The sequence below is a fragment of the Phodopus roborovskii genome, unplaced genomic scaffold, assembly GCF_943737965.1.
Source record: "Phodopus roborovskii unplaced genomic scaffold, PHOROB, whole genome shotgun sequence".
Lineage (NCBI taxonomy): Eukaryota > Metazoa > Chordata > Mammalia > Rodentia > Cricetidae > Phodopus > Phodopus roborovskii.
Window position 1 is genome coordinate 13,249,900 of NW_026126571.1, and position 132,518 is coordinate 13,382,417.

At 40.8% G+C, this 132,518-nt stretch overlaps 1 protein-coding gene and 2 pseudogenes across 1 annotated transcript; 2 read left to right on the forward strand and 1 right to left on the reverse strand.

Annotated features, from left to right (window-relative positions):
- Positions 1-6,830: 6,830 nt before the first annotated feature.
- LOC127235576 (pyroglutamylated RF-amide peptide receptor) lies at positions 6,831-49,108 on the reverse strand. The gene is made up of 6 exons (XM_051202912.1): positions 48,734-49,108; positions 17,866-18,024; positions 12,974-13,035; positions 9,225-9,460; positions 7,885-7,982; positions 6,831-7,194 (listed from the first exon to the last, which is right to left on the reverse strand). Exons 1-6 carry the CDS (start codon positions 49,068-49,070, stop codon positions 6,839-6,841), a joined length of 1,248 nt encoding a protein of 415 aa, XP_051058869.1. The 5' UTR covers positions 49,071-49,108; the 3' UTR covers positions 6,831-6,838.
- On the forward strand, positions 49,069-97,783 carry LOC127235871 (transcription factor Spi-C-like; annotated as a pseudogene).
- Positions 97,784-97,787: 4 nt separating this feature from the next.
- Positions 97,788-98,828, forward strand: LOC127235565 (proteasomal ubiquitin receptor ADRM1-like; annotated as a pseudogene).
- The last annotated feature ends 33,690 nt before the right edge of the window (positions 98,829-132,518 follow it).

The following is a 132,518-nucleotide window of genomic DNA, read 5'->3' on the forward strand; positions in this document are numbered from 1 at the left end:
TGACATCAGCCTGTTCAGAGAAATGTTTTTAACAGAACTTGGTGATTAAAGAATTGAGAATACACGCTGAGTATGGGGAAGAATGATGTGGAAGACTCTCTTCTGAATCCCACATGGCCATTGCAGTTATGAAGAGATAGCAGTCACGGTTACCTGCACATAACCTGCTCAAGAGTGAGTTCCCCAACATCCCACCGCGGGTGGGGGAAGGGGATCTCCGTGAGAAGTTATTGGCAGTTAATGGTTGCTGATATAGGGGAAGTCACTTTCCTCGGTGGTGTAGCTCCTGGTTAAGTTGCCCAACTCCAGTAAATAATCCTCCACCTATGCTCATGCATGCAACACTAATTAAACTAAGTGGGTCACAAACAAAGCAAAGCAAAAAAAAAAAAAAAAAAAAAAAAAAACAAAAAAACAAAAAACGTAAAGCAAAAGGAGACTTTTGTTGAGAATGAGTAAAACAGGAGTGATATGGGTGTGAGAGGTGGTAATTGGGGGATTACAAAAAGACCAAAATGCATTATAGACATGTATATAATTATCAATGAATAAAAAACGAAAATAGTAACTTTTAAAACAAAAATAATTTTAGAAGACAGATATTGTTTTACACGGTCAGAAGTATCTTCAATAGACTCAGCAGAGGACAACTGGATTTTCATTTCTCTGCTGATGCTTGGCCAGTGGAGAAAATCCAGCTCTCATGATTTGGAAAAGACAGGTATTTTAACAGCCCTTTCTGAAAATGTGTTAATTTTTTGCTGCTGCATTTAAAACATGTGGCAAGTTTCCTGAGAGTTATTTTCAAAACAAATTCTTAAAACTATGTCCTTATTACCAAAATCTACCAGGTGCACCATTCTGGACAGATTTTATCCATGCACAATTTAAAAATACCATGACTTAGTTGAAAACACTGATTTAAATGTGATGCACATCTCTTAAATATTATCAATTTTTTCAGGTGATGCTAAACTCTTATTTGTTAATAATGCCACAACTCTTACCAAAAGAGATGGTAGAGGTAGAACCTTTAGCATGTGTATGTGTGTGTATGTTCACAAATATATATATATACCTATATTACATATAGTATATATAATAAGTTATATATATATAATATAGTATAGTATTATATATTAATATATAGTATATATACACATATGTGTATATACATATGTGTATATATATACATATATACACATACACACACACAGATAGATAGATAGATAGATAGATAGATAGATAGATAGATGAGAGACAGAAAGAGAGAATCCATATTTTTCTAAACACTGGAAACAAAATTATTTTCCTCGACGAGACAAACTAATTTCCTTTAGTTTCAAAGAAACAAATCTGTCACATACCTAAGCTGAATAACCATAACTCATTTGTCATTTCTTTCAAATACAATTATTCCATGATACTTGGAGATGTCTGTTAATATTCTGTGTGGTGCAAATGAAAGTATATTTAAAACATTTCTGTAGAAACCCAACTATAATGCTGTCCTCAGAATATGTACTGTGACTGCTCTCTTTCAAATCCCCGGCCTCTTTCAAGTTGTTGTGTGCCTTCGTGTATGTGTACATACATGCATGTTCCTAATGAATCCTGCTCAGTTATATAGTCAATTGTGTATGTTTTAGAGCTGACCACTGGAATCAGATAACCAATTGCTCTAGTCAGGGTGGCATCCTGATCAGTGCTGCTGCTGGAGCAGCTTCACCATCATTGCTTGGTTTGGAATCAACATAGAATATCTTGGGATCTTCCAGGGATCCATGGGCAGAACCCCATCATTCCTAAAGTGATTTTTAGATATCACTTCTGCTCATGGTCATTAAAGAACTTCTGGGAATAAGCTAATGACATAGTATACACATTAAGAACTTTCTTTACTATTGAAGTAATTTACTTTTTTGCTTCTGTGTCAAATGTTGTCAATGTCCATATCTTTGGGGGGGGTCTCTTTTTTATTTAAATTAGAAACAATCTAATTTCACATATCAATCCCAGTTCCCTCTCCCTCCCATGACCCCCACCGAGCCCCCTATTCTACTCCCTACCCACTCCCCAGGGAGCGTGATGCCTTCCATGGGGGATCATCAAAGTCTGTCCTCCATGTCTGGGCTGAGAGACTATCCCTCCATGGGGAATGGGCTCCCAAAGTCCATTTGTGCACTAGGGGCCACCATCAGAGGCCCCATAGACTGCCCAAGCTTCCAGCTGGTACCCACATTCTCGGGGCTTGGTTGGTCCAATACTGGTTCTCCGGCTTTATGACTGGGGTCTGTGTGCTCTCACTTGGTCAGGTCAGCGGTTTCTGTGGGTTTCTCCAGTACGGTCTTGACTTATATACATATTTTTAAAGTTATTAGCATACATTTACACATTGTCTTAACAGTCATTCATTAGAAAAAAAACCTCAGCTGGGCCCAGGTCTGACCTATTGCTAGTGAAGTATTATTTATGTGCCATGTTTCTTTGAGCACAAGTTCCCAATTTTTCTAGTATAAGTACCCAAGAATGGGGTTCCCAGTCATAAAATAATTGTACGTTTAGATTTTCCATTATATTTTTTATTTATTTGCTTTATGTGCACATGTGAACATGTCATTGGAGGGAGGCCTATGTGTTCCACAGCATGCGGGTGGAGGTCAGAGGACAGAGCTGCTGATTCTCTCCTTCTATTGTGTGGATGATGCGGGACAGGTGGGTTGTCAGGCTTGACAGTAAGCACCTGTATCCACTGAACCATCTCACAGATACTGTTTAGTTGTTGATTTGGCGTATACACTTAAATAAACATAATAGAATTCACCATTTTGACCATTTAATGTATTAGGATAAATTGCACCAAGTGCACTAACATTATTGACTCCTCCTCATCACCATCTAGTTCCAGAACTCCAACCTTGGAAGGTGTAGCACCTTAACCCCTGAAGTTCCTCTTTCATTTTCAGTGCCTGTCAACCTGCTGTGTCCTGGGGACTGTATGTCAGAGGAGTCATACAAGCCCAAGGATGTAGCTAAGTGGTACAGCATTTTCCTAATATCTGTGAGACCCTGCATTTGACTCCCAGCATGAAAGATAGATGGGAATAGAGAACAGGTGGGAAAGAAGGAAGTGAGAGAGATGGAGGGAGTAGGGATGGAGGGATGGAGGGTGAGAAAGAGACATCTACAGTATTTGTTTCTTTGCATTTTTGGATCCTTTCATTAAGCACATTTTAAAGCTAATTCACAGCATAAACATGATTCCTTGAGGAACACCGCACTGCAAACATGCATCACATTTGTTCACGTATCCGTTGTTGGGCAACTGGGTTATATCTGCTTCTGGTTGATGTGGATGTAGCACTATGTATACAGTACATGGTAATCTGTTGGAGCCACTACTTTCACTTCTTTGTGTCATGCACTCAGGAGTGGGATTTTTTTGGAAAAAAACCAGCAGCAATACAAAAACTTCTCTGTGCCCTCTCCAACATTTGTTATTTTCTGAAGGATTTAGAAATACATTCCAGTGAGTGCAATTTAAACGTAATTTTGTTAGACACAGTCAGCCTGCTTCCCAGAGAGACTGCAGCTCTATACATTCCAGAGCAGTGGACAGGTGACTCATTCTCAGCATCTTCTTCAGCACTGAGCATTGCCACCATTTTGTATTTAACCATTGGCATGCATGTGAGGGCAAGCTCACTATGGTTTCCATTTGCACTGTCCTGATACTCAGGACCTTAAACATCTTTTTGTGCACATATTTTCCATCCATGTGTCCCCATCATCTTTAATGAAATGCCTCTTCTTCTTGTCAATTTCCCTTTTAAGAGGTGGTTCTGGGGGCAGTCTAAGAACGCTTGAGCTGTGTGCATAGATTTTCTTAGATGTTGTATAATTATACATCTAAATTTAATTTCCTAATTCATTTTCAGTTGAATTCTGCACACATTGTGGGGTTCAGCTTGAGTCTCGGTGTTTTTGCAAGAGGCTTACTGTTTCCTGCCACTGTCTGACAAGTTCCTTCTGGCTTTATTGTCTCACCTCTGTCAAAATTGACTGAGCAGTCATGTGTCTATTTCTAGATTATTTATCCCACAATGCAAGTAGGTCTCATGTGATTAGTTGATGGTCTGACCTTCTCTAAGCATGAGGTGTTTCTCTAGTAGATTGGATTTGAATTTAACCTACTAGCCAGTTTCTCCCAACCTTGCAGAAGATGGCCTTTGGATGGGAGCCACAAATCCTCCCCGTGTCTTCAGCTTGTGAGGTACTCCACCCCATGCTGATTTCACAAACTCTCTCTGTCTTATGAGCTGTCTTAAAGTAAGTCTCTTTCTGTGGGTACACGAGTCTGTTTCTCTCATTAGCATAAAAATAGAATTGATTGAGGGTTAATCTTCTACCTCATCACTGTGTATTCACTTATAGTGTGTGTGAGAGAGAGTATACTTGATGCTTATAACCTTAGAAAACTACCCCTTCTGAGATTTAGTAGTGATGATTTATCTTTTTATCTACATTCTCCATTTTATTTCACTCTCTTGCTTTTATTTGTCTTATTTTGGTGGTGCTGAGAATCTAACACAGAGCCTTTGCACATACTAGGCAAGATTTAAGACAATGAGTACAGAATAAAACTCAGCTCCTCACGAGGCTCCACCAGAGGTAATGGCTCACAGGGAAAGTCAATCAACCTTCTAGGTCTCCCTTTCAGACACACCTTGGCCCTGTCTCCACCCCTGGAAGAAATACAGTCCTGGTGAAGAGGTGCTTTGATCAAGGAATGTGGCCTTGAATCATTCCTAGAAAGAGAAGTTGTACCGATGTGGCCAACAAGGAAAGGTAACCAAAGCCAGAGATTCAGATTCATGTTAATGTTTGGTGTTTAGTGATCAACAGGATAGCTAGGCACACAGGCATACAGGCTGACAGTTCATAACAGGACCCAAACAATTCATTCCCAAACACACAAACCAGCCTCCCTTTCTTTGATTTGCTAATTTTCCTATCAAATACGCATTTCCCTCCCCCCAATATCACACATTATTTCATCTTTCCACGAGTGCTTCACTGGCACACTGGAACTCTGTACCAAGGAGCTGGTAGCCTAAGTTTTTTTTGGTTCCCTGTTTTTAAAGCTTAAACCAGCAGCCTCAGTTTTGTTAGCAGCTGAGAGGAATCAAAACTGGAAACCAGAGGCAGAAGAAACATTTAGGCTACAAGGCTATGACTAGACTTTGAAATTCTTAGATGATGGAAGGGAAATGGCCCGATGTTTGATGGTGGCCTCTGAGTATGTGACATGTAGGAGTTAGAAGATCAAAGAGAGGGGGTTGGAGGGAAGAAATCTGGGTAGATAGATCTATTGAGTATCCTGATCCATCTCTTGGGGGCAACCCTGGCACAGAAAATTTCACAAGTAGCATTCAGCTATACCCTCATCAGCCTATTACACTTATATAAGGAAAGGGTTTCGCCCCACTAGTGAAAACAGATGGTTTACAATATGATGTATGAGAGCGAGAAAGGGAGAGACTGAGACAGAGAGTGGGTGTGTCCTGTAAATATATGAGGTCCCTCGAGCTATTATTTTGAGTAGAGAAACCAATTGTAAATATGAGGGTCAAGACAAGACTCAAAGCAGGAGGAGGGGAAGTTGGGGACAAGAGCAGGAATACTTCAGAAGACAAGACTGCTTTATTATTCAAAATTCTTTTCTAGTTGTGTCTCATTTAGTGTTCATAGTGCCTTTATGAAGTAGAGCAGGTACCAACTTCAGTTTACACAGGAACAAATAGAGACTGAAAAAAGATACGAGATTTGCCAGTCACCACAGAAACGATCACTCAGGGCTCTAAGAAACTCCAGTCAATGTACTATATTGCTAAGCTGCACTTGATGCTCGGCTGCTTCGGCATTTTCTTGGACTTTTGGCTTTGGTATGAACTTCATACGCAAAAGAATAGGCATAACTTCATCAGTTACGAGTGATGCTCAACTACTAAAGTAACATTCTAGGAAGAAGATGCATCGTTCATGTTTTCATTCAATTTAGCAATACATAGAAAATTATATCACATTGACCACATACACAAAAATTACCATCCAAGGACACTGAGTTTTATACAAGATTTTTTTTTTGAGACTGGGTTTCTTTGCAGCTTTGAAGACTGCCCTGGAACTCTCTTTGTAGACCACAGAGATCTGACTCCCTCTGTATACCAAGTGCTAGGATTAAAGGCATGCACCACCATCACCCAGCAAGTTTTATACAAAAGTTTTAGAACTCCTCTTTAGGACAGGAGATATGGTTGACTTTCCAGCGGACATGGGTTTGATTCCCAGGATCCATAGTAACATACAACCATCTGTAACTCCATTTCCAAGAAACTGGATTCTCTCTTCTGTAGGTATGCAGGCATGTGGTACACAGACATACATGCACTTGTACACACAAAATAAAAACAAATTTTAAAACTTCACCTAGCAATCACAAGAATGGCCACATAAGTTTTCAAAATGATAGTTCATATGTATTTTCAATGGAAAAGTGTTTCGTCATTATCAACTATGGTTGTTGTTATTTTGGCTTTCTGAGACAGGGTCTCTGACAGTCCAGATTATCCTCAAACTCATCATGCATCTGAGGATTATTTTAAATTCCGGATTCCCTCACCTCTGCCTTTCAAGTGCTCGTCAACATTTTTAATATGAAAACTCTCTACTTTTCTCAACGTAATTTCTTTCAATTACCAAATGACAGGTACTGATTTTGAAGAAACTGTTAACAATGAATGTCCACATCTACAGCAGAGGTCTCAGAAATTCAGAACTAAAGAGGACAAGATGACACTTGTGATTTCTTCTTCTTCTCTGGATGTTCACACCACTTGACACCGATGTTGTTGTCCCCAAATGCTTCTTCTTTGATCTCTACAGGACTCTCCCTACCAGCTAACTTTGCTCTTCTCTGCATAACCATAGCTCCCAAACTTCCATGCTTCTGTGCCGGAGACAAGGTTTCTTTTACTATGCAATAGCAAACTGCAGACACAAAGTTTTTTCTGAAGTTTTCATTCATAAGTGCATAGACAATGGGATTACAGATGGAGTTGAAAAATCCAATTATTTGCACTACAGCAAAGATCATCTTGATTGTGACTTCATCATATTCCTTTTCAAAGTTACCTGAAATGAGGTAATACTTTAGAATGCTTAGTGACTCGATCAAGAGATAATTGTAAATTTCTGTCATAAGGATTTACAAAGATTTGCACTTGTGCAAGTGTCTAATTGAGGATATGAAACATTCTCATGCATTACTTTGAAAAAAGCATCTGGTGTCGGATAAAAGCACTTTCGGAATACTCATGCTCACTCATGCACTGCCTGGTGCCTGGTTTATTCTGTAGGATTCGAAGACTACTCAATAACACCAAGCTTCCTATAAGCACAGTTACCCTTCATATGTTCTCTTCCATTCCAGAAACACAATCGTGTTGAGTTCCAAAGAACACATAAAGGAAAACTGCTTCTAGACATCTGGCTGGAATTCTAGGTACATTAAATTCACAAAGCACTAGCCTAGGTTCTAAACGGAGAAGGCTCTCACAGTGTCTTCCCATACTGAACAGCAAGATAGGAGAAACTCAAAAAGCTATTCTTTATCTTTTCTAATTACTAATGACTTAGTCCTAGTCATGCACAGTCACCTACCACATGATGCACTGGTGTCCTTTAACACAGAAAAGAAATGTTTAGTATTTGACATTTGATTATCCACATGAACAGCAACCAATGAGGAATCAATGATTTCATAGTGGGAAATGAACTAGAAATCCCCCCCAAAAAGAAAAAAGCAGAGTGACAGGCACTCACTGTATTCAATCATCATGTGAACGATGTGGAAAGGTGCCCAGCACACAGCAAAGAGAGCCACCACTGTCACCATCATGATCACAGCTCTCTTCTTCTTCCTGGACCCACAAAGAAACCTTGGTTAGCTTTGCCTCAGCAAATGTGTCAGAGTGACAGCAAAGCCACTGCTGTCTGAGGCTGTTTCACGTAACCACACTTTCCCAAGTGTTGGTGAACTCCTTGAGGCTGTCTGTGGGCAGAGTATCAGCTTTCCCCCATCTTTATAGTCTCCATACCTTACGCATCCCTGTGATAAATGCTCAGCCTGGGTCTGGAACTCTACCAGACTGCAGACACACAGTATGGCTTTCCTTTTCCCAATAAGCCAGTGGGCAGAGGTAGAAGCTGGGGAAGAGAGAAATTCACTTCACAATGGGATGGCTAATAAATGATGTCCTCTGGTTTTAAACTTAGACATGTCTTTCCAGTGACATGGATTCCATTCCCTCAGCATGTGTGTAAAGCAGCCAGCAAATAAATAGCAGTACTTATAAAATTACGATAAGCCTCAAGGATAGAGTTAAAACTTTATAATATGATCAACCATGGTTTCAAGCTGATTTTTTTTTAATTCCCCCAAACTAGATTCTACACGTGTGCTTAGAGCTTTCGGTTTTAAAAAGTCCAGGCTCATCATCTGTCCTTTCTGTCTGGAAACCCTTTCTCCTGGGGAAGTGGTACCGCTAGGTCTCAGGGTGCTTAGCTGTCCCCAGCTTTAGTGTATGCACAGGGGAAAGTTTTCTTAACTGGTCACTAGAGGTCACTGCATACTTGACGAATTCAAGAAATCCAGTCAACTCACTAATCCAGGCTTGCTTGTTTTAACAGTCATTCAACATAGATTATGTCATGGGAACTACAAATACAGCAATAAAGTTTGTCTTGAAATTGATGCTAATAAATAGAATGAGATAGCACTGCCTTTGATTAAACTACAAAGTATCAATTATAATCATTTACAATAAGCCGCCTTCTGGGTTTTAAAGGATGTCCATGCCAGTCAGTATTTTACCCTCACTCTCAAGTGGGAAGGACTAAGGGCAGATGTAAATATATGGACTTGCATGTGGGGAACTTGGCGTCCTCTGAAGCAAGATTCTCTGCATATTTCTAACGCATTGGCAGTGAGAGAGGACAGTTGGTCATGACACCACCTGACACAGCGTCATGGATTCAAGTGAGCCCAGGCTCTCAAACTGAATTATAAATGATGTCCAGACTGAATTACCCAGGCAACTGTCCCTTCCAGCACAACTAATAAAACACACTTTGAACACTGGCGAATACTTTAATAAACAGACCTGGCTATTTTGAACATTTCCTTTCCGTGAATAGTTTGGAGCACTGAGCCATCCCCTACTCTTTTCTTGATCCAGAGCTCATAACCAATTTTTCCATAGAGGACAAGCAGCAGCAAGAGAGGCAGCAGGAAGAGGGTGACAAGGATGAAGGTGGTGTAGATTTTCTGATGCGTGGGGCTGCTCCACTCTTCCAAACAGCAGATGTGTTCTTTTTCGTATAGGAAGTCATATTTAACCTTCACAGCAAGAACATTTCAGTCACAAAACACAATCACGAGCATCCGAACAACAGACACAGCTAAGTGTCACTCCACTATGACATCTTAACAACCTCTCACACAGCCGCTGATGAATTTCCAAATTTGAACCAGATTTTATAAATATTTTGTTGTAAATTGTAGGTTTTCCTGGACCACCAAGGCTTTGGTTTTGTTATTTTAAATGGAATAGACGACTGTGTCTGCAAAGTTCACCTTTTACCTTTCTCAATTTGTACTTCGAGGGCACACGTTTTCAGTTGGTTGAGAGAGTACACGTGGAAAAAGTATTGTGTATCATAAAATAGCCAGTTTAATAGTAATTCAACTAATAAATTTGCTTTCTCAATTTCTGATGAAACAGACTTGGCAAGCATGATTTTCCTTCAAAGCAAGAGGAACTACCATTATTTCATGTCAGAACCACCAGGAAATGGAAAGGCAGCTGATAGTTTTCACACAAGGAAATGAACAAGATGCCGTATTTAAACTATTTCCAATCAGTAGATATTTTCATTGTTCAATTATTTGCTGTTCAGAGCCCCATGGACTCACCTTCCAAGTTCTAAATCCGCTGTTGATAGCATCAAATGCTAAAGGCTCCTTTCAATAGGCAAAGTAAACATTTGAAATATATACTGAGTCTTATCACTTGAATAAGAATGCCAAGAAGACACTGTATCAATTCTCTGTCTCTATGGAGTGCCTTGATGACCTATTTCTGCTTATAGTCCCAGCAAATCTCATTATTAGTCTTCAATGCCAGTTCAAAAGTTAAGACAATTTGCATCATGGTCCAGGGTTTATTGATGATCATGACTATGAATGATAATGCTTAATGAAAACAGATTTGAAAATGAAATTATTTTTGACTCCTGTGGGCAGAGCTCATGAGGGTCAGTGACATAGTGGCCCAGTAGTGACACATCCCAAAAGCTCAGTGCTAAACTGTGAGTCTCCTGATGGGTTCCTACTATGACAGGGACAGATAAAGGCTCCCCAAATATATCTTAAGATGGATTCATGGCAACCAGTTTCAGATTCTCTTTATCATTTCTTACGGCCATGGGGAACAAACTCCGGGCCTTGCACACATGCAAGACAAGTGCACTACCATTGAGTTGCACCCCTACCCTGATTCTGTTGTATTCAAGCAAATGCTTCTCTAATCTTGCACTATTTACAACTATGGCTGGGCTCGAGCTCTATCTATATTTCCATTCCCATCACCACCTACTCCAACACAAGACAATCGTATGCCTCATCCAAGCCAAACCTTGCTGTTGAGCACAATTTAGATGACTCGTGTCCTACAGGCACCACAAATCCACTGGGCTAGTCTTCTGTGTTTCCCTGTCCTGAGTAAACTTCTGATCAAGGCAGTCCAGAATTGGGGAAACAGGGCATTTTGATGAGGTTCTGGGTGCCGTGAGTTACATTTGTATTCACTGAGGGGAGAAAATAAGAACACTTTATACTGAATCCTCCCATTTCCATCTCTGATGATTGGGAGTCAACCCACAATCCAAGAGAGCCCAGAAAAAACAAGCAAGAGAGCAAGATTGTGAAAGGCAAAGGCTGGGTTTGATGCTGTCTGTCACCTGGGAACAGGCTCAGGCTCTCACACTCAATTTGGTTCTCTCTAATGGAGTTTCAAAATGATCGTGATCCTGGGATACACACTGATATATATGTGAAAACTAAAATCTGACCTTTTTTCCCAACAAGAAGCAAATAGGGTTTGACTGAGTTTAGCAGTGAACGTGGCTTTGTCTGTGGTATCCGACTGATTCATTTTCTACAAATTAAATGATTTATGGATTTAGAATATGTAATGAGTATTTTATTAAAATGACAAACCTGTTTGATTTCTCTGGCAGGGAATGAGCTACAGGATTGAAAACTAGATTTTGTCATGTATAAAGCATGCTGCTGGAGGTATGGGTGGCGTCAGCAGAAGGAGGCAGCCATGGCAGCTGTTGGAATGAGTCATGGGTTGGAGAATGGAGGTGCAGCCAGAACCCCAAAGGTGTTATCAGAGATCCTAGACAGGAAGAATCAGCCCTGAGCGGCATCCGTGCCAGTACCAAGACATGGGCTCAGTCCCCTCTCCTGTCTTCCTTGCTTCCAGCGAGAGGTGCCAAGAATCTCAAGCTAAGGCAAAGGCGGGATTTTGAATAACTCCAATTTTAGTATGTGTGCTGCCAGAGAAAACACCACATTTTAAAGTGATCATTATTCGGATCTTATGTGGCCGTGGCACTGACCTGGGTATCTTACTGCAGAACAGATACAGTGCTTGTGACTGGTAGAGCCACAAAAATTCAGTTACATATATGACTGGAAGAATTGCAGGGCCTCATCAAATTTCCATCCATATTTCACTATGAAGTTCTCAGGTGGTATTTTCACAGGTAGCAGCAGATCAATAAAGTTGATTTCTGCTTTCAGAGATGCCAGCTCTTTCAATATATCAGTTACACAAAAAAAATTATTGGGATACCTGAATTTATTTATTCTTGTGTTTTTTGTATTAGAATGTGCACTTACTGGGCAAGCTCTGTAACACTGGACAACACCCTCAACCTTGGGTACTTTCTTCAATGCACCCATTTTCATGTCAGGTCTCATTCGGAACCCTTGTTGAAAATATGGCATGCTCAGGAGGGATTCAGATTTGTCTAACTCTATTTAATGTACAAAGGAACAAACACGTTGTTTTCTAAATTGTTATTCCAGGCTGTGTGATGGATTCCCTGTTGTCTTTGAAGCCCTAATGCCTGTGTTACACTACAAGCCATGCTAACGTACATCCTAGTAGACAAGCTAAGCTGTTCACAACCGCTATTCTAACCTTTTCTTTTACTGTAAATCCCTACACATGGCAGAAGAATCTCACAAAGGTTGTGGGGAAAGAAGAAAGAGGAAGAAAATTAAAACTTGGATGTGTTTCTAATTCAAATTTCAATTTGTTAACGGACAGAGCAACAGGAAAATATGCTAGCAAGAAGACAATCTGTTAGTTTTAAGTGACTTACAATAAAAGAAAGTCAGCCAAGCAGTGGTGGCACACATCTTTAATCTCTGCACTCAGGGGCAAAGGTAGTTGGATTTCTGAGTTTGAAGCCAGCCTGGATTACAGAGTGAGTTCTGGGACAGCCAGGACTACACAGAGAAACCTTGTCTCAGAAAGTAATAACAATAATAAGTAAATAAAGTCAAAAGTCATTGCACTCTCATGTAACTGGGAAAACACATTAAGCTAAGAAAATGGAGAGAAGGTCATTTTGGAACTTAACTTTTTTTTTTCTTTGTAACTTTAAATATTAGTGGTGCAGTATCCAGGAGACTTAAATCAGAGAGGACAATTTTAAAACATCATCTAATTTCAGTGAAATGGATGAGGTCGTATATATTCACCACAGTATTCGCCAAAGAAAGAGAATGAACCCAAGGGAGAGGATTGAGAAAGCATCTCAGCTCTGAGTCTACCTCAAGTCGTTGCACATGCCACATGGGTGATCCTATGATGATGGCCACCAGCCACACCACACCTGCAAAAATATGCCAGTTGTCAAAATACAGCACAGCTCAGTAAACTACATGCATGCTTAGCTCTCCAATCATAATGAAGCCCGCCCCCTTTGTTCCCATCTTCTCTGCCATGGGGTAGAGCAATTATCTCCTCAAAGGGTCACTGTTCTTTCACTGCTTTGGAAAGCAGTACTGCAGTGGTCATCCAAAATGTAAGTGTGTGTGTGTGTGTGTGTGTGCTCTCCAATGGGTGTGACGATCCTGCATAAGAACATCAGATGTCATGACCTGGCACTTTCCACATTATTGCATTGAGATGGAGTCTCTATTTTCAGCTAGGGAGCTGGAGCTCACTATTTTCAGCTAGACTCCCTGGCCAAGAACCTCAGTAATCCGCCTGTCTCACCAGCCCCAGTGCTGGGGTTACAGACATGTCTGGCCATACCTGTCTTTTTATATGGGTATTGGGTCCTCATGCTTGTCCAGCAAACACTCTTACCTGCTGTACTATCTTCCCATCCCCCACATATTTTTTTAGTGTTAGAAAGTCTTTTATGTGACTGAATTGCCTAGAAGGTAAAAATCCAGATTCTCTAGCAACAGCCTGACATATTCTCATTTTCCCCCTTTACCAAGGCGTGTTTTCCCGCCTAGACCTAACTGGGGAAGGATGTATATGGTTCATTCCATTCTTACATCCCAGAATTCCTTGCCCTGCTCCACATCATCTTTGTACTTTGCATGGGTTACTCTGTCATCACTGTCCATCTGCGGACCTGTTTCCCGGATAACTCAGAAGTCAACTTCCCTATGTGACTGGAAGATTGCTGTCATTTCCAAACCGTTTCGCTAGTGATTCTGTACCTACCCTTATTCGTGTCTGCTCAACCTCCCCTGATATGCTAGAGGGCAAGGACAATCCACCTTTCCTATTCAAGTGAGAATCTAAGGAAAATTCTCAGCCCTTGGTAGGAGCTGATCCATGGATGTTGGGACAATAAATAACCTCTTACACATTTAAATTTATTTCTGAGTATGGATATCTTGTCTGTGTGGATGTTTGTGTGCCATGTGTGTGTTTGATGCCCAGAGAGCCCTGGGGAGAATGTCAGATTCCCTGAGACTGGCACTGAAGTCAATTACAAGCCACCATGTGGGTTTTGTGAATCAAACTCCACTCCTCTGGAAGAATAGCCAGTGCTTTCATCTCTCCAACCCTGAAATGAATAACTTCCAAATATATTACAGACCATCTCCTATCACTTCTTCAAGTCTAAAATACATGCATCATTTTAAATGATTTACTTTTATTACTCTATTTATGTATATGGGTAAGTGGATGCTACATATGTACAGGCACCTATGCAGGCCAGAAGGAATCAGATTCCTTGGTGCTAGAGTTACAGGCAGTTGTTAGCCACCCTACTTAGGTAGTCTGGGAATCAGGTCCTCTCAAAGGAGCAGTATGTTTGCTTACCTGATGAGCAACCTCTTTAGCTCCCCCCAAACATGTATCTTTATATTAATTTGAAAGTTAACATTCCAGAAAGTGGGTTTCATTGTGGCCCTTACGTTATTTGGGCTCAGCTGTCATTACGCATTAGTTCCACTGCCCAATACTCTCCCCAGTGTTCTAAGCCCATTCTGGCGGCTTTTCCCTCCCACCCTTCACAGCCCTCCCTTCCGCTTCCACGAGGAATGTTGACTTGGAGTCCTCCAGGTACATGGGTACAGTTGAGTGCCATAGCTGGGCACATATCAACTCTAGTTTCTTGAGAAATCCCCACACTGATTTCCCTGCTGGCCACAATTTCACATGCCACAGCAGCGATGTGTCCCTCATGTTTTATTCCATATATAGGCACTAGGAACTAGAGAATTGTGTGACTGTAAGAAACAGTGACACAATCACAGAGAGAGGAAGAGAAAGGGGAGGGGGAGAGAGAGAGGAAGAGAAAGGGGAGGGGGAGAAAGGGGAGGTAGAGAGAGAGGGAGGGAGAGAGAGAGAAAGGGAGGAAGAAAAAGGGGAGGGAGAGAGAGAGAGAGAGAGAGAGAGAGAGAGAGAGAGAGAAGGTGGCCATGGAAAGAAAAGGAAATTGACATAATAATTCAATGTTGCATTCATCTGCATTCAAATGTCATGACTTAATTTTTTTATGACTGAAACAGATTCCACTTGTTGATCTTTATCCTTTTTATATTGATGTGTTTCTGAGCGATCCCCATTTCCTACACATTGCAAATGAAAACAATAGTTATGGACACTTGTGGAAGTTGACTTGGAGCCCGTCAAGAGCATAGAATATAGCCAAGTATTATAACTGGTGCACATGGTAACTTACATCATGGTAGCTCCATTTTCTGATTTCCCTAGAAGTCACATTCCACATCAGTGATGTGTGCCTTTATCCATGTCCCTATCAGCATTTGTTACATTTTTTTCTCTTTAAAATGGCCATTCTGAGTGGGGTGCAATGGAGTCTCAAGCAATTTAAATTTGCATTTTCTTCATGGCTAAGGATGGTGAATGCATTTTCAAATATTTCTTAGCCATTTGTATTGCTTCATTGGGGAATTGTGTATTGAACTCTTTAGCCTAGTATTTAAAATTTGCAGTTCTTTATATGTTCCAGATATAAATCTCATCTGGTGTGTACTTGGAAAAGTTTTTCCCCATCCTACAGGCTGCCGAACAGATTCGGGTGACTGTTATTTTATGTGATCACATTTGTCAGTTGTTGGGAATATTTTCTATTATGTCAAAGTGATTTAGTAGACTAAGAGGAGGATAAATTTGTTTGTTCTTTCTTTGGTTGTTTGCTATCACTGGAGCTTCAAGGAACAGAGACTTAAGCCATGACTGGGGCTTACTAGAAAGACATACATGAATTGATGTTATCCATTAAATATCACCACGATTCAATGATCCAAGATGTTTGTAAGGGCTTATAAGTCTTTCTGTGTGTCTGTCTCATCAATAAATCAACTTGTTCTACTCTGGTTTCATAGTGTCATTGTGTCATTATATATCCAATCAGTTTTCCAACCTTGCAAATTAAGGAGGGGTGGAGTCTAATTGAATTAAGCTTATTACCAACTCTACTGGACCTTCCAAATACAGAAAAGTTAGCATTAGAAGAATATTGCAGATGTACTTTGCTACACTATCAGGATGAGAAAGCCTGGAAGTTTCCCCCACCCAGCATAAGCTGGAGCCTAGGCAGCTTCAGGCAGAAGGCACAAAGTCAGTGACTAACAGGGATGGGCTATGGCTTAAAGTGACAGGGAAATGCCAGGGAATAGTGCACACCAGACACATGGTTTCAAACGTTGCTGTCTGAATGTTTTAAATTGGAACAGCATTACCTGCCTGTTACAACCTCAATGATACTGAGATTCGCCCCATTTCTCCTCCTTTCTAATTACCTTCCTTTCACTTTAAACTTTCCACACCTATACATTGTCTTTATATTGGAAAGTTGTTAATTTATAGAACTCAGAGATTCTTGGGTTCTCTTTAGAGAAGATATGACCTGAGTTTCATAGTAACAGATGAATTCTTTTCCCTATCGCTTTGTCTGCTCACTTTTAACTGCTTAAAAATAAATTTGCTGTTGCAAAGTCTTCAGGGGTACTTTCTAGGATTGTACATTCCTACACTGGGTACATTCCTATGACAAAAATATCTGCTCATTCCTGTCTCGTGAATACTGGGAAAGTTTCTCTCTTTCACTGGCATGTTAGCTTCTCACCTCTGTGTCTTTAGCTATTACAGATCCAAACGATGACACACATCAAGTTTTCATCATTAGTGAATAGAAAATCCTTACATCCTGCTGTGCTAACCTTCAGAACACTTCCTTATATTGGCTGTTTGTCATGACATATTCATTGGGGACTGTTCCAGTAAGCTGAACATCTAGCATCTTCAGAAATTAAATGATGAAGGGGGAAGAGTTTGTCTTCGTCAAGCATCTCTAGGGCTCTACTTAGCTCCCACATACCCTGCCACTTTCTGTAAGAGATACTGAATACCTGGCATTTTTTCCAGGAAAGCTGTTTGGTCTTTTAGTTTCTTAAAAAGCATACGTCTTGCCGTCTAACAAAATCCACTTGCCCTTGTAACCTTAGAGCCTACCTCAAGGCAGCAGTCTCCTAGTCTATTGAAGTCTAATGCTGCAAAGCCCCTGAGGTGTTATCATTGGTTAGGTGAATGCAATGCGTACACATTCAGGGTTTAAGCTGAGGAGTACTCAAAATGATACATTTTCAAGATTGAGACCGAAAGGAGAGATACAATAGGGTATATGCAAAAGACGGAACACCTCAAATCAGACCCTAATAGATAGACATTAGGAGAAGTTACTCTTAAAAGTGCATGGATGTGGTCTGTTCTGTAATGAGAAATGGCATTAGCATAGAGTTGGCATACCTGGCGGTCTTACCTAACATTACACTTTGCATCTGAAATGCCAATTAAAGATCCCGATGTTAAGAGATTGGTTGTCAGCTGATGAGTATGAGAAGTGAGGGCTCTGACGTCAAAGGCAGATTAATCCATTGATTAAACTATTAGGAGGGGATCCAGATAGAAGGCATAGGTCACTAATTATTTGACTCTAAAAGACATTCTTTTCCCTAGACCATTGTTCTCTGTCCCCCTGCCTCCTGTCTAGCAAGAGCTAAGCCACCCAATCTGGCACAAGCTCCCCAACAAGTGCTCTGCCTCATCACAAAAGGGCCCAGAAACAACATAGCCAAGGACCATGGACCCAACAAGCAAGCAAAGTTAAGTATTTGTCTCTTCCACTCAGATGCTTTATCACAGTGCCACAAAGTGACAAATATACCTAGCATTGTGAAAGCCCTTTGATTGGTGTACTGCTGCTTCATTTTAAAAGGATGGACAAGTCCCTGGTGCCTCTCCACGGCAATGCAGGTCATAGTAAGGATTTCCGTCACAATGGCAGTGCACTGGACAAATGGCACCATCTTGCAAATGAAGGCACCTATGACAAGGAAAGGAAACAATATATATGTAAAAAACAACGTGGTATTCAGTTTGTCTCATTTTAACTGTCACAATTCATTAATTCTGAGCCCCACTCAAAGCTTCATGATTGTAACTATGTTACAGACACAAAACAATAGCAGTGTGTTGTGGGCTTATGTTTTCTTTCTCTGACTGATTTTAATGTTCCAAAAGCCAAGCAAGTACGCCTACTGAGACAATGAGGGGGCAAATTCTTACCTAACCCCTGACACCAGGTAGGGAGAAGCCCACGTGAGTAGGTAGAGATGGGGGAACATACAATGCAGAAGGTTCCAGAGAGTTTGAGTCCAGTCTGGGTTAGATAGTGAAATCTAAATCAACCTGGGTTGAACAGTGAAACCCTGACTCAAAAATAAAACAAAGAACACCACCACCGTGACTCTTGATCAAGGGAGGGGAAAGTATGATGTGGCCTTAGGGTTTGAGTTGCTGGGTCATCTGTTTCCTCCCCTTTAGCTACTCTGCGAAATTGTAACCAGGAAATAACTGAAATAACCAGGAATCCTGAAGTTCAGCTCTTACTTTTTATTTTCCTTTGGATCTCTGCTCAAAGCTTTCTCTAAAGTGTCCTGTCGCCATCCTTTCAACTGACTGTGCTTTCTCTAGTGTGACTGGGCAAGATGCCGCACCGTGAACACACTGCATTTGATTTGTGTGATAATTTCAAATAATTGAGTATGTTGCTAAACATGTTAGAATCTAACAATTAGATGTTCATCTGCTCTTTCTGGCCCTTTACCAATTGAATCCTAAGCCCTGTTCTGCCATGCCAGTTGCTCTGCGGCTATTCTTGCTTGGCAACTTAACTACATCTGGAATTAAGGAATGAGAGGTCTTTGCTTAACTTGAAGCAGGAAGACCCACTTCTAATCCAGAACTTTTGAGCTAGGAAAAGACACGTTTTAAACCAGATCTAACCTGGACCTCACCTTCTGCTGGAAGCATACCTAAGGACAAAGAAGAGAGAAGATTTTGCTGTTTACCCACTTGCTCTCACCTTGCTAGCAAGTCCATTTTTTCCCCCCAGTGGCATTAGAGTCCAGTTCTACAGCACATACTGATTACCAGCTGAGACATCAAGCCTTCTGCACTGAGCAATTGACTGTTAGTTTCTTGGACTTTCTTTTCACAGCCAGCTATTGTTGGATTAACTGACCCAAAGCCAATAGGTTATGCTAATAAATCCCCTTTCTACGGATAGAGAGATTCATTCTGTAAGTTCATGTTACTCTAGAGAACCTTGACTAATAAAGCATCTGACTTTCCCACCTATTTCCTATTAATTCCTTGCTATCAGAGAACTGCCAGCTCTTGAAGGAGACCTGAGAGGTGCTGTAACCCAAATTCATACTATACCAATTCTGCTTCTCTAGATAGCATTGGATCCCTGTAGTCACCTTCACAGTGAGCCAAACTCACTTTAACCACAGCATTTAAAAAAAAAAATGTTTATAATTCTTTGGAAATGTCTCACAAATTCTTCTCATCGCCTTTCACAAACACTTTGCCAAGCTGTGTAAAACACCTCTCTAGTAGCTTCCTTGCCTACACCCATCTGAGGCCTTTGCATGGCATGTCTTTCTCTGTGAAGTGTTCCTCCTAAAATAACTTCCACACATAGTTCACAGAAATCTCTGCTCAAGTGTCATTATGATGATTACTTCTATGTGTCAAGTTGACCGCGATAATGGATGTCTTAAATAGCTGGCAAAGCAGTATCTCTGACTGCATCCGCGAATGTGTTTCTGAAAGAAATTAACCTTTGATAAGTGAACCAAATTAAGATCTTCTCTCTCCAGTGTAGTGAGTGCTCAAATGACAAGTAAGCTAGAGGAAGATGAACCCATTCCCTGTGATATGCCTCCCCTGACCTTGGGCATCGGGGCCCAAGGCCCTGGGATTTATAATGGAACTACTCCACCAAGTGTTTTGACCCCCCCCAGCTTACAGAAAGGAGATAACACTAGCCTGAATAAGAGTGAGCCTACCCCTCAAAATTAAACATCGTGTGTATTTCTCTGTATTCCCCGTTAATTCTGTTTCTCTGGATAACGTTGAATTCATGTATTTCATCTTCACAATGAGGCCAACCCATCATAACAACTGTATTTATTTTTCTTTCAGCAGAATACAGCACAGTCTGGCAAGTTAGTACTTTACATTCCTACTCCAAATGTGCAAACATATTCACAAGTCACACACTTTTGTCTAAATACGCCTTTAAGTTCCTATTTTGTTCAAATTTACCAAATCTTATTCATTCTGCTCAATTATATCCTATGAAGGAAAGTCGGGGACAAATCAAATACAGTCAAAAATCAGCATTGCTATCTATGCAAGCTGTAGCAGAGAGCCAAAGGAGGCCTAACTATACATTCCTCAACTGGAAAGCCCCCCATTGACACCACAGGTTGAGAACCTCTGGTTTAAACTATTCACAGCAAAGACGACCACACTACTAAATGTATTTAAAAACGCAGGCTGCCTGTCTCTTCATGGCCTCAACCCTCTTGATGTAATTGTCTCGTGACTTGTGAACTTTTGCTAATGCTCTGTTGATGTAGGAGGAGGTGGAGAAGGGCTTGTGGTAGGAAGGAAAACCTTTCTGAAGGACAACGCAGAAGGCATGAGAGGAGACCAGAGGGCCTGGACTTCTGCAGAGAAAATGCTCTGGTTCCCAGAACCACAAAGAGAAACAGCAGACTGCCACAGAAAACTTGCAGGTGGAAATGAGCCACAGAAGTGGCGATGTTTCCTGAATTCGTGGAAGCAAAGAAAAGCTGTACTTCTGGCATTGAGAAGACACAGATGACTGCATTTGTAACACGATGCCACAGTAAAATAATTGCTTGCTATGTGACCATTACTGTTTATTTTTAATGTTCTCCTTATTACTTGAAACGAGACAAGTACTCATATGCAGTTGTAAGAAAATACATGCGGAAAGCCCTTACAAAAATATCACATAAGTGAAGTCATTAGTAGTGATGGCATTTAGGAAGTCCCCTAGACTCACAGAAGTCATTGTAGTCTTTAACAGATTGCTCCTTTGCATTACTGAGTCGTATCCTACAGTTTGAAACCCTAATCACTGAAGGAGGGCAGTGAATACTCCAGTTTTTAATTACAAATATATCAATTTTGAAACTGACATACAGATTTTGGTGTGAATACAAGTTTTTCACTTGTTTAAGATCAATATCCCGAATCTATTTCTAACCTTCTTAGTGGCTGTGTGTGTGTGTGTGTGTGTGTGTGTGTGTTTAAAGCTGCTGCACTTTTTCCACAGTGAATACATCACTAGATTCTTTTCTTCATTTCCTGGCTTATTTCTGAGACTGTATTATTATTACATCATTTCTCCCATCCCTTTTCTCCCTCCACACTTCTCCCTGCGCTCTCGTTTCATCAGTTGTTATCACGTGCATATGTGTATTTGTGTAAGTACACACATTCCCAGGTATGACCTTTTGAGTCCATACAACGCTACTTGTATGTATGTTTTCAGGGCTGACCGTCTGGCACTGGCCAACCAGTTGCCGTGTTCTTCCCTAGAGAGGGCCATGTCTCCTGCTCCCAGCTTTCCTCAGTAGCCTATTTTTTTTTTTTTGTGGGGTTGGGGCCTTGTAGGCTTCTCCCCATGGACATGGCATATTCATTGGTGTCCAATTCAGTTCTCATCTGAGTGGTCATTGTTGGTGAGATTTTATGATGTAGCTTCTGTTATTACTAGGGCACACAATATCACGGCAAAAAATCTCTGAACTTCTGACTCTTGCGATCTTTTCACCATCTCTTCCACACAGTTCCCTGACCCTAAGGGGTCAGAGTTTTTTCTAGATGTATCCACTGGGACAGAGCTCTACAACTCTTACAACTCCTCATTGATTGGTTGCGTTTTTCTGTAGTTGTCCCCCTGTGTTGACATTTCCTTGGTGAAAAGTGAAGACTGCATTTACCTGTGGATATAAGGACAAATGTTTATAGATTATTGTTATGGATTACGCTGATTTAATAAACTAGTGGTTGTAGATCGGTCTCTACTAGCACTGATTTGGGAGGTAGGTTTTCAGTACCAGGCATGGTATACCTCTCGCTGAGCTTGTCTTAAAGGCAATTAGAGAGCTGCTGGTTACTGCCGAGGTATGTATGCCACTTTTGTACCTGTTGAGTTTCTGTGTCATGCTGGTTATTGGTGTGGTTCATAGGTGGTATAGCTGTATATGACTATTGGCTGCTTTCCTCTTTAAGAAGTTCGCATGGTACCTTCTGTTACCATTAAAGATAGTCTTCAAGGAGGAGGCTTTAAGCTCAATTTCAGCTCAGGGGCCTCTGGGCCCTGTTTCTGGTGTGCAAGGAGTCCTTACCAACAGGGACTTACCTTCACTGCTCTGCCTTGTTGGAAACATGTTACTAATATAGAACCGCTGAAAACAAACTTTTATTTTTAAAAAGAACTTGTAATAATTTTGTAATCAGAGAGAATGTTTGGTCCAAAGGAAACTCTAATTCCCAAAACTCCAAAAGGTTGTCCAAATATCCAGAAGTGAGCTCAGCCTGGACTGTAGGAGGGTTTCTGGCAGTTAGATAAGCCTTGTGAAACTGTGATCTTGTGAAACTATTTCTCACCTACCAAAAGGAGACATTTCCCTTATTTCTGGCAGAAGGGTTATATGGTTACCTGTGTGTGTGTGTGGGGGGGTGTCTATCCTAGGCTGATGACCATCAGTTCTATAAGAAAGCAGGCTGGGCAAGCCGTGAGAAGCAAGCCATGATGAGCAATGCAGCACCCTCCCATGGTCTTTGCATAAGCTTCTACTTCCAGATTTCTGGCCTGTTTGAGCTCCGGTTCTGACTTCCTTTGATTATGAACAGTGCTATGGAAGTGTAAGACGAATGAACCCTGTAATCCCAAGTCATTTTTAGTCGTGTTGTTTTATTGCAACAATAGAAACCCTAATTAAGGCAGGCCCCATCTGGCTCAGACGTGTGCAGGCCCCGTGCATATTTCCACAGTCCCTGTGAATTCATAATGTGTGTCAACCCTGTTGTGTCTGGAAGACACTGTTTCCTCGTTGTCTTCCATCTCCTTCAATCTCTGTGCTTCCTCCTTGACAAAAACAAAACCAAAAAAAGTCTATGATGATGCCTGAGCAAAGCACTAATCGTTGGGTAGCAACATTCAGCAGAATGCTTTTAGGAGTCATTTTATTACTAGGTTACTTTAATAGAACAGTAGGGTTTGAGTCTTCCCTAGGTCCATGGCCTTACCCTGTAGTCACATGAGCAACATCAGGCGTGGGTTCCCTATCATGCGGTAGACCTTAAATCCACTCAGATCCCTCATCTGTTGAAAGACATTACGTTGTTCTGATATCCTGGCTATTGTGAATAGAGCAGTAATGAACATGGCTAAGCACATATCTGGAGAAGGCTGCCAAGTCCCTTGGACATATGCCCAGCAGTGGTATACTGGTGATGTGAACTACGGTAGAAAGGTCCAGTTATTAGATACTGATTGACTGACTGCTTTAGTGACTGCCTGAGAGCACTGCTGGTGCTGTTTAGCTGTTCATCCTGGCTTTACTTGCTACCCGAAACAGTGTGCCATTCATTGCCCTTAGCAACCTGCCGGCTGCATATATACGTCTGTCTTACGGTAGATTTATTTCTAGCTTCTTGAGGATTCTCCACACTGATGTCCAGAGTGGCCTCACCACTTTTTAACCCTACCAGCAGTGGTGTGTCTCTTGTATGTTATTCTGGTTTTCAAGAAGCCTTTCCCAAGTAACTTTTGAAAAATGAGCAAAATAAGCCATTTGAAAATAGCTACTGTAATGGCACATTCAATATTGCCTCCCTTCTAGATGAGAATGTAGAGAACCTGGCTTTACTTACTCCCTGTTGGTCGTGCACTGCCAGTGCTAATGTGTAAGCACTGCCACTCTGCTTTTTGCTTCTTTATAAACATCCTGGTTTATTACAAGGAGGCCTATATCGATTTCATTATTATTAGAATTCTGAAATAAGGGCACGCCGAAGCATGCTTTTTGTGGGTTGTTGCTTGTTTTCTCTTTCATCTTGGCTCTGGTGCTCTGTTTCAATCTGGAGACTTTTTCTGTGCATTTTTTTTTTTTTTTTTTTTTTTTTTTTGTGGCATTCCTATTGATCAGATCCTTCTGTGTTCAAAGAACGCTTTCCTCTGCATGAAATCTCTGCCTTTGTCTTACAATTCTCCCATTATGTTTGCACCTGAACTTCCACTGTTAAATGCCTTCTCTTGCCCTTCAAAACCTTTCTAGAGGAAATCGCTTCTGATTTGCAAAGTCCCTCTCTTCTTAAAGCAGGTAGCGGCATGTCATCTTAGTAACCCTTCGCTGGAAGTGCAATAGTCTATGTGAGGATGTGCTCTGATCCCTTGAAATGTCACACTCCCTACAGATTCCATTGAGCATAACCAAAACACGGGAAGACTAGCACTCAATATGTGAGATTCTTAAAAGAGTTCCCTGTATAAGCTAACACCATGGTGTGACTAAAGGGAGGCTTTTAGTGTAGACAAGAGAGTGAACAGCCAGAAGCATCTGCAAAAGTCCAGAGAAGAGAGAGAAAGAAGGCAGACTGAACATGGCCAGCAGACTGGACCTGGCCAGGGCTGTCTGAGGGAGAAAGGTTAGAGAATAGAGAAATCAGTGAGGGGAGCAGGAGCAGAGCAGAGGAAAGGAGGGAGGAAGAGGGAGAGAATGAGGCCATATTGAGAATAGTAGGGCTAAAGGGAATGACTAGCTGGGGGGAAGGAGGGAGTTTAGGGTAGGGAAGGAGGTAGAAGGGCTAGAGATGCTAGCATGAACTGTGAGATGTATAATGGCTTCTTTTGATGCCGAAGGAGCCTGGAGGCCGGCATGTGCCTTAATGCATTGATAGGCCCCACAGGCAGCCACAGGACCCCTCTGCCAGAGATAAGGGAATTGTCTCCTCTTGGTAGGTGAGAACTAATTTCACAAGATCACAGTTTCACAAGGCTTATCTAACTGCCAGAAATCCTCCTACAGTCCAGGCTGAGCTCACTTCTGGATATTTGGACAACCTTTTGGAGTTTTGGGAATTAGAGTTTCCTTTGGACCAAGCATTCTCTCTGATTACAATATTACTACAAGTTCTTTTTAAAAATAAAAGTTTGTGCTCGGTGGTTCTATATTAGTAACATGTTTCCAACAAGGCAGAGCAATTAATAAATGTTTAATGAGATCCAGGTAAAATCTGCAACAAAGAAAAGGGCAACAGGTGATCTGTAGTTCATGTAAAGGATAGCAAACTGAAAGGTTAAGTAGGAACAAGCTAAGATAGCCTCGTTTGTGATAGGTATGAAGGCTGGTAGTGGGTGACTGGATAGAAGGGGGGAAATTCAGTCAAACAATGAACCTCAAACACGGACACATCCCTTACCTTCTTTACATCATAACTGGGACATCTAGATGAATTTTCAGAACTCATCATTTAAGGCTAAAAAAAAAAAAACAAAAACAAACAAACAAACCTAAAGAGCCTCTCTTAATTTAGTCTCAATTTTATGCTTATTCATTGCATATTGGTATAAGGAAAATTAAGCAATTGTAGGCCAATAAGTTTAGAGACAAATTTGTCACTCTAGCTGTGTAGCCCACAAGTGAGGTCCATTATTGGTTTGATACATGCCAGATTGGTTATCACTGTGCCTAAGTTTTGCAGAATGGATGTTTTAAAGGAAGTTGAATATCTGGCTTCCCAGCATGACACTGAACCATTCTTTAGAATTTATTCTGACTCTTTTAAAGCCAGGGTTTTTTACTAAATAACAATTGCAAAGAACATCTCACACTGAGTCAAATGAGGTAGCACGTTCTCCTCTTGTATCATTAACCCTAACTAAGCGCAGACCTCCCTTTGAGAACATCAGGCTTGCTTTCCAAAGCAATTACTTGTGATCTTGATGATATTCTGACTTCATTTGGAAGATCGCTTGAGAATGTTCTTATATGTAATATTGGTTAGAATGTTTTATTAATTTGGAGGGCACTTTTTCTTTATTATTATTATTTTTTTAATTTTGTGTGTGGGTGTGTGGGGAAATGATAAAACAACCAAGGAAGCCTGTTCTAACTCTCCTTTCATTATATGGCCATCAAGCATGCCTTCAAGTTTGGCAGCCAGAGCCTTTATCTGCTGGGCCATCTTGCTGGTCCCATACTTTTCTTATATCCTCATCAACACTGGATAACATGTTTATCTCAGAAGATAACAAGAATTCCACTATCCCACTGGGAAAATATCAACTGAAGAGACATCTATTAAAATTTCTCACTGAAGTAAAATTACAAATTAATGTTTGCTTCTAAATTCCCTTCTGTAAAAACCAAACAAACAAAACCTCTTCTTTCCAGGCTTCATTTGTCTGTCTTGTTCTCCCTTACCATGAAATGTTTTTTTTTCTATGTCCAACAATCCCTGGTTGTCCTCGGTGAGAGAGCAGAATGAGAAATAGAAAAACGGCTGCATCAGTGAAAAGTCTGCCAGCACTTCCTTACCCAGGCTTCATTCAACCAAAGGAACATGCTCGGAAAAACTCATGCTACGTGAACTCGGGAGAAGTAAGTCCTACATTAATGACCAATAACAGATCACTACCAATCTTGACTCAACACTCTGGGATCCTCACTTTACCCTTTGAGTCCTGTTCTCCAGACTCAGACATACCTACAACACTCATGAGAACAAAGAAGTGTTTGTCTGCGGAAACTGGCTTGAGAAGCCAAAGTTAGGCAGATGGACCCACACTGAGGGCCTCAGGGATTCCAGACCAGGAGGTTTTCATCTTGGGAGCCTGAAGCTCACAAGAATTCTGTATTTCTCTTCAGGGTGCTCCTTCAATTACAAATAAATGTCTCTGATGGATATGGATCTATACCAAAATAAAACTATAATAGTAGCCTCTAATTCTGGTTATTCCAATGGCTGAAAATGCTATTAAAAATAACTGAATTGACTTTCCAGTTCCCACTGATGACCAAAAATTAGACCATTAAAATAACAGACTAAAATGAGCCCAGGTTAAACATTAGGGCAATCATGCAAAAATCAGACATAATGGTTTCATTATGTGGAGAATTTTAAAGTAATCCATTGTGAAGTAATGGGGAGCGAATTAACTTTTTGTATACTAGGAAATGAACAGAAATGCTTGGAGTAAGCATTAGAAGGAACTTTATTGAGTCAACAAAATGTATTATATTGTGACTGTCAGTAATGCCTTAAAATATGGATTACATAGGGATTTTATGTAACTCATTATTTACATTGACCAAATATGCAACTCTCTATCTTGCACAGACTGATTAGAACTGTCGTATCATGGTTGCAGATTCAGAGACTAATTTCCATATCTTGGGCTAGTTCTAGCCCTCCAGAACATCCTCTCTGTCACCTCTGTGTCACAACTAAACTAATATCTTTCCTTTCGTTCTTCCTTCCTTTCTTTCTTTCTTCTTTTCTTTCTTTCTAGGCGGGGGGTTCGAGACAAGGTTTCTCTGTATTGCTTTGGAGCATGTCCTGGAACTAGCTCGGTACCAGGTTGACTTCGAACTCACAGAGATTCGCCTGTCTCTGCCTCATGAGTGCTGGGATTAAAGGCGTGTGCCACCAATGCCCAGCCCAGAACTAATAGAAACAAAACAAAAACCAAACCAAACCAAACAAACAAATTAGAATCTATTAACTTAGCAGACCACTAGCTTCCACTGACCCAAAAGCTAGAAGTGTGATCTTGAACCTATGGAAAAACTTACCCATTTTGCTGTGTCTACCACTCTGCTGTGTCCACCAGTGTATTTTAAACTTGCCTTTATGTATGATTTTCTGTATTCTATAAAACTCCATGAAACAGCTTCCACATTGGACCATGGAATTTAAGGTAGCTTAGATCCATATTCTTAGGCCATCATCACTCAGAATGGCTCTAGAATAAACTACTTCATATTCCCTTTAAGATGGAAGCTGAGGTTTTTATGCCAGCAGAATTAATATCAAAAGTAGAAGAATGGCTAAGTAAATTAAAGTGCTAACGAGCCAAATTTGTTCCTGAACACAAACTGTTTATTTTCATCAGTTTAAATGCAATGGGATATTTCTCTGGAGATGCAACTTTGGGTGAATTGAACATTTACTACAACCAACAGAAACTTCTCTGTGACAGAAACAGTAAGTGCTAGGTCTCAAACTCTGAGAAAGTCAATAGCGTTGACTAGATATCAAGATGACATTCTGGGCTCAGTTCAGGCTAACACAGGAGAGATAAAAGCCCACACTCAACATTCCTCAGGCACCTGTGAAATAAGATTCCTTCTGCCAAGAAGAGCTACATCCTTTATGTCTTCCTACTTCATGGAAATGAGGCATCTAGTTACACATAAAGCCCCATACTAACCTCAGGTCCCTATTAATGAGTACCTGTAACACACATTGAAAGCCCCACACTAATCTTCAAGCTCTTCTGTCTCCCCCTCTATGTTAGCTCCAGGCTGTTTCAGATTAGTTTCCTCCCCCAGCCTTGCAGCTACCAGTTCTCTTTTAAACTGGCAAGGCTTTCCCTATTTCGCTTCTCTATCTGTCCTCAAGAGGTGACCATGATAGCTCTTGACTCCCCAAACACCTCCGGCTCTTCTCTCTCTCTACAAGCCAACAGACAGCCATGCTGGAGTTCCATATTTACAACAAACCCTTTCTTTCCGTGTGTGCATGGAGTGATCCAGTTCTGTGGTTTCACTGCTCCCTCACTATAGTAAGGAAGGTCTTTATTCATCAAAACCAGCAAAATCCACACCACACTAATGACAGCTCTAATCTACCCAGAGAGGAACCTAACACACGTGAGGCCTTAAGCAAAACCATAAGGATGGGAACCTAATGTGTCTGAATTAAAGAGATCAGTGTGCTATTGGGCCATCGTGAATGGTAGCACTTACATTGTTTTCTTTATTAAATACTTACGTAGATAATTTAAACATTTAAAAGACCCGGGGATCTTTCATTATCATTTAATACACAATTTAAAAGTTTGAAATAGCTTCATACTCAGTAAATTGAAGTTATTCTACAGGGTCTAATATCAAACTCTAGAGACTGCACTCCATGCAAATGAGTGATTTTTCTTTACAAGAATGCTGAACAATGGTCATTTATAGATTATTTTCTAAATTTCTAATAATAATAAGTATTATTTTTAAAGTATAATTGAGTGGGAGGCAGAGTAGAAATTACTATTCATTTAAATTATAGGGAAGAAAGACAAAATCTCAATGAGAAATGAATGGTGAAAACATGGTTGCTTGAGTCTTCCAACTTAAATTTTTTATTTTAGTATGTGTATGCAGACATGTGATATGTATATGAATGCATATGATGTGAGTGTAGATATGTGTGTACATGGCATGAGTGGCAATTGGAAGACAACATTCTCTCCTTCCACCTTGCTTTTGAGAGAGGGTCTCTCTTGTTCTTGCCAAACTGTATATTCCAAACTAGCTGGCTCAAGAACTATTGCACAATTCTTCTGTGTCTACTTTCTGTTTCACCTTAGGAGTGCTGCGATTCTAGGTGTGGGTCAGTGTGTCTTCTTTTTTACTTGGATTCTGGGAATTGAACTTGGGTCTTCAGGTTCCAAGGTTATACTCTCTGAGCCATTTACTAGCCCCTGAGTCACACCTTATATGGCTGAAGTTATTTCTAATTGAAACCACATTATTAGAGTTACTGCTTGATAAGATTGTGTTTCTGGAAAAAGTCCTTTCAAATTCATCTGAACTGATCATGAAGGAACAAGCAGGAACAGTTTTAATTAACTGAGAAATTAGGTTTGGTAAATAATCCATAAAATCCCTTTAGCAAATGTTCATTATCAGGCAAACACATGCCAACACACAGAATCATATAACTTTTCTATGTTTAAAATTTCTTCTGATTTTGGGACATCAAGTGGCTGGTTAAGCTGTAACAACTGTGGAAAAAGTAGGCAAAGCATGTAGGCTCAGTGGCTCACACTTGTCAATCCAACACCTTTACAGAGACAGCAAGATCACAAGTTCCTGGCCAGCCTATACTACTGAATGAGTCTCCCAAATGAAACACATACACACACACACAGCCAATAAGAACAGGGAACAGGGATGGAGAGATGGTTCAACCATTAAAGGCTAGGCTCACAACCAAAAACATAAGAGCAGGGAACAAACGCTGTCCCAGGAATTAAGTATGGAATAAATATTGTGCATATAAACAATGTTACTCAGAGAGCTGACAACTCCACATGCCAACATATTGTGAGGATAGGCATCTCTAAGAACACCAGGAGCTCACCGTGACCGAGCCTGAGTGAAATCAAACTGTCTACTGGCAGACAAATCAGTACAGTCCACTGTAAGAAAACTTCGAGGCTCTATTCTATTTTATTAAATTCCAGTGGATTTTTCTGTTACTGAGTCTGAATTCCACCACAGTTAGTATGTGGATCTCATTTTGTCTTTAGCGCTCAAAAGAACTGTTAACTAAAAAAAAGTTTATAAAGAAAAAAGCCAGGAAAACAGTCCAAATTATTTTTTAAATTTTATCTAACTATTATCTTATGTGCATGAGTGTTTTGTCTATAGGCATGTTGGTATACCATAATGTACCTGGTGCCCTCAGAGGTCAAAGAGGGCACCCCTAGAGCTGGAGTTTCCCTAGAACTGGAGTTACAGATGGTTGTGAGCTGCCTGAATCCTATACAAGGAGCAGCAGGTGCTATAGACTATGAGCCAGTAAAGCTCTCACTGGACAAGCCTGACAGCTCTGAGTTTGAAGCCCCACCACCCACGTAACTGCCAGGCACAATCGTGTACATCCATAACCCAATGTTCCTATGGGAAAATGGGAGACAAACGGCAGAATCTCTGGGACCAGATACCCTCCCTGTCTCAAACAAAATGGGGGTGAGAAGAACCAACATGAGGTTGTCTTCTGACTCCACACACACTCTATACACAGCACATGTATGTACACACACACACACACACAGAGCAACCAGAATTACCCTGAAATTTCTCATTTTCTCATACCACGCCTTCCCTTTCCTTACAGACATGCTTATACCCATGAGTCCATAACTATAAACAAAACAGTTTTCCTTTGATGGACACATTGTTCTGGGCTTGAAGTAAAATTGAAGCAACATTGTAAGGGGTCACCATTAGTAATATTAGTGGATGTAGTTCTAGCACAAAAGATGAACATTCTATAAAGATCCAGCACTCCAATGACCCGTGGGCCCCATTTGAGATCCGTTTTTGAAATGAGTTAAAGAAAGTAGGTTTAAGTCTTTTCCTCAGTTCTATGATCCAATATCTCACTAGTGTCGTGCTAGTAGCTGAAAACATTGGGAAGAGAAAATAGGCAAATCAGTCCCAGTCAAATCAGAAGGCATGAAGGATCCTGCTCGAGGGTTGGTTGGCCTGTGTCAAATATAGTTGGTCAAAAGGTAGCCACACTGACAATTCTAAACTCTTCCCTTCTTCAAACAGAGTTCTTAGACAATCTCCTCATGTCCCTGTCTACCTCCGATACACTTTCCATAAAGATCTTTGTTAGTTACATTGGGCCTCTGGGTAATCCCTACCCCACGGACAGATGTTTAACTTCATTGTATTAGCTGTGTCTCCACTGAGGCACAGTGGAACATAGTCACAGGCTAAGTGTTAGGAAGTAATGATCGTTAGGGCACCTCACTTTATACTAACAGCATGAACCTAACTCAGCTACACACAGTGACTGAACTATGATAATGTCACATTTTCCCCAAAAGTACATAGACTAAACGTTATAATAAAAATCCAAGAGAGATTTTTGAAGAATTATAAACATTGTGCTTGTTTGAACGAGACGGTCCTGTACAGGCTCATATGTTTGAAAACTTGCTCCCCAGATGCTAGAACTCTTTGAGAAGGATTAGGAGGTGTGTCACCAGGGGTGGACTTGGAAGTTTTAACGGATTCAAACCATTCCAGCTATCTCTCCCTCTTTCCTGCTTACGGTTCAATATATGAAATATCAGCTCCAGCACAGAGCCTACCTGTTGTAGAATATTATTTTAAGATGTTTTGCATTTGTTTATGCTGTGGAGCATTTGTTTTAATGACGCAAAGATATGCTACGTTCTCGTATGCTACATTTGTTTAACTCTGTGAAGCTGTGATACGTTGCCTGTCTAAAACACCAGATGCTCTAATAAAGAGCTGACCAGCCAACAGCGCAGCAGGAGAAAGGCTAGGTAGGGCTGGCAGTCAGAGAGAACAAATAGAAGGAGAAATCTGAGAGGGAGAGAAGAAAGAAGGAAAGACACCAGGGACCAGCCGCCCAGCAACCCAGCCAGCCATGGAGTAAGAGTGAATGTAAGATGTACAGAAGTAAAGAAAAGGTAAAAGCAAACAGGCAAAAGGTAGACAGGGATAATTTAGGTTAAGAAGAGCATCTGGCTAGAAATAAGCCAAGCTAAGGCTGTACATTTATAAGTAATAATAAGCCTCCATGTGTTTATTTGGGAGCTGGGTGATCGGCCGCCAAAAGAGTAAAGAGTAAAAGAATCAACAACAACACCTACCTACTGCCATTCTCCCTGCCACCGTGGTTATGAATTCTAACCCTCTGAAAGTGCAAGCCCCAAGCTAAGTCTTTCTTTTTTAAGTTGCCTTGGCCAAGGTGACTTATTCCAACAACAGAAAAATAATACAATAAATGAATGTGGAAAATAAAGGTCATTTGTGTAGTTATATCAACTATAAATTAAGTCAGACGAGAAGGAGACTTCCATGTGATATTTGATAAGATAAAGGTTTCTGCCATAAGTACCGCTGATAGAATAGGCAAAAGGAAAATAATGATCCAAAATGAAGGCCCAGAAGTCTTGGAAAAGATTACACAATTATAGCAGCACCTCATGGGACAATACCCAGGAGGCAACACTTATGTAGCTTTATGTACTGGGTCTAAAAAACATCACAATGGCAGCTTCTTTACTCTCTCTCTTGATTCTGAAACTTTAAATGATCTCCCTGGTTTTTCCACTTGGCTTTCTGTAAGGTTAACTTCTCAGGGGTCTCTCCCAATGTTTTCTGAGTCTGTCCTACCAATTTGCCTTTACAAATTTAAGCTTTCTCTTTACAAAACTCTATCTTTTATTTCTGCATTTTGTTGTTAATGTTATTTCAGTACAAGGTTTCTTTGTGTAGCCCTGGCTGTCTTGGACCTCACTTTGCACAACAGGCTGGCCTTGAATTCATAAATTTACCTGCTTCTGCCTCCTGAGTTCTCAGATTAAAAGCATGAGCTATTACATCTAGCTTCTTTCCAAATTCTTATTAAATGAGACTTTCAGGAAGAGGCTTCCTTAAGATTCAAATTGGATGAATTTGACTCCAAGGGGTCCCCTTTACCTAACCATTATGATTATATACATCTCCTAGAAAGAGACACTAAAAGGTATATGTAGCAAAGGTCTCCAAGAATTCCTGGAAAGAAAACAGCCACCCATGCTTTGGACTTCTAATGCGCAGCAAACGAACAGGCTAAGCAGAAGTAGTATGGGGCTAAAGTATGTGACAGGCAACAGTAATGACTAACTGCAGTGAGAACCCCAGGTTCTGCCTCGTTCTCCTCCTCTCCCTGCTCTTTACTTTGAGGAACACAGGCATGCACAGGAAATATAGTCTACCTCATTACCAACCAGAGAGTAAAAACCTTTGGCCTGAAATGACAAAAAGGACAACATTTCCCCCTGTAAAGGGGCCGCACTCTCCTGCTGAAAAATAGAAAACCACATTGCCTATATCCGCATTCAAGTTCCACCTTTTGATTCTTCTGTTTTCACGAGGTCTTTGAAACGGCTCAAAGAAATAAGGATGGAAGCTTCCCACTCAATCTTCCCAGTGTGCATTTTTTTCTCAGTAAATATGATTGTGTCGTGTTCATCTATGGAATTATTTTCACGGCTATTCAGTGTTTTGAGTGGCAAAATCTGTGGCCACTTCACTTTGACACATTTTAAAAACATTATTGTAACTGTTACCCACCTGCCTGATTTAATGTGTGTTCATGCATGTGTTTTGTTTTGTTTTTGCGGGGGTGGGGGTGGGGGTGGGGGTGGGGTGGAGGGTGATTTGGAGGCTTTTGCTTCTTCTTTATTTTAATCCCTCTCTCCTTTTGTAAAAGCAATCGGCTACAATAGAGGAATTTAAGTTAGTTATAAAATTAAGGACAAAACACCTTGTTAAGAAAGGTTAATTACCTGAGAGTGATCTGGGTTCTAACTGGACTGAGAAGCTGCAGACAGGAAGGCTAACTGAGAACACCTGGGGAAGCTTCTGATGAGTTCATCCACATGGCAAGCCTGCTGGCTGGTACCTGCCACCTTTGACTGTAGGGGAGCTGGCCTGCAGATGGACACTTCCATCATCCCCAACTTCCCCCATTCAGTCCTTTAAGATCCAATGCCTTTCATTTGTTCTGACTAAAAGAACAATTCTACTCCTGCAGAGCTATAGAAATAAAAACAGCGGTTTTCACATAAAAGCAGACACATTAATCAATGAAATCAAACTGGAGACCCAGACATAAATCCACATATCTAAGGACACCTGATTTTTGATAAAGAAGTTAGAAATACACACTGGAAAGAAAAAGATAGCATCTTCAACAAATGGTATGGTAAAATGGGATGGTTACATGTAGAAGAATCCAGATTGATCCATCCTTATCACCCTACACAAAACTCTACTCCCAATGGATTAAAGACCTTAATATAAGTCTGAATTACACAGAATCTGATAGAAGAGAAAGTGGGGAATAGTCTTCAACTCATAGAAACACGAAAGGGCTTTCTGAATACCAGTTTGACATTAAGGTTGACAATTTACAAATGGGACCTCATGGAACTGAAAAGCTTCTGTATCGCAAAGAACATCATCATTTGGACGAAGCAGTATGCTAATAATGGGAAAATATTTTTTACCAACTATGCATTCAATAGAGGGTTAATATCTAAAATATTTAAAGAACTCAGAAAAACTGAACATAAAGAAAACAAATAACTGATTTTAAAAAATGGGGTTCAGATGGGTCTCAGTTAGAAGGCCTGAGCAGTCTAAGGGACCTCTGACAGTGAAACCAGGATGTATCCCTGGTGCACAAAAGGACTTTGGGAGTACATTCCCCATAGAGGGATGCTCCCTTAACCTAGAGACAGGAGGGAGGGCCTAGTCCCTACTCCAAATGACTTGACAGATTTTGTTGACCCCTCCTGGAAGGCATCACCCTCCCTGTGGAGTGGGGGGAGGATGGGAAGGCGGTCGGGGGTGGGGGGGCATGGAAGTGTGGGAGAGAGGGAGGGAGGGAGGAAGAAGGAACTGGGACCGATATGTAAAATAAGAAAAATAAATAGTAATAAAAAATTTTAAAAATTGGGTTCAGATACAAACACAGTATTCTCAAAACAAGAGGCTCAAGTGGCTGGAAGCACCTAGAGAACTGGTCCACATCTCCAGTCATCAGGGAAATGCGAATCAGAACTACTTTGAGATTTCATCTTATGCCAATCACAAGATCAACAAGATCAATGTTGGCTAAGATCAACAAGACATTACAAGACAAATGACAGCTCATACTGGCAAGGATGTGGAGTAAAGGGGACACTGCCCCACTGTTTGTGGGAAAGCAAGTTTGCACAGAAACCATGGAAATCAGTGCAGCATGTCCTCAAAAAGCTCAGAATCTATATACTTCAAGATCCAGCTATACCACTCTTGGGCATAGAGCCAAAGGACTCAACTTTCTACTATAGAAACACTTGCCCAACAATATCCATTATTGGTCTATTCATAATAACCTACAATTTGAAACAGACTAGATGTCCATCAGCAGATGAGTGGTTAAAGAAAATGTGGCACATTTACGAAGCAGAATATTACTCAGCTGTTAAAAATGAAATTAGCATGTAAATGAATATAAATAGAAAAAAGTCATCCTGATGAGGTAACCCAAACCCCCAAAAACAAACATGGTATGTATTAGTTCCAGTTTGATCTCCCCATGTCCTGCAAGCCGGGTATGTAGTATCTTCAATGATGGTGTCTTACTACCTAGTTCTGGCAAGCAACCAACAGCAGTTTCAATTGCCTATAATATTTGTAGGACCCCAGAAGCTTCATTTAAAAATGTATGAATATCCTTGTTTTTGTTTGCTTTGTTCTTTTCTTTTAAGTACTACTGGCATAGTATATGTCCAATAACTAAGATTTCATACTTTATTTCCTTTTCTTCATTCCACCCTTGAGTTGTTTCTTGGATTTATTCTTTTATGGTTGGCATGTTCCCAATATATAATCATCAATAGGTTTATAGCTCAATGGATCCCGTACCTAAAAACAAATGTTACAGACAGTTGTATTACAAGATCAAAGTCTCTAGATACACTGACAGCAGCATAAGAGGGAACATGTGACATTATTAAGAGCTGAGTACATATACCTGACATCTCCAGAACCATGATCTACATACTCAAATCTATGTCAACATCTGCCTTTTGCTGAAGTGGCTTTTACTAGCACTCCAGTTTTTAGTGATGCCATGGTGGAACACATCTTGATATTTTGGACAACAATCTTAACATCGGGTATAACAATCTGCTACATAATGTATGATTTCTGTGGATTGATGTGTTGAGTAATGACATTATGTCTTCCAGATTTTGTTGAATAGTGATCCACTGATTCCCAGATCCTCAGACATTCTTGTGCCTCATGTAGACCAAACAGGTTGAGACTTTCAATCCCTAGATAGGCAGGGTCAATCCTCAGAAGCCTGGAGAAGTTATAGAAGAAAATGGACCATCAGCAATCAGCCACCTTTAAGATTAAGAGATCAGGATCTCAGAAGAGGAACCGAGGCATGCTAGAAAGGCAGTCAAAATCATAGGGACATGGCAAGAAAATTAGTCCCTTGTCCTAGAGTCTGTAGAACCAGCTGAGAGTCATCCAACACAACTTAACAGCATTTGCTGTGAAAGTTGCCTATATAAGGACAGGAGATATCTAAAATGAGATTTACACTCACAATAAGTTATGCTTAAATATTAAACTTGTATGGCTTTCTCTTCCTCGTTTTCTAGCAGAGAAACTCCAAAAATATTATTTTTTAGTCAAATACAAGTCTTAAGCCTCCTGTTCAACCTTTATGACCCATAATCGTAAGATTACAGTCCTACCTAAGGCAGCTCTAGAGCCACCCTAAAGTTTTGCTTATTGAAAAGTAGGAAAGAGTTGGAGTGGAGTCCTTCAGACACCCTTTGAACAATTTAATCCCCAAAGCCCACAAATAACCACTTTTAAATCACTCAAGTATAACTGCCCTTTGAGAAGCCCACAACCACGTTCTTGAGGGTATCCTTATCACGGTTAAATAAGGATTAGGATAAACAAATAGGCTGAATAGATGTTTATTCAGGGAGAAATAACTTACAACCTAGACAGATGAACACCAGGAAATTCAACCCGATCCTCTCCTATCCGAGTCAAGCCAGCAAGAGAGCTTTTCCCGGCTCTCCCTCCGACTTCCTTCCACAGGTCACTTCTGCCCATCGCTCCACCCCCCAATGGGTGTGGTCAGTGCCACAGAAGGACTATCTCACTACATATCCTATTCTTTCCAGGAGCCTCTCTTTCTATTAACCACCCCATGTTTTTATTTATTTATTTATTTATTTATATAACCAAGTCCATTTAAATGAAAACAAACATTTATAGACAATATTTGGGAATTTGGGTGTCGTTCTTTCCAAACTACTTCCTGCTGGTAAGGGGCGCTGTCATGGGGGATTCTAAGAAGTTGCAGAAATCCTGGCTGTAGTCTGCAAGGCTGCTTTGTCCAGCTGTTTTGAGTGTAGGATCACCTGGTACTCTGTTTCAGGTGGTCTGGCTTGATCAAACCACATTAGTCTGGAAGGAATCCACAGCTTTTCATTTTCTATAACCACCCCATGCTTAAACCTCCATTAAACTTTATTCCTAATAAACTCCACATCTGCTTCATATGAACTTATCCTGAAATCCCTTTCTGTGCTCAAGTGAAGAAGCAGCTTTAACTGAGTAGAGGTCTGTAAAGGCTGAGGGAACTCCTGCAGGCTGCTGCCAGCAGATGTGGGCTGTGTCTCCCGCTGAATCATCACCAACACATCTAATTTGCTACAGTCCACTGCATTTGCTAACTCCCTTCAGGGGTTTGATTATGACCATGGTATATGCACAAAAAGGAGTGCTTGCCAGCTTTATATCACTCAAACTGTTAGAGTCTAATAGATCCCTAAGATAATTAAAAGATAAAGGGTTGTTTGGGCTCATTCTGAAGCTTCTAGCCCATGAAGAATTATTCCCCTCCACCTTGATTCTGGAGCAAGGCAGCCCATTATGGTGGGAATATATTGCAATACAAATCTACTTACCTTGTGCCAGAAAATTAACCACAGAGTAAGAAGGGGCTGGCTGAGCTCTTACTATCCCTTCTAAGTCATGTTCTCAGTGGCCTGAGAGCTCTTCCTAGCTCCCACTTCAGAAATGTTCTAACATCTCCCAAGAGTGACATCATGAGGACAAAGCCTTTAACACATGACCAGTGTTTTGGAGAGTATTTGAAGTACAAATCATAGCAAATATGTAGCAATGTGTATTTATAATTAAAAAATTACATGAAACATTTTAGAGATCTCTTTGATCTATTCTGTTACTAGACACTTTAAATAGCTAATGCTCATCAAAGGACTTCCTAACATCTTATCACATTAGAACTCCTAGTTCTAAATTCCTTGATCCAGATTGCTGTTGTCTATCAGAACATCTTCAGAAGAATGCACTCTGAAAATAGCTCTTGAACACCAATCTGAGCACCTGCATAAAGGCTATAGAATGGAGGAAAAACACTCTGTCACTTTGATTATAATTCTGAGAAATTATAATTCTCTAAAACAAGCTGTAATTTGCCCCTTCTGCACCTCATGTTCAAGTTCACATGGATCATGAAGTACTGAGAATGTGGAACAAATCTGACTACAGTATATAAAAGTGGGTCCTTCCTAGGTGGTTACAACTCTCTAAAGCCATCAGGGTGAAGCCTCCATGACTGACTAAGGATAGCTTGAGGGAGAGAGACGGATCAAAGAATACATATGCATACATATACACATACACACACACACACAGAGGGGGGTGAGGGGAGAGAGAGAGACGATGCAAGCACTCACACACTCACACATACACAAATACCCCCTACCTTTGTAATGTCATATCCTACCTCATCTGGAGAATTTGTGAGGAAGAACACCATTTCCAAATGTAGGTCCTTGGGCCTTCAGGATGGCAAGTTAAATAAAATAATTTTCTATGAACACCACTCAGTCCCAGGCATTTAATTGTGGTGGTGAACAATGAACAGATGTACCAGAGTAAAGAGTTCCATTATTGTATTATTATATCAATGACATTTTTACCCATCGTCGGGGCTTACATGTGAAAAAGTTCTCCAGAGACTCACTGTGTGTGGTCACGTGGTCTGTAGCTGCCAGCAGTGTTCCAGGAGGTTGTGGAATGTTTGGGATTGGGGGCCTAACTGGTAGACAAAGCATACTACAGTAGTCCTGGAAGGCTGTAGCCAAGCCCCTGGACTCTCTACTTCATGATATACGTGGGTGTGAACAAGCTATTATGCAAATTCCAACCACACCACCAATCACCACCCTCCCTTGATATGACAGAATGGAAATGTGAATAAAAGCTAGCCTTTCCTCCCTTAATTTGCATATTTGTCACAGTACTCTGAAAGTTAACTAATATAACGACTTAATTTTGATGATCTAGATGTTACTCTGTCACCAACAAGTGAAACAGACAGATACCCTATATATTAAATTTTGTCCCAACCCCTGGCAAAATGATGTGGGACAGTGGATATTAACAGCAAAAAGTCCTAATTATTGCAGCAAACACTCTGTGGTATAGTGTTGAAGCAGAAGAAATATGAAGTCACATCGATTTGCCAAGAGAAAGCACCTAGTGGTCACATGTACACTGGGAAAAATAACCTGCCCTCTAGTCTTCAGAAGCCAAGTGAAACATTGGTTCTAAAACTTGACCACGCACACTCAGGGAATTGGGTGAAATGCAGATGATGTCTGAGTCTGTGTTTTTGACAGTGTTCTAGGTGAAAAGGGACCCAAAGCTCCTGATCCATGAAACCCACATCCTGTAATAAGGAAAAATGTACAGCATACTTGAGACTTCTTACTTGCTCCCAGGAAGCATCTTTTAAGCCCAGGTGTTTTTGTAACCAAAGTTACTGGGCCACAAACTAGTGTTCCAGACCCTTGACCATCTATATGCTCTAATGGAAGCAAGATGGTTTCATCAAGAAAGCACCTTCCTTTTCTGCATATCTTTTCTCATTTGACTCCCTCCCCAAACACTTGTTATCTGAGGAAAAATTCAATTCTTCTCGAGAGAAAGAAAAGATGGAAAGAGGTATAGAGTACTGTGTTGTGCAAACTCTCCTTCCTGCCCTCCAGCAATCCTCCTCCTACCTTAACCTTTAGAGAAGCCAGGCACTTCTGCTAGGCTCTACTGGGAGCAGAAAACACAATTTAGATAAGCATTAAATACTTGACAACATCAGGTACTGTTATGTCGGTGCTAAGATGGAGCTCTCATCTTAAGGGAATTAGAGAGAGTTTGTTCTGGAGTAATTTTGAGTAACCATGACCCAGGAACACAGATTTGAACTACACCAAATTCCATGTTCCAACATGGAAGCAGTTTTATGAAATTTCTATAGTTTATACAGAAGGTCATGGGAACTCTGCTGTGCTGTGCTGAACTGGCTCCGCCCTTCACTGGTTCTAAGATACCTGGCCTTGCCCCTTGCTGGACACTGCAGCAGAAGAGCTAACCATGCCCGTCATGAGAGAGCTGGCCCATCTCATACAGGAGAGATGGCCCTATGCCTCACCACAGGTGTGGGAGCGTTGACCACAATGGCATGAACCTAGGACAGCTGGCTCTGCCCCTCACCTGATAGTTGTGGCATCAGTGGCCTGAACTGAGAAGCTCAACTACCATCAGACCCACATCCTGGGCCTTGGGTTGGCCCACCCTAACATCTACCCCACCTATGACCTGCTGGAGGTCCTGAAGGGACTGGTGCTGTGGAACCACACTGTAGGATCTCTGAAAGGAGTTTTGGTAAGGGTCTGGTGATGCTAGTGTGCCAGAGGTCAAAGGCCTTGAACCAGACCAATGACTCGTTACAATGAACATTTGCTGGTGGAGCTGACTGGACAGAAGGGTGTATGTACCTCGTGACATACTGCAGCTCCCAATTCCACTAGGACAAATGAACAGGGGTTGGAGAGATGGGAAAGATGGAGGACTGAGGTGGGGATTTTGTTTATTTTGTTTTTAAGTAAATTGGGGTTTTCTTTATGGAAGGACACTGCAGGGCCGAGGGGCAGATATGGAGGGAATGGGAGTTGAGTAGGACTGGGGTGCATGATGTGAAATTCCCAAGGAATCAATAAAAGTAATTGTGTTATTAAAAAGAGATTTTGGTAGGAAACTAATTGAAGGCCCTGCAAATGTCCTTTCAATAAATAATTAAACAGTACAATCAATTTACATAGTTGCTCATTGAACCACATTTAGTTGAATTTAAATTGTGGTTTAGCACATTCTTGAGGACAAAGATTTACTCACCCTTCCAAGAATAAAAGGGAAAGCAGAAGCTAGGGAATTTAACAAAACAGAATAAATCAAAAGGGTAGAAATTGGCGATAAAAAGCAATCAACTTTAATGAGTAGTCCTCGGTTCACTCTAGAGAAGGGCAAAAGTTGCATTGACAGCTGAGCCTAGAGATAGTGAATTCTTTCTGCTGAGCTTCATGAAGCTGCTACCCTGAGTTATACTTCAGTTTCCATGACAGATATCTTCTTCTTGTCTTATATTCAAAAGGCACTGGCCTCCTTCATGACTGCCACAAAATAAGTCATCCAATGGCATCAATTACTGGAAGCAAATTGAATTTTTGTTCCTCACAACCTAATAAAGCCTGTACAAAATACAGGAAATGTAGGTGCAATTTCATATGCCGTCACAGGAATGAATACTGATCCCATGAAAGCTTCAAATGTGATTATAATAGAAAGTGATGCTAATTAATTCATTTGAACAAGCTTCTAGGGTCTATGCTAAGAACTGTTCAATGGGCTTTTTAGATTAAACAGACCTGCTTCTGACCTCAAGATCCTTATACGCTGGGGTTGGGGAGTGGAATGCAAGCTAGAGAAGCAAGGTCATACAATCATCCAGATGTGTTATTTCCTCAATACTAAAATTGTAAGTTTAATTGGAATTTTGAATGTGTTCCCTAAATCAGTCAGCTCCTTGCCAGCATCCTGCCAACTCATTATACTTTGTGATTGTACTGTACTATAAATTTAACCGGAGTTTTATTTTATTTCATTAAATAGTGATTTTTTTTTAAACAGTGGCCATTGCTAGTTTCCAAGGCTTTGTTACTTTATTGTTAAGAAAGTCTCAAACTCTACCTACGTTTCTTCCTCAGAACCTACTGAGGAAATCACTGCTTGCATAGGGCTCACGGTGATACTCAAATTAGCTTTTAATCTGATAAAATGCCCACCATTAAAAAATAAAGCCTTTATTGTTTCTAGATGTTGCAGTAATGAAACACTTAAAAGCAAAGTATCATATACTGAGTAGCACATAGTTACCTCTACATCTGTGTTAACATACAGTGACACAGACATGAGCAAATGCTGGGATCCCTGTCTGAGCAGGGCCAAGAGAAGCTAGTCAACAGAAAGCCATTTCATGAAGGCCCCTAAGAATAATTTTTCATTTCAGAAATGTGTCCTCTAGTAATGGGAGATGTCATTATGTAAACATGTTTCTCGCATTGGTTAATGGATAAAGCACTGTTGGCCAATGAGAAAGCAAGATAGGCGGGACTAGGAGACTAGGAAGAGAGAGGAAGTAGTAGGGATGAGATTCAAGATGTAGAGACTGGAGAGAACAGATGTCCGGGCCCTCTCTCCAGTAAGATGAGACCACGTGGAAATATTTAGATTAACAGAAATGGGTTAATATTTAAGACAGAGCCAGCAGAAAAGAAACCAGTAACTGGCCTACAGCTTTATATCAAATACAGCATCTCTGTGTGTTATTTGGGGCTGGCGCAGCTGTGGGTCTAGGCAGGCAGGGAAAAAACCTTACTCATAACACTCTAGGTCCACAGCTAGCACTTGACTGCAAGAGGTGGAGCAGTTACAGACAGCTTTGCAGCAGCTGACCAAGCACATTTCACTAAGGTCAGAGAGCTTTCTAGTAAAGCCACTGTGGTTAAAACCTCAATGAAACAGACTCTTCACGTTCAAATCCTGGCATCAGCACTTCCCTTCTGAGCAAGCATAGACCATTAGCTACAGACAAAGGAATAGCAGGCTCCAAATTCCACTCTTCCTCTGTAGATTTGTCTACCTTTCTCATGAAGAGGCAGGTTTTTCAGATCTCTGAATCTGCAGCAGCAATATGACTTTCTTTGTCACAGGATGACACTATAAAACTTCTAGTTCTGGGATGCAAGACACTGTGAAAACCCTTATGCTAGCCTCCTTGAAGTATCTCCATGAAAAGGTCTCTGGGCTCACCTGATGGAGGAAACAAACCACTTGGAGCACAGATGGCTTGTCCCTTGCTTAGGACATCTAATGTAATGAGTGCCTAGCAGGTCACTAGTTGAATGTAGTCTGGGTAGTGATACCAGAGAGACCAGTATATGAACCCCTAGCTGGGCCAGGATGACAGTGCTGCCTTGCAGGATATGAGCAGTGGTTTCATTTCTCGCCCTCCTGAGTGGCTCATTACGCAGAACATATAATTGATAAGATGGTGCAATTGAGCATCCTTTTCTCGCCTGTGAAATGAAGATAATGCACCTAGAACGTGGTAAGCTCTCTGTGCACGACTGTTCTTGCCACCCTCGTCATCTATCTCCTCTGCTCTGAAGTGCACAGCATGGCCTGTGACTGTCCAGATGGAGAAAATCTACGCACTGTGGGGAAAAGTAATCAACACCATTGTGTCACAGGACCCCTGGACCTGGTGGCCAAAGTGAGAAGATTTGATCTCCTTTCCAGGCCAAGAATCAGACAGCAAGGGCGATCACAGAAAAATGATGGTGTGTGCTCATAAGGAAAGGAGACGGTGTTGTCACCAGTGACTTGTTGAATTAAAAGGCAGGGTAACAATCAACGGGGTCACTTTAGGCTGATCTGGTGTGTCAACATTATCCCTACAGTCTGGGGTGATTTGGAAAGCCACAGGAGCCTTGCACGTATTAATTACCAGAGCCGTGCCAGCCCCAGCAGAGCCCTCACAGCCTGCTCCATTACACTTCCCTAGGTCCTGCCGCTGCCTCTGCAGCAAATGAAAGCTGTGCTGTGCTCTCTTTTCCCAGTACAAACAAGTCCAGATCCATCTTAGTTCATCAGTGTCCAGAATCTAATGTAACTAGAATCACAGCTGATTTTCCATTTCATTCTGGAAGATCTTCAAAACAGTCTCACTGTACCTTCAGCATTTATTTCCCATAGTTATCTCTCTATCTCCTAAACCTAGCCTTGTTCCCAGACTCACTGCATCAGGCTCTGAACATTCTCTTCTGAGTCCTGCTCCTTACTTCCCAGCACTGTGCACCGGGGAGCCCAGACCACCACAAATCCCCCTTCTCCTATCTCTTCCTTGAACACTTCCTTCCCCTTCTTAGCAGTCCATCCACAAAGACAACAGCTAGGGAAGCAAATTGATAAAGAGGATTGCATACCAGCTCACCTTCTACTGAACAGTAATTGTAACTGCTGCAAATCAAATGCATCATTTAAGGAATGCAAATAAACTCATATTTATAGATATACTGACTCAGTGGTCATTGGTGGCACCAAAAGACACATTGTCTTTGCTCAGTGGTTGTGATAGAAGAGGCAGCTTGATGTTTTCATTTCTTTGGCACTCTGTTCTGCAGGCCTAATTTGTAGCTGTTGATTTCTATGGTGCAAATACTCCCCAACTAGGGATAATTTTAGGCCCCCAACAAGACATCCTGGCACAATCCCTGGGTACCTGTTTGGTACCAAATGTTCCAAAGGTCAGAGCAAGCTGGATCTCAGTTGAGAGTTACTGTCTGGACTTCGGCTGGCACAGGCAACATCCAGGAGCCCAAAATGAGAGTCTCTATGCAGGCAGGTCTGAGAATAACTGCTTACAGGGGTGTTTGCCAAACTTCCGGGGGCACATGGAAGTTCTTTGTCACCTTGACATAAGCAAAAGCTGTCTGGGATGAAGAAACCTTGATTGAGAAAATGCTTCCATCATATTGCCTGCAGGCAAGCCTGAGGCATCTTCTTTATTAGACCGATGTGAGGGATCGACCTTGGGGTGGTGGCACCCTGAGAAGATGCTCTTAGGTCATATAAGGGAACAAGGAACCACCTACTAGCAAACGAACCTATATGCTCTCTGCTTCCGTTCCTTCCTCCAAGCTCTTGCCTTGAGTTCTTGTCCTGACTACCCTTTATGCTGACTTGTGACTCATATATATAAGACAAATCCTCTCCTCCCCAAGTTGCTTTTGGTCATGGTGTTTCATCCCAGCAATGGAAAGCAAATTAGGATAGGCAAAAACTAAACTTGAAGGACAGACAGCCAATCACAGACTACTGCTGTCAAAAATGTCTAGAAGAGTCTTAGAAAATTCATAACTTCAAGTGTATGGCTTATGTATAACCAAGGCTATACAGGTGGCTTGTTTTACCCAAATGCATTTTGCTCCTTAAATTTGAGCTAGTAGATGCCAGTATCATGAAAATGTATGTTCATGGCTTCTCTTGGGGAAGAAGAGAAGAGGAGAAATGGTAATGGTGATTACACTCCAAAATAGACTATATTGCCCTTCCAGGAAGCAGCCTCCCTCTATCTATCTCACTTCATCCCTGGAGGCATTTGAGAGGTTTTTATAATTTAGGCTTTTGCATAACCTATTTTCTCCCCAGTTACTGTAGCCTTCTTTTCCTATTTCCTACGTTTCCCCCACATATAAGCTGTGTATTCCTGAAATGCCTCATATGGTGTTCTTAAAACATCAGACCATTCTCTCCCTACACTGTGGAATGACCATGTTCCTACAGCATAGCCCATCCTCCTCTCTGGAAAACAATCCAAATCATTCTTCAAGACACAGCTCAAACAACATAGCCAAGGAAAGCCTTCCCAACCCCCCCCCCCCCGTGCTCCAAGAGCAGACTAGATCTTCTAAATACTAACTACTGTCTTAGTTCACTTGGGGTATAATCTATTGTCTGAGGCCCCCACAATGGTCTAAGTGAGCTTTATTTGTTTTTATATTATCAAGGAAATATAGTTTGCCATATAGCAGATTCTCGATCACTTTATCAAATGAATGAATTAAGAATTTTTCACTCTTATTACCTTTGACTGTCTTTTGTTAATTTATACAAAGGAATTTTGCAATATTGTGCAACCTATAATATGCAAGTTACTTCTCTTTCATATCCTTGGCCAGTCCCTCTGTAGGCCATTTCTCATACTTGCAAGTTTTCTTGTTGATCACTCAATATATGGAATATTATTTGTCCCATAAGTCTTGTCCTAGATAAATAAGGAGAGACCACTTATAATTAAACACTTCTTAATAACTGGTACTTCCATGACATGGGCACTTTGTTTTGTTTCTGCTTTTTGAGACAGAGTTTCACCATGCCACTCAGACTGGCCAGAAACATAAAATCTTCCTGCCTCTCTACCTCCCTCAGTCCTGGGATTAAAGGTGTGTGACGCCATACCTGGAATTATCACCCTTTCCAAACCACTTTTGTGAACATACTTTATTCTTTTACCATCCCTATAAAAGTAAGAGTAGCATATGACCTTTGGTTAGTATTTAGATGCTAAAGTGACATGTCCTCCCCAGAGTTGAGAGAGCTCTGCTGTGCCTACCTGTGACCTCTTGGGGGAGACTCTGTGGTCTTCCTGAGCATCATCCCCCTATGGCACTTGAAGCAGATCTGTCTCAGTTTTCTTGCAAACTTCTTCAAACTTTAACATATTATTTAAAAACGACGACCCAGACATGTTCAGTTAGCTGACGTTAGAGGCAAAGTAGTAACTGGTCCTTCATTAGTCAGCAAAGATTATTGCTGCTTGTATTCACTGCTTGTATTTGTCACAATGACAATGTAACTACCCAGTAGAACGAATATGCTCCTAAATATGTGTCTGAGCAGAAAAGGGCGTGACTCTATAACTTCTTCTCGAAAAGCACATTCTATTTACATTCTATTTGACAACCCCAATTTCTCCTATTAATCTGTTGTAATTAGCTGTAGTGGACAGTAGGATGCCCAATGCAATTGTTTTTTATCAGAACTTATTATAATCAATTTACAGAGATCTAGACCCGGGAATCTTTCAAGTCAATGCTATGTACTCATTATTTGATGCCTTTTAGAAAATACATCATAGGTGAAACGACAGCAAGTTATTTTCCTCATCCCCAACAATAAATGCAACTCACAGTAATGAAAATCAGCACTGCTGAAAGTATTTTCTGGTACCCACTAGGGGTAGGCACGGAGAGATTTAAACGGGCTCCTTGTGTTTGAAGAACTTAGTCTAGGGGCAGAAATGGCAGTATGAGAGGTCATAATGATCCACTTCTCATGCACTGGCAACCACTTTCTGAGAAATTTAAGGCACCCTCAAGATCCCGCCACTCACGAAAGCAAAGCAGAATTAGTATTTCCTGTCCAAGGTGGCCTGGAAGCAACAGGGAGAAGATTGTTAAAGATCTTTGGAGGACCCAGTGTCCTACTGCCCTAACCCCAAACTCTGCTCCGATATATCTCATTGATGTCTGTCTTTATGGTTTCTTTGCCATCTCTACCCCTTGATCTGAAGAAGGGCAATCTCATCCGTTCTTTAAGTCAAGAGGGGATGTGTCTGCTGTTCCTTCTCCCTTTGTAAGTCCTTGAGTACAAATGTAAGAAAGAACTAAGACAATGCCTTTTTTATGCAGTGTAGATTTGTTGTGAACGGTTTTAAGTCTGTGTATTAGCAAATGCATGCAAGCATCTTCTGGAAACCACATAACCAACAGGAAAGGAAACTTGCAAGTTGGAGGCAAGGAGAAAAAAATCATTTGCCTTTGGAATTTTTCAATTATTTGAAAAATTGTTCTAAAATTTTTATGGTTTGTTTTAAACTGTGTGTGAAATGAGTAAAGAGTTATCCCTTGGACTGTACTTGTCTTACCGCAAACAATTTATCTACGGGACAAGAAGGGATGCTGCCCCCAACAGAAGCAACAAATGCCTTTTCTGCAAGTAATCCCAGCAGGGAAGTTCTGAGAATTCAGGGTTTCCTTGACGAAGAAACAAACAAACAAAACACAGCCAGAAAGGGGAGCAGGAACTCCTTACCCCCGAGCCAGGTGTCTGAGACGTTCTGAAGCATGGTGACCGGGATGCAGAAGAAAACGATGAGCAGGTCGCTGAGCGCCAGGGAGCAGATGAAGATGTTGGTGACTGTGCGCATGGCTTTGCTGCGGGTCACCACGTAGACCACCAGGGCGTTGCCGAAGAGCGCCAGGGCGAAGATGAGCAGGCCGACAAGCAGGAGGGCCAGCCTGGCGCGCGGGGGCAGCTGCGGGTTGAGCACCAGTGGCCTCAGCCCATAGCGCGCGATGAATTGAGAGCGCGTCAGGTTGTGCAGCCGAAGCAATGCTGAGAGCTGCTCTGCGGTCAAGTTCCACGGCATGCTGGGCTCCACAGACGCGGTGACCGCGGCGTGGGGCTACCCGAGGCCGGGGAGCAACAGGAGAGAAGCTATACTGAGGTGCGAGTCCCACAAGAGAAGCTGGAGGCGACCAAGGAAAAGTCAGCGCTGCCCGCCAAACAGTTAGCAATTCTAGGAAAGTTCCCAGCGAGGTGCTGGGGTCCTCAGAAACTGCTGAAACCTCACAGAGCCACGTGAGGCGCAGTGCCTCTTACTCCCCAGTTTTCTGGCTCTTAGTGGAGCCGAACCCCGCCCCTCTGCATACTCCTTAGCCCCTAGAGGGCTGTCTCCTTCGCAAAGCAACCATCATCCAGCATCCTTCCTTGTCAAGTGTCACCCTGATCCCTGATGTAGAGGTTATGAAAGCCTCTTTGTTCTCCTCTTGTACAGACATGGATTGGCCATAACTACCCGTGGCAAAAATGGGATTAAGCATTTTCTGTATTGAAATAATAATTGCAGTAGAGAGGCAGCAGTCATAAAAGTGATGTGGGGTCTCAGGCATTCACTCAGTTTTCTTTCTCTGTCGCGTATCATGTTGTCCGGCATTTTTTTTTTTTAATCAGCCTGACACAAGGCAAAGTCATCAGAGAAGAGAAAACTACTGTTGAGAAAATGTGCCCATCAGTTGGCCTATAAGCAAGTCTGAGTGGTATTGTATTGATTAATGACTTATATGGGAGGCCCCAGCTCTGTGTGGGCAGTGCCACCACAGGCGTGTCATTCTGCATGGTATAAGCAAGCTGATGGCCAATAGCCAGTAGAGGCAGGAAGATAGATGGGACTAGGAGATGAGGAGGATTCTGGGAAAGGGGGGTTGAGAGGCTGCCAGGAGAGATGCCAGGGAGAGTTTACAGGTCCAAGCATTCTCTGATAAGCAAAGACCATATGGCAATATATAGGTTTACAGAAGTGGGTTAATTTTAATAATTAATATAGTGTCTGTGTGTTCACTTGGGGCAAGGTGGCTGCGGAACCCGGCTGGAAGAAACCTCCAGCAACAAAAAACAAAACAAGACAAAAGACAAGCTGGGCATGATGGTATATACCTTTAATCCCAGCTATCCAGAGGCAAAGGCAGGTATGTCTCTATGAATTTGAGGCCACCCTTGTCTACAAAGAGAGGTCTAGGACAGGGAAGGCTGTTACACAGAGAAACCTTGTCTCAAAAGAGTTGCCATGGTCATGGTGTCTCTTGACAGCAATAGAACATTGACTAAGACAGGTTGTTTTGGGGTTACCCATGATCTGAAAGCCCAACAAATGCACTGATTTACCAAGAAAAGAAAAAGAAAAAAGGAAGGAAGGAAGGAAGCCAAGAAAGCCATGAGAGAGCAAGCCAGTAAGCAGTACTCCTCCATGCCTTTGTATCAGTTCCTGGCTTCAGGTCCTGTCCTTGACCTCCCTCAGTGATGGAATGTGACCTGAGAGCTATAAGCTGAAATAAACCCCTCTCATACCAAGTGCTTGTGGTCACTATGTTTTATACATTTTGGGGTGAATCCATTCCAGTGAAATCAGGGGCATCACTTGGAGTTCTTAGCCTCACAAAAAGAAGAGCCTTAAAGGAATCTCAGGTACTCATACTTTGAAAGAAAAACGTTAATGCTACCGATGCTACTGTAATACACACACACACACACACACACACACACACACACACACACACACAACCACACACAACCACACCCTAAAAGCATTTAAGAAATGGCCCAAAGTTGAGGATGCAAACTGTTTCTCCCATGAAAACCCAGAGATCTAGTTCCAAGGCTTTTCAGTGGAAGGAGCTGGTATCTGGACTGTTGTTCTGGTCCAGACCCCCTCACATAAAGCCTCCAGACACGATGCTCATACAAATGATAAGGAACCCAAGCTCCTGGCTGGAATTGCTGCTTTTGGGCCCTGCCATGATTTCCATGCTCTGCTCTCATCCTTCTCCCCTATGACCCTAACTGCCATTTAAGAAATTGGAGTGTTTATCTGACTTTTGAAAGTTGAATGGGGTGGTTGGGTGTTGAAGTTGGGGTACCTTTCCAGTGGAACTATATGGAGGACCCAAAAGCACATCAGTAGTTATATCTATTATATTATTTACTCATAACTTACCACAGTATGCTGGTGTCAGTTACCAATTTCAGCCAAGTGTAAAAATTTTAGCTTTAGCTTTCTCCAAATATAACTGTCAAGTGTTTATTCTACAGCCATTTAGAAATGACCATCTATTCTTCATTTGACATGGGGATCTTTCCATTTTCTGGTATCTTCTTTAATTTCTTTCTTTAAAGACTCAAAGTTCTTTGGTTAATGTTACCCCAAGATATTTTATGTTGTTTGTGGCTATTGTAAAGGATGATGTTTCTCTGATTTCTCTTTCAGCCCCTTAATTGTCTAAACATAGTAGCTACTTATTTTTTTAAGTTAATCTTGTATACTGCCACTTTGCTAAAGGTGTTTATCAGCTGTAGGAGTTCCCTGGTAGAGTTTTTAAGGTCACTTATGTAAACTATCATATCATCTGCAAATAGTGAGAGTTTACCTTCTTACTTTCCAATTTGTATTCCCTTTATCTTCTTTTATTGTCTTATTGCTTTAACTAGAACTTCTTGATTTAACTTTTATAAGTGATATCTATCCAGAAAACTGTCGTTTTCCATTAAATTTTCAAATTTTGTGAAGTACAAGTTTTCAAAGTATGATTGGAAGATTTTCTGAATTTCCTCAATGCCTGTTGTTATGTCCCCCCTTTTCATTTCTGATTTGTGTCTTTTGGTCAGTTTGGATAAAGGTTTGTCTATATTGTTGACTTTCTCAAAGAACAAACTCTTGGTTACATTGATTCTTTGTATTGTTTCCCTAGTTTCTACCTTATTGATTTCAACCCTCTAATTGATTATTTCCTGGTGTCTACTCCTCTGGGGTGAGTTTGCTTCTCTTTGTTCTAGAGCTTTCAGGTGTGCTGTTAATTCTCTAGTGTGACTATTCTCCAGTTTCTTCATGTGAACACTTAGCACTGTGAACTTTCCTCTTAGCACAGCTTTCATAGTGTCCCATAAGTTTGGGTATGTTGTGTCTTCATTCTCATTGAATTCAGGCCTCAGGAGGTTCCAAGCAGGGCCCTGGAAGTCAGGCCAGAAACAGGCCCACACTTACCCCCCTCCAGTTTGTGGAGGTGGGACTAGGATGCAGGCAGACTCTGGATGGGCTGGTCTGCCTGGACAGCCTCCCCTGTGCACAGTCCCTAGTAGCCAGGAGTCTCCCTTGTTATTTATTTCTATTGTTCTTTCTTTTCATGCCAGCATTTCTTATTGAATAATTTCTTTCTTTTTAAATACACTCAGGCAATGTATACATGCACACCCACATATGCAAACACACATGTACACTCAATGTACACACACACACACACACACACACACACACACACACGGAGGTGAACAACTTTCAAGAGTCCTTTCTCTCTGTCCACCTTGTGGAATCAGTGTGGGGATCAGACTCGGGTCATTAAGCCTTTGCTTCTATCCACTGAGCCATGCTGTTGGCCCTAGATAATTTTCTTTCTTATTATTTTATTTGTGTTTAGGATACATTCCTTTGCTGTCTGTTTTAATAGTGCTAGAAACAAAATCACTCCATTTCTCTTTGCTAAGGAATGTCCCAAATTTCCCCTTTGTTTCTGAAGGACATTTTCACTGACTATGTCTGGGTTGGAATGTTTTAAATATTTTCCCCCAGCATTTGAAAAGCTTTCTTCCTCTCTTTCTCTCTTCCTCTCTTCCTCTGTTTCTTTCTTTCTTTTTTTTAAGTAAAACTCAGAGGGATCACTCTGACCCATTCACACTCTTTCTTTTCTGTTTCAATTAATTTTTATTTAAATTAGTAACAATTTTATTTTACATACCAACCCCAGTTCCCCCTCCCTCCTGTCCTCCCATTCTCCCTGCCAATCCCCCCATTCTACCCCCCCCATGCACTCCTCAGGGAGGGTGAGGCCTCCCATGGTATTTCTTGACTATATTAGCTTGAAACACTTTCTTACCTCATTCTGGTTTCTGCAGTCTCTAAGGTGAAATCTATTGTTACTTAGATTGATCTTCCTGCAGGTGTGATATCATCTCTTTATTACTTTAAAACTTTATTGACCTTGACTTTCAGAAGTTTTTATGGTGTTACTAGATTTGGGGTCATGGCCTATGTCCCAACAAGCCAGGTTCAACCACTCTTTCTAAACAAAACAACTAAATGAGCCAAATAATGGTGAAGAGGAGAAGAAGATTTATTCAATGGGATCCAGCACAAATGAAATGTATTTGCCAGAGAGGGACAAAGAGCAGAGGATAAGAGATAAAGACAGGAGATAGAGGATGGGAGAGAAGGGTAAGGAAACAAAGGGAAGGCAGCAATGGTATTTGTCCTGGAGGACAAAGGACTGCCTCTGGATAGAGAGGAGACATAGGCAAATAAAATGGGAAACCCACGTTAATTAGGTGAGCCAAAGGGGCTTCTGATTACTGAATTCCAATACTCAGAGTTAGACCTTGATAGTTAGACTCAGAGATGGAAGTGGCCAGGTACAGGAATAGACCATTGGGGATAGCTTTAGGAATATAATCTATGAGATTTAGCAAGACAGAGAGAATCTGGGAGAAGGGCAAGGCCTGCCAGAGCCATATGCTGGAGCGGACTAGTGTCCCTTCAGTTTTTTCTCCTTTCTTGTCTTCTTTAAGGGAAGAATTCAGATGAGAGGCAGACACTTTAAGCAGAAGTTCACTTGGCAAAATGACAACATACTCCAGACAGCTGAGCCAAGGTGGGTAACTATGAAGACTCTGAGACAGCTATTATAAAATAAGACTTGTAATGCAAATAATGCAAATGCAATTAAATATGCAATGCATATAAGTGCACAATGCAAATAAAATTCTAAATAAAGCTAGCAACAGGAATGGTAGCACAAGCTTTTGATCTCAGAACAGAGGCAGAGGCAGGTGGATCTCTGAATTCGAGTTCACCATGGTGTACAAAGCTTGTTCCAGGACAGCTAAAGCTCTGCAGAGAAACCCTGTCTCAATAATAATAATAATAATAATAATAATAATAATATCAAAAGGAAGGGAGGGAGGGGAGGAGGGAGGAAGGAAGGGAGGGAGGAAGGGAGGGAAGAAGGGAGAAAGGAAGGGAGGGAGGAAGGAAGTTCTTCTGAGTATGGAAAGCCCTTGTTAGTGTGCATGTGTAGCAACTGAGGAAGTTCTCTCAGCACTTGAGTTAAGTACTGTGAAGAGGACTTAACTGCAGTTCCCAGGCTACCCACAAGAGAGCATCATGACCATCGGAAAACAGCTGCCAAGATGCATCCTCAGCTTCCTTGCCTATATCAGGATGATATAAAAATCAAATCTTGTTATATTCCCAGAAATATCTAAGATTCCATTGAACTTTGGGAGTGTGGGGCCCAATTTCTCTCTGTTGTCTCATAAAATTCAAGATTCAATATCTATAAAAAAATTGAAGTTTTATTAGAATAAACCCTAATCATTAATTTCATACACTGTCTACACCTCTTTTTCTACAATAATTGTATATTAATTTCTTGTTTGTGAAAGAGCCCCAAAGCAGAAAATATTTCCTATTTGATTCTTTACAGAAAATGTTTGCCAGTCTCTAACCTTGTCAGTATCTATCAATATAGTTCGATGAGCAGGCATAAAAGGTGTGTTCTCAGAATCTAACCAAGACAAAAGCGTAAATGTGTCATAAAGAAAGCAGAGTATGAATGGACTTAGTAAGAGAAAGGATACCTGTTTCCCATACAAGAATCAGTCTCTGTTCTGAATGCTGACCAGTACATGAAGATTTGGTGAAAATGTAGCTTACTAGCTGGTTGGATATTATCACGATTGGAGGGCATGGGGATAGGCCCCTTCTCCATATTCAAGGACTGAAACAGCAGAATCCTAATTACTGGTCAGAGGAGGAATGGGACCTTAGTCCTTTCTGGTCCTGGAAAGAGATGTGACACCTGAACAGCCTAGAAGAGCATTGGTAGAAAAGAAAAGGAAAGAAAATGAAAAGAAAGGGAAGGGAAGGAATGGAAAGGACCAGGAAACAAACAAAAAACTATCTACACCTAACTCCAGGAGCCTTGGACCTTACCTGCAAGAGTCAAATCAAATAGGCCTGTCAATCACCTAGACAAGACAGAGTCCCTCAGAAAAGGCTGATTGAACTGAAGAATTTAGAAATTTTCCTTTGTCTAGAACATAGATTAGCACAATGATCCCTTAGCCTTATCCAATGTCGCCCACTGATGTACTCGTGTGATACCAAGCGCACTCTGCACTACCTTGCAGTAACTTGACATATCTTTGCATCTACATTCTTGTGTGCATACTCTTCACGGAGAGCAAGAGAGGAAAGAGCCAAAGGGAGGGCAGAATAAGAAAATACCAACACCCATTAGGCCTTCTGCCCCATCCTGGCCAGATATCTTTATTCTGTATTCACCGTGTTATGGACTCACCTTCAGGGTGAACCTCTGGAATTTTCTGTCCCTTTATGCTTAAGATGTCCTTTGTGTGCACATGCGTGTTTCTTCCTCTTTCCTATATTTGGCTTTATGTGCCTGAGATGAGCCTCAGGTCACCTGCTCCAGCTTCACTGGAACTTCTATCTTCTGGTACCTCCATGCTAACCCCGTAGGCACTAAGCTTCCAGGGAGCCTACACTCATCAAATGCTCCCAGACTGAGTCTGGGTCCCAAAAGGGAGCAGCTATTCCCCTGTGGTCATTAGCCAGGGTATGCAAGGTTTTGTTTTGTTGTTTTTTTCCCTTTGAAGAAAGGGATAGTCCTCTAGCTTAACAGGAAAAGTCAATACTACATCTGAAACATTAAACTGTATTTTTCCCATGTATCAAAAAGAAAAAAAAAATGGAGCTTGGCGTCTACCAGCCAATACATTTCTTGAATAAAACAATGTGCCAAACACCTACTTGTGAATGAATGAAGCTCTTAAATGAGAGGGGTGTGCCACAATACTTCATTGGTTTTACTTGCAGAACTTGGCTCTCACAAGTCAAGATATGCTCAGAATTGAGCAAAGTACGTTTCACATGATTCCCAGGCTATGCTTGTAGATGTTGGCTCCTATCGGTCAAAGAAGTTCCAGAATCACAGAAGGCACATTACATATGATTTGCAGGACCCCAAGCAACAGAAGGATACCTAATCATTCACTGCTATTTTTTTCAATTTTATTTACTTTTACTTTATGTGCATTGGTGTTTTGCCTGCAAGTGCGTACAGGTGTCAGATACCCTGGAACTCGAGTAAAAGACAGTTGTGGGCTGCCCAGATAATCAATAAAAAAACATCGTAAAATAAAAAGTTACTTTTATTCTAAATACTATCAAACTAAAAATATTGAATTTGCAACTTCTGGAAGAGCAGCCATTTCTCTTAACCACTGAGTTATCTCTCCAGGCCCCATTTGTATTATTATTATTATTATTATTATTATTATTATTATTATTATTATCCTGTATAAGACTCAGGTAGAAAGCATGCCTTCTCCAGGAGCATCTCCTATTCTTTCTCTACTAGATTGCAAAGTCCCCTTTGATGCCCATTGATTCACCGTTCGTAAGCATTATCCAAAATGAAGATTTATTTTGCTTCCCAATTTCTATTCCCAATTTTAAAAGAAAAACCGGTTAGGTTACCTGAAAACATTGATATTTTTATTGCTTTATTAAGTTACTGAACTAATTATCTCAAGTAAGGTAGAAGTCCCTGATGTGTACAATTTGTCCTGGCAATGTCCATTATGCATTAGAGTAAACCTGCTAGCTTGTATTTTAAAGTTTAGTGTGATTCTGTAGCTGGATGGAGAAAAGGTGGTCAGACCTGCCCTATGTGTAGATTATTATGGCTTTAAAAACTCATATTACACCAAAACTTTTGTAAAGAAAAGACAGAAAGAAACCAACATGGCAAAATATAGTTTTGTTCTACAAGTTCAGGATTACTCTAAAATGAAAACAGACAGAAGGACAAAGATTGGGATCAGGACAGCCAACCCCACCCCAGCCATGTGACCTAGGGCAGCTTTGGCGCCACTGCAGAGAACAGATGTGTGCTGGGGAGGTGGGAAAAATAGAAGATGCAGACTCAGCCCCAAACCTGCCCATCTGGCCAGGGGACCCTGGCTTTGGGCAGCGACAGAGGCCCAAGATGAGGAAAGGTTCAGTTTCTGGATTGGACGTCCTTGAAGAACCACTGTGTCCCACAATGCCACCTGTGACCATACGCAGTCTGCGACACTGCCTGAGGTCTTGGTGATGTACTGGGGCTTTACGGCCTCCGAGTGCCATGCTGACACGAGTGGCATGTGTGACCATCTGAGGCCATGTGGACGCTCACCGCTTGTGCAGGCACCGAGGAACACAAGTGGGTCAGTGGTCCTGATACGGCCAAGGGCTGTGTTAGTATCTGCAGCTGAGTTACCACTGAAGCCCATGTGATTGTCTGTGGTCTGGGCTACTGCCTGAAGCCATGCTAATGTCCTAGAGAGAGGGAGAGCTGCTCACAAGGGGGCCAGTTCTGATGCGGGTGAGCTGGTTCCACCCCCTTACAGGCTGTGGTGTGGACACAGAAGAGCTGACCCCACCCTGTTCAGACCATTGCACGGGCCTTCTGGCTTCGGGCACAGATACATGCAGAGAAAGACTATCGTCCGGCTGCTAGGGATTTGACCATGATCAAGTCAATATATGGACAACACAAACTGGATTGGAGACGTCAAGGGGGGAGGTGAGAGAGGATGTGGGAAGACTAGGAGTTAAGTGTGATCGTGGACATGATGTGAGATTCCCAGATAATCAATAATAAAAAATAGTAAGGTAAAAAGTTATTTCTAATCTAATATCAAACTAAAACAAAACATATGTCTTTTAAAAGTCTGAGGCCAGGCATGGTGACAATTAACCCCTTTTGGTGGTGGCAATTAAAAGCCTATAATCCCAGCACTCAGGAGGTAGAGGCAGGCATGTCTCCCTGAGTTTTAGGCCAGCCTGATCTACACAGTGAGTTTCAGGGCTGTTACACAGAGAAACACTTGTTTCAAAAAAAAAAAAAAAATGTGAGTAAATCTGCTGCCAAATTTCCTCGGATCAAGGTATAATAATGATTTCCTAAAATACTGGTCCATTCTTAATGGTATTTGCAAAAACAACAACCAAAAAAACCTTTAACATTAAACAACTCAGTGATTTTGTACTTTTTAAAAATACTAATACTTTTCACTGAGTTTGATGGACTTTTAACTGCCAGAAAATTGAGTCTTACCAGAGACAATATGTACTTTAAAATCTATTTGCCAGCCAGAAAGATGGCTCAGCAGGCAAGAGCATTTGCTGTACTTGCAGAGGACCCATATTCAGTTCCCAGCAGCCACAGGAAGCTCACAACCTTCTGTAAGTTAAGTGCAAGGGGGTAATCTCCTGCCTCTTTGGATACTTGGCATGCATGCAGTGCACGTGCATATGTGAAGGCAGAACATACATGCATGAAAACAATGTTTTTAAAAAAAATCTCATTATGAAAAGCCACTTGTTTTTGCTAAATGCTATACCACTGGAATTAGAAGCCACAGTTCCTTCTTCAAGACTGCAGATACAGGCCTGCTGGGTGTTCGGCCACCATACTTGAGGGCCACAGCCTGTTCTGAAGGCAAAGGAGCTAAAAGGACAAGCAATGTTTTTAACTCTGCCTCCAGCTGCCAAGTCTAAAGGATAATACGGCTCTCTAAAGTGTTCTAGAAGTCACCATATTTCGAGTAGGAGAGGCCCTGGAGACACCCAAAGATGGAATCTAAAGAGGGTACATTTTTACAAAGAGGGGTTCTTTACAAAGGCAAATGTCCTCAGTGCTACCAATGAAGCCAAATGGTCTACATGACCTTGAACAACACAGGACAAGACTGATAGGGGAAAAAAAAAAAAAAAAAAAAAAAAAAAAACACCTGCATGAGCCCAGAAGGCTCTTTACAATCAGCTAAGCATAACCCCTAAATTCCAGCTACCTACATGGTCTTGAACAGACAATAGTAGTGAATAGACACAGCATGAAGTAGTTGGTAATAATACAAAAACCAAACAAACAAACTGGTCTGTATTTTAAAAAGAGACTCTGTACTAGTTTGAATGAGAATGATGCCATAGACTCCTATGACTAGTCCTGAATGATTAGTCCCTATTGGTGGAACTGTTTGGGAAGGATTAGGAGGTGCGGATCTTGTTGGAATGAATGTGTTACTGGTGTTAGGCTTTGATATTTCTAAAGCCTACACTACTTCCCTGCCAGACCCTCTGGCAGGTAGATCTGGAGGAGGACCAGTCCAGCCCCGGTTTCCATCTGGGAGGAGGGCGGGGCTGAGTGGGAAGGTAAGTGTTGAGGACTCAGACTTCCCCCTTCCCAGTTACAGGGAGAAACACTACTGAGCCAGAAGTCTGGGTAAGCAGGATCTCAGTTTATTGCATCAAGCAGGGACTTGTATAGGGTTGGGGTAGGGAGTATGAATCTTAGGATGGGGTAAAGTGACATGAAGAGAAAGGGCCAATAATATTCCACCAAGCTAGCAGTTAGCTAGGCAGGGGGCAGTCTTATATCAGGCCTTGCTGAGTCATTCCCAGGTGGAGGTTACAGGCCAAAGACAGGCCGCCAAATTTAGCCAGGCTCAGGAAGTTCCACAAGGCCTCTGGTCCTGACCTTTTTAGGCCCAACACTCCCCAGTTAGCTCTCTCTCTTAGCGGCTGCCCTGGTGCCGTGCTGTGCCTGCCTGGCTGCTGCCATATTTCCTTACATGATAGCTGTGGCTGCTAACTAATCCTCTGAAACGAAGTCTCAATAAACTCCTTCCTTCTATGATTTTCCTTGGTCATGGTGTCTGCACAGCAATTGGAAAGTAACTATGACAAAATCTAGTTATTATAGAATTAAAAAAAATAGTTAATGAATTTCTACATCTTCTAGCCATACCTGTGGTGCCTTAGCTAGCAATCCTAAAATGTCTGGAATCAGACTCCCAGCTCAACCAGCTCTTCAAAATGTATCCTTCAGCGTATTTGAATGAAATATTACCAGGTCTTGTACCATAAAGTAACCTTGAACTAACATGATTACACTAGCTTTTTATTTGTTTGATTTTTAACTGCTGAAGCTATTCAGGCTGTACTTCACCTCCTATTCCTCCATTTTTGCCTCCAAAGATATCATCAAATTGACAATGGTCCTACCTTGGTTTTCCAGATAACTCAGGCTACAGCTAAATCTCTGGGAATTACATATTATCTTCATTCCTTTGGGAGACCTCAGTCCTCCTGAGACATGAAATGTGCTAATTAGACCTAAATTTATTTATTATGTATGAAATGCTCTAAGAATTAATACAAGACAAGAAAATATATATGAAAATATATATTATCTTCTTGAAAAGAATGCATATATCACCTGCGACTTAAATATATCCCCCAATTATGACTGTTATAGGAAAGGAAAATAAATATCTATCAATATGTACTGATTGGCAAATTCAGGTATATAAAAAATAATCAAAACAAACATTTTTAGAACAATCTTCAAATCTTTGGAGAGTCTAAGAAATCGGTTCTTGAATTTATAAAAATCCTGCCATTACATCTGAACTGGCCTGGTCTGAAACTTTGTGAAGACTGTGGACATGAATACAGATAGAGACTACCAGAGCCCTGTGAAAAAGAGCATTTCCTACAGAAAAATACAACTTTTAATAGCTGTACTATTTTTCAATCTCTGAAGATACCAACACTATCACAAATCCACCCTTTGGTCTACTTTTTTTCCTTCTGTTTCCTAGGGGATCTATATAGGAATGAAACTACAACCGTACTATAACATAATTTAAAATGAGAATTACAAATACCTCAACTGAAATGATTCAGCTGGTACATAAAAAATCCACCCAGTGAGATCATGACAGATGAGCAAGTCCCAATACAGAGATATAAGAAACGAGAAAACACCAAATACTGCTTCTGTAGACATTGATTACAATGAGAGTAGCCTTAATGAAATCCCAAAGAAAGAATTTAGAAGAGTAATTATAAAAATATTTAATTGAAATAGAAATGGATGCAAATAAACACCAGGGAAGGGAGTGAGTAAGAAAAAATATTCAATAAAGAGAAATACTGAGAGGAAAGGGCAGACATTTTATGTAAGTAGTGTTTCTCTGTGTCATGGCAGCCACTCCCAAATAACCACATAGAGTTTTAATATTAACTATAAACAATTGACCAATAGCTCAGGCTTGTTAGTAGCTCTTACATTTTAAGTTAACCCATATTTCCATTTACCCTCTGCCATATGGCAGTACCTTCTTTCAACACAGCACGTTCATCTTGCTTCTCTCTGTGTCTACTAACTCTGCTGTCCTTCTTCCCAGCATTCTCTCTGCTCACAAAGTCCTGTCTAGCCATGGGCCAGTCAGCCTTTATTAACAATGACAGTAGTAGATATTTGCAGTGTAAAAAGATGTTGCTATTGTCATCTTACAGATGAAAATGTAAGAGACAGAGTTCAACTGGAATGTATTTCAGGTCACACAGGGATGGTCAGCTAATTCATTCTTTAAGATTCCAGCTCGCATTGTCTTGACTACTAAGAAAGTGTTTAAAAAAATACAAACTGACAAAGCAAGAGAGAAAGCAGGAGATGACATAAGGTTGGTCCAAAAGGCAAGCAGATAGTTCTGCCTGTAAATATAGACTACAGGAAGCTACAGCAACTGAGCAACACACAGTCAACTGTCCCGCAAAAAGGCAATCCATAACAGACCAAAGTAATGATTTTGCAAGGATCTTGCCTATATACAATTTTTGTGAGTCAAACCTTTTTCTTACTGTGATTACTAGCAGGAGTGTGGGTGAAGGACTACTCATTAGGAACAGGGATAAGTCAAAAGCAGATTCATCACCAGAAAGCCTGCTACCACAGGTGAGAAACCTGAAAACTGCCACATTGGAGCTACACACACAGCTTACAGGAAGCAACAGTCCCAGCATCTCAGCTGGTCAGAGGAAGTTTCAGATTGGACAGAGTATCATTACAAATCGGAGGGATACATCACACAACAGCTCACCGCTTCTGATGGAGAATTGAGACCAAAACAGTGCCGACCTCATGATATGAAAACTGAAGAGACAAACTGACATGGCAGAAGAGGTAAAATTTTTCCAGGTCTGACCGCTGGAAGGAATTTACCTTGTTTGTTTTTGCACAATTATATAGTGGGAGTGAGCATTCTACAGTCGTCATTTCTAAACATGTTGTGTTGTAAGCTGATGGTCTAATTCAAATCATGCTTCTAAGAAATCATTTCTATTGGGAGCCAGGATAAGATAAAGCTGGTGCAACAGTCACTTCCTTGCCACAGTGAGCAAATACCTGGTAAGATGCAGAAGGAAGAAAGAAGGGTTTCTTTGGGAAGATACAGTCCATCTCGGATGTGGGAGCAGAGAGTAAACAGGAGATCGGGCCAGACTGTAAAACATCTGGGCCTACCTCCAGTAAGACTTTAACTCCTAAAGGTTCCATAACCTTCTAAAGCAATTGCCACCAGCCAGATAACAAAGTGCATGCTCCTGAGGAAGACATCTCACATTCAAACCATTCCAGGTAAACTGCTTTCAGATGATTTGACACAAAAATTAGAGCAAATTTAGAAAATATGTAACCACTCACATCTCATAAACTACCAGCCCTGAATATAAATTGCCTTTGCCATATTTGGGCACAAGAGTCATGGAGAAAAAGTTCTATCTGGGATAAGTAAGCTCTGCTGATGACTAAAAGAGATCCTTGGATTCTGGACAAGATATGTTCAGCAGTGATAGATTTGTTATTGAATATTAAATAGTTAAGCTGGGTTGGCCTATGATTCTACATGGAGATGGAAATAGCTTGTGTAACTATAAAACATAATAAAAATATCCAACACAATTGAAGAAGTATCTCTGAAAATCTTCTGGCAATCAGAAGTCCAGGCAAACTAGATGTGTGCAAAACCCCAATTCCCCTCAAAAGGAAAGTGGGGATTTTAAAACCATGACTTTGAGAGCAATTCTAATAAACTAATCTAGCACATTAATAGAAGGACTAAGTGACATTTTCCCCAGAAATAGATAAATAGATTCTCTAGATTCCCCCTCTCCAATACTATGAATAGTAGCCAGTAAGGGTGAAGTTTCTCGATCAGTAGCAGCTTGATTTTCCATGTTCTGTTACTCATGTATGTGATATATTCAGTACTGTTGTGTTCTGGAGGCCAATCAAGAGCATTGGCAATGGCTTCTAATGTTCTGGGGTCAGTGGGATCTTATTGGAAAATAAGTCCAAAAGAAGAAAGGCATTCCTTGAGCTGGCCCTTTCATTGTTAGTCTTTGGTATCTAATAGGGGCATTGTTACTCCACTATTAGATAATTTAATTTTTAATGTTTTGTGTGTGTAGATAGATAGATGATAGATAGATTGATAGATCGATAGATAGATCAATAGATAGAGATATATGTTAGGAAGCTTCTTTGGTAGTAGGTTTCCATATAACTTTTTTGAAAAGTTTTCATGTAGAGGGAAAATGTCCTTGTGCACATAGATAAGCATTGGAGAACACAGAAATGTTAAACACACAAAGTTAACAGAAAAGATGTATAACCTATTTTCCTCCCAGAAGGCTGGAAATGGATGTTATAGCCTGCTGACCAGGCCCAGGTAACATCTGACTTCCCCGGACTTTTATGTTTATCCCAGATTCTTCCATCCTAGACCTTTATCTTGATGTTGTTTCTCGGTTAATAGAATCCATCTTTATGGGAGATGTCATAAGTACTTTACAAATGGAGCAGAGCCTAGATGACCTCTATGCTATCAGTAGAGACAAGCCACTCCTGACTCCCATAGACTTTTATGTTTATCTTGGTCATTCTCCCTAGACCCTTACTTGAGCATTGCTTTCAGTCAATAGAAGCCATTTTATGAAAGAAGTTATATGTACTTTACAAAAAGTTTCAATGTAAACATATCTCAAGCTTTGTTGTATAAATGGTATTAAATTATCATCAGGAAACTTTCCCCCAGAATTGTGCTGTGCTTAAATATGCCTAAAATAAACCATCTGGTGTCATACTCTAGAAGTTTGAACCAACTCCAGCTACTGAGTTGTGTTGTAAGGGATTTCTTTCTTTCCTCATGGAGATCAGCTCTCTGATGACCCTGGTATTTGCAGAGACCCCCTCCTCCACATCCTCAGTACTATTTATTCTTCCAAGTTTCCCTCTTTGTCCCAGCCCTTATTCCCCCACCACAATTTATTTCTCCCTTTCAATACCTTATACCAGTGCATTCCATCACTGGTCCTGTTAAAGTCCCTCTCCAGGGACCTTTAGTAATTTCCTGTCCTCTATGGGCATCTCAAAATATGGCACATGGAATGTTATATGTTAAGAATAAAAGGCTGGAGCGATAATTCTGGGTGGCAGAGCCTTTCTCACTTTCTTTTGAAATAAGGAAGCCTGAATGTTCATAAGTGCAAGGCTGGCGAGCTTAGAGGCTCGTTAGAATCAATCCATCACAGTCCAATCTCCCCTGCTGCATTTGGATTTCATTTAGAAAGAACCAGGTGACACCCTAGTTCTCAGCCACAGTCTGAAGAATGAACACTGGTTAGAAAATGACCTTGACAAAGCCACAAGGACACGTGGCAAAGTGAATTATGAGCCTGTATCGAAGGCTCTCATCAGTGGTCCTGGAAAGGGTGAAGAATGCCGTGTGCATGGGAAGTGGTGTTGGTGCCCTGAGAATTGCCATATGTCTGCAGATTTGCTCTTTACCATTTTCTTTAGTGTGTAAATGTGCACTCCAGCATTCCACAGACCAGGCAAATAGAGGCCAGAGTCAGGTTCTGCTCTTCCACTGTGGGTCCCAGGCTCTGGGCATTAAAAGCTCAAGATTGTCCTGTTTTCTCTACATGTTCTTTACCCACCGACTGAGCCATTTCAACTGTCCATTTTTTTTTTCTTTTAAAATAAGGTGCTTATATGATTTACTAAATAGGACCTGATCCCTTGAGTAAAGAATTCAATTGTAGCTATTCCCTCCCATACAAGCCTGGAAAATAACTAAAAGTAGGTGACATAGTGCAGTAAAAACAAAATTCTATATAGATATAAATTATTTATTACAAACCCTAGCTTGGCTGGATAGAAGACTACCAAACCTCAGACTGAAATGGCCCATGACATAGGTCTGGATAGAAAACACCAGCAAGCAGAAATATCCCAGAATCTTAAAGTATACAAAGCTAGAGCAACAAATCACAGTAGGAAAAGTCTCAGATGATCACAGCAGCCTAGCAATAAAAGTAAGTCCATGAAGCAATGGCTACCGTGGAAATAGGCCTATATAGGGCCATGAGCTCATGAATATCATGACAACAGGATATGGGCCATGAAAAATAGTTATCCCAGAGCTCAGGAAGCAGGTGCCAAGTCTAACTGGAAGCTAAAATTAGGGACTTGGATGACAGGATCCAACGAGACTTAAGAGAATAGGAAAGGACCATTGGCTTGGGCTAGGGCTATGGGAAACTCTTGACAATGAAGTGTAAAGAAAATGGGAACAGAAGCCCAGTTCTTAAAGCGGAGATATAAAGCATAGTGAAGAAACAAGTCAACAGACCATTTAAGAGTAGGCCAAAGGCAAGCCATAATCAAGAATGACTTAGTGTATGTGAAGTTACAAAGAGTAATTGTTCTGTTCACTTCACAGAGGGCTGACTCGATGCTCTACAGCTGGGCTCCGCTGGTATCAGCTTAGCTCATTGGCATCAGCTGAGGATTTTCAGAGTGGATCTCAGGTCAGGGAAGCTATCCAGTTACTCACAAGGCTCTGTGAACATCTATGTCATATGTGGGTATAACTATGTCAGTCCCTGTGCATGGCTGCACTGATGTCTTTTGACTTTACAATGGGGAGAAAGCAGGCACCACTTAGAGGAGACAGTACTTTGAGATCCTTTCCTACAGTGTGCTGCAATGCTAACCAGTGGCATCCATATTAAATGCAATGTTGTGAACTTACTTATAGGAACAATGGCATCTTCCTAAAATGAAGATGTCTGTAGTTCCCAAATAGAAAGGGCAGTCAGAAGCCCTACTTCTTAAGTCTACAGCTAGGAGATCTTCTTTCTTCTTCATTCCACACCCAAGGCTTTCAAAGGCCAGTTTGCTTCTCAGTGTTTCAAGGCCCAGTGGTCAGGGAAACTAAAGGGAGGCCTGTGGAGAATCTTGGAAAGGCAATTTTCAATTAGTGTACAATAAAGAAGCTGGTCGTGTGAGACTCCTAGGAAGTGACTTTCAATTTCAATGACCCTGAGACTGTAGGTGTGAAGGAAAGAGGTTTGTTCACAGGGAAGAACAATTTATAAATGGCATCAGACCAAGCAGGTTCTGATCAGAGTTGGCTTGTGTCAGACGGCTTCTTTTATCCTCTGCTCATTTCCATGTGAAGCACGGAGAAGTCATCCTTTGATGTGAGTATTCCAAGAGTGCCTGCTGTCACCACAGCCAAGCTACATCCCTGGCGATATAAGAACAGAGGGGAAACAGTAGGGCTTCACAGCCACACTGGCAGAGCAAAACAGCATGACTCACTTAAAAAGTGCCCCACTTTAACCAAGCTAATTTCTGTGCCTTACTTTTTGGCAGCTCAAAGTAAAGATGGCAATATTACCAGAGGGACATGAAGAGGATTAGAATATTGGTACTCCAATATTAATTACAACATAAAAATAACAATATAAAAGCAGATAATATTGATGCAATTCATGACAATAGGAGACTGTTGCCTGATATACAGCAGAAACATGGTGAATATTCCTTACAATCATCAATATTATTAAATTATACTGTCATTTTACTATCTCTGTACTTAGTACTTCTCAACTCTGGCTACATGCTAGCATTACCAGGGAACTGTTAGATCCCACCCTCTGAGATACTAATGTACCCAAATTGGATGAGTGTAGACATCAGGTTCCCCTGATGACCCATGGGTAATCAAGTTTAAGAATTATTTACACAAATAATGACTCCCTTGATTTTAGTAATAAAGGGGCATTGTTGATCAAACAGGCAATTGGATAATGAAGTCATAAATGGGTTTAATATGCTCACTAATGAACCCCAAACAAACCAATTACATCACCATTTGGGAGAAATCAGCTTTGTGGCTTCAATTTAGGATGTAAAAGATTTGAATCTGTAATGCTTGCATGATGGATTCTCATCCCATGGGAATCACCACAAAACTGTAAACTAATAAATCGTGGCCAATGCATTGCTTCAAGGGTTCCATTGGACAGATACTTGTCAAGGCAACTACAAGGGGATAAGCCTGATCTACTCAAAATGGTGTGTACACTCAAGCAAAGATTGTAATCACAAGCTGCTATTATTCCTTCGGGTTGGCTTATCCTGAGGGTAGCACATAATCGCTGATATTTGTAGGATATCAGCTAATAGCCTACACACTATTAGTTTAACCAGAAATTCTGCCAGCACTGCCATTTCTGAGGCACTGCCACAAAAATCGTTATTAATGCTACATTTTCCACAAAATTCTCAATGTCAGCAAGCAAGAAGTCTACCTTCCATTTGGAGTCTAATTAGCAAATAGCTCTATTGTCCAATGGAAGGAAAATGCTTTGCCCCTTACCACAGCTGAATCTAATTACAGAGAGTCCACCACCACCAAATAGCCTGGAAATAGTAGTCCGTGTTGAACCCCACATTATCAGTCTCTGAGTTTAGAAAGGTAGGTAACCAAATTTTTTTCAGTGTTTTGGATAGAAGCAACTTTTATTTTTTAATCAAGAAATTGAATACTGCTTAAAGACCAATTGTGAGACAATGAGAAAATAGGTTTCTATAATTTGTTTTCATAAGTCTGAAGAGAGATGTACCACTGTATTCACTAGTTGAGAGGGAAGAATCCTTTGCCATCCTTATTATAAGATTGTACCAAGGTTCTTCTACACATAGATCTTAAAATGCTTTCTCTGAAAGTTCATTTGTTTAATGCTTAAACAAATCCAGAACTGAAAATCAATACCTTTCAAATTGTTGCAGAATGCTTTTGGCTTTTTAAATTAACTTTTAGGTTAGCACACATAGTAGTGGGTTTCAGCATGGTGTCGTCATACCTATTAAAACTGCTTTGAGGTGATGGACGCCTGGAAGCCCATACAACAAAGGCCCGTGGTGCTGGGGCCGCGCGGGCTCTGCCGCTGTGGCTGTGCTGGGCGCCCAAGTACGAGGGAAGTGGGCGCCTGTGCCGCTTTGGGGATGGACCTGCGTGCCAGCCAGCCAGTGCGTGCACAGCATGCTGTGTGCAGAGCCCCAGTGTGCGCCTTCCCCTGTGTTCAAGCTCAGGAGCCTGCACTCCCCTAACCTGCACACCCAAAGTCGTCTTTGCCCTCTTCTGAGTGTAGGAACTCAGTGGGCTTCTATTTACCGTGTGTAACCGTTTTTACCGTATTTACCGTTTAGAGGGTGTATTGGACCTAAATGTGTTTACAATTGTGTTTGCACATCCTGGCTGTTGATAGATATCTGAATGCCAGTCTGAACTCATGAATCCGTTGTTTGCTAGGCTCAGGGAGCGCTACCAATTCAAGCCCTGCCTCTCTATTCTGTGTCTGGGGAAAAAAGTCCCTTCTGTAGCACAGACTCCATTGTTCCTGACGAGTTTATACTGCAAACCCCATCCATCTGCCCCCCATATCCCCTGCGATTCTATTTTATTTTTTGAGACAGGGTCTCAACAGAGACCACCCGCCTCTGTCTCATAAGTACTGACATTAAAGAGTGTGTACCACCAAAAAAAAAAAAAAAAAAAAAAAAAAAACTGCTTTGAGATACTATCCCACTCCAATCAGAATGGCTATCAACAACAAAACAAAACATAAGAGGAATTAACAATCACCGGTCATTAATATCTCTTAATATCAATGATTTCAACTCGCCTATAAAAAGATACAAGCTATCAAAATGAACACAAAAACAGGACTTGTCCTTCTACTGCATACAAGAAACACACCTGAATCACAAAGATAGACATTACTTCAGAGTAAAGGGTTGGGGAAAGCTTTTCTTATCGAGTGCACCTAACAAACAAGTGGGTGTAGCTACCCTAATATCTAACAAAACAGACTTCAAACTAAAATCAATCAAAGAGATGGAGAAGGACGCTGAGCATCCATGTGAGCCCAGGAGCCAAGATTTCTACACATCTTTGCCAAAGAGTGCTCAGCAGCCAAGAGACCCCATCCAGCTCACAACCACCTATGACTCCAGATCCAGAAGGATCTACTTAGGAAGGGTCCAGACATGCATGTGGTGTACGCCACACATGAAGGCAAAGCATTCCATACACATCAAATTGTGTGTGTGTGTGTGTGTGTGTGCGTTTATCAGTATTTCAAATTTTTACAGATGATGAACCATAATCCCTTATATACTATTTTATGGTGCTTAAATCATTTTTATTTATTTTTGGTTGACACTTACTTATATGTGTTTATGAAGTAAAACATGGTATTTTTGTTCATGTATATAGTAAGTACCATCAACTGGTAACTGCCATATCAACCATGTTACACTTTCATCATTTCTTTGTGGAAAATATATTCAAATTCCTGGTTTTTCCTTTATAACTACTCTGTAAGAATAATGCAAAATAATGCAAATTACTTCACATCCTAATTACAATTTCCCTTCTCTCCTCTCCTCCTGTCCCCTCCACTCTGCACCCCAAATCGCTCCTCCTCTAATTCTTTTCAGAGAGGGGCAGACCTCCTATGGGTGTCAGCAAAGCATGGCATATCAAGTTGAGGTAGGACTAAGTTCCTCCCTTTGCATTAAGGCTGGGTGAGGCCACCCAGTATAGGACATAGGTTCCCAAAATACAACTCAAGTGTTAGGGACAGACTCTTATCCCACTGCTAAGAGTTCCACATACAGACCAAGCTACACAACTGTCACACACATTCAGAAGGCCTAGGTTAGTCCCATGCAGGCTCCCTAGCCATTGGTCAAGAGGATTCCCTTTTGATGACTTGACACCACTGGATAGTGTAATCCTTCTGCCCTCTCTTCAACAAGGCTATGGATCTCTGCATCTGCTTCCATCCGTTATTGGATGAAGGTTCTCTAGACCTTCAAGACCACAGCAGCAGCATCTGCCCAGCTTCTAAATGGGTGTCCTTTTTTCATGAGAACTCTTCCCTGGTGACTAAAAACCCTCCCACTCCTCTCTATGCTGCTGCACTGAGGAGCAAGGATTCTGGGACACTGAAGCCATAGAAGACGCTTTGCTGGGGACTTTGGGCTTTATGTTTGAAGGGAAAACATTGGACAGGATTTAGGAGGGTAGAGAGACAATCCCACTTACATTTTGAAAGACAAGGCAGTTACTATGTAGGAATAATAAACAGCACCCCCACTGAAAGACCCCAAGAGTTCGGAGCCTGTCAGGGGGAAGGCCCTTGCCCCCAAGAGACGAGACCAGACCACTGGATGCATGTGTAAGACCTTATTTAATGCTTACACACAGGTACCTGTGGACGCTTCAGTCTTTCGGGAGACTGAGAGAGCGTGCATGGTTAAAGTATATGCAGTTTATATAGGGTTGGTGAGGCAAGAAGCAGGCCTACAGAAGCAGAAGCATGGTTACAGGGATTTCATTGTTTTTTCTAAATGTAGCAGTTGTAGTTAACCAAGGAAAGTTGGTTATTCGGGTTGGGCACAAAGAATACAAAGAATTGAGTTATGACTATCTCAGCATCCTGGATACCGTCCTGCTGATCTTGCTTTGGTCCAAGCTGCAGACCACAGATATCTGGTTGGTGTCAGATGAGAGCAGCAACCTGGTTCCCTCCTGTACTTTTCTCATAACTCGACCTTGGCAAATTAGCAAGAGCAGCTCAAACAGGCAATATGCATAGTGTGGGTCTTTCACCACCACACACACTAAATGTTTGCAAAAGTTTAGATGAAGGACCATGGTGACTTGAACTGGACTCAGGCTGTGAACACGGTGGGGAATGATGGTATTGCGACTATTGGAAGAAGAGTCTAAATAGTTGTGTTGTGGGTTAAATGGTGAGCCTTAAAAGATGTATGTCCTCCTTTATCTTAGCACCTGGGACCTGTGCATATAATTTCATTGGAAAATGAAGATGTTTATCAAGTTCAAATTTCCAGGATGATATTATCCTTGATTATACATATGGACCCTAAATTCAATGACAAATTTCTTTATAAGAGAACAGAAGAGAAGACACACTCACACAAAAAGAGATAACTTTAAAATACAGCTATGGCAGGTATAATGAAAAGGTATTTGAAAGAACTGAATTGTCAGAAGTAGATGTCATCAAAATTCCCATTTGTGCTGAGGAGAAAGTGGGTCCAAGAGATGAAACACCCTGCCAATTGATGTACATTTTTCTTTAGGCTGGTATTAATTTCATTTTGAAGTTACAAAAAAATTATCATTTGCCTCTTCCTGTTTTCTTTTACTTGTTTTTCTCTGTAAGTAAATAATCAGTTACCTTCGATATTTAGTGTTGACCTTCTCCTTGAAAGGAAAAGAAAAACAAGGTAAATATTTCAAACTAGAGGCCTATTTGTCATCTCTGTTATTAGAATATTTCAGCAATGTTTGGGGAGGCGTAAATATTTTAGTAATGAATTTTTTTTACTCACAAAGACTTTCTTAAAAGAGGAAACACACATTCACAGCATGTTCTTGCACCTCAATGGTTTCCTTCCACTCAAGATTGGAGCATTACAAAGCAGTGTTCTTTCATTTAAAAAAAAAAAAAAGAAGTCAATATTTTTATTCCAACCCTGACCAGAAGCCTCAGGGTTACAGAATGAATCATTGAATCACTTAAGAACTAATCAGCTTCGGGAGCTAGTGTTGGACCTGACATAAAAAGATTTCATTTGACCTGACCACAGCAATTAGCCTACAACAGAGTTGCAGGAATCTCAGTGTTGGTGAGGTGGCCCTGGCTGCTGCTTTTTGTTTTTTATGTTTTAGTTTGCATTATTATTATTATTATTATTATTATTATTATTATTATTATTATTTTATGTCTACGTGGATAAATAGAAAAGGATTCAGAGCTAAGTGTCTCTACTACAGACCAATGGGTGTCTGATTTGGGAGGAAAACTACAGGTTTCAGGTTTCAACTGTGGTCCCCCTGAACCCTGATGACAAGTTTAAATCTGTATAATCAATTTTTACATTCATGCTATAGATAGGGGATTTCCACGGTATCAGTCATGTCGGTGAACTCCTGACAGGCAAGCCCTGCACTTCCACCTGCTTCCCCTGGAAGCTTTGTTCCAGAGCTCAGTTTCCACTAATGGGTTCAAAACATTTAGTCAGACATAGCTGAAGGTAAAAAATGTCAGTCTGTAGGATAGTGGAAAGCAACAAAATGCCTGTGTGTAGGATAGCAGAACTTAACAAAATTCCTGTGGGTAGGATAGCGGAAGGTAACAAAATGCCCATGGGTAGGATAGTGGAAAATAACAACATGCCCATGGGTAGGATAGTGGAAAATAACAAAATGCCGTGGGTAATATAGTGGAAGGTAACAAAATGCCAGTCTGTAGGACAGCAGAAAATAACAAAATGCCTGTCAGTAGGAACAGAATGAAAAGCAGTTAGAATCAAAACAAGTAATAACAGGACAAGAAGCCCTGGGCAGAGATGGGTGCTCAGAGCAAGGTATACAGCCCAGGAGTTCTGTTAGGAGGCACAAGTGACTCTCAAGACTTGTGTGTGAACTAAGTGGGTGTTATTTCTCATGCTAAATAATTATGAAGGGTCCTGACCTTTGAATATAGAATGACAAAAACACACATGTTCATTTGGTCCAAGAAATAATGGTGCCTTTTTTGGAGAATTTATGGTGGAGCGGGGTTGAGTATAGTCTTATTAGCCTATGATTCTTGGTTTTTCTGCCTCTCGTACACAATGTGCCCATAAGTTTTTACTTTCCCTTTTCACGCACTGTTAGTGATTCAGAAGTATGCTACCTCCTATGTGTTTGTAAAGCTTCTGGCAGTCATCCTGTTATGAATTTTGTGATAGAATTGAGGGTCAAGAAGATATTTGAAAATATTTTAAAGTTGTTGTTTTTTAAAATTTTGTTTGTAGCCTAACATAGCCACGGAGCCACGGATGGCAGGATTAAATGTTCTATTGTGAGGATTGAATCTATCTAACAATACAAAGTATTCTTAGAAGTTTCTGACCATAGCAAAATGCAAATGTTTGAGAAAGTGAACATCTAAGTGCACATATTTGATCACTGCACATCATATACTGGTAGTGAAACAATATTCTTTACCCCATGGATATGCAGCATTATTGTATGCAATTAAAAAATTTAAAATGTCTTTACAGGGATAAGTACTTTTTATTGAATCTGGAGAAAAACAGAAATAACTAGCAAATTACTAACTTTATTTTATTTTATGTAGTTTGGTTAAAATAATAAATAAAGCAGTTTTGTGAAGGAAAAATTAAAAATTATGGCTTGTGGCAAGAAGGGAAAACTAGAGAGAACAAGAATTTCTGCCAGTAGATAACTCCCTGACTACAGAGTACAGAGCCCACATGCTGTTCTCAGGAGATAAAGAAAAAAGAAGAAAAAAAAAAAAAAAAACCCTAACCTTACAGGTGTGCCAATCTTGCCTATCCATGATGACCTTGTAAAGAAACTTTGTGCTCTGTGAAATCTCCGTAACCTTGGAAACCTTGTGAACTGAGACCAGAGGTCTGAAGCCTCCCTTTCCCTTTTAAAAACCCTTCACAATTGTAAGCAGGTGCCTTACTCTTCAGATAGAGTGAGGTCCCAGCTGTTGGTTCTTAGCAATAAAAACCTTTTGCTTTTGCAGTTGGGAGTCACTTCCTTGGAGGTTGAGGAAACCCGTATGCACATTTTTATACTCATTCTTGTTCTTCATTATTGGTCTGCCAAGGTTTTCCATTTCTTCATGACTTAATCTTCTTAAGTTTAGAGACTAGGAATTGTACATTTTTTTTTTTAGACTTTCCAATGTGCAGTTTAAAGATATGAAAAATCTGGTGGAGGAGATTACTAGTTAAGTAAAGTGCTTGCCCTGCCAGCTTGGGGACTTGAATTTGATTGCCCCAAAACCCATATGAAAATACCCGGGGATGGTAGCACACTTCTAACCCAAGTGATGGTAAGGGAGACAGTTTTATCTCTGGGTCTAGATGACCAGTAAGCCTAGCCTACTTGACACATTCTAGGTTAATGGGACATTCTGTTTCAAAAGTCAATGTTGTGGGGGCTGAAAAAAATGGTCCATCATTTCCATACATCTACTACAGCAAATGCATACTCTTCCCACAATAAATAAATATTTTAAAGGCATTATGCCTTTGTATCAATATGATAATAAAACAGAAGAATAACAGTGCAGGAGAATGTGGTGAATTTGCAAGGAAGTAATGAATTTGATAATTCCTTTAAGTCAGAAAAGCAAGGATTCCTAGAGGTCTGACAAAAGCCTGACAGACTTCCTGCACTGTACAGAACATCAGCTGGAGACCATGGCCAGAGCACTGCAGGATACACTAGTTCTTCATTCTACCTGTGCTATGTGTGTGCACGCTAAGAACATATACAACAAAGAAAATCAACTTGATGCTATAAAGACTTTTGCACAAAGATGGCCTTATAGGGGGAGAGGAAGAAATTTAGTTTGGAGTGTTAAGTGGCTAACTTGGTTCTTTGTGCCAGGTTTATGAGATTGTATTGGAAATTCTGACAGTCTCACATCATGAGATCTGAAAAACTGATGTCATTTGAGCTCCTTCCACTGGCAGTGAGTGCTGGAAAGCCCTGTCCAAACAAGTTCTGAACCACTATCATAACTTTATAAGTAATTATCATTATTTGTTACTGTAATTTTAGTGTGATAGTCTTTTGATTTTTGACATTATAACGTAATTACATTTTCCCCTTTCCTCCATCCAGACCCTCCATTATGGCCCTCCTTACTTACTATCTTTCAAATTCAAGGCCTCTTTTTTTTTCATTAATTGCTATTGCATACACATATGTTCCAAAATATAACACATTCCATTCATTTAATGCTATGTGTATGTATGTTTTCAGGATTGGTTGTTTGGAACTGGACAACCAATTCAAGTGATCTTCCCTGGAGAGGGCCACTTCTTCTGGTCCTAGCTTTCCTCAGTTGCTGATAGTGTTTTGTATACAGTTAAGGCCTTATGGACTTTTCCCCATGCAGTTTGGTGTGTTTGTTGGTACCATCCTTCTTCAGCTTATGTTTGGGCAGTCATGTTGATGAGGCTTTATGGGTGTAGCATCTGACATTACTAGGGGACTCAATCTCATGTCATACTTCTTGATCCCCTGGTACTTAAAATCATTCCTCCCCAGCTTCCAAAATGTTTCCTGAGCCTTAAGAGTGGAAGTGTTTTGTAGATTATCCAATGGGACTATCAGTCTGGGGGCCCCTTAGCTCCTCAGGCCAGCTGTCTCTATGTGTTTCTGCAGCCTGGTCTTGTCCTCCCTCTCTGCATCTAGATTCTACTTCAGCTCAGTGTTTAGTGGTGGGTGTTTGCTTCTGTTTCCATCAGCTACTAGATGAGGGCTCCATGATGGTGGATAAGTTAATCATTGATCTCATTATCAGGGAAGGGCATTTATGGTAGCTTTTCCACTGTTTCTCAAATTGTTAGTTGGAGTCAGTCTTGTAGGTCTCTGGACATTTCTTTAGGTTCAGTTTTCTCTTTAAACCTATAATGACTCCCTCTTTTATGGTCTCTCTCTCTCTCTCTCTCTCTCTCTCTCTCTCTCTCTCTCCTCTTTTTTATTCCTCCCCTGACTCAATCTTCCTAGTCGCACGTGCTTTCCTCTCCTCCCCTTCTTTCTCCTAGTTCCCTCTCCACTCACTGCCCCCGCAAAGAAAACTTTTAATTGGGGCTGGTTTACAAGTTCAGAGGGTTAGTCTGTTATCATCATGGCAGGAGCATGGTGGCCTTTAGGCAGACATGGGGTTGGAGAAGTAGCTAAGAGTTTTACATTTGGATCAGCAAGCATTAGGAAGAGAGAGACAGTGGACCTGTTTTAAGCATCCAGAACCTCAAAGCCCAACCCACCCCACCCCACCCCCCTGTGACACATTTCCTTCAACAAGGTGACACCCACTCCAGCAACGCCACACCTTCTAACAACACCACTCTGGGCCTACAAGGGTCACTTTTATTCAAACCAGCACATCATTCATTATTGAAGGAAGCCGGGTCAGGAACTCAAGCAGGGCAGGTATATAGAGGCGGAATCCTGGTGCTAATATTCAAAGCACACAAAGACAGACTACAGCAGCCTAGTTATAAAGCCTTTGCTATAAACACACAGAGTTGATTCTTGAGATGACTAGTGTTAAAAAGCTTGTTCTTTTTTCTCCATATTATTTTGTAACTTTCGATTTTACCGTTGCATGCAGTTCTTAAAACCAGGTTCTATGTAAAAAATCTCATGCTATATGGTTGATATCTGTTTGCTGATGGTAAAATTAAGTTTCAGCACCCTGTGAACCACACAGTTGAACACAGCTCCACACATAAGTAAAGCCAGTGTATCCAATATTGTCAGGTAACACTGCTTCGCCTCCCAAGAGAGGTCCCTGAGAAAGTTCTCCCCCAGGCCCATTTAACCTGCTGTGAAGAAGAGCTAGGAAAAGGCTGAGCAAAAGCAACAGAAAAAACTCTGTACCATGTGGTGGCCAAGGCTCTCCTAAATGAGAGAAATAATTTACACATATTGCTACCCTTAATGGCATAAAGAGTCTAGCATGGAGTTGTACAGCACAATGCTTGACCGAGAGAAGTCAAAGGTTTATTCTTACATGTAGGAGGAGAAGGGAAAAATTAAAAAAACAAATTGGCTCTCAGGGAAGGGAGTCAACACTGGTTACCAGGACACCTGGAAAATCAGGGGAAGCAGCATGTAAAATCAAATCTGTAAACATAACGTTTGTTGCAAGAGGTCTCATCAGATTCCCAAAGTCCACGCCCAACACACAGATTTTTCTTTTATTAATGAACATGCCTTGGTTAGCATACAAAGTCATGACTTTCGTCGTGATGGTTTTTATACACATGTCATTATGCTTTTTCTCATTCATTTCCATTCCCCATTGCCCTCCTCGAAGCCTCCTCCCTGACCCTGCTGGTTCCCTTTCTTCCTGTGAGTCCCCTACGATTTCTTATGTTTGTGTTCTACCACCCTTTCTGTTTCTCTCTTCCTTTGAGATCTCTTATATCCTTTCATAGTCTCTTTTCTGGTTTTTGTAACCTGCAAATGCATACATTTATAACGATACTTCTTAATGTCATCTAATTCCATTTCCCATCCAATTCCATTCCTGTTTGTTTTTCAAAAAACAAAACCTAACAACCCTTGTCTATGCCTATATCTTGAGGCTATAGCAACATTCAATAAATCTGAAATTAAAAAAGCAAAACAAAATAAAAACTGAGGGCATTTTCGCTAAATCTGAACTGAGACAATGTGTTCGCTCTCTCCACTCTCAGTCAACATAACATTTAAAGTCTTTGAACAATAGGCAATAAGAAGAAACAAAAGGGACACACATAAAAATGTTTCCTTAAAGTACAGGTCTGTTCTCAGTAGGAAACTGAAGAAAGGTTTTTCTTTACCTTCTAAGCAATTAGCGTAGCAAACAAAGATTGTTTCATCTAAAGAATTTCCAGTGCATCATGCTGTCTTTGTGAGATTTCCATCACATAGGAAAATTAAACCCTTCCTAAGATAACAACTTCTGCACTGTGTAATTTTCTGTATTTTTCCTTGAAGTCTTTTAGTGATGACTCGCTTCAGTGCATGGCTGTTGATGCTCATGGATTGTACTTTTGATTAGGTGTTTTAAGCCCTTGATGTTTTCAGTAAATTTCCCAAAATTAAATTCTAAATTAAGCTTTTTTTTTTCCTGGTGGTTCTTGGGAATGTAACTGAAGAAGATACTAAACTAATTGAGCTACATGGAATATTAAATTATGTGGGAAGCACTGAATAATATTTCATGGATTGTGTTACTACCATACATCTGAGAAGTTGCATGGGACTTATAAAAATCCAATGTTTCTGTTCTAAGACTATCACTCACAATCATAGGTATCAAAAACTGTTGTATACCACAGAAATGGCCAAGTCTCCCTTCAGATGCATCATCATTGCAAAAACTCTAGTTTGATCTTTATTTTCATTTTGCATTTTGTTACCCATGAGGAGTTCATTTTTTGTTGTTGTTCTGCTACTTGTCTTGAAATTTGAGGAGATTCGTGGAAAGGATTCTGACACTCCACAGTCCTACCACTGAGCTGTTCCATCAGTGATGCAGAGGCCCAACTCCTGGATCATTCTCTGCTCAAGTAAAATCTACTAAATTTAATTTGTTTTAATTGTTCTACTTTTGGAGAAAATTCTGAAAAGGAAATCTAAGTCTTCTTTAAGTAGAGGAATAGGATGCTTTTACTCCATAACCCCTGTTAGTCTTCATTGGTAGCAATAAAACCAATACAACATCTATTCACATGCACTGGCTTTGTGTAGCACTTCGAACCCCGCTCCTCTTGTATATACAGTGAAGACTTTTAGATAATGAACTACTTAGCCTCTTTCATTAAAATAAAGCTCGAGCATTTATGTTATCAAATTATGATGCAGAATACCAGAAAATATTCACACACACACATACCTCCACCCACCCTGCAAGTGCCTGTCTGGCCTCTAGGGAAAGGAAGTCTGTTTTCAGAGTTGCAGATTGGCAACTGAGAAATTTTAAGGATGATTTGCAAAAGCTTCCCAGCCATCTAGTTTCCCACTCAAAGATGTGAACTTTTCTTGCTTGCAGTCTGCAAATAAACCGTGCTAGGAACAAAAGCCCTCAAGAAAGAAAAGCTGGTTTTAGAGCCTTATTATAAAGACCAACCAAATATTGCTTATGTTAAAATTTTCAAAAAAAAGGGATTTCACTTCCTATTATTTCCAAATTTTGTTTGTAGTTTTGTTCATTTCTTGTCTAAGAGAATGTGATTTTGAGCAATGGGATAGACCATTAAGGAGTCAAGATGGGCAATTCAAACACAGGGTAAAAAAAAAAAATCATGGCAAAATAGGAAACAGGATTGCCAGGGAAATGATGAAACTTCCCTCTTGCTCTGTGGAGGATTCTGAGGTGCTGCAATGTTAAGACTTGTCCTAAAGAGCTACAGTAAAGGCTGAATTCTGCTCACTCAGACTGGCACTGCGGCCAGTGACCCCTCCTTCTTTCTCCAGCCAGCTTCCCGTGTTATCCTTCACTCTTTCTTTATAATAGCTCCCAAGGAAAAACTACACTTTTTCTTAGCATGTCGCTCCCAGGGACCATGCTATTAGCATTGCCTCCGTCTATTATTATCAATAGTCTTCCACTGCCGCTATTCATAACTTTCAAGCCCTCTCTGGGTTCCCTAGGAAAACAACTAAGCTGTGCAGCCTTTGTTCCTCTCATGTTCCCATAATGGGGTCTAAAATAGATTGATTTTAGCGAAATAATAACTTCATGCACCAAATCCCTTCATCGCATGCTGCAGAGAAAAATCAATTCTCGGGAACTGGGCAGCCGCATTATGTGAAACGATGCGCTTCATTCTTGTGGCTACATCAACCAAACAGCTCTCATCTTATCCACAACCTTGTACTGGAGACAGAGGGGAATAAAAAGCATAACATAATGACAATAAGCACTCGCCTGCTACCCAAATCTTGAAATGGAAACATAGCAGATGTCCTAGAATGACAGATAAGCATATAACTTTAACCAAATATAACTTAACATATTGTGTCTGGTTTAATTTTCATTGGACTTTAAGGGTTCTCAATTATGTCATTTTATTGGTTGCGTTCATTAATTATCTGGCTTAATTCTATTTAGTCTTTTCTTCTGAGATGGGTCATTTCTATGTTCTGGAAAGTAGTTTATCCTGGGCATTGCTATAGCCTCAAATACTGATAGGTTTTACACTTAAGAGTAACACAAATAAATTTCTATGATACATGTTAACAATAAGCTTCTGGTTTTAAAAACAATACAAAGGAACACAGCTGCTATTAAAGATTAAAGGGTGCTGAGGGAGACTGGAGAGCGCTCAGTGGGTAGGAGCACTTGATAGATAAATAAGACTGGAAATCTCCAAAACCTACCATAAAAGCCCTTCCCGGAGAGTGAGATCAACAACTAACATATCCATGGAGCCCTCAACTAATGCCTGTTAGAAACAGGAGCAAACACCCATACATAAACACTGAGTCGAACTAGAACCCAGATGTAAATGGAGAGGACAAGACCAGGAGGCAGAAACACATAGAGACAGCTTACCTGAACAAGGAGGAGCTAAGGGCCACTAGACTGATAGCTGGGAAGCCAGCAGGGGACTGACTCAGGCCCCCCTGAATATGGGTCTCAGCCAGAAGTACTGAGCAGTCTAAGAGACCTCAGACAGTGGAGCCAGGATGTATCCCTGGTGCACAAAAAGACTTTGTGAACACATCCCCCATGGAGGGATAACTGCCTTAATCTAGAGACAGGAGAGAAGCCCTAGTCCCTACTTCACAGGACCTGTTAGATCTACATGACCCCAACTGGATGGCATTCCCCTACATATGGAATTGTGGTGGGGAGATGGGAGGGGAGGGTGGTTGGAGTGCATGTGAGAGGGCAGAGAGGGTAAAAGGGAGGGAGGGAGGGAGGGAGGAAGGGAGGGAGAGGGAACTGGGATCGACATGTAAAACATTAAATTAAAAAAAAAAAAGTGCTTTGACTCCAAAATTTAAGTTCAAGGACAAGTTACTGGGGAAAAGGATTTCTATTTTTGTTTCCACAGAAAATGAAAAGATGTGGATTCCTTCCAGACTAATGTGGTTTGATCAAGCCAAACCACCTGAAACAGAGTACCAGGTGATCCCACATTCAAAACAGCTGGACAAAGCAGCCTGACAGACTACAGCCAGGATTTCTGCATCTTCTTCGAATCCCCCATGACAGAGCCCCTTACCAGCAGGAAGTAGTTTGGAAAGAACAACACCCAAATTCCCAAATATTGTCTATAAATGTTTGTTTTCATTTAAATGGACTGTTATATAAAATAAATAAATAAATAAATAAATAAATAAATAAATAAATAAAAGATATCATGCACGGAAAAAAAAAGAATGGCATTCAAGAAGCAGCAGTGATCTGAGACATGGTAGACACATTGTTGTGTATAAATGAGCATCTACTCAGAGACAGTGATAACAACGACCATAGCACCAGAGCGTTAAAAGCAACTGTAGGCTGGCAAGTGAGAAGGTGAACTAGAGTGGATGGTTTCCAGTGCCCAGTAGAGAACATCTGTAGTGATGTATCATTGATGATGTATTAAAGCTTCCCTGAGGAGTCAGAAAGTGAGATCAGCCACAAGCTATAGAGGTCAGACAGTGGTGATACACACTTCTAATCCCAGCAGCCATAGAGCTAGGAGGTGGTGATATACACCTTTAATCCCAGGACTCAGGATTAAGAGGTAGTTCAAGGCCACACTGACTACACAAAATTGATCCAGTCCTAAAAATCAGCTCACACAAAGGGATCACAGCCTTTAATGCCAGCACTAGGGAGGTGGAGACAGGAGTGATATGGCTGGGCAGAGACAGGAAAAAAAAAAGGAAGAGACAGGAACTCAGAGCTTTTTGCCTCTGAGGATTTGTAGAGACAGGATTGCGATTTCATCTGGGTAGAGTTAAGATCTATTGGCTTGGCTGCTTTGCTTCTCTGATCTTCAGCTTGAAACTTGAACACCAATATCTATCTCTGGGTCTTTTATTTATTGTACTACAAATATTGACTTGTGACATTAGTTGGGTAAGTATATATGTTAAAGAATTTAAAAGTGTCTCTTAAAAAATTTTAATGCAATAACTTTAAATTTAATAACATAGGAAATATGATGTACAGGGGCAGGAAAAAAAATGAAGAATAGAGTTTGCCAAGAAAATAAAAGATGAGGTATAAATTTTAAAAAGAAAGACTTACATGGTAAAAGCTGTACCCTGCAAGTGCTCAGAAAAATGGGTCAGGATACAAGGGTACTGTCAAACAGGAAGTGAACACTGCAAGTCAAGATGAATGGACTAAATGGTAAACTGTAAACTGAATGAGCCACACTACAGCGTCCACAGATTGTTCATTTGTTGTTTTTATTTTGTTGTGTTTCTTTGTTTTACTTGGTTTTTGGTTCTTCTTTTAAGTTTGATTTTGGTTTCTGGGGGACCTTGCAAGGGCAGAGGGCAGATACATACAAGGGAACAGGGAGGTAAGTGGGATTGGAACGCATGATGTAAAATCCACAAAGAACCAATAAAATCAAGACAAAAACAAAAGAACAAACAAAAACCAGGATTTCCATCACAGTAAAATCACTTTGGGTGGGAGGTCAAGAGAAAGTCCTTCCCCCAAGATCCTTGCCTCCTGATAGCCACACGTTAATATAATCAACTCCTTCCTTATAAACAAAGCCTTGCGTCTAACGACCAGAATGTGGCAAAGTCTTGGAATTTCATTTTGTGATTAATTCCATCTCACCAAGGAATCCATCCTTGCCCTTCTCGCCCCACTCCTGTTGGCCTTGTTCCTTCTCTACAATATCTCCCTCTCCTACTTTCTTCTTTTTGAATGCCTCCTCTCCAGTTTATTCCTAGACCTTTATTTCATTCCTCCACTGGACACATGTACGTTTTGTGCCACTACAATGCTGTCTGTCTTAGTCACTGTTCCATGGTTATGAAGAGAGACACATACCATGAGCAAGACAATTATAGTAAGAGAAAGCATTTGATTGGGGCTTATACTTATAGTTTCAGAGGTTTAGTCCATTATCTTGTCGAGGAGCATTGCAGCATGAAGGCAGGTACTAGAACAGTGGCTGAGAGCTACATCCTGATCCACAGACAGACAGACAGACGGAGAGAGACTCTAAACCTGGTGTGAGCTTTGTAAAACCTCCAACTCTACCACACACCCAGTGACACGCTTCCTCCAAGAAGGCCACACCTACTGTAACAAGGCCACACCACCCAATTTTATAATCCTCAAATAGTGCTACTCCCTGATGACTAAGCATTCAAACATATGAGCCTATGAGGACCATTCTTTTTCAAATTCTCACACTGTCTTTGTCATTATACATCCATAACATAATTTGAGATCAGGCACTCTGATAACTCCAGCATTGTTCTTTCCTCTTAGGATTAATTCGGTTATTCTGATATTTCTATGCTTTCATGTAAGTTTATTTTTTTCTACTTCGGTGAAAACCAACATGTAATTTTGATGGAAGTTACATAGACTCTGTTTTGATAATGTAAGCATTTATACAATATTAATTCCGTCAATTCATGAACACAGAAGATCATTAAATCTTCTAGTGTCTGTTTTGTTTTGTTTTTTCCTTAGTATTTAAAACTTTTATCATCTTTTGCCTGGTTTGTTAGTTTTATTCCTAACTTTAGTTTTTTCAAAGCCATTGTGAATGTAATATTTTTTTTGGAAAATTTATTACTGTCATATAGCAAAAGGGCTGAATTTTATATGTTGATTTTTGTATCCTGTTACTTTGCCAAAGGTACTTATCAGGTCTATATTTTTTCCTGCGGATTCTTTAAGGACCTCGTACATAAAGAATAATATTATTTCTGCATAGGAATGATGTGGCGTCTTCATCTCCTATTGGCCTCACTTTCATTTCTTTCTTTTGCTTACTGCTTTACCAAAGACTTAGAACATTATATTGGAATAGAGTGACGAGAGTGGGCACCGCTGCCCTGTTTCAGATTCTTTTTTAACTTTCTTTGCATTTACTCTTTGTGTCTTTCACATCATGCATCTCTACCCCAATCATTTCCTGTCCTTTGTATCTACCTTCTGCCCTTGCGACCTCCCCGCAAAAAATAAAATAAAATTTGAGAGAAGAAAGAAACATTTCATCATACTGTAACATAATGAGTCGTGCAGTAAACACTTTTTCCCATAGATCTTACTTGCAAGTGTTCATCGAAAAGGGCCATTGGTCTGGTTCCAGGTCTCTGGTTTCTGCTACACTATTGATGCTGGGCCCTCACTGTGACTCCTCTTGGATATCCTGCCGTTGCCCTGTGTCATAGAGATTCTGCAACTTTGGGTCTGCAGGACATGCTCCAGTGGGTCATAGGAAAGGTGCATGTTGGTGTGGGCCAGCTCATAACCCTGGTTCTGGGTAGTCGCATGGTTGGTCAGCCAGCCAACTCTCCCCTGTCTTCATCAACAGGGTGAGCCCTCCAGCATTGCCTTGGCTGTTTCACCTCTTACAGCAATGAGCAAGGCATGGAGCCGGTTTTTCTGCATTCATGTCCTCGGGATTAGCCTTTACATACCTACAACCTCAGGGTTAGCTCTACTGTGTCGCCCAGGCAAGGTGCAGAGGCCATTCTCCCACGTGCTGCAGCTGGTGAGGGACAGAGACAGCTCTCCTATTCTTATGACCTTGGGGCCGGCTCTCCCACCTGCCACAGGGAACGGGGCGGGTGTCATTTCTCCCCTGCACATGCTGCCAGATGGCAGCTGAGGGCTGGGACCTTGTCTGCCATGCTCATGTACTTGGGCTAGTTTGCCTGTATCCCTGTCAACAGGGTCAGCTCTACTGTGCTGCCCAGATGAGGAGCAGCGATTGCTTTCCTGAGTGCTGCAGATGGTAAGGTGCAGGGTCAGCTCCCTTGTCTATCACAGGTGGTGAGGGGCAAGGGCTAAAGGGAGCATCTCCCCATGACCCCAGGCACCACTGTATGACAGACAGGTAATAGGGATAGCTCTGCCATCCTCGCAGCCTCGGGGCTCTCCCACACCTCTGCCAACACGGACAGCTCTATTGTGCTGCCCAGGCAAGATACAAGGCCTGCTCTCCAGAGCACTACAGCCGCTGAGGGGCAGGAGCAGCTAGCTCTCTCACCTGCCTCAGGCACAGTGGGATTGTGGGGAGACATTTTCCCTGTCCGTGGTGCCATATGGCAGAAGAAGGGCATGGCCAGATGGCCATGCTCATCCTCTAGGGGCCAGCTCACCTGTGCAGACTTGTTTCAGCTCTTAAGGAAATGCCCTGGTTTATAAGCTATGGACTATAAGTTTATCATACGCAGCCGACATGCTCCTTCTAGTCCTAATTTCTTCAGGAATTTTGTTGTGAAAGCATGTTGAAATTCATTGAATGCCCTTTTTCTATCAGTTGAAATGATCATCTGGTATTGGTCTTTTAGTCTATATTTTGTCATACCTTTATTGATTTGCATATGGTGAGCCTACCTTACATCCTTGAAAATAATTTCTGTAATACATGATCTTGGCTGTAATGTTCTTAAATTGCCATGCAAGTAATTTGTCAAGAATTTTTGTGTCTATTTTTCTCCGGGTGTTTATCGGATATAGTTTAATTTTGTTGCTCCTTATCTAGTTTGCTGTATCCTTATCAGAGAAATGCTGGCTTTGTAGAAAGAGTTTCCATTTTATAGAAAAGCTTGAAAACTATTGGTCTTAGCTCTGCCTTGAAGATTCAGTAGTGAATTCAGTAGTGAATCTGTCTGATCCTGCACTTCGGTTTGGGGAGAGACTTTATTATTGCTTCAGACTCAACACTTGTGATGAGTTGCTTTAAGCTTACTAATCTCCTGGATTTAATTTTTGTAGCTCATACTTGCAGAAGAATTTAGCCACTTTTTCTTGATTTCCCACTTTTTGTATCAAAGTTCTCAACAGATTCCATTGTGGTCCTCTGGATTTCTCTGGAGTCTGCTGTGACATCGTCTCACCTTTGATTTTATTGATTTGGGTCTTCTTTCCCTTTAGTTAGTTTGGTTAGAGGTTCATTATTCGTATTCATTCTTTCAAGGAACCAACACTTTGACAGTCTATGTACAAGTCTGTTGTTTCATTAGTTTCTCTTTACTCTTCGTTACTTCATGTGTCTTTGGCTCATCCTTGCTTTTCTACAACTTGAGGTATGTAATTAGTAATAATTAGTATGCTGAGTGGTGCCTAACATTTGAACTTGACACTGATAGACTTTATTCCTAGAACTCTGTTTGCTGGTTCCTCAAAGGTATAAGCTGTGCCACAAATGCACTTGATTCTAGGAAATTTTAGTATTTTCTCTGATTTTTCTAATGGCCCAGTGTCAGTTTTTCCAAGTATTTATGGAGTCTGGTCTATTTTTATTCTACTGGGCTATAATAAAATCCAAAGAATCATTTTGTCTGCTAAGGTTTGCTTTGTGACTTATAATCCAATTGATTTTAGGGGAGGTGCTATGGGTCACTGAAAAGAATGCCTACTTCATATTTCTTGGATAGAATACTCTATAGATATCTGTCAAATGAAATTGATTTAAAGTAAAGCTCAGTTCTGAAATTTCTTTACTGATTTTTAATTTGAAGACCTAATAGTGAGAGTAGTCTACTAAAGTCACTACAATTTACCCAGCATATCTGGCCTTTTAGTTATTATTTATGAAATTGGAAGCTCCAATATTTGATACATAGACAGTCACAATTGTTTTATATATATATATGTGTGTGTGTGTGTGTGTGTGTGTGTGTGTGTGTGTGTGTGTATTCTTAGTGAATTGATTCCTTTATTAATCTACAATTTACTTGTTAGTAGGTGTGTGAACATGTGATGAATGTTCATGTGTGTATGTGTGCACCTGCATGTAGCCCCCAGAGGTTGATGTTGGCTGTCTTCCTTGACCTCTCTTAACCTTATTTTTTGAGACACAGTCTCTTGCTGAACCCAAACCCATCAAACCAATGAGGCTGGCCAATATGCTGCAAGCATCCAGCTGTCTCTGTTTCCAAATCCAGTGCTGAAGTGACATTGGTAATTGTTGTCTCATCTTCTAAAAAAATTTTGTTGTGTTTGGGAATCCAAAGGATGGCTATGTTATCCCCTCTTTTATTTTATGTGTGTCTTCCTGTTAGTTGTCTTTACTTGGATGTAAATTTCATACAGGGTGCTTTGATAGCAGTACAAGAGTTAACTGGCAGTAGAAGACACACCTATAGTTCACTTGGGTGTATGGTTCAGAGACCGTGGCAACAGGGTCATGTCTGCAGAAGTATACTTTATAATTGCTATAGAACTAAATGAAGTAATGAAGTAGTGAAATGAAGAGGAAACACTGAAAACAGGTGAAGCCTGGAGGAGAAAGAAAGCATTTTCATTAAATATGTGGGAAATGGTAAAGTTAATGTTGCAGAGTAGGTACAGAGAAAGAAAGGAGTCGTAAAAACCAGCTAAACTCAAAACAAGCAATTAAGGACAGAAGCTTAGATGAAAGTAAGAATACAAATGAAGATGTCCTAATCCCAATCAGCATCTCTTCCTTAGGTGGTACAGTGTTTTCTCCTTCATTTGTCTTTATGGCGGTCTTCACAGGTGCAGGAGTTCTGCTTGTTTCAGTAATTCAGTGAGTGCATTTCTCTTGGAGAGAGGAAGGAAGTGTGTGAGCTCCATTCTACTATCACTTCTGGTCTGAGATCTCCCCTCTTGCTAATTACAACTTCACTGGTATTTTGACAACTCTCTGTGAAGATCTGAAGCCCTTTTTTAATTGGGCCCTTTTTTCATGATTCTCCTTTTTTAAAAAAAAAAAATCTATAAAGAAAAGTTCAACTTAAAAAAAATCTGATACTTGAAGTAGAAGATGGAAAAACTTATGCTTACCCATTCTTAGAATGTTATAAAAATGAAGATTCCCACCCAAAGCAAGTTGCAGATTAAGTTCAATCCCAATTTAATACCACATCACGTTCTTCACAAAAATAGAAAAATAAATCCTGAATTGACGTGGAATTTCAAAGCAATGCTGAACAGAAAAACTCAATGCTCAAGGGATGTGGTAGTCTGAATAGTTATGCTCACCCCCCCATAGACTCTTGTGTTTGGGTGCTTGACCCATAGGGAATGGCACTATTAGGACGCATGGCCTTGTGGGAGGAAATGTGGCCTTGTTGGAGCAAGTGTGTCACTGTGGAGGCAGGCTTTGAGGTCTTACACACTCAAGCTGTGCCCAGTGTGATACTCAGATCAAGATGTGGAACTCTCAGCCACCTCTCAAGCATCATGTCTGCCTACATGCTGCTCTGCTTCCTGTCATGATAATAATTGGTTGAACCCTGAAACTATAAGTAAACCTCAATAAATGTCTTCCTTCAATAAATATTTTCTTTTATAAGGGTTGTTGTGGTCATGGCATCTCCTCACAGCAATAGAAACCCTAACTAAGACAAGGTGGTACCATGCTATATTTCAATCTATATTTCAGAGCTATGATAAAGCCCCATGGCACTGGCACAAAAACAGGTACATAGATTCAATTGAACCAAAGAGGAGATCCAAATATGAATGTACATAATTAAAACCATCTCATATTTGACAAAGATGGTACTGCTGGAGAGACAGTATCTTCAACAGTTGGTGCTGGGAAAACTGGATGTCCACATGTAGAAGAATGAAATATCTATCACCCTGTACAAAAATCACCTCCATATTGTTCAAAGACTTCAATGTGAAACCGGAAATACTGAATCTTTTCAAAGAAAACATAGACAGTACTACAAGATAAAGGTCAAGGAATGAACTTTCAGAGTACAATTCTAATTGTCCAGGAATTGAGAGCAATTAACAAATAGAATTCATAAAGCTATAGCAAACAACAGTAAAGGAAAGAGAAAGGCCACAGCGAGGGAGAAAATTTTTGTTGCCTACACATTTAATAGAGGATTGATAGCCAGAATATGTAAACAAAAAAATTAGCTAAATAAACTTCCCTTTAAATTCTGCAAATGGAGTAGTTTTATAATAGGGTTACAGTGTCTTTTCCTTTTTACATATTTCACCCTCTTCACTGAAGCATTAATAAACAATGCTGTGACATCTTTAAAGGGACTCAAGAGAACATGTGAGTTCTGCAGAGTCCTGATCTTATAGAGCATAAATACATAGATTTGGTTGGAGAAGAGAAGCAACATGAAGTATAATTGCACATGATGTTTCCCTGTATTAAATTCTCAAATCCATATTGTGAGTTAGCAATTGTATGGGTGTCACTTGGACCTTCATCTGGAGTCCTATGATTCCCTGATCTTTATGACTGTCATTAAAGGAATTGAGATTCAGTACAAAGAGTGTAGTGTAGCATAAAAAGATAGTTTCTTACAGAACTGAGTGAGCAAAAGACAATCTAAAGAACTAAATGCCTACAATGCCCAAGCTGACCACTGTTCTGACCTATGCTGTCAGTTTAATTTATTCTACTTTCTGAAGTTTCTAGAACAAGTAGCTTTTCTTAGAGAACTTCCTTTTGTCTAGTTGATTGAAAGCTGTTTAGATTTGTCCATTCAGGAGGTAGCAAAGATGTATCTTTGTTCTTTATCTGAAAACCTCCTATTATATAGTAATCTTATAAAATCCAGGCCTCCTTCACCCAGATTCCACTGTTATTCATTACCATGCTTTTGGAAGGTTCAGAATGTCATATCTCTTTCCAAAGCAAAAGATAAGGTTCAGTTCCTATTTTACAGAACAGCAATTAAAGTCCTGTTTTTTCAATCTTGTCTCAAAAAACAGGCTGTAGACTATGTGGGAGGAAACTTCTCCTAGTATCCCCCAAATGATTAATATCTACCTAGCTACCTAACACTGAGATATAGTTCGTTACATTTAATTTTTAAAAAAAAATCATGAAATTTATAGCATAAAATTTAGCCTTTAAAGGTTTGTGATTCCATGGGTTTTAGTGTATTCATGTTTGGGTAGCATCATCAGGAAATCATTTTAAGCATTTCCATCATTCTACAGCACTATCTCACACCCATTAGCAGTGACTTCCAATTTCCCTCTTCCCTCCACCACTGGTAACCATTAATCTTCTTCCTGTTCCTACAGATTTGTGCACTTGGAATATTTCATGTAAATGGAACTATATAGTATATACTATATAGTATATATTCTCTGCGGTTTTCTTCTTTCACTTAGTATAATGCTCATCCATATCATATATCTCTTTGATATTATATTATACTGACATATTGTTACTCAGGAAAACATGGATTCCGTTTCATAGGTTCTTATTCTCATTAGTAAAATAAATTTAAGAAAATGGATTCAGTAGAAATCTTGAGGTCAGTCACATTAGACTTTGAGAGAAAAAAAATCTAGGCAAGTTGGAAATTGTAGCAGGCACCAGGAAGAAAGAGAAGAAAAGCCATGCCTTTAAATTCAGCCGTGGAAGTCAGAGGGGACAGTGAGAAGGCTCTGAGTGTCCAGGGAAATGTATTTAGTAGGCTGGCCTGTGGATCTGAGCTCAGAAGGCATCTAGTCTCAGGCTCTTGTATCCCGGGGGAAATGATTGCACCAGGACACACGATTAAAAATAGAAATAGGGGCTGGAGAGATGGCTCAGAGGTTAAAGAATATTGGCTGTTCTTCCAGAGGTCCTGAGCTCAATTCCCAGCAATCACATGGTGGCTCACAACCATCTAAAAATAGAAATAGAAAGGCAGACAGCTTAGTAAGAGTAGAAAAGCAGTCCCAAGAAAAGTGACCTGGTGAACTAAGAACAGAGCTCCCAAAGCGTCCTGCTACACAATGTATAGGCTGGTATAGTCTCTCCAGCTTCCATTTTTAGCTCAGGGGCTTTTTTTGCTCATGATCTGTTCTCTAGATGAAGCATAGCTAAGGAAGAACTCCCAGGCTTCCTCCACAGAGTGGCCTTTTTGTCTGTTAATCTTCAAGTTTCAGCTCAGTCTCTACTTCTCTACATACTGCTTTTGTTGATGCCTTTATTACTTGACTGGGTTCCATGGTTTACCTACTATGAATAACAACACTACCAGATCTCCACGTGTAAGATTCTGTGTGGACTGAAATCTCTAAATCTCAGTTCCTCTAGGTACATCCCTGAAAGGGAAATGGAAGCATTTTTCCCAGTACTTAATTGCCTGGGCAAAGGGAGATTTGCAACACAGAAAAAGAAATAAGAACCAGGAAAAGAGAAACACAATCTCCAATGGACATGCACAGTTATACTGATGCTGCTCCAGGAAAGACAAATCTAAGATGAAGTAGAGATGTGTCATCGAAAGAATACTTTCTTTTCTCTGTGCCCACAATGCACATTATTTTAAGTCCAGAAAAGAAAGAAAAAAACTTTAATAATCTCCTGTTTGTGTGTTAGTTCTCCAACTAAACTCTCATTACATTCAGGCATAAGCTAAGACTATTTTTGATCCTTCTATTACACAGAGAATCCTCTAAAAAAAAAATAAGTGCTAAAGAAATACTGCAGGGGCTCCATACATGACTCAGAGCAGAGCCTGCCTTCCCCTCACCCTTTGTCCTGCTGGATCCACTGCTCAGGGTGAGCATTAGGCCACAGTGCTGGTCCAACAACCCCTCCACCTCCGTGAAACTTCCTGGGTCTGCTCTGAGCACACTGGACCCACCTATCCATGAGAGACCACCTTGAGGCCACACTTAACTGATCTTTGGACCCCATCGCCTGCACTCTGCCAGAGGAGAGACCTCCGAGAGAGCTTGGATCATCCAGAGTTACAGACATTGAACTCCTGAACCACCTACACCCACTGTGAGAGCAAGGTAGAGAGAGAGAGAGAAACTCCACCTGCATCCACTGGAAGAAGCGATGGGAAGACAGCAATAGAAGAAAAAACCCAGTTTACAATGGAAGAACAGAAAGCATCTTCAGCAAATGGTGCTGCCATAACTTAGTGCTGGTGTGTAAAAGACTGCAGATAGATCCATATCTATTGCCATGCACAAAACTTAACTCCAAATGGATCAACATAAATCCAGCCAAACAGAATCTCTTAGAAGAGAAAGTGGGAGGTACCCTTGAACAAATTGGTACAGGAGACCACTTCTTGAACATAACTCCAATAGCACAGACACTGAGATCAACAATTAATAAATGGGACCTCCTCAAACTGAGAAGCTTCTGTAAGACAAAAAACACAGTTGACAAGACCAAATGGCAACCCACAAACTGGGAAAAGATCTGACAGAGGGATGATCTCCAAAATATACAAAGAACTCAAGAAACAAGTCACCAATACACCAAATAACCCTATTAAAAATTGGGGTACAGAACTGAAGAGAGAATTCTCAATAGAGGAATCCAAAATGGCTGAAAGACACTTAAGAAAGTGCTCAACATCCTTAGCCATCAGGGAAATGCAAATCAAGACAACTCTGAGATACCACTGCATTCCTGTCAGAATGGCTAAAATTAGAAACACCAATGTAGCATGATTTCTTACAAACATTACCTAGTGGAAATTTCAATATCTTTTTTTAATATTTGAAAAGTTAAACCTTCACCTACAAGGTGTCCTACTTTTAGCAGTGACTAGAAAATTAACTGAATTTCTTTAGCCCTGCTTTCCTCCAGTATAACAGTCACAGCAAGGACTTTCCTAGTAATCCACTTTATCCTTTATTAAATTACAATTCAACATTCCAAGCCCTCATTATGTGTAGATGCCTTAACAACATTATTCATAGCCATTTATACTTTAACACAAAATGATATTAAGTAACTGTCACACTTCTACTTGGAGTTAGCCAGTGTTAACTGTAATCATTGATCAGTCCCAGATCACTTCTTCATATCTTTGTGCATATATTTTTTTAAGACTTGCTATTTAAATGCTCTGGATACATATTTATACTCTCAATATAATCTGAAGAATAAGAGGCACAGTAAAAACTATATTGTGCCTTGCTTTCTCATTGGTAAGAGAAAGCCTACCACTTACTAGAATACCATTAAATACTATGTATGCCAAAGGCCTTAACATTGAACATGCCAACATGTCAGACAACAATAGCTAACTTCTACTAATTGTATTCATTACCACTTCCCAAGTAGCTACATAGAGCAACATGAAATAACTTTTTTTCTTATTTTGGGGTCATCTTGATTTTTACCCTTACAAACTATGATGGTTATCCTTGGTTGTGAACTTGACTACATCTGGGATTGACTGAAACTCAAAGGGCTGAGCATACCTGTGAGATATTCTTAATTAAATCCTTTGAAGTGGGAAGGCCCACTTCTAAAACCTGCATCTTTTAGGAGGGATAATACAACTTTAATCAGGATCTTTTGAGGTGGGAAGATCCACCTCTAATCTGGGGCCACAAACTAGTAGCCTATGTAAAGAACACAGAAGAAAGAAGCTCTCTCTTATTACCCGCTGGTTCTCACTCTCAATAGCAAGTCCACTATTTCACTGGCATTAGAGCCTCCTTCTTCAGGATTCTGGTATATACTGAAGACCAGCTGAGACATCCAGCCTTGTAGATGAACAACTATTGGATTCTTGGACCTTCTGTTCATAAGCAGTCATTACTGGATTAGCTGGACCACAGTCTGTAAGCCACTCTAATAAATCTCTTTTCTACTTTTTGTATAGATGGAGAGATTCATTCTTCAAGTTATGTAACTCTAAGGAACCCTAACTAATATCCCAAAACTAACATTTTTCAACACCTTGTAATTTGGAAATATGTTTGTAGAATTCTTAATCAATTTACTGCAATTAAATTAATCAATTTACTGCATTAAACAGACTTTTAATAATTATACCAATCACTTTAACAGCTCTCCTTACTATTATTCTTGTCTTCACTACAGTCAAAGAAGTTAAGCTAATGATGTTTCAGCTAACAACTAAATTATCTTCTTCTACACATAACCTCTCTAACCTCCTAGCCTTTTTCAACTGTAGTTCACCAAAACTCATTATTTTAAAAGTTTATGATCATTAAAAATACATCTTCAAATGTAGCTGTGACTACGAAAAATGGTCCCTAAAACTATTCAAACATCTGCCCCAACAATAACATCAAATCAAAATGAATAGGCTTTGTTTCCTTTCTTTATTCATTATATAACTTTCTATCTTGTTATCATTTCATTTATTTTAATAACAAAAATACTTTCAAAATAAATAAATAAAGACCAGTGAGTAACAACTATTAACCAACTCCTTATATATAATACATTGGTACCTATAACACATTAATTAAGACCACTCTCTTCATTCCCATAAATTACTTGGTATCTGTAAGTTAATGAGAAACATATTTACAGAATGACATCTCCCATCAGGTATCCCATATTTTTTTCATTTGCCAACTTCTACCTCATCATAATTTTCTAATTGGAAAAGTATGAAAACCCCTAATACTAGTGTTACTCAAATCACTGGATTTGCCCCTATAATTCAGACTACTCCTCTGTTGCTGTAGCATATTCAAATACCATTCACATTCCCCTAAACTTTATTTATGAAACTCCTCCAAAACCTAACCCAAAATTACCATTAATAATTACCCCTTTCATAAACACTCCTCCACTGCTGCTGGGAGTGCAAACTTGTACAGCCACTTTGGAAATTATTATGACAGTTCCTCAGGAAGTTGGGAATCAGTTTACCTCAAGATCCAGCAACTCCACTCTTAGGCATGTACCCAAAGGATTCATATACATACAAGGCCATCTGTTCATCTATGTTCATAGCAGCATTATGCCCCTCAACTGAAGAATGAATAAAGAAAACATGGTACATTTACACAATAGAGTACTACTTAGCAGAAACAAAAACAATGGAATCTTGAAATTCTCAGGCAAATGGCTGGAACTGGAAGAAACCATCCTGAGTGAGGTAACCCGGTCACAAAAATACCAGCATGGTATGTACTCACTTATATGTGGATATTAGACATAGAGCAAAGGATTACTGGCCTATAATCCACACCTCCAGAGAAGCTAGGAAACAAGGAGGACCCTAAGAGAGACATACATGGACCCCCCCCCATGAGGGGGAAAGGGAAAAGATATTCAGACAAATATGGAACACGAGGGAGGGGAAAGGGAGTTAGGAGAAAGAGAAGAGGAGAAGAGGAGAGGAGATGAAGACATGAGGGACCGGGAAGATTAAGTCAGGGGAAGAATAGAGGAGAGCAAGAAAAGAGATACCTTAATAGAGGGAGCCATTATAGGTTTAAAGAGAAATCTGGCACTAGGGAAGTGTCCAGAGATCTACAAGGATAACCCCAACTAAGAAGCTAAGCAATAGGAGAGATGCTATCTTAAATGCCCTTCCCCTGTAATAATATCGATGACTACCTTATATTCCATCCTAGAGCCTTTATCTAGTAGCTGATGGAAACAGAAGCATAGATCCACAGCAAAACACTGAGCTGAATTCCTGGAATGCAGTCATAGAGAGTGAGAAGTGATGAGCACACGGGTCAAGACCAGGCTATAGAAACCCACAGAAACAGGTGACCTGAACAAGGGGGACCCCATGAACCCCAGACAGACAGCTCAAAAACCAGCATAGGACAGAACCAGGCCCCCTGAACATGGATGTCAGTTAAGAGGCCTGGGCAGTCAATGGGACCTCTGGTAGTGGGACAGCATTTATTCCTAGTGTAAAAATGGACATTAGGAGCCCATTCCCCATAGCGATGTGACAGACTTTGATGACACCCCATGGCAGGCCTCACCCTTTCTATGCAGCAGAAGAGGGATGGGAAGGGAGTCGGTGGGGGCATGGGAGGATGGAAAGGAGATGGAACTGGGATTGATATATAACATAAGATTGATTCTAATTTAAATAAAAAAATACCCTTTCAGTAATTTCTACATGAACTACTAAACCATAACTAAATATGGAAACAATCATTGTTCTTCTGTAGAAACTTCAATAATCAACATCTGAAAAACTTGCCCTTCTTCAAAACTAATAACCATTCACCCACTGACTTACTATCACTGTCTAATGTTTGTAATTCTTACTTTTCAAATTCAAAAATACTAATATGTTAATAAATTGGATTCCCTTGTAGGCATTTGTTTCATACTATAAGTAACCCGCACCTTTTCCTGGCAATGTACTATGTGTTTAGCACACACAAGAATGCCAGCCATATATGGTCAAGAGGTCAACTATGCATAAATCATTCAGTATCTTCACACAAGTGAAACTTTCATGTTTTTCATCTATTCATTTTTTTTCGTGTAGAGAAGGACTGTACTGTGGCTTGTATGCATTTTTATAAACCAGGAACCCTGGAAGTATATTTAGTATTTCAGTTACAGTGGCATCACTTATAGGCTGTGTTTTATTGGAATAGCAAATACTCTTTTAGGGAATGAATGTTATTACAAATCTTTCATTAGTTCTCCTTTAGTCAATTAGCTCTGAGGATTCTCCATTGATATGATTCCTTGAACACTCTTCTTTGCCTTCAATTTTATTTTCCTATTCATTGTCACAGTCTTGATAATTATTCACCTTCTATTCCTACCGAAACAAACAGAAATAGGCCATCACGAATAAATTCCAATTCAGACAAAATCTTATTCCACCCTTGATATACTGTTAAAGGTATATTTGGCTTCCTATTTTTAATTCCCAGAATACTTTCACCAGTATTATTTTCTCCTGATCTTTTATGAGAAACAGATAATTATACTTTTGCTAATTCTATTAACATTAATCCAAATTTCTCCTTGCTAATACAAAGTTATACCCATTCCTAATAATGAAACCATTTTATATTTCATGAAAATCCATACATTTAAATTCTGCATATAACTTTGTACAAGCACAAGCTGTATTGGACAGAGCCAAGAGCCTTGAGGCTGTGCATAGGTAAGTGCTTTACCACTGAGCTTAACCCTCAGTCCAATAATCTACAATTAATTAATGAACAAGGACTTGCATTGAACACACTAGGTCAAGCTTTTGAAGATGCTTTTAAAGTATTGAGACAGCATTCAATTTGAGAGTTTCAGTACTCCTTGGAATACAATAAAACCTGATTATAACCGGAGAAGTATAACAAATGGTTCTGTAGACTTCCAAACTGGAAGATTCCATCAATCCCTGCAGAACATAACTGAAAGCCAGCTATAAAACCTGCCCCTTTCCAGCAAACCGGAAGAAAATTCAGGAGGAAGTTGTTGCAGTTTGAACAGGAATCCCTGTGCAGTTCTGAGAGAGTGTCTCACATTCAGTAGACTAGCAAAACCAAAGGCATCTTTCAGCTTATGTATATTAACACAAAACAGCAACAACAGCCGCAAAGGAAGGCTTGCAGAACTTTAGTTGACAAGAAAAAGCAACCAGAAGATCATGACTTATCTGAAGATGGCCAGAGTTCTAGGGAAATACACCAGGACTGGGGAGATCACCCAAATCCAGAGAAAGCTGATCTGCCAGTTGAGCGAGGTTATTCTCGGGAGACTCTGTCTCACTTCCACTCACAGTGTGTCCAGCCTGAGCAGGAATATCTCGGTTTAACTCCCTCATTCACTTCTGTTGGAAAGGCAGGACCTCTGGGACCCTGGTGGATGACTTGATTATCTTTCCCAATGACTGTGAATTCAAGCGGGTGCCCCAGTGCCCCAGCCGGAGGGTCTACATGCTCAAGCTTAAGCCCGGGTCCAGGAGACTTTTCTTCTGGATGCAGGAGCCCAAGACTGACCAAGATGAAGAGCATTGCCGGAAAGTCAATGAGTGTCTGAACACCTCCTCCCATCCCCATGCCTGGACACTGGGAGCAAGTGGGAGTGGTTGGTGGCCATGAGCTCTCAGCACTGGGCGCTGAGGGTGGACTGCAGAGCCTGTTGGGGAACATGAGTCATAGCCAACTCATGCACCTCATCAGACCAGCCAGCCTCGGAGGACTGGGTGGGCTTGGAGCCCTCAATGCGCCAGGCCTGGCCAGCTTGCTGGGGAGCAGCGGGCCTCCGGCAAGCAGCTCTTCATCCTGCTCCCCAAGCCAGTCGGCAGCCGTCACCCCATCTTCCACCACCTCTTCCACTCACACCACCCCAGCCCCTTCTGCCCCAGCAGCTGCCTCCTCGGTAACCAGTCCAAGACCCGCACCCAGCACAGCAGCCAGCCCGACCCAGCCCATCCGGCTGAGTGACCTCCAGAACATCCTGGCCACTATGAATGTGCCGGCAGGGCCAGGAGGCAGCCAGCAAGTGGATCTGGCCAGAGTTCTGACACCAGAGATCACGGTCCCCATCCTCGCTAATGCAGATGTTCAGGAGTGCCTGTTGCCCTACCTGCCCTCTGGGGAATCTCTGCTGCAGACTGACTGCAGATGAGATCCAGAACACGTTGACCTCACCCCAGTTCCGACAGGCCCTGGGTATGTTCAGTGCAGCCTTGGCCTCAGGACAGCTCGGCCCCCTCATGTGCCAGTTCAGCTGTGGAGGCCGCCAACAAAGGTGGTGATGAGGAAGCATTTGCCAAAGCCATGCAGAGTAATACCAAATCGGAGCCGAAGGAGGGCGACGCAAAAGACAAGAAAGAGGAGGATATGAGTCTAGATTAAATTACTCGCTGACCTTCCCCGAGTTGGAATTCATAGTTGTGTAATTCTGTAGTTGTGATAGTGATTCGTTGTACCCTTTCCTGTCCCACCCCACTAATAATGTCCTTTCTTGTACCCGCAAAAACAAAAAACAAACAAAAAGCAAAAACAACAATAAATAAAACACACTAGGAAAAACTGTGCTGAACATGCACAGACTTTTTTTTTTTTTTTTTTTTTTTTGTCATGACAAGTTTTTCTTTTTAGGTAGTGTCTACACTATATTGGTTTTAAAAGGAAACTAAACATGATTGAGAAGGATACTTCTAAGTTATCTGCAGATTCCTTGACATTTATAACAGATTTAGTATCCATGAATTGTGTGTCCAAGGACATCCTGGAGCCAGTCTCCAAGAGATGCTGAGGCCAAGGGAAGCACACTGAAGGCTTTCTGCAATATAGAATGCTCTGAACTGATAAGAAATTTTACTGGTGAACAATTTCATTTCTTGCATTCTAAGACTGAAGGTCTTTTGTTATGCAAACACTTTTCCTTGTCAGTTTGGATGATTTTCTAGGGTGAGTGGGTTGTTGATAGTCTTGCTAGTTGTCCCAGACTGACTTTCAATTCAAGGGATAACAGTATGTGCCACCGCACCAGGTTTATACATCCTGCCATGTACTCAGATGAGAAGTCACTCAGCATTTATTCAACAGCTTTAACAACAACAACAAAATATGTATTCATGCCTTTAAAAATCTCAATGGATGGTTATCTATTTTTTTAAATCCAACCTAATATGGTAAGGTGATCTCATTGTGGTTTTGATTTGCATTTTCCATTTATAGACATGAGTATTTTGTTTTGAGTGTATGCCTTGAGACAGTTTCACTATCCAGCCCTGGCTGGCCTGGCTAGTTTTAAGTCTTATGTTTAAGCCTTTAATCCACTTTTAGTGTATTCTTACATATAAGGGTCTACTTTCTTCTGTATTGGAATTGTCATTAGTGATTGGATTAAGGAGTGTCTAAAGAACTGGGGCTGACCGTGGCCTATACTTCCTGCTCTTTGAGAGGTTAAGGCAGGAGAATGGCCTTTTAATTGTCAACTCTACACAACCTAGAATCACCTGAAAAGAGACTCTCAACTGAGAAATTAGATAGATCAGTTCAGCCTGTGGGCATTTCAATGATGGGGAAGGGCTGTCGTGGTTGTTAACCCATCTGGCCCAATGCGTGTATCCCTATCCCCTAAACTGGACCCTGAACTGTATAAGTGAAGAAATCTAGTAAACAGTGACTCAAGAATAGACACGTCACTTAAAAGCCCTTCTCACAATTCTTGGCAACCCGTGGAAGCTGTACCCATGGCGTTCCCTGCATGACTTGCAGGTCGCTTAGCTGTGTCTCCTCTCTTGAGCAACTGTTACCCCTGTGGAGGAGTCTTGTGACCCTTTTAAGCTTTGAAATCTTCCAGGGACTTTCAGTTTTTGTTTACATCCCGAGACTTGTAAGTTTCCTTAACTTCCAGTGTCTTAATGAGCCTCTAACCTGAAAGGAATATTGCAATTTAGAGGAAGCTGCCAGACTAGATCTGAAATCTGCCTCTGAAGCACACAGGCTTGAGTCACAGTTAGACAGTATTCAGAACCAGAAACCCTGGGAATTAACTATTTATCATAAGAGCTCTGTTCATCCATCGATAGATGTAGTTATGGGTTTATAGGCTAATGGGAGGTAGTGGAAACTGTAGGAAGCACACCATAGTTGGGAGTGAGCAGATTCCCCCCACCACACACTTCCACCATGTCTCTCCACACTGTCTCTCCACAGCCCTAAAAGGAATCAAGAAAACCTGTAGAAAATGAAGGCTAAATAAGCTGTTTCTTTCTAAAACTGACTTCTCTGGTTATGTGTTCTGGGGTTAGAAAGCTAACACACACTTCATTAGGGAAGAATAGACCAGACCCATGCACATTGAAGTTGAAAGACTGCTCCTACCTCATAAAAATCCTGTGCTGCAACTGAGTAAGAAGGTCGTGGAAGGCTTCTGTGACAAGCCCTCCCTCCCCATTCATCCCCTGCCAAATAACAGCATAAAAAGGAAGCCGTCAAAGAGAACTCTTTAAAATTGTAATAAGGATGCTGAGGTGTAGGTCTCCACAATTGGTGACGTCTGGTGGGGGGTGCAGGTGGAGAAGAACTCTGTTGTTTTGTTTTGGGGTGGGCCACTGGGAGTTTGACCATGTTACAGAGAGTATATGGACAACACATATTGGACTTGCTTTATTATTTTTCTTATTTTGTTGGGGGGGGGGTGTTCAAGGTAGGGGCACAGGTAGAAGGACTGAGAAGTGAGTATGGTCTGGGTGTATGATGTGAAATTCTCAAAGAACCAATGAAATATTATTCTGGAAAAAAAAATCCTGTGCTGAGCTGGGGATGCAACTCAGGAATGTAATACCTGCCTAACATATGCAAAGGTTGGGTTCCATTCCAGTACTGTAAACTAAAAACAAAATAAGCCTTACTAGGCTTAAACAAGATGCTCAGACTAGTTTTCTTATTTAAAGCATTGATGGTGGCCTTACTTAGCTGGACACTCAACCACTACAGAATTAGAAGTACACAGCTAGTATGCCCTGCGGTTGGATACGGGCTACAGTGTACTGAGTCAGGAAGGGTTTCTCTCATTGTCTTCCTGCCTTCATCTGAAGTAGGAGAATTGTGTGATTCCTGTTCATTCTGTCTCCTGGATTTTGCATTCAGGCCAATTTTTACTGAAATCTGTGATGCGCTGGAGGACCATCCTCTGCCATTCTTATTCCTCCATATGGTGATGGATAGAACATGACATAGAGATTCATTAAGGATAACAGTTTTCCTTGGCAAAAAAAAAAGTAAAAGAGAAACACTTGTTTAGCATTCCCATGTTCATGCTAGCAGAGTGATCATGGCTGAGGATAAAATGGCAAACAAAGGTTAAGTATTTAACTTCTTCAGCTTCCAGCCCATATGGTTTCCAAATAGTGGTCTGTGATCTGTTATATTATAGAGGTTTTGTTATGGCTGTTTGATTTCAGTTGAGATTGAGGTAGAATAAGAAGGAAAAGGCCAATTATTGTATACTGACATATTGATTTATTTAGTGATTTACTTGAGCATGGCTGGCACTGCCTGTTTCTCAAGCATGACTTCACTTGCTATCTGAAACAGAATGGCCTGGAGACCTAGCTGAGACAATGGGCTGCTGCCCTTAACAACCAGCTGAATGCCGAGTTCACTTTGATAAAATCTCACTTGCTTATCCAAGCCATCTTATGGTTTTAGAGTATAAAATGAAAGCCGGGTCCTTTCAGGAGTCCCCCTATCTTCAGTCCACCCATGATACCTCCCCTCTTCCAGACTCACTGATGCGCCTTCCAAAAAGATTTCCATAGAAAGATGTCTCTAAAAATGCTGATGTCCCTTCGCATCATTTGTGTTCTGGACCTAAATACATACGTAATAGTGAATATTAATGGTCAGCTTGACAGAGTGTAGAATCATCTGGAAGCTGGACACTGGGAATGCCTGCAGGGGTCGGTTTCCTTAACTGAAAGGAGAAGGTCCTCTCTGCCCAGTTGCTGTTACCACTTCTGTGCTAGGAGTCTAGGCTGTATAAATCAAGAAGGGGAGGTGAGCATGAATTCATCTCTCCCTGCTTCCTAGTTGTGGGTGTGACGTGACAAGATGCTTGACTCCCTTGTCATGATGGATTATACCTTAGACTGTGAACCAGAAATAATCCTTCATCTTCTGTCAAAACAAGAGTAAAAGCAATCTAGATGGCTACTAGTGTCAAATGCATGCCTCGCTTTGCTCAGTGCTGGTGCACAGACCCCTGGTGCTGTAGGAGGTAGCAGTCTTATCTCAGGCAGGAGAAGTGTGCCATCTTTTAGAGGGAAATTGAGCCTTTTAAGGATCAAACAAATGTATGGGGCTGGAGAGATGGATCTGCAGTTAAGGGATCTGGCAGCTCTTTGGGGGACTCCGGTTTTGATTCCTAGCACCCACCTGGCAGCTCACAACTACCTGTAACTCCAGTTCCAGGGGATCTGATGCCATCTTCTGGCCTCTGTGGGCACCAATGACACATGTAATGCATATATATATATATATATGTATGTATGTATGTATGTATGTATGTATATATATATATATATATTCATTCACAGGTAAAATCTCTATACATGTCAAAAATAAATTTTTAATTAAACAATTTTCAAATAAGGTCTAAAAAGAGGTCTTATTTTTATTTGTTATTTCCCTGATTTTTATGGCCAAGGAATTATTTTGCTCAAAACATTTATCATTTAGGCAAATCCCAGGAAGATATTAGGACTGCTAACATAAAGGCACATACCACTTGTACCTTTATTTTGTTTAAAAGTGTCATAGTCATAGTAACCCATAATCCTCCATGCGATCTGTCAGCCACCAACAAATGCTATCGACTACTCATGACTAAAGCAGACAGAAAGTTCTTACGTCATGTCTGGTTTGCAGTGAATTTTGTCTGAGGGTAGAAAGTGACTTTATTTCTCTTATATCAGTTCCTTGAAATAAAGAAATGAGGACTTCAAGCATAATCTTGCTAGGATAAATCACAAGTTATGAGGGGGCTGCCTGGCTCCCAGTGTGCCTCAAAAGTAATGAGCAGGGTTGGACCCCAGTTTCATCCTGTGTGCAGTAAACTGGCCTGTCAAATGATAGCAGAGAAAATGATGGTTTAGTTTCTATAATACATAGAATTGCCTAAGAGAGGTTCATTCATTCATTCACTGAAGTTTTAGCATACACCAGGCAGAGTTCAAGATACTTGAGATGAAAAGGACCCAAAAGATCTTTAAAAAAATATTCTGCCCTGATCTTATAGAATATAAAATGTTTTAGTAAAAGGGGGGAATAATGTGTATTAGTGCATGCTCAGGTGAGGTGGTGAAAAAGAGATTGGAGAAAATAAAACATAGAATCAAAAGAAAAATAAATATATTCAAAGAGCCAAAAACCTCTGTACCTGCTCATGATCTAGGTGAGATGTGAATGAGGAACAGAATGGGCCGATGGGATGCTAAGTACACCAAGTTCAAAAGAATGGTCCAAAGTTAAAACAGACTATGATATGTTCAAAGGTTCAAGAAATCAGAATAGGCCAGAGTGTCTTTTTCACTGTGCTTTAGCAGAATTTGCATGAGCAAAGTGATCAGAGAGAAAGATCAGACAAATCCAGAGATCAGGAGGGGCAGGAGAGCTTCACCGACTCCTGGCTTTAACACAGACTTCACGTCTTGCTCTAATAAGAATGAAGCATCACTGAAAAGCTTTGCGCAAGGGAAGTTCATGATCTGATATGCATTTAGAAGAATGACTTTGTGTGCATGCATGTGTATTGGGTGGATGTGTGCACATGCTGTGTGTGTATGCAAGCATGGATGCATGTGCATGTGCATGTGCATGTTTGTGAGTTCACATGCATGTGTATGAGTGCATGAGTACATGCAAGCATGTATGCACATATATGTGTTTGTTCCTTCAAGTGTATGTGTATATATTTCTGCATGGAAAGGTAAGTGTAGGAAAAATAGACCCGGCATTCACTATTGAAAGCTACTGTGATAGACAGATTACACCGACTTGGACACACCGAGTAGGGAAGGTGGGAAGAAGTGTACACAGGAAATATTTGGGAAGTAACCCTCTAAAGGTAATTTCGTGGGTAAGAGTACTTGTTGAACAAGGATGAGGACCTGAGTTCAAATCCCTAGGACCCAGGTGAAAAACAGGGCATGGTTGTGTCTGCCTGCAACCCCAACTCTCTAGAGAGTGGAGAGAGGATTTGTTGCAGCTTGCTGGCCCAATCTTGACCCCTGTCTCCCCTTGGTCTTCATATGCACATTGGTGAATGCACTCATGCACACATGTGTACACATAACACATACATGTAAGTGATTGTGTGATAATAAAATGCTAATAATGCACCTTCAGTCTCAAGTACCTACATACTCTGCAAATAGGATGCTATCTTTCCCATTTAGAGAGATGGGTTTAAATTTGCCTACCTCTTGAATACGGACTAGTTTTATGATTTTCTTTACTCAACAGAAAGAGAAAAAAGAGGTTTGTGCCAATATCAAGACTTTGGTTTAGCTACTGAATTATCTATTTTCCTCTCTTAAAATCCTGCCATGAGATTGCCATATCAGAAAGCCTGTTCTGCTTACTACAAGCAAGAGCCAAAACATGCCAACTGCCAGCTGGAACCAACTCTGAGCATGGAAATGAGTCTCTCTGGATCTTCCAGGCAGCTTGTCAGTCAAGGTAATGACGTGAGAGATCCTTGATTAACCCAGAGAAAGAAGCAACAACCAATCCAAAAAAATTGTGATAAATAATAAATCAGTGCTTTTAACCCATTTTGTTTATTGCAATTGCTAAGCAACATTCTACAGATGAAACAAACATACCTGGGGTGTAAGGGACACAGAAGGAACATAACCAGAGGCCTGATTCTGGGGTCTTAACAGTAATAACAGAGATAACATGAAATAGCTTTTGATTATCTACCCATTACTCACTACTGTTGACTTTGTACTTGTATGAAGATGGTTTTGCTATTCAGGGATTCTCAAGTTTATTATTTTAGCCCTTGCTAGCTAGAATCTAAACATTTAAATGAACTACTCTGTTGCAAGGACTTTCCTACCAGTCTGGTCCCAGAGCCACATCAGTCCCAAAATAACACACAGAGACTCTGTTATAAAGCTGTTGGCCAATTACTAGCATTTCTTTTTTTTTTTTGATATTGTGTATTTTTTTTTATATTTTATAAAAAAAAGTAAAAAAAAAAAAAAAAAAAAATTTTAAAAAATTTTTGGGTGTTGTGGTGCCTTTTTCTAAAAAATCCTTTTCCTGTGGTAAGGGGCGCTGTCTTGGGGGATTCGAAGAAGATTCAGATATCCTAGCTGTAGTCTGTAGGGCTGTTTTGTTCAGCTGTTTGGAATGTAGGATCAGCTTGTACTCTGTTTCAGGCGGTCTGGTGTGATCAAACCACATTAGTCTGGAAGGAATCCACATCTTTTCATTTTCTGTGGAAACAAAAATAGAAATCCTTTTCCCCAGTAACTTGTTCTTCAACTTAAATTTTGGAGTCAAAGCGTGTTTTTTTTTTTTTTTTTGTGTTTTTTTTTTTTTTATTATTATTTTACATGTCGATCCCAGTTCCCTCTCCCTCCCTCCCTCCCCCCAAGCCATCCCTCCCTCCTTCCCTCCCTTTTGCCCTCTCTACCCTCTCCCATGCACTCTAAACACCCTCCCCCTCCCAACCCCCCACCACAATACAATATGTAGGGGAATGCCATCCAGTTGGGGTCATGTAGATCTGACAGGTCCTGTGAAGTAGGGACTAGGGCTTCTCTCCTATCTCTAGAATAAGGCAGTTATCCCTCCATGGGGGATATGTTTGCAAAGTCCTTTTGTGCACCAGGGATACATCCTGGCTCCACTGTCTGAGGTCTCTTAGACTGCTCAGACCTTCTGGCTGAGACCCATATTCAGGGGGGTCCGAGTCAGACCCCTGTTGGCTTCCCAGCTATCAGTCTAGTGGCCCTTAGCTCCTCCTTGTTCAGGTAAGCTGTCTCTATGTACTTCTACCGCATGGTCTTGTCCTCTCCATCTGCTTCTGGGTTCTAGTTTGACTCAGTGTTTATGTATGGGTGTTTGCTCCTGTTTTCAACAGGCATTAGTTGAGGACTCCATGGAGAAGTTAGTTGTTGATCTCACTCTCCGGGAAGGGCATTTATGATAGCCTTTCCACGGAAGCTGAGATTGTTAGTTGGGAGCAGTCTTGTAGTTCCCTCGACCTTTCTTTGTGTTCAACTTTATCTTCAAACCAATATTGGCTCCCTCTTTTATGTTCTCTCTCTCTCTGTCTCTGTCTCTCTCTCTCTTTCCTATTTTCCATTCCTAACCAGGCTCAATCCTCCTGGTCGCACATGCCTTCCTCTCCTCCCTCTCATTTTCTCCTACTTCTCTCTCCATTAGCTGTCCTCCCCCACTATACCTGAGGTCTGGGGGACTTGTCCCTTCCCAGTTCTGTGAGGGACTTTATATGAATCTCTTAGAATACAACTTGTATCCTAGTTCCTCTGGTGATGTGAATTATAGGCTGGTGATCATTTGATCTAGGTCTAAAATCCATATATGAGTGAGTACATACTGTGTTCCTCTTTTTGTGACTGGGTTACCTCATTCAGGATGGTTTCTTCAAGTGCCATCCACTTGCCTGCGAATTTCAAGATACCATTATTTTTTTCCTGCAGAGTAGTATTCCATTGTGTAGATGTGCCACATCTTCATTAACCATTCTTCAATTGAAGGGCATCTAGGTTGCTTCCAGGTTCTTGCTATTACAAATAGTGCTGCTATGAACATAGTTGAACAGATGTCTTTGTTGCATTGATGTGAATCCTTTGGGTATATGCCTAAGAGGGGGATTGCCGGGTCCTGTGGTAAACTAATTCCCATTTTCTTGAGGAACCGCCATACTGATCTCCAAAGTGGCTGTATGAGTTTGCACTCCCACCAGCAGTGGAGGAGTGTTCCACTTTCTCCACATCCTCTCCAACATAAGTCATCACTGGTGTTTCTAATTTTAGCCATTCTGGCAGGGGTAAGATGGTATCTCAAAGTTGTTTTGATTTGCATTTCCCTGATAGCTAAGGATGTGGAGCATTTTCTTAAGTGTCTTTCAGCCTTTTTGATTTCCTCCATTGAGAATTCTTTCTTCAGTTCTGTACCCCATTTTTTAATAGGGTTATTTGGTGTTTTGTTGACTAGTTTCTTGAGTTCTTTGTATATTTTGGAGATCAGCCCTTTGTCGGATATAGGATTAGTGAAAATCTTTTCCCAGTCAGTGGGCTGCCGTTTGGTCTTGTCAACTGTGTCCTTTGCCTTACAGAAGCTTCTAAGTTTGAAGAGGTCCCATTTATTAATTGTTTCTTTCAGTGTCTGTGCCCCTGGAGTTATGTTCAAGAAGCGGTCTCCTATACCAATTTGTTCAAGGGTACCTCCTACTTTCTCTTCTAAGAGGTTCAATGTGGCTGGATTGATGTTGAGGTCTTTGATCCATTTGGACTTGAGTTTTGTGCATGGCGACAGACATGGGTCTATCTGCAGTCTTCTACACACCCTCATCCAATTGTGCCAGCACCATTTGTTGAAGATGCTGTCTTTGCCCCATTGTATAATTTTAGCTGTTTTGTCGAAAATCAGGTGTTCATAGGTGCGTGGATTAATATCAGGATTTTCAATTCGATTCCATTGGTCTACCTGTCTATTTTTATGCCAATACCAGGCTGTTTTTAGAACTATAGCTCTGTAGTAGAGCTTAAAGTCAGGAATGGTGATGCCTCCTGATGTTCTTTTATTGTATAGGGTTGTTTTGGCTATCCTGGATCTTTTGTTTTTCCATATAAAGTTGATTATTATCCTTTCAAGGTCGGTGAAGAATTGTGGTGGGATTTTAATGGGGATTGCATTGAATCTGTAGATTGCTTTTGGTAAGATTGCCATTTTTACTATGTTTATCCTACCTATCCAAGAGCATGGGAGGTCTTTCCATTTTCTGGTATCTTCTTTAATTTCTTTCTTTAGAGTCACAAAGTTCTTATTATATAGATCTTTTACTTGTTTGGTAAGCGTTACACCAAGATACTTTATGTTGCTTGTGGCTATTGTAAAGGGTGATGTTTCTCTGATTTCTTTCTCTGCCTCTTTGTCGTCTGAAAAAAATAGGGCTACTGATTTTTTTGAGTTTATCTTGTATCCTGCTAGTTTGCTGAAGGTGTTTATGAGCTGTAGGAGTTCCCTGGTAGAGTTTATTGGGTCGCTTATGTAAACTATCATATCATCTGCATATAGAGACAGTTTGACTTCTTCCTTTCCAATTTGGATGCCCTTGATCTCCTTTTGTTGTCTTATAGCATTAGCTAGAACTTCTAGTACGATATTGAAGAGATATGGAGAGAGAGGACAGCCTTGTCTTGTTCCTGATTTTAGAGGAATTGGCTTAAGTTTCTCTCCATTCAGTTTGATGTTGGCAGTTGGTTTGCTGTATATTTCTCTTATTATGTTTAGGTATGTTCCTGTTATCCCTGACCTCTCTAATACCTTTATCATGAAAGGGTGTTGAATTTTATCGAAGGCTTTTTTCTGCATCTAGGGAGATAATCATATGGTTTTTCTTTTTCAGTTTGTTTATATGGTGGATCACGTTGATAGATTTTCGTATGTTAAACCATCCCTGCAATCCAGGTATGAAGCCTACTTGATCATGGTGGATGATTTCTCTGATGTATTTTTGAATTTGGTTTGCCATTATTTTATTGAGTATTTTTGCATCGATGTTCATCAGGGATATTTGTCTGTAGTTTTCTTTCTTAGTTGTGTCTTTGTGAGGTTTGGGTACCAAAGTTATTGTGGCCTCATAAAAAGATATTGGCAATAAACCTTCTGTTTCTATCTTGTGGAACAGTTTGAGGAGTAGTGGTATTAGTTCTTCCTTGAATGTCTGGTAGAATTCTGCACTGAATCCATCTGGCCCTGGACTTTTTTTCGTTGGAAGGCTTTCGATGACTGCTTCTATTTCATTTCGGGTTATAGGTCTATTTAAGTTGTTTGTCTGTTCTTGATTTAATTTTGGTAAGTGATAGTTATCCAGAAACTTGTCCATTTCCTTTGAATTTTCAATTTTTGTGGAATACAGATTTTCGAAGTATGACCTGAAAATTGTCTGGATTTCCTCTGTGTCTGTTGTTATGTTCCCCATTTCGTTTCTGATTTTGTTAATTTGCATGTTCTGTCTCTGCTTTTTCGTTAATTTGGATAAAGGTTTATCAATCTTGTTGATTTTCTCAAAAAACCAACTCTTTGTTGCATTGATTTTTTGTATTGTTTTCCTGGTTTCTATTTTGTTGATTTCAGCCCTCAAGTTGATTATTTCCTGGCGTCTGCTCCTGCGGGGTGAATTCGCTTCTCTCTGTTCTAAGGTTTTCAGTTGCGCTGTTAATTCATTTATGTGACTATCCTCTGTTTTCTTCATATGGGCACTTAGTGCAATGAACTTCCCTCGTAGCACTGCTTTCAAGGTGTCCCATAAGTTCAGGTATGTTGTATCCTCATTCTCGTTGAATATTAGAAAGTCTTTAATTTCTTTCTTTATTTCTTCTTTGACCCAGGAGTGGTGCAATTGCACATTGTTAAGTTTCCATGAGTTTGCAGGTTTTCTGCTATTTGTATTGTTGTTGAATTCCAATTTTAAAGCATGGTGGTCCGATAAGATACAGGGGACTATTTCTATTCTCTTGTATCTGTTGAGGTTTGTTATGTCTCCTAGTATGTGGTCGATTTTAGAGAAGGTTCCATGTGGAGCAGAGAAGAAGGTATATTCTTTTGTCTTTGGATGGAATGTTCTATAGATGTCTGTTAGCCCCAGTTGAGACATAACTTCTGTTAATTCTTTTGTTTCTTTGTTGAGTTTCTGATTTGTGGTCCTGTCTAGTGTTGAGAGTGGTGTATTGAAGTCTCCCACTATAAGTGTGTGAGGTTTTATATGAGCTTTGAGTTTTAGTAGTGTTTCTTTTACGAATGTGGGTGGCTTTGTATTAGGGGCATAGATGTTCAGAATTGAGACTTTGTGTTGATGGATTTCTCCTGAGATGAATATGAAATGACCGTCTTCATCTCTTTTGACTAGTTTTGGTTTGAAGTCTAGCTTGTTAGATATTAGGATAGCTACGCCTGCTTGCTTCTTATTTCCATTTGATTGGAAAATTTTTCCCAACCCTTTACCCTGAGGTAATGTCTATCTTTGGAGCTAAGATGTGTTTCTTGTATGCAGCAGAAGGATGGATTCTGTCTTCGTATCCATTCTGTTAATCTGTGTCTTTTTATAGGTGAGTTAAGACCTTTATTGTGGGGGGGGGGGAGGGAGCATGGTGGTTGGTGGGGGGTGGGTTTTTGGTGGGGGGGGGGGGGGGGGGGGGGGGGAAAATTTTTTTGTTCCCCTCCCGCGGGGGGGGTGGGGGGGTGGGTGGTGCCCGCCTTTTTTTGGGGGGGGGGGCCCCCCCTCGGGGGGGGGGGTTCTTCCTTCCATTTTCTCTTGGGGGGGGGGGGGGGGAAGAAAAAGGGGGAAAAAGGTGGTTTTGTTTTATAATTTTTTTTTCTCTTCTTTTTTTTTTGGTTGTGTGGGTTGTGGGGGGTGGTGGGGGGGGCTGGCGTGCCCTTTTAATTTTTTTATTATTAATATCGGTCTTTTTCGCTCTGTGGGGGTGTTGGTGGTTGTTGGGGGTGAGGTTGTATGTTTGGTTTTTTTTTTTTTTTTTCTTTTTTTTTTTTTTTTTTTTGGGGGGCTCTTAATATTTTTTCTTTATTCTGTATGCTAGGTGTTTTGATTATTATATGTCGAGGGGTCTTTTTCTTTTGGTCCAGCCTATTTGGGGTTCGGTATGCTTCTTGTACTTTCATGGGCATGTCCTTCTTCAGATTTGGAAAGTTTTCCTTGATGATTTTGTTGAATATGTTTTCGGCACCTTTGAGCTGGGCTTCCTCACCTTCGTCTATGCCTATTATTCTTAGGTTTGGCCTTTTCATGGTGTCCCACATTTCCTGGATATTGTGTGTTAAGGATTTGTTGGATTTATGGTTTTCTTTGGTCGATGAATCTATTTCTTCTAGTTTATCTTCTGCGCCTGAGATTCTCTCTTCCATCTCTTGAATTCTATTGGTTATGCTTGTGTCCGTGGTTTCCGATTTTTTGCCCAGTTTTTCAATTTCCAGCTTTCCTTCCATTTGTGTTGCCTTTATTTTCTCAATTTCGGTTTTCAAATCTTGAACCGTTTCCTTCACCTGGTTAATTGTTTTTTCTTGGCTTTCTGTACTTTCCTTAAGGAATTTGTTCATTTCTTCCACTTTTTTGTTTGTTTTTTCCTCTATTTCTTTAAGGGATTTTCTCATATCTTCTTTGAGGGCCTCTATCATTTTTATGATGGTGATTTTTAAGTCGTACCCTTCTGCTTCCTCTGCTTTGTTGTTGTGTTCCATTCTAGTTGGTGTAGATTCCCTAGATTCTGGTGGTGTCATGTTTGTCTTTCTGTTGTGAGGTGTTCTCTTGTATTGCCTTCTTCCCATAGTTTCTTCCTGTAGGTGTTGGTGGTGTCTCTTCCCTCTCTCTATGGTCCTTCCCAGATGGGCTTATGTGGATCAAAGATTCAATGTCTGTATCTCTGTGTGGTCCAAGCTCTCTAGGAGGCTTCTCTCTGGCCAATAGCCGGCAGAAGAGGACGAGGGCTGGACTGGAACTTGAGAAGGTTTTGCAGGGTAGTGGGATCTCACTGGAAACTGGCACTCTCCAGCTGAGACCTCGTTCTTTGGCAGGGGCCCGGATTTGTGGGTCAAGGATCTTGCCTGCAGGAACTCCAAGTGGACCCGCAGAGATAGGCGGATCTCTGGGAGGGGCCTGGGACTCCAGCAGAGGACTGGAGGCGGGGTCAGGGACCAAGCCGGTGGAAATTACAGGTGGTCCCACGTGGATAGTCAGGTCTCCTTTGTTCGGAGTTGCTCCGAGAGGTCTCCGAAGTAGGGTGGACTCTTACTAGCATTTCTTATTGGCTATCTCTGTCTTAAATACAAACCCATAATCACTAATATATCTGTTTCTACATGGTCTTATCTTACTGAAAACACCAGACTCATGTCCTCTCTTCCCAAGATCACATTGTGACTCTGCTACATTTCCCAGAATCCTCTACTTCTCCTATTCCCACCTATCTTGCTTTGCTATGGGCCAACAGGGCTTTATTCATTAACATATTTACATATTTAAAAGAACATATTTAAAAGAAACATATTTACAGAATAACATCTCCCATCATCTTCGCTTTTCTGTCTAAAATAAAAAGAAGGGTTTTAACTTTAGCATAGTAAAATATATAACAAAATAGTTATCAAATAAGAACTACAGTTAACAATATTTAGTTCATTAATATTTAGTAAGATTTAAAGAAAATATTTCATCATCTATTTTATCTTTGTGAGTCTAAAGTCTTATATGTAACTTATCTTTAATCCAACCAAGGAAAACTATAACCATAACTATCTGTCGTCAACTCCACCAAAGACCACAGAAGGATAATCTATAAACTCTAGAATTGACAGAGACATCTTGCTACCTGGTCAGTCACCAGAAGTTCTTCTGTAATGTTCCATCTTCACCCTATAGGCCATAGTATGTCTAGCAGACTCCTCAACAAGCAGGAAACTTTAAACTGTCCACCTGTGTTGGAAGTTTGTCAGTCACTTTTCTCTGTGTCCTGCAGACTGTCTGGCAGACTCTTCCATGAAGGAGGAACCCTGTAGCACTGTCCATCTTGTTTTAGCAGTCACTTTTCTGTGGGTCCTGACACAGTCAGACAAGTGCAGTTTTTGTTGTTGTTGTCTACAATTTGTACTTAATTATACATTACATTTTTAAATGAACTATATAAACACAATACCTAAACAAAAGGAGAAATACACATATCATAAAATTGACCTTACATTTGTATCAATAAATGAAAATCCATTTCAAAACAAAGCATTCATTTCTATACCATAATCCCCTTTTTACCTTTAAAGAGATTGGTTGTGATCATTAACCATTTATAACCAATTGCATTTAGAGGACAACAAATATTTATACACAGTATTTGGGAATTTGGACTTCATTCTTTCCAAACTGCTTCCTGCTGATTGCGGACACTGCAAAACCAAGGGAGTCCTAAGAAGACTCAGGAATCCTGGATGTAGTCTGCAAGGCTGCCTTTTCTCAGCTGTTTTGAATGTTGGATCACCTGGGACATTGCTTCAGGGGGTCTTGCTTGATCAAACCATGTTAGTCTGGAAGGAATCTACAGCTTTTTGTTTTCTGTGGAAAAAAAAAATAGAAACTTTTCCCCAGTAACCTGTCCTTTGACTTAAATTTTGAAGTCAAAGTATTTTTAAAGTATATTAAATGGGATTAATTTATCAGCATTGATAATCAAGTGTATCTTAGCAGTTGCTTTTCCTCTCTTAGCAATTGAGCAATTTAAAGACAACACAATAGCATATAATGTCCAGACTGTGTACTTTCCATCTTCATGTGGCTTTTTTATTACTCTATTACTTCTATTTTTTCACTTTTTGAGACAGGGTTTCTCTGTGTAACTTTGGCTGCCCTGTAATTCACTCTGTATACCAGGCTGGCCTTGAAATCATAGAGATCTGCTTGCCTCTGCCCCCAGAGTGCTGGGATTAAAGGCGTGTGCCACCACACCCAGCTACTCTCATTCTTTTTCTTTTTTTAAAAACCACTTTATCCTGTTTCTTTTTCTCTCCCAAGCCTATGTGTATTTTTAAACACACTGTAACATTTGGAGGTTTTTTAAAATCTGATTCTTTACTGTAAATCTTTATCTTTTGTGTGCTAAACAACATTGCTAAAATGAAAGCCATAGCTGTTTTAGCCACTGTTTATCCAAGATGGCAGGGGTATGATTGCTGCCAGCACTGAGAGCTATGCTCACTGCCTTGGTCTATGCTGCCATCAAGCAGCATGCTGCCAGCTTGGAGATGCAGCATTCATTGGTAGCAGGGCCCTACGGGGTGTGTGTGCGTGTGTGTGCGTGTGTGTGTGTGTGTGTGTGCGCGCGCGCGCGCTTACTTATGCCCAATCAGGAAACCTCCCTTAAAGGAGCCTAGCAAGTTTCTGCTTGTCTCTAGCAGAATAGAGCCCACCTGAGAAAAATGCTGCTATCAAGAAGCCTTGCTTGTCTCAGTTCTTTTGTTTTTAAAATCTCTTTTTAAAAGTTTTAAGTGGAAGTTCTTAGCACCCACGCTGCAGGCACCATTTTGTTATGAATACTTTCCAGCCAACATGATCCCTAGAACCACATCAGTTCCAAAATTACACACAGAGACACTGTATTAATTATAAAATTGTTGGCTGGTTACTAGCTTTTCTTCTTGGCTAGCTCTGTCTTAAATATTAACCTATTTCTATCAATCTAGGTGTTTCCACGTGGTCTTATTTTACCGGAGAGAGGGTCTAGACCTCTTCTCTTACATCCTACATCTTGACTCCTCTTTACTACCTCTCCCAGAATCCTCCTTGTCTCCTGGTCCCACCTATCTTGCTTTCCAATAGGCCAACAGTGCTTTATTTATTAACCAATACGAGAAACATTTTTACAGAATGACATCTTCCATCATTTCTCACTAAGAAGGAAGTGACAAAGTGGTCGTTTCTCACTTAGAAGAAAAAAAATGCAAGGCTAAAACAAACAAGTGCTTCACCTAAAACGTAAACATCAATTCAATGCTTACATGAGACTTGCAAAGGAGAACCTTAACTTTTAGGCAGGTGATCTTGTTTCATTTCCTGGTGGATATAATTTGCATTTAGCTGCCTGACAAATTGGTTTCCTTACTACTCTCTCTCTCACACAACTAAAATCTTAACAGTCTATATGATCCAAGTTTATGTGCCTGCATGCTTTGATTTGCCATTCTTAATTTAAAAACTATGTACTTTGTTTAATCTCTCATTTAAACTCTAAAACATCAAGGAGCAAATTAAGGTATGGAACACATTAATCTTGCAAAAGAAAAATGGATAGCAAGGCCACAGTAAGATTTTTCATCTGGAGAGTATGGCTGCAGTAGCACAGGACTTGCTGTCATCTATAGGACAGAAAGGATTCCACTTAATAATGGACTCCAGAGAAACGCTGCTAAAGAGCACCCAACATCTTCTAAACCTCTTCGTTACCCCCTTTGGCTTAAAGAGTTTTGACTCTGAGTTCCAGCTCTCAATCACTCCCTTACAGTTTGAGATCATACCAGACCAACCATCAGAGTAAGTACATCCCAGCATTGTGAATTAATCACCATCAAATCACACAGTGGTTAATCAGTGATGTCTTCTGAGAAAACAGTTCATAGATACCAAATGACGTTTGTCAGTCAAAACTGAATGAGACTCATGTCAGCTCTAGCAAAATATAAATTCGGCAGAGAGATTACTAAAGAAGGGTTCTTTCTGTTTGTTTGCATTTTGCTTCTGTTTTTGTTTGTTTGTTTGTTTGCTTGCTTGCTTGCTTGCTTGTTTTTGAGACGGGGTTCTCTGTACAGTAAAAGTAATAATAAAATAGCCTACCATTGTGAAATACCTTGCATAAACATAAGAGCACAAGGGGTAATGATGGACAGTACTTGTGTCTCCCGTGTGCTAGAAAGGTGGCCTGAGAAATACAGTTGCTACAGAGTCTGCATTAAGGTGTGGTGCCTTTTATCATTTCAGTGGCATTATCTTTTTTCCTCCCCATAAGTGATGAATGACCGTTACTTCATGCTTTTCTTCATAGTTTTACTAAACAGGAAAGCCTTAATGATAAATGATTTATTTTTAAATGCTTTTTTAATTTTGAGAAGGTTTTATAAAAACCATTGTGTGAATTTCATATATAGCTCCTGTGTCCTCTTGTAAGAGATATCTCCACTTGAGGGTGAACGGGACCTAGTGATTTTCTTCTGTCAAACTGAATGCAGCAATAGTGATGGGACATCACTTCCAGTATGTTAGCGCTCTCTCTTTCTGGCACCTCCTGTGAAGTTCTTTGCACTTGCCTTCAGGAAGATGTATAGAACTCACAAACCTGGAGTCATTTGAATTTATCCATATATCTCCATTTCAAGTGTGTGTTTTAATTTTTGTTTACATACATACACACACATATGTATGTATATATATATGCATGCTGTATGTGTGTGCATATGTTGCATGTATTTGTATATATGTAGTGAGTATATATATATATATATGTATGGTGTGTGTATATATGTTGTGTGTATTTATACATATTGTATATATATAGTACTGAAAGACCTGCAGAGCATGAACCTTCACACTCCTATGCAGGAAAGGCGACACCCCAAATCACTCAGGAGAAGTGGTCTTGATGTAAAAGCATGAGGACTTTTAATTCCAAGTGCACTGGAGTCCACAGTCATGCACCATGCAGGGGTAGAGGACTGAGGACCTAGAGGGCAGAATTGAGACAGTTTTTATAGGGTTTACAACAAAGCCTACACATAGGTCACTGGGACGGGGTTTTCACAAGCAGTTTATGAAGTCAGATAAGCGGTTAGCCAGATCATTTTCTGTTATCTTACTAGGTCAGGATTATGTACTCAAGAGCCTGTCTGTTTTAAGCAGCAAGGAGTGTGACCTTGCCTATTTACTGGCAGAGGACAGGTCTGGAATTTGAGGTTTTTAGGGCTTTTTAGATAGTATTTCTAAACTTTTAGCTTTCTGGGATCTTTGGAGAGTCAGGCTGTATTTTTCCATTTTTTCAGTATGTGTCTATGTATATATGTGGTGTGTGTGTGTGTGTGTGTGTGTGTGAGTGCATGTTGTGTGTGTTATATAGGTGCATGTACCCGTGCATGTGTAGAAGCTAGAAATGACAGCATTGAGTCCTACTCAGGTTCTGCCTTACTCTGTTGAGATTGGTGTCTCTCCCCGAGCCAGGAGCTAGCAAACTCAGCTAATTCTCCTGTCTCTGTTTCCCACGGCCTGGGATCACAGGTGCACAACTGACCATGACCACTTTATTTTTTTCTTTTTTTAAACCTTGCTTCTAGAAGATCTGAACTCAAGTTGTCACAGTTGCACGAGAGCAGTCTGAAGCCCCTCCATTGCAAATGCCTTACCCATGTTCGTTTTTGTCATCCTAATTCTTACACATCTTTCCTTAAGATCCAAGCCGGGTGGTGGTGGCAGCAGCGGCGCATGCCTTTGATCCCAGTACTCAGGAGGCAGAGGCACTCGGATCTCTTTTTGTTTGAGGCCAGCCTGGTCTACAAAGCTACATAGAGAAAACCTGTCTCAAGAAACAAAAACAAACAAAAAAAAAAAACAAAGAAACAAAAAAGATAAGACCCAAATGTGCTTTTGACCATGCATGGCAGCCCTAGTCTATAAAACACAAAAACCTTTGTATACTGGCCATGACAACCCCTTGGTTTCTGGACAACCTTCTCAGCAAAGGGTTTGAAACTCTTGGGCTGTCTTTAGTGCTATCAGAAACAGCTGGCATGTTCTATAGTTTTGCATTGTTTGTATTTAAATGCAAATGCCTCTAGATTTGCCAAATTCGAGGTGACCATAGCTACCAATGTAAGTAAACACTTGAGACTTCATGTTGTGGTTCCTGGTATTCTATTTTGCAGGCTGCTAGGATCATTCCTTTCTACCCAACCAAATTAGATAAGCAATCAGGTTCCTATCTTTGAAGGTGTGTTTCCAGAATTTTTCTAACACCCATCTTTGCAATCATTATGAGTCAGCACAGAGATAACTGGTGGCTTCCCTGGCAGATAGTGTTTGCCAAGTGGAATATTTTCATGCAGAAAACATCAGAGGAAGGATAGAAGTAACCATCACTGTTTTGCACACTTGCATAGTACCTCACTATAAGCTGCAGCCCAAATGTCAGGCTATGGTGGCTTCTGTAGATGGCTCTCACTGATGAAGCTGGAGAAATGCAATCTGCAAACACCAAAATGCCTAGCTGAAGGGAGCCATCACACTTTGTACTTTGGACCAACTTCAAATCGACCAACCCCAACTTAGCCATACACATTTACTTGGAGGAAGTAGTCCTCATGCCTTCTCTAATGGAAGTGGAGTGGAATACAGGGCCAGAAGTCAATCCAAATCAACCTTAGCTCTTAGGGAAAGCATTCTTTGATTTTCTCATCTCTGCCTGTACTTGGTATGACCCAAGACAAATGTACCAGAAAATGCAAATATGATTAATTCACTCTCCATAATGCCAATAACAACATATGTGCTTGGCATCTTGCTCAATGTTGTCCAGGTAAAAGCCAGTTTCTGATTCCATTTTCATATAGGACAATTCACTACAGAGCTGACATCAGACCTACACATGAGTACAATAGTACAATGTGGTATCAGGTAAAGGTCACTTAAAGAGCTCAAGTACCATTGTTTCTTTTCTTTCTTTTTTGTTTTTTGTTTGTTTGTTTGTTTGTTTGTTTTTTGTTTTCCAGACAGGGTTTCTCTGTGGCTTTGGAGATTGGCCTGGAACTAGCTCTTGTAGACCAGGCTGGTCTAGAATTCACAGAGATCCCACCTGCCTCTGCCTCCTGAGTTCTGGGATTAAAGGTGTTGGGCGCCACTGATGGGAGATGTCATTCTGTATATGTTTCTCATACTGGTTAATGAATAAAGCACTGTTGGCCAATAGGAAAGGAAGATAGGCTTTCAGGCTCTAGATTAGAATGTGTGAAATATAGCGTATTATGGTCTATTCTTTTCTAACTATTTTGTGACCATTAGGGGGCAGCATTGGACCTGGACCCTTTTTAAAAGCTGAAATAGCTCTACAGTAAAGATGACCCCAGCTAACACTCCTAGCAATCATGGAGAGGGCACCCTGCCTGACTTTCCCTTGTAATCAGACTGGTGACTATCCCAAAGATCATCATAGAACGTTCAACCATAAATTGATAGAACCAGATGCAGAGATCCATAACCAGGTACCAGGTCAAGCTCCAGGAATCCAGTTGAAGAGAGGGAAGAGGAAATACGTGAGCAAGGATGGTCAAGATCATGAAGGGGAAATCTACAGGGACAGCTGAACCAAACTCGTGGGAACTCACAAACTCTAGACCAACAGCTGTGAAGCCTCCAAGGGACCAAACTAGGCACTCTGCATGTGGGAGACCATTGTGTAGCTGGCTCTACCTGAGGAGTCCCTCGCTGCAGGGAGTATCTATCCCAGGTACATGAGCTAGCTTGGTGGAGCCCTTCCTAGGGTGGGATGCCATGCTTAGTCTTAACACAAGAGTGAGGGGCTTGGTCCTGCCTCTATATACTGAGCTAGGCTTTGTTGACACTCCCATGGGAGCCCTTACCCTGTGGCAGGAGAGGACAGGGGTAGGCTGGGGAGAGGGGGGAGAAGGAAGGCAGGAGAAGGGGTTAGAGGAATAGCTATAGTTGGAATGCAAAATAAAAATTTTAAGAAACATACTTAAATAAAAGCTGAAATAATGAAACCTGCTGTTTTGCAATCTTTCTATCTGGACAAAAAGGACAAATGCATAAATAAAAAGTAGTAGAAATTACAAAAAGAACACAGACTATAGATATAGTGAAATTAAAATAATAATAAGCGACTGCTTGTTACAATTGTCATTTTTCAAAACATTATAAAGTAGATAACTTTCTTTAATGTCTCAAGTTCTTATAAGATACATCTGAACATTTACCCAAATGCATTTCATCTTAGAGCACCACATGCTCTAGTTCTTGGGCTGTAAAAACCTCAAGGCCATTCCCTTTGGTTAGGATGTGGTTTGCACTCCAAGAGCTCAATGGTAATATTCAATGTGATAAGGCTTTAAAGAAGTGAGATCAGTTCAGGTGCAGTGGAGTATTTATAACCCTAGAACTTGGGAAGAGGAGGCAGCCTCATCTACATAGTGAAATCCAGGCTAGCAGGACTACCTGAAGCCATATCTTTAACAAAAAAGTGACTTGAGTCGTTAAGTTACTCAGCATCACCATTGGAAAGAATTAATACAGAACTCATAGGACCACCTCATGGGTTCAAGACTGACGCCCTCACTGACCTCTGGCTCTCTGCCCACCCTTATGATCCCCTCATGCTGTTCATACTCCACATAATGTCAGCTATCACAGCATGGATCAGCCAAAGCCTTTCACCAAAGCTGGCACTATATTGTTAGGACTCTCAGAGAAATGTCTTCCTAATGGCTGGCCTGTTTCTGCACTATCTGCCATCTCCCCAACTTCTCTTTCTTGTTATCATCTGAACAAATTCATCTCTATCAAACTGTTGATCTCTGCATGCATCTCCCTTCAAACCCTTGGAGGATGCTAACCCTTCCTTAGATAATCTACCTCTCACACACTTACAAGTAAATATAATAAAAATTAAAATATATATACTGTGTGTGTGTGTGTTATAAACAACTCAAGAGAACTCCCTCCTACAGAGAGAGATTGTGAACCCCTAATGTTCAAGGGAGCTCTTTCTTTTTTATATATATATAATTTTTTTATTTAATTTTATATAACAAAGGCCAATTAAATGAAAACAAACATTTATACACAATATTTGGGAATTTGGGCGTCGTTCTTTCCAAACTACTTCCTGCTGGTAAGGGGCGCTGTCTTGGGGGATTCGAAGAAGATTCAGATATCCTAGCTGTAGTCTGTAGGGCTGTTTTGTCCAGCTGTTTGGAATGTAGGATCAGCTTGTACTCTGTTTCAGGCGGTCTGGTGTGATCAAACCACATTAGTCTGGAAGGAATCCACATCTTTTCATTTTCTGTGGAAACAAAAATAGAAATACTTTTCCCCAGTAACTTGTTCTTCAACTTAAATTTTGGAGTCAAAGCGTTTTTTTTTTAATTTATTATTTTACATGTCGATCCCAGTTCCCTCTCCCTCCCCTCCAGCCCTCCCTCCCTCCTCCCCTCCCTTTTGCCCTCTCTGCCCTCTCCCATGCACTCTAAACACCCTCCCCTCCCAACCCCCCACCACAATACCGTATGTAGGGGAATGCCATCCAGTTGGGGTCATGTAGATCTAACAAGTCCTGTGAAGTAGGGACTAGGGCTTCTCTCCTATCTCTAGAATAAGGCAGTTATCCCTCCATGGGGGAATATGTTTGCAAAGTCCTTTTGTGCACCAGGGATACATCCTGGCTCCACTGTCTGAGGTCTCTTACCTTCTGGCTGAGACCCATATTCAGGGGGGTCCGAGTCAGTCCCCTGTTGGCTTCCCAGCTATCAGTCTAGTGGCCCTTAGTCAAGGGAGCTCTTTCTATATAGGCTTTTCACAGAAGCTTGTCCTAGAGTCAGAGGATCATTCACCCGCATTACACCCAATATTCAAAAGAAGTCCTCTGCTCCTGCAGCCAGACCTCTGTGCTCGCTACCTAGAGCCCCGTCTTGCCATCTCACCTTGTTTTGATCCCATTCATCCACTGCAGAATGGCTTGCACATTTCAATGCCAGCTCCAAGACTGAATGTCTAGGTGAAAACTATTTCAAGTACATCTATGAAATACACATTTTACATATACTTCTGCTTTCTAAACCTGTTCTTTAAAGAAAAAAATGCATGAACTATTTATTATATCTGTGACTACCAATGCCTTTGTGTTTTACTACACATCCCATCCCCCCCCCCATTTCAGTACCACTGAGCGACCACCTCTACTGGGGTTGTCCCAATCAGCACACTGATCCTGTTCAGCTTTCCACTGCTCTGTCGCTAGATGTCACACATCTATGTGAGCACTGAATTTTCCTTTCTTCTGCCTCAGAACTGACATTCTCAGTGTCCACGCACCTTTCTGGCTCAGGAGAACCCTTTGCTCAAAGGTAAGAGCTCTCCACATTGCTAATCTTTTCTTGTCATTCACTATCTCCCCTGGCCCTTCTCCCTAACCTCTCCCTATTTCTCTAGAATGTTCAAGTCTCCCCCTCCCAAGAAAGCAGTATGAACAAAGCAAGTCCTGTCTTTGCATAGTTTTTCTTTAAGCAACTATTATTGCTGTTTCTGTAATTGCCAAACTGTAACACAGCAGCCTTCCTTTGACCGTGACCATTTCTCCCCCTCTCTTGACTGTTCACTGCTGTAACTCAAGTTCATCAGGTATCCTCCCCTGATTCTACTCTTCATTCTATGTCACTTCTGACAGGATGGATCACAGTCAGTGAACTTTCTGTTACTGTGTGAAACATCTGGGGTCTACAGCTTGAAAGGAGAAAAGGTTTGTTTGGACTCACAGAGGTTCCTTTCAGTCACATGGGGACAATGGACATACAGTAAAGCCAAACTAAACAAACAGCTCACGTGTCCAGGAAGTGAAGAAAAAAAAGGAAGGGCCTAGACGTTCATAAATCCCCTTCAAAAGCACACCACCAGTGATGACATTTCTTTTCCGACAAACCACAACTCTGTAAAGTCGTCGTCATCTCTCAGTGGTGCTACAGGGTGGTGACATGAGTCTCCAGATCCATTCTACAGCAGAGAGACTTTGGACCACTTCATCCAAAGACTCGGTAAATAACTAACACATCTCGGTGCTTAATTTCTATTCAGGTAATTGAAAACTGAAACCACTGCTCACTGCTTTGACTATACTGCTTATGCTTGTTTGAATGAGACATCCCCCAGAATCTGGGGCATTTGAACACTTGGTCCCCAACTGTTTAGGGATGAGATGGTGTAGCCTTGCTGGAAGAAGTATGGCATTGGGAGAGGACTCTGAGGTTTTGAAAGACTCCATCGATGTGGTACCTTGGGTGTACTTGGCCCCCATAATCTCAGTGGGAGTGGCACCATTAGACATGGCTTTGTTGAAGTGGGTGTGGCCTTGTTGGAGGAAGTGTGCCACTGTGGGAGTGAGCTTTGAGGTTTCCTATGCTTGGGATAATGCCCAGTACCTGAGTTGTGTTCCTGTTGCCTGCAAGCCAAGATGGTACTTGCATGCCCCTATGTTCCCCACCATCGTGACAATGGATTGAACCTCTGAAACTGTAAAATGTTCTACATCTAAGAGTCACTGTGGTCATGGTGGCTCTTCACAGAAATAGAAACCCTCACTAAGACAGCCATACTGAGTTAACTTCCTGCTTGTGGATCAAGATGTAAGTAAGCCCTCAGCTACTGCTCCAGCACCTTGCCTGCCTGCTGCCATTATCTCCATGCTCCGATGATCAAGAGATCTCTCTAGAACCATAGGATCCAAATGAACCCTTCCCTCTCTAAGTTGTCTTGGTCATGTGCATAGCAATGAAACAACATTTGCAGTTTCTGTGACATCAGACATCTTTGCTTTCTCCTCACTCTGTCCTCTGTCTGGTTCACATTTTTCTTACCTGATTTCCTTTTTTTTTTTTTTTTTTTTTTTTTGGTACTCTAGGTATTTCCTAGGATTTTGATTGATATGAGAAAAAAAACTGCAATGACTTTAATTTCAATACAAAGATCCCAAGATGTAAAGGGAACTGATTACTTAACAATGGTGTGCTAAACTAGAAGGACCATACCATTTTCCTGAATGCATGCTGAAATCTGAAATCAGAGCCTCTGACACATGGTTCCAGGCATCGCTAAACCTGGCATCACTGGCCCCAGACAGTGCAGAACAACAACTACTCTGTAAAGACTCTCTTCCTTTCCCTAAACCTTCCCCAGGCTTCTCATGTAGAAAACAACACAGGTGTCATTCCTCAAGTTTTCATGTTGAAGATGATCCCCATGCTTAGATATGAAGCCATTATGACCGAAAACTCAGAATGAAGCAGTGTCTTCAAAGACTAATTGATTAGAACAGCCTTGATGTGGAGAGGTTGGAATGTTGCAGGTCCGGAGCCTAACTACCTCAATTTGGGTCAGTGTTTGCCCCCCCCAATAGCCTTTCCTTTCTTCTGTGTGAGCACTAATATCCTGTGACTAATAGATAATAATCTTTGGCTGTTCAGGAAGCTAAATTTAGCAGACCATTTGCTTCTACCAACCCAAAAGCAGAGATTGTCACCAGTTGGCATCTGGGGCCTGTGGAAGTGACTTACCTATCTTGCTCAGGTTCCCATCGATGTATTTTGAAGTTGCTTTGATTTATGACTCTCTTTATTCTGTTGATATGTGACTCCATGAACTGCCTATGTGGGAGAATGTGGAACCTGAGATAACATATCTCCTTATTTCCTGGGCATGGCCACTCAAATTTAGCTTCAAATACTCCCTTCCTCTAAGTGAGAGATGGATTGTTTGCATCTACAACTTGTTTCCAAGTGTCATCCATTTTGTTGCAGAAGAGCAGTTCCTCTGTGGCTAGTATCATTGGTAGTTCAATAAATTTTTCTTTCAGAAAATTGTCTTAATTATTTGGACTCGGTGCTCCTTTTTTCATGCATTTGGCTTTTTTTTTTTTTTTTTTTTTTTTTTTTTCACTTATTATCTCTAATTACAAGACTATCACAGTTGGGATTTCAAACCTCACATTCATTTCAAGGGCTTCATACACCTCTCCAAGCAAAACTTGTCCTTAACACCTTAAACACTGTTTCTTATGAATACTCTGCAGGAGGCTGGGATTAAAGCTGGCCTCCCCTAGTCATTATCTGCCTTAACCGAGGCCTAGGTTCATCTAGAATTCTTTCCCTTAGGCCTGCTCCCACCATTTACCCAGGCACTGGGTTCCTTTGTCCAGTTATGAACCTACTGCAGTAACAGGCATGTCCTTCTTTCACATAATCTGAGCTGCTGATCTTGAGGAACTACACAGCTAGCTCTAAAACGCTGTCCTATTTAAAAGAAATTTACATCTCTCAAGAAAATCTGCACGAGTAAAACATTGGCTCAGATCCACCGAGCTCACCTGGTCGTTACCTGGGAGGTTGTCCACCTGTGTGCCACGGTAGCTTTGCCCCCACCTCCCCCAGCGGAAGTGCGAAGCCTCCCTTCCATTCTATAGCTGAGGCTGCTGCTCAAATTTCAGTCACTGGGATCTTCACAGAGCTCCTGTTTGTGGGATCCCCATAAGTGCACACAATTTCCTCTGGCTGGTCAGTTCTACAACTTTGACCCAAACTTCAAAGGAAAGAAGAAAGTTTTTTTTTCTCTCTCTCTCTCTCCTATAAGCTCTACAGATGTATGGTATCTGACTGTCTTCCCTCTGGAGACAAACACAAACATTCGAACTCGGTGTGAGGCAAGGATGGAAGGGTTCCCTTGAGGCTATCAGAATTCCAGACCATCGGTGGTATTGACGTCTAAGTGGAGCCACCTTGAGGACAGTTGTGGAAGTTGTCAAAGAAAGCATTTGAGGAGGGTACCAGTTAGGCAGCCAGAAGGTTAATACATAGACAGGATTGTGTAGAAGGGTGAGAGAATATAGAGGAAGTCTGCCTACTCGGCCAGAATTTGCAATCAAACCTGCTATGCCTAGCGTACTGTGTTCTAAGGGAGAATTAACATTTAATTCCCAGGACCGCCTTGTGAAGCAAGGTTAACTACAAAGGATAATTGTAAGATTATCCTCTCTTGACAGTTGGAAGACTGAGTCCCTGAGAGTCTGGTTAACCTGCCTTGGACACTACTAATATATAGCAGAGTTGTACTGGAAACTCAGAACCTGTAGTTTTTGTCAGTGTGCTTAAAATATTCTCTTTGGTTTCACCCTTGTGGGATTTGGGTTATTAGGTTTTGTTCACTATATAACGTAAGTATATGAGAAGATCTAAGAGATATCCTTTGTGCCAAGATATAAAGGAACCCAGGCTCTCTGTATGTTTAATGCCCTGAATTAAGATATGCTTTATTCTAAATTATAGAATGTAAATACACAGTGCATGTTTGTTCTTCTTATCTTTCTACATATTTGTCATGGACTGTTGGTTGCTATGGCAATGGAAAGAGACTTGAGTTTTGAGGAACGTGAAAATAAAATGTGACAAGGAGTGTGTTTTTGTAAATGTATTAAATATGCATCTAAATGTATCGACTATGGTGTCATTAGCAAATATTTTACATTAAAAACACTAACATTTTCTAAGAAAATAAATTCACTTCCTTTCTGTATATGAATGAATTTGAGTGGCTGGAGTTAAAGCAAAAGTCTTATAATGTCAGTAAAGAATAGCAGAGGAGCAAGCTCAGCTCTGGGGCAGCTGGGGCTCTAACAAGCACCAGGAAGGCTGACCAATGACTTCACCGCAGCCACATTTATTAGGAACAAAGCAGGACAACAACACTGGGGGTTTTTATGCCAAGTCTAGTGTTTCTGTCCTCTGCCAATCATATATCATAGTCAAACTTGGAAGTGGTTTTAGAAATAATGAGTCTGCTGTTCCTTGTTCCCTTTTGGAAAATGAAGAAAGTGAGGTACAGAAAAGTGGAATGGCTTCTCCAAGACCTGACGGTTGATTAGTGATAGCCACAAACTCATTCCTCTTTCCAGATCCCATGCAGTGTTTCTTTCCTTCTATTGGACACTCACCTTCTTTAGCTGCTAGTCTGGAGCTGTGGGATCTGCCTTCTTCTGGCTTTCTCTCCATATATGGGAATGAGACCAATGACACTTGGTGGGGATATATTGAACAGAGAGCTTGACCCAGTATTGACCACTGATGTCATTTGCAACTGTCCATACTAGGTAACTATAAACAGAATCATATTCTGGTCAATTGAATTTTTAAGATTCAATATCGGTGGACTTCCTTTTCTGCCTGCATGAGGAGGTGACAATCCCAACCTTGTCACAGCAGAATACTCATCTCTGACTGAGCTCTGAAAAAACATAAACAGGGTGAGTGAAGCAAATATGTCCACATATAAGGTGACTGCCAATTTAAAAAGGTATTTTGACCACTTAGGCAACACAACTTTTTAGGGCTATAGCATGAACTCAAGTGTGGGTTTTGTTCTTTTGATATACACATATTTAAGTTTACACTTGTGAAAAACATAGAAAATAAAAATTAACATGGAAACCTTAAAGTGTCGCTTTTTCACCATCCTTATATGTCATGAAAGAACTTATTCAACTACCATATGATCTGTCAGTCACCATCATCATCCACAATCATCCTTCGCTCATCTAATATGATTTCAAGAATATGTTGTTTATATTTTCCTCTAAGTTACTTGAGAGTGGAGACACTATTAGGAGATGTGAGTGTGGCCTTGTTAGAGGAAGTGTGTCATTAGGCAGAAGGAGGGTGGGCTTTGAGGTTTCCTATGCTCAGAATACTGCCCCGTTTCTCAGTTGGCTTCATGTTGCCTTTAAGATGTAGGGCTCTCAGCTCCTTCTCCAGCACCATGTCTGCCTGCACACTGCCATGCTCCCTGCCATGATGATAAGGGGCTGAACTTCTGAAACTCAAGTAATGGTTTCCTTATAAGAGTTGAAGTGGTCATGGTGTCTCTTGAGGTTCTGCATTTACTTAGTGTCTTCTAGAATTCCACCTGAAGACATTTTGCACAGCCCAGAATTAGTTGTCCCAAAATGCTTTACTTTGCTCTATATGTTTCTGCAGTAGCTGGGCAGTTTCATTGGGAAAATTGTGTTATTTTTAAGTGATCATTCAAGGTTTTAGTAAAGAAATTATCTGACCTTGAAATTGCAATATTAGACCACAGGAACAACTAGTAAGTCTTTGCCCCTATCTCTCTTTAAAGCCAATCTCTGAGTGGCTTCACCTCATCACTAGGCACAGACGGGAGGACCTGGTCTGCCTTGGCAGTGGAGGGGGACATGGTTGTGCTGGTACCTGCAGAATGCCGATGGCCAGGGACTGTCTTCCTCTGCTACTTGTGTAGGTCTGCTCTAAACCAGACAACTTAGCAGCTTCCTGAATGAAATCCCATGTCCTGCAGAGATGGTTTCACAAAGACAATGACCCACATACACATATAGACATGTAGACCAATAAAATCACCCAAAACACCATCACCAACCACGGTGCCACCTTGGTTTTCCTCACTCACCCACTCTTAGGGTGGGCTGGCCTATATCACACTGCAGATGTAGAATAAGCAGGGAAATGACTGGACCTGCAGAGTGTGATTCCATTCTTTTCACAGACATTCGTTACTCAGAGCTGTGTCCTGTGTTCAGTTCTTCTAGGGCCTACCCAGCTGACATGCACAAGAAGTACATGTCCCTTCTCTACCCCAGACTGGATGCTTGCCCATTCCAAATTTAGTGTTCTTTTATGAGTTCATTTTCATTGACAACTTTTTCCTGTGTCTTTACTTTTATTGTTGATGTTTCTTTGGTTTTGGTTTTGTGTGTGTGTGGTGTTTTTGTTTTGTTTTGTTTTGTTTTGTTTGATTTGTTTTTGAGACAGGGTCTCTCTACATAGTCCCAGCTGTCTAGCAACTCGCTGTGTAGATCAGGCTAGACTCACAGACCACACAGATCCACCTGCCTCTGCCTCCCAAGTACTAAAATTAAAAGCCTGCCCCATCGTGCCCAGCTTTTCCTGTGTTTTAAAATCTTCACTTCCTGGTGAGTATTAATGCCTATCACGTATACACTGTTGTGAGCACAGAGGTCCTTGTAACTCACAGAGAAGCACTAGCAGAACCAGGAATGTTAATCACACATGGCTGTCTCCTCGATGCAGGATTTAAAATCAAATTCCTGCATCCCATCCAGAGCTAAGAGTGGATTTTGTTAATGACCTGGTGACCTCTCTACTAACTGTAGAGGTGGACCTCACCCAAATCCCCTTGACCAATCATCCCAGAATCTACCCTACCCAGACTGTTACCTACCCTTAGGGGAGACGTCATGTGTATTTTTTGGCCTGCTGACTGCTATGCTATCAGTCAGAGACCATACTAGATTCTACAACTTTTAGCTATAGAACATACACCCTCATGGTCGAATGTGCTTTGTAAAAGAGTCTCTACGTAGTCACACTGTAAGCTTCATTGTGCACCTGAAATTGGACTGATTGGACTGACTGTATTTTCCATGTGTTGACAACGAAACACCTGGCATTAGATTCCCTGAAGTCTGATCCAGTTGATGAAGCCCATTTGCACCTGGCTTTCATTCTTATCTCTTCTTGTGGTTTGAGTACCTGTATAGCACCTGCAGGGACCCCTTCAATGCACACATGTAAACCCAATAATGGAAAGTGAATATCAGCTATGTTTTAAAGGAGTTATGGGAAACCACCAAAACAAAGTTTTTAAAAATGATTGCAACATTTTTCTAGGCCACATTCTATCCTAATAATGAGTTATAGCTTATTTCTTCTCTTAATGGCGGGGGCACTTCATTCTCACCATGGTTGTGTGAATTCAGCTCTCTTCTCGCATGTTCTGTTCTATTAACATGAAATGTCTTCCTTTTCTAGTTGATTCTTCAGTGAGCTTTGATACGATCAAGTCTTCCCACAGGTTCCCAGAATCCGGCATGTGGCTGCACGTATAACCCCCTAAACTTCTATAATACTGTGCGTTTTAATTCATAGAACACAGTTACTGCAGCCACCATGTCCTTGATTTTTTTTCAGTCTTCCATATTAGACTGAAACTGAGGCAGGAATTATTATCTATCTTAATAACTCAGTTCCTTCCACAATCCCTAGCACATAATAATACTTTTGGGACTAGGGAAGAAAGTTAAATGTGAGGAGCATGGAGATGAATATTTGTGAAAATGCACAACATCAAGAATAAACTTCAGAGTAAGCAATGGCTTTGCATGACAAGGGCATGTGCATATTAGGGCAATATTGTTATGAGGTACCTGAAGAACAGGCACCAGAGAAGTCTGAATAAGTCAGAATATATGGAAACTTTATTCCCCTCTGGCAGGGTGTACCAGGCAGAGTAGTAGGAAACAGCCATGATACCCAATTTGTTTGAATTTTTAAAGACAAAATCCTGCTATTGTGATATAGACAGACTGGCAGCTATGGACACCTGCAACAAGCAAGCAAGCATTGTTTACAGAAAAGGAGAGATAGCAGTCAATGGTAAGACAGTTCTCATGACCTTTAGGTCAGGGTCACATTGCATAGTGATTTATGGTATGTCTACACGACCTGTGAACTTATGGTTGGTCTACATGATGAGAGAACAGTTTAGCCAAGATAGTTTCAGCACCTAATATATTCTTTAAAATGCTTTCATATAGTTCAGTGACCCACTATATTATTAGTCTGGCAGGTACAGTATATGAGAACGGTGTTGTTTCCTAGGTTTTGCTAGGCATCTAAAACTGTTACAAATATTTAAGTCTATTAAAAAATAAATGGAAAGATTAGGTGGCATGTAATTGAATAGCGTGATTGTGGCCAAGGAATAAAGAGAGCTTTCAAGAATTTGATTTCACCAAACTATGTGGAAGATACCCTGAAAAGATTTTGATGTTTAGATGTTAAAATGTTTATAGAATAAGTGAATAAACTTGAATGCTTACTATTAAATAATATTTTAAAAATCAATAATGCTGTTTTATCTCTTTTTTCCACAGAGGAAATCAGGGCATACCCATGTAACTTTCTCAAGATTACTTGCATAAACTCTAAGTAAGGCACACCAATGCTTAGTTGCTGCCTTCCTACATAGATGGCATAGGCTATTGAGACACCAGAATAAGGCTTCAGGGGGAAAAAGCATGAAAAACAAAAAGAAAATAAAGATTAAAAATCAATCTGAACCCAGAAGCTTGATTCTATTTAACATGAACTCATACACCTAGCTCAAACTATTTATAATGGATTTCCCAGAGCCTTCTTCAAAATGATGTGATATTTATTCGTTTGGGGAAAACAAAATAAAGATGTCAAAGGCTAAAAATGAAACAATCCATAAGAAAGAAAACAAAATGACAGGACTGAATATGACTTTTGATAAATGTAATTTTAAATGAATTGAATTACTGTGCATTATGGTTTGAAGAAAACAAGAAAAGGCTCTCAGTTCTGATAAAGTCAGTATTCCTTTCTTCAAAACATATTTTTACAACATAGACAAATCAGCCTTGACTCTCAGGAAACTCTCTTCTTTCTGGCTAGATTACCTAATGCCATAAGATGCTATGCATGATGCTGAGAGAGAAAAGATATCAGTATTACCCTGAACTAGACCCTGCCTACTAGAATACCAGCCTCCTTGGCAAGAGGTGCCTACTGATACAATAGTGGTATAATTGTTACTGGGGTCACCTATGCTCTTCTGACTGTCTATGAGGCTGGCCTCACAGGAGAGATTTCACGTTAGGTACGATATACCTGGTCAAAAGCCCATTACGAGGAAGCCCTTAAGCCTTGTTGCTGTTTTGCTAAATTGTCATGCTATCAAACTGCATTCTGGCTATTTATGTTTATTTCTATAGACTTGTGTTGTTCTCAACTTCTGTCATCTTTGTGTATTAGAAAGCAGATACCCATGATCAAAGCAGTGTGAGTAACTGAGAGTTCTGCTGTAGATGAATCGTCTAACTCAATCTTTCCCATCCAGGGCCCAGGGAGCATCATGGAAGAGGGACAAAAAGAATGTAAAACTGGCAGAGAAGGAAGAACATATCAACTCACAGTAGCTGAGGTTACCTGCACAATATTTGCACAAGGTCAAGCCTGTCAAAATGCCATCATGGTTCAGGGTGGAGTGCTTGGAGAAAGATTGTTAGCAGCAGATCATTAATGAGGAAGTGAGACTCACTCTCCTTTGGAGAGCTTGCTCACTGGCAGGTTGCCCATGCCGCAGCGAATGGCCCCACACCCATGCTCATATGGAAAGAACTAATTGGATTCAGGGGTTATTAAAAACAAAATATCAAGTTGGGAGGGATTTTAGAGAATACATTAGAAGTAGTTGGAGGGAGGTTAGTAGGGGATAAATGTGATCAAAATATTATCATATAAATAAATGTAAATATGATGTCAAAGAATAAATAAAAGGTATACATTATTTTAAAATGATTTTACAAGGTACCTAAATGATGTGGTCGGGTTGTGATAGCACATGTCTTTAATCCAAGCACACTGGACTCAGAATCGGGC

Excerpts from the sequence above, each read along its gene's own strand:
- LOC127235576 (XM_051202912.1), bottom strand. The coding sequence starts at position 49,070 with ATGCCGTGGAACTTGACCGCAGAGCAGCTCTCAGCATTGCTTCGGCTG. Across the intron at positions 18,025-48,733 it reads CTCAGACACCTGGCTCGGGG|GTGCCTTCATTTGCAAGATG; the intron begins GTAAGGAGTTCC and ends TCCTTGTCATAG. Across the intron at positions 13,036-17,865 it reads AAGGGCTTTCACAATGCTAG|GTGTGGTGTGGCTGGTGGCC; the intron begins GTATATTTGTCA and ends ATATTTTTGCAG.